The following is a 121,896-nucleotide window of genomic DNA, read 5'->3' on the forward strand; positions in this document are numbered from 1 at the left end:
CTCCTTCTAGATACAGGGTTGGTACACAGAGGCCATAATCATTTTTCAGATTTTTATCAAACTGGTTATTTACATGGGATATTATTATCAGGAATAATTTAATCAGTAATCAGTAATACATTTGATGCATTTGCTTGCACTACAGGCAGAAAATATCATGCTTCTGGAGCTAGATATGACATCACCAACTATGGTACCACTGGACATTCAAGGGGCAGAGATGAGGACAAGAAATCTGCTCTGTGATTTTGCACAGCACAGGCAAATGACAACAGCATCACGCGTCATGCGGGCCAGATCATGGTTAGTGTCTCAGATTAGATAAGGTGTTTGACAATAAAGGTCTTGTCATAAATGTTTTTTATTTTGGCTTGAGGCAGCACAGTGGTGCAACTGGTTATTTTACTGCCCTACAGTGTCAGGGTACCTATACCAATCCAGAGCTCTGGTTAGGTCTGTCTATGCATGTTCCCATTTGGGTTTCCTCCCATCTCTGAAAATCATAATGCTAGTCACTATGGATTGGCTTTTTTAAATTGCAGGTCTGAATGATTGATTGAAGGTGTGTGTATGTGTGCATGGTGGCCTATGATGGACTGGGGTCCCATCCATGGTTTATTCATGCCTTGAGGCCACTGTTCACAGCTGGCTCCATATCCACCATAATGTAGAATGAATGGATGGATGGATGGATGGATGGGTGGATGGATGGATGGGTGGATGAATGAATGAATGAATGAATTTGTCCCATTGTCTTTTTTCTCTCCCAAGGTATCAAGGACCAAGTCTGCACACTTCTTCATCAACCAGCTCAGTGGCTGCTGGGTCTCAGGTCCCAATTTCTGCCATGGGGGCATGTGCCAGTGTGCTTCAACCATGAAGGGTTTTAAATATGGTGCTTTTGCCATGGTGTACATGCAGGAAAAGCACCACAAGATTTGTTTGGCTTTTTTTTTTTACCCGCTTAATCGTGAGATCAAGCTGCCTTTTCTTGTTGCACAATAATTTTTTATCAGAGCTTTGAATCAACAAATTAAGCACAGTTTGCTCTTATTTGTCTACATGTGTATTGTATAGTCCTTTAATGTATTACCTGAATACAATCAGTGGCAACAGTAAATGGATATGTTGCATGATAAACAAATGACTTGCAGTCTCATGATGCTTACAAGTTAAATGGCATAATAATCTAAGCACTGATGAGGATTTCCTGCATCTTTACTGACCTCTAAAGGACACAAGGATACAAGACATTTCACTTTAACACATATAGCACGTCAAGTCAAATCCATTGAGCTATTCTCAGAAAAAAGTGTGATAAATGTATACCCAATGTTTTTTTAAGGACCTAAAATACCAAAGGAAATTAAATCAACATTTGAGAAAACCCCACCAATGAGAAAAGCTCTTAGAAAAAGCATTTACACCATCTTTACATTGAACCACATTTAGAAACATCATTCACGAGACTTCAGTGATACAGCTGTAAAACCATGAACAATGTAAAAAAAAAGTACATAAAAAGATTTTAACTATTAAAAAGTGTGGTGTGCTTTGCTTAAGCAACTTCCCTGTAAGTGCATTGTACAGTAAGGTGACGTCACGCGCGGGGTCACGTGACCTGCTACTTACAGTAAGGACCCAATATGGCAGAAATGGTAGGAATCGCACCATAACTGAAGCAACATTACCATCTATACGGTAACGGACTCGCGCATTAGGACGATTTCCGGGAACCGATCGCAGACATGAGGGAAAGACAAAAGAAGAAAAAGGGGAGGACATGGGCAGAGGCGGCAAAAACGGTAAATATATATCGGGCGTGTGTTTTTGCTTGTTGTCGCTATACGCTCACACTTCCATAAACGTTATTCTTTCCCACCCGTTTTCCCACAAATCCCGCCTCCTGTGCCATGATTGGTCAGTTGTAACCTGAGTCGTGCGTTTGGATTGGCTTACAGTTTATACTGTACTGCAGTTTGCCCATTGGTGTTCAGCGGACAGAACTACGAGTCAATCCTAGATGAGAAGGCAGGATTTGTTAGAATACGTGTGGGGAAAATAATGCCTGTGCGACTGTGTTTATGAGTTCATGACCTGCTGATGCAGGCGGATAGTGCGCGAGTTAGGGCCTGATTGTGGATCAAAACAAACGGGGCATAACAGTGATCTGTTTTACACAAAACATGCAAACGCATTTGTTCGTTTAGTTTATAAACTTTTCATTCAGGGGCTATTTTCATGTTGCCATCGGAGACAGCAACGCGCATGACGTCTGTGTCTCAAGCTAGGCTAGGCTAAGCTAGGCTAGGCTAGGCTAGTCAGATACTGACTGTATATGTTACCAATTCGACTCACTAGTTAAAATGTAGTACTTGAATCGACACTTTAGAGAAAAACGTCAGCATTGTAGTGTATTTGTTTCCAGATAGCGTGCACATTACTCCTACATCATGACACCGACTTTAGGACGCATTTTAATGGATTGTTTTGAATTAGCCTGTACAGAGTTAGCCAGTTTACTAGCAACAGCAGCTTTGACACGAGATTCAGGTTTTAAAGTTAAATCTAGTGTTTTTGTTGGTTAGGAAGTTAAATCTGTTGGACAACTTGTTAAAAGCACAAGTGAAAGTTGTCAAACTGACCGGAAAATAACGACGGGTTTTATTCCACGGGGCTCAGAACCGACTATTTAATGTATTTGGTTAGTTTAACGAATTTATTTAACATATTTTAACACGTGTTGTAGAATAGCATGGTTTGCTCTACTAGTCACAATCATCCAACCATTTTCAGTGGAAAGTAGCTCATGCATATTAATGCAAGGGTCGCTACAATTGGCTAGAAGACGTCATGGCAATTTGCATATTCGTCAATCGTCGTGTCACATTGATGTGTTGTGATGTGAAAGACACAGCTATGGTTAGAATAACTCACTTTTTGTGCTTGTAAAGATTGTTAACAGAGTTTCAGAACAACAAAGAAGTGTGATCAGTGATTGGTTGTTGGGAATCAATAGAGATTACTGATCTCCATACTGCTCATTGGCCACAGCGGCAACTCATTTGACTAAAGGCCATACCTGAAATTTCTGATCTCAGACCTAAATGTATGAGATGTGTTTTCCTCCTTAAAGTGAGATGCATAAACAATGTTATAGATTTAACAAGGGAACATATTTGGGTGTTGATTGATTGATTTAATGCAAGAGAAAGAGCCACGTTGTTAATGCAGCTGGCAGCCATGTTGATGTGCTCATTTGAGACACTCTGACTTGATTGATTGTGGTAAGAATTCCAAGGGTTGGAATTATGAGCTGGATAGACTAAAGGTCTAAACAGTTGCTGTTCTGATCTCTTTAGGTAGAGATATGAATGTAATTTCCAGGGGAGTTGGTCAAAGGGTATTGAAGGTAGAGTAGGAAAACATTAACTGAAGTAAAAAAAAGAAGACAATTATTTCAAAAAACTTAACTACAAAATAAATATTTGTTTTTAAAATCATGGATAACTTTAAAGATTACATGTTCATTTTATAAAGATTACTGTGCATGTCATCCAGGAATTTGAAATAAAAGAGAAGCCTACTTTTAAATTAAATGTATCGTAAATGGTAAAATGAAGTTTCTCCTTCTTAAGAAAGTCCATTTTGAAGTGGAAGATTTTTTTAACTATTTTGTTGATGTCCTAATTAATTACATCTCTCCACAGTGAGACTGGTGCTTTTCACCATTCTGTGTGGCACTGCAACCACAGCAGTGCTAGATCAAGCTATATCTTATTGTGTGTTCAGAACACAGTCCTTGTCTAAGACAACGGAAATGAATCATGCTTGGACGAAAACAGGGTGTTACTAATCTCAGTACTCCTCTGTTACAGCTGGTGAGAAAAACACAGGCACTGCTCCATTGCCTGACCTCATAATGAAAGCAAAGCTGCAGTTCAGAGATGCTTGCATTATTCAAACCAAAGAGAAGCATAGACATTGATCCAAAACAATGAAAGCTCACAAAATCTTTGCATTTTCACAGAAACACCCCACAATCCTGTATCGTGTTCAATGCACGTTCTCACAGCAGCAATGGTAAAATATCTCAAAACACCTATATAATACTTTAGGAGCAAGGGTATGTTTAGTAGCTTAAAGCAAAAATTAAACGAAGCCCAAGAACATGCTGTCTGCACTTTAGCAGTGAATATATTTTTAAACCAGGGGTGAATAAATCATAAATTCATTAGCTAGCTCATGAGGTAAATCAAAGCTCCAGTATACTTGGCCAGCCCTATTTTGTCCTTGCCTGCACCCCACTTACCTAGGCTTTTTTAAAACACTAATGTATGACCATTTAGTATGATGTTATTTAGCCATGTTAGGTCATCATACCTGGATGATTAAAACATTAATATTTTTTAAGTTGTAAAGAGGAAAAAACTGCAAGGGCCTAAGTTGGACACAATGATAGATTTTGTTTTTATTAGTGAACTTGGAGGCAAAGCGGCTTAGCAGTTCAAGTCAAGTCAAGAAGCTTTTATTGTCATTTCAACCATATCCAGCTGTTGCAGTACACAGTGAAATGAGACAACCTTTCTCCAGGACTGTGGTGATACATAAAAGCAAAGACAGAGCTAAGGACTTAGTAAGTAAGTCTTAGCCACATAAAGTGCAACTGTGCAACCTGGTGCAAACAGTGCAAGACTGTTTGCAAGACAGACAAGACAGTGCAGGACAAAAGACAGTGCAGACAAAATATTACAAGACAATACAAAATAGACTACACAAAAGACAATAAACAGAAACAGTGCCGACCAGTGTAGATACTGTATGTTCAACAATATTGCGTGTGCAGTAATACTAGAATGAACACAGGATTGTGCAAAACAGCAAATGACTGAAATGTGAGACAGCATGTGAAAGAGAAAAAGTGTGCAAAAACAGCATGTAAACAGGTTGAGGGATGTATATTGGAAGTGTGTGTATTTATTAAGGGGTTAGGGATTTGATTCCCACCTCTGCCCTGTGTATGGCGCTTGCATGTTCTCTTTGTACAGATACTCCATTTTAATCCCTTAGTTAAAATTGTGCATTTTGTGTGTGTTGGAACTGAAAATCCTCTGTTTATCATGGCAGCAAATGAGGATGTCCTGAGAAGGGGCAGGGCTGCCTATCAGTTAAAAAAGATGATTAAGAAAATTAGAGTTGCTTTGTGCCACCAAGGCCTATAAAATAGTAATAAAAGGTTTAATCTAGCAAATATCTTGTTTTTTCTTTCTCAGTTTGCTGAAGAATAAAATAAAAATAAAAAAGTCTGTTTACTGTTATTGTTACAAAGAATACACAAGAGAATGGTGAGGATCCATGTGTGAGAGTAATCATGTAAACTGTGTCCACAATCCAAAAATCAGAAACCCTGGACCGTTTGCTGTCATACACCATAGCAGTTCTGTGATATACAGCCAAAAAGACAAAAACAGATTTGGCACTAAGAAAACCAGAATAAGGGGATATAAAAGGTGGTGTGATAAAAAGGTCATATACAAATCTCAAGTGGATACACACCTGCACAGAATTTATTAGTGACAAGCAAGTTGCAGGACTTCATAGTTCAGGTTCAGATTAAATTGGTTTTTATACTGGGTATGTTTGCTGCCTTCCGAACTTGTGTGTGATTGATCTCAATGCCGCTACAACGTTGGTCTGGTTTCAGACTCACTTGATTCTGTCGAACCCTGGTATATTTGCGTTCATCACAAATGCTCATAGAAAACACAGTGTGACTTACTGTATTTTTAGGTGTTTTTTTTTTTTTTTTTGTTTTGGGTCTGTTATGTTTGTCAGGGCATCTTGTTTCTTGTGTCCCACAGCGTACAGATGCAGCAGCTCAGAATTGCTGTTTGACTATTGCATGATCACTGCATGATTACTGTGTGATTCTGCCAGACATCCACCAGGAGTGCTACAATGATCTTGTTCCCCCGCTCTGACGTAGTTAATGAGTAGCTGCCTTATTCACGCCCCCTACGCGCGTCTGTTGCAATGACGCATTGATCCACCAGGTGGCGCCGTGATCAGTGTAACAGCTGCTGGCATTAACCAATGAAACGTCTCTAAATTAAATTAAAACCATTTTGACCCTTTTTAATGTCAGTAAATAATAAAGCCTGTTTTTTTCCAGGTCAAATTGACTTGAATGCTTATAAATCAAAAATTCTACAATGATCAGCATTCTGTGTGATCAGCTTATATTTGTAAACATTTTACACTTATGTCTATTTTGCCTACCAGATGCCATCTGATCACCCAAAAACGGGCTACACACACACACACACACACACACACACACCACTCAAAAACATGGCATAATTTATTGTGAATAAAACTTCCTTTACACCTCTTATGCTTTTTATTATATTTAATTTATAAACAAGAAACCTCAAACCAAATTATGCCATGTTTTTGAGTAAAATTAATAAATATTATTTTGGATAACCACTGGTTGGTGTATGTCAAACATCCCCAGGTCAAAGCTGACTGAAGCAACTAAATTCATAAATAAGAGAGAGAAAACAGGATTTGAATATGAAAACGTGTGTGTGTGTGTGTGTGTGTGTGTGTAGCATCATTTCGTTAGATCATATTTTGCCCTCTGCTAGGCAAAGGCATATCAAAAGTGTGAAATATTTACAAATGTGTAGCTTTTTTTTCTGGAGGCCTAATGAAATGCAATGCCCTGTGTGTGTGTGAGTGTGTGAGTGCACGTGCGCGCGCGCGTGTGTGTGTGTTTTGGGTACGTGTGTTAGTGTACATTTTATGTGTGCATTTTTGTGTCTGTATGTATGTTCATTGCACTGAAAAGGGCAAAAGTGTGACCTATTGCCCACTAAATGTGGCCGAGTCAAATTGACAAATTGACAGTAAAGTATTTATTTTATGAACAAATAGTTCAACGAAAATAGACAAAATTAATTTTACTTGCAAAGTTCATAATTTGGAACAATCCTGGTGAATTTCAGGCAAATCTGTGGAAGGAAACCCAAGTTATGACACATTAAACTTTCCAGATGAGTCAAATAGACCCCATGTCATTGTATTAGCAACTTTTCATTCTGTTTTCACATAATTTTTTATAAACAAAACAGACTATTTTGCATTTATTTAGGCATTTATTTATTTGGGCATTTCTGAAGGTTTCCATGTTACACACAGAGGTTTGGCCTGCCTTGGATCTGGGTTACTCTGAGAGAACAAATGCAAATGTGCCTGGCCTCACAGGTGATGGGGGTGTTTGCACAACAAAAGCAGGAGAATCGAGCTGAAGAACTGTGAAAATCTCAACGGGGGGAATCACACCTCTTGTACCGCTTTGACACGTTGCACTTACATTAGGAAACATATCCATCCAACAAACCTCAGTTTCTGGTTCTCGCATGTGCTGCTTTCAGCATTTTTGTGCAAAGTGCTCATGGGGATAGAGTCTTGTACAAACAGGCCAAATACACACTAGAAAAGGAGATTAGAGTGGCAAAGAGAAATTATTCTGAAAAGCTACGGGCTCAGTTTTCCACTAACGACTCAGCTTCAGTGTGGAAAGGTCTGAAAGCCATCACCAACTACACGACACCATCCCCCAGCACTGTGGTGAATCAACAACTGGAAGACGACCTGAATGAGTTCTACTGCAGGTTTGAAAAAGCCCAATTCTCACCTCCTGTAAACACCGACTCCAACACACCTAAAATTCAGTTCAGTGAAGATGAGGTGTGTCAGGTCTTCAAGAAGAACAAAAGAAGAACAGTGACAGTGAAGTAAAATTGACCGACGTGACATTTCTGCCATCATCCAAAAATGGCTCCATCAGATTCATGACCACGCTCTCTGCCAGCCTCTCTCCCTTCTGATAACTGGGGTCCTTTCCAAGTAAGGAGATGCATAGCAGACATATTTGGTCTACAAATCCGTGGCCATTCAGAACTTGATCCCAAATTTGTCTGGCTTGGTTGCGATATACTGTGTGAATGGACAACGAACCTTGGTAGGGAACAGCTGTTCATCTATGGTCATGTGTTCTCCTGGAGTGAAACTCTCAGCACAGTTCTTGTTGAAGCGTGTCCAGATGTCGGAGACCGCAGCAAATTTGTCTGTTAGAAGGTGTTGCATAATTGAAATGAATTTATCTCGGGGCATTGTCTCTTTGAAAGCCAGGAGATTGTTTTGAAACCATTTTGACCATTAAATATGATTTGAATATGAAAACACAACGTGTGTGTGTGTGTGTGTGTGTAGCATCATTTCGTTAGATCATATTTTGCCCTCTGCTAGGCAAAGGCATATCAAAAGTATGAAATATTTACAAATGTGTGGCTTTTTTTTTCTGGCGGCCTAATGAAATGCAATGCCCAATTTGTGTGTGTGGGGTGTGAGTGTGTGTTTTGAGTGTGTGTATTAGTGGACATTTTATGTGTGCATTTTTGTGTCTGTTCATGTTCATTGCTCTGAAAAGGGCAAAAGTGTGACCTATTGCCCACTAAATGTGGCCGGGTCAAATTGACTCAGGAGGACTTGAGGAGGAAAGTATTAATTTTACTTGCAATGTTCATAATTTGGAACAGTCCTGGTAAATTTCAGGCAAATATGTTGAAGGAAACCCAAGTTATGACACATTAAACTTTCCAGATGAGTCAAATAGACCCCATGTCTTCACAAGGGTTATATAAATATCATATGTACTATGGCAATGACAAACCTTAGCAATTTGAGGTCAATTTGACCTGCAACATACTGTAATAAGAGGGTTAAAGTCTAAACAGGTCATAGATGCATGTCCTGAAAAGATCTTGTCCTTGGTTCAAATCAAAAATAAAATAATATATATATATATATATATATATATATATATATATATATATATATATATATATATATATATATATATATATGGATGTTGTATTTGGTGACACTGTGGGTTTTGAACTTGTGCAAATTAAAGTCAGTTTTTATTATATATATATATATATATATAATAAAAGCTGACTTTAATTTGTTCAAAACCCACAGTGTCACCAAATACAACATCCATATGTCTGCCACTCATGGTACATGTGTGTTGTGGAAATCTATGGTATCGTCAACAGCTAAAACACATTCGCAGGTTACTTTATGTCCTGAACAAGTGCAGAGTTGTGTTCACTATCATGCGACAGTTCCAGTGCAGCTTAACACCTACAGGTAGTTTCGGGTTCAGTACCCCAGTGCGCTTCTTGGTCTGCATGACCACTTTTTCTTGCAAACCTCTCTCCGATTCAGATTGTACTTTATTGTGATTGTGCAGTGTTCATGTACAGAGACAGTGAAATCCAGTGCGTTAATGTAAAGTTGTAGGCAGGAAATGAACATGACCAATAAGGAATTGTTTAAAATCCAGGAGAGGGTGCCCTCTGGTGTCCCCGATAGATGTATCAGTTATATTACCAGACTACTGAACACGATAGTCTGCAGTGCAACTGGGAATGAAAAACTGTGCACCTGTAAGACTGCTTGCTCCAGGTACCAGGGTTAGTGTTCTGTCTACCATTTGCTGATATCTTTCATATTGTAATTGTTTTGGATTTGGTTTGTATTGTTTTGATTCACTTTATCCCCCCCCTTTTTTCATCAGGTGCTTGAGAAGTACCCAAACACACCGATGAGTCATAAAGAGATCCTGCAGGTGATTCAGCGAGAGCGACTCAAGGAGATAAGGTGAGGACATCATCTCCCAGCCTCATATTAGTTTTATTTCAGTCACATTTTAGGCCAAATACATTTAGTGCACACACACACATACACGCACACACACACACACACACACACACACACACACACACACACACACACACACATTACTAATTAATACATTTCTTTTTCGTTGCAATGATCCTTATCTCTTCCAGAAGGTAAGATTATATGAGAGTTTATCCCACTTTATTCTTATATTAACTTCCATATAGCAGGCATTTGCATGCTATTAACATCCCCTAATTGACACAGCATGCAAAGGGTGTTTAAAAAAAAGGCAAACTCACTGGCTGTAGCTCTTATATTAGTGCTTTTGACAGCAACTTGAGGGAGAGTCACGATTATTCTGCTCTTGTGTCATGCTTGTTGTTTTTTTCACCCCTGTCCTTCAGTCCCACTCTGTGCCTCTCCACCTTGAGCTCTGGTGCCAAGACTTATCTGCAAATCAATATGGTTTGAAGAGAACATTATAACCTTCACAGTTGCTATTATGGTACAAACACCATGATTATTAGATTAGCTATTAATAGATTGCCAGAACTTTATATATGGCTTTTGTATAGCAAAGTTTTTATTCAGTAACTTTTAATATTTTAATATTAAGTGTGTGAGAAGACAACGGTACTGTCATAGGTAAATTATTATTTGCATGTTAGGTCTTAAAAACAATGCTTTCTTTTTTGCTGTTTGCGTGTGCTTATTCAAACGAATTCTACTTTAAATCAGTTTTCCACAGTACAATATATGCACATGAACTGTGTCACACTTTGCTGTTTTATTGTATGCAGTGGGACTTCCCCCCTCGCCTGCCTCAACGCCATGCTTCACACAAACTCCCGGGGTGAGGAGGGGATTTTCTACAAAGTTCCCGGTCGAATGGGAGTCTATACACTGAAGGTGACTGTGCTATACCACCTAAACCTAAAAACTCAGCTTTAATAAAAAAAAAAATTTAATTCTTCACTATGACAAAGGTACCAAACAGGAAGATGTGTCACAAGAATACATGCTTAACCAGATCTTTCATAACCACTGGTGCAATGTTCATTGCTCGTTGTAAGTGTGACTGTGCCATCACTCCACCTCAACAACTACCTAGTGACAAAGCATAAGTCAGACCGAAAACAAGCCACTGTTGTCTCGATTAGGTTTGCTGAGGATGAACGGCAGTAATAAATCTTTACACATAGTATGCACGCACTGTAGTTGTGATTAATATAAAGAGAAACACAGTGACTCATTAAGATACACCAGACTCTGAATTTTATGCATTTATGCACATTGTTCGAACAGAAGGACATTGCGGATGTGGTGAAGGAGCTGTCAGAGGAGGCTTCCGAAGACAACAGTGATAACTTGTCTGACTCACGGAGCATAGAAAACAACACCAGTGGCAGCAGCAAAGAGGGCAATAGAGGAAGGTGGAAAAGAAGAGGTACATCATTGTCTTATCTTACTAATGATTACTAATCACTGTACAATTCACGCAAATTACCACAAATGATAGACATGGTCATAATGACAGATATACAATAGGTTTTAGTTGTAGAGAAGATTCTGCTCCAGATAGAAATGTAGTAAGAAACCAATACACAATTCCTTCCGAAAGTATTAGAACAGCAACTTTTTTAATTTTTATTTTTTTCTGAGAGTTGATAGAACAGAATTGCAGCTATATGTGTTCAACAAATCAATTTTTTTAGGTGAGCAAAAGTATAGGAACAGATAGTCTTACAGTATAAAAATGTTTTCTATTTGATTGCATATCCCTTGCTTCAAGAAACTGCATGAAGTTGGTGACCCACTGACATCACCAAACTGAAGCATAATTCCTTTGGCATGCTTTTACAATCTTGTTCCACAATTACTCAGTTGTTGTTGGTTTTAGGGAAATTTCTCCCTCCAGACCCCTATTCAGGAGGTGAAATGTTCCTCAGTTGTGCTAAGGTGTATTTGGTGATTTATATTTTTCCCAGATGAAGTCCTTTGTTGTGTTGTCAGTGTGTTTTGGGTCATTGTCTTGTTATATGATATTGTCTGTCCCAGTTAGACTGGATGCATATTCTGTAAATTGGCATACATAATGTTTTGGTAAACTTCTAAATTTTGCTGCTGCCATAATGAGTTATTCTCATGTGTATCCACTATAAAGAGTAATTTTATATGGTTGGCAAATGCTAAAAAAATGTTCAGGCCCTTTTATCGCTTACCAATTACAGCTATGCCCTTGAGTACAGCTTAAGAATTTTTTTCTGATGTTTTGATGCTATGGACTGATGTCTGTCACACCACCTCATTTCTACACTCACTACACTGACCTCCTGTATATACGCTTGCACCTGATGTGAAACACATTTGGCCGACAAAGTCTAAACGGTCCAGCGCCTAACTACCTTAAAGCATTTAACATACCCTGCTCTGCACTGTGATCCCTCTGAGCCTCTAGCAGTACTTGATTGGATTCACCATCTCTCATGTTACAAGGAAGACCTTTATCATGTAACTTCTTTGTACTGACACCCAGTTTCGGAGGCATGAACCTCCCCTGACTGTTCAAACAGCTTAGTCACTGTCTGTCTTCTGTCAAAACCTACCTCTTTACTACAACACTTGGTTTTCCCCCTTTTTATAGTGTACATACCTCCCCTACATGTTTTGTAGACTAAAGTATTCGTACTTCCTGACCTAGTGTTTTTGAAAAGTGATTCTGTAAGTCACTCCGGATGAAATGCTTTAGTGCAAATGGATATGTAAGTGAAATGCAGTTCAACATTTCTGTTGCAAAGCCAGCATTTCATTCTTAATAATGTACTCCCCTGATTGCATTTCACTGAAAAAATTAAGCGATGTAAGAGTAAAGCAACAATAGTTTCACTTTCTTAGTACCATCTGTGTATTGCACGTTATTGCACAATTTTTTTTCCTGCTTTAAATTTCTGTCTGTTACTGAATCCTCTCTGTAACTGCTGTGTGTTTAGAGCTGACATCCACTTCTCCAGTGCAACTTCTGGTTATGATGCAATGGACCAAAAGCTTTTTGCATCGAGTTTAATATACTGTAGAAGTCTGTCAGAACAAATATCTGTCTTACCAAAAAATGACAGCAAGTGAAAATGTCTTGAGTACCGTAACATTTTTCTAGTGTTTTCTATTACAAGATTACTGTTACCTAAATAAAATATTTCTATAAGTTTTCTAAATTGATTTCAAGCTTAATAGTCTTGTTCTACTGTGTGCTTTCTTAAATTTGTTATTTTTTAGGTTTTATTTCTAGAAATAAGAAAAATTTCCTGAAAATAGAATAAGAATCTTAAAATTCTCAAAATATATTCTATAATCTGATGTTTATTTTAACAATAAAAACTCAAAAAATAGGAAAACTAGTTCAATTTGACAATAATTAATATTTTTACTTGCTGTCAGCTTGCAATGTATGCTTCTGTTAGTACTTCACTGCAACTGCTTAATCTTCATTTTTTTGTGGTTAGTACATACCCTATATATATATAGGGGATATTTAAGCTGAGTTTTCCGCCTTTATGTTCTCATTAGTCACATAGATCAACTCAGCCTTTAAACAGGAAATGTTTTTTTTTTTCTGCAAATACGTGCCCACTTCCTCATCTTCATATACTTCAGAATTATAGAGAGCTATTGAGCTAACAGGGCATGTAGCTCAATATATCCTGCAAGAGTTTACACATTTTATTGGACGATGCATTCAATCAACATTGGAGACAACTGCACTAACCACAGTAAGTGGAAAATCTCCATCTGAACATCTTTTAGCATTTAGTCTGAAACTTTAGATGAAGCAAGTGCTGCAAAGAACAGGAAATAATCTTCTGAACAGAAGTATAGCAATCGTGTTTTTTTAAAAAAAAAAAATTCTCACTATTACTTTTCAGTTTTCAGTGAGTTATTTTATTTAAATATCTGGCTTTATGGTGTCACAGCTTTTTGAGAGCAGAATAAATGGATTATGTACAAGTGGTTGTTGAGTTTATAAAAGAAAAATACTTAATCAGCATTATATTCTAGCTGTTTTTCAAAACCATTAGGCAGATGGTGAAATGAATTGTACATTATCTTTTCTTTTCTAGAAGGGTGCAAAATACTGATAAGTGCACATTGTACATTTTGAATAACTAAAAACTATAATTCAGCACTTTTACTGAAGATAATTATCTGTTACAAATGAGGTATTGTTCATTTGAGTGGAAGTAACCTTAATTAACTCTGAGAGAGAGAGAGTAAGAGAAAGAGAGAAAAAGAAAATTTAGGGTGGGAATGTTTCTGTGTATGCCTGCAGCTTTGCAGAAGTTGAAAGCAGTGTTCTTGGTGTTGACGGCTCAAATGGTTAAGGCTCTTTGTTGTTAAGGCTCTTGGGTTGTTGACTGGAGGATTGGGGTTCAAGCCCAAGCCACTTGTTAGCCCTTGCTTCCCAAGTTGGAATACTGAAGAAAGTATTTCACTGTGCTGTAATGCATATGTGACAAATAAAGCCTTCTGTTCTATTGTTATATCTTAGGGCAAACAAATCTGCAATCACAGCCATCTTCCCCACAGTCTCGCTGCTCTTCTCCTTCAATCTCCAGCAGCAAACTCATCTCTTCCTCGCAGAAACACAGCAAAAAAGCACTTAAACAGGTGCAAACATCACAACTCCTTCTATCATTCGTTCGTCATATCATTCATATGTTAACAGATTTATTTAGTTGTTATATATGTGTATACAGTCTTTATTGTATGACTGTACATATCAAATGTATTTAAGACTTTAAATGTATATGTGATAAGTATTATTTGTATGTATTACTTCATTAATAATATATTAATAGAATAAGAATAAAATACAATATTAGACTTTTAAACTGATGTAAAACAAAAAAGTTGATATTTACTCTGTAAACCTTGAATCATTGAATTGACATAACAGCATTTTTCATGATAAAACTCTGCCTCCTGCATTATAAGGCTCTAAAGCAGCAGCAGCAGAGGAATCAGCGCCGTCAGTGTGGGATCCCTACAACCTCCAGCCCACGACTTCTTCTTAAAACTGTTAAAAAAATGGCTGATTCAACATCCTCCAAAAGCAGTATGCTCTGTTATGCATAGTATTTTTTAATGAAATATAGTAGACACATTTTAGAAGATGACATTTACACAAATCTATAGATTTAGATTATGATGTAATATTTGTTTAACTTGTCTAGTAAATCTGTACTTCTGCCTGTTGTAGGCTGGGAGCTTAAACAGTCAGAGCGTTGTCCTGCTAGTCCCCAGAACTCCACCTCTAGCTCCTCCTCCTCTGTCAAAGCAGAAGTGTGCCATACTGTTGGATCCAGGAAGATCTCTCAGCGTTCCAGTCGTCTTAATGCCCGTAATTGTTTCCACTTTTATTTATTTAAATTTTTAACTTTCTTTTTAGCTTATCGGCAATTGTATAAATTAACATTTCTTATATTCCTTAGGCCAGTTGAGAAGAACAAAGTGTGAGATTGATGTAGAGACGCCTGATTCCATCCTTGTCAATACTAATCTCCGGGCCTTAATCAACAAACACACATTTTCCATGTTGCCCCCAGAGTGTCAGCAGAGACTCCTGAAGCTACTGCCAGAGATCGACCAGCAGGTATGTGAACCAAGAGGAGTATTATATCATTGCTGTGGTTGATGGTAGAAATTAATGTTCAATGAATTGCATGAAACAAAGTATTACACTTATTGCAATGACAGTTTAGTATCACCCTGTATTCCAGTCATGCATGGATGGTCTCCTGAGAGTAACTAGTTCTGCTTTGAACAATGAGTTTTTCACATCAGCAGCACAGTCTTGGAAGGAGAGACTAGCCGAAGGTATGTTTCTTTCCTATTACATATAGATTATAATATATGACCATAATACTGTATATGTAAAATATGACCATAATACAGTTCATAGTGTAATATGTTGTGTGGCATTTCCTGCAGGTGAATTCACCCCAGAGTTAAGACTAAGGATTCGGCAAGAGATTGAGAAAGAGAAGAAAGTGGAGCATTGGAAAGAGCAATTCTTTGAAAATTTCTATGGAGAGCAGTAAGCGCATCTTTTATACTAAGTGTAAATTTGTAAAAGCAGAGATCAAAGGGCATGTTGGAGTAGGAGGAGTGAAAACTCATATCAATACCCATTTTTATTCAAGGTCTGGGTTAAGCCTTGAGGAATACAGAGAGATGACAGAGACTGAAAGCACCTCTAAGCCTGGAAAAACAGAGTCTAGCACAGAAGCACAGAAACCAAACTACACTGTTGAGGTCTCCCACAAGGAGCTGAGATCCAGAGAAGTGAAAACAACAGTGTCTAAAAGCCATCCACTACCAGAGTCCTTCCATGCTGAGCCAGTTACAGACAGTCATTCAGTTTCTGACAAGGCGTCTTCAAATGCAGAGACTGTGTCTGTGACACAGGAGGACACGTCACCTCCTGCAGAGAAAGTGGTTGAACTACTACCATTGATTGTAGATGACAAGGGGGAAGAGAGCAAGATTAGTAGCCCATCATCTCCTCAAAAAGTAAAGGATAGCATAGAGAGTGAATCTATAAAGGTAGAGGGGGTTATGTCAAGAGTGTCTGAAGTTACCACTGAATCACTGAAGCGGAAACTCTCCAGTGAGCAAGAAGTAGCAGAGAAGAAACCTCGGGTTGCAGAAGGGACACCCCTAACAACAACAGATGGGTCACCCTCAACACCAGCTCCAGTAACTGCACCACAGAGAGTGCCACCTCTTAAAGTAAGGTTTTACTTTTACTTCTTATTAACATTTCTGTTTTGGTGCATTTGAATATCAAGTCTTTTAGATGCTGAAGCTGGTTTTAAATGTTTCTAGATCCCTGTGTCACGAATCCTCTCTGCTCCTGGAGCTTCAAACCAAGTGTCTCCAAGGACTCCTCATCCTTTGACACCACCTAGTATCCGCCCAGGTTGCACCGGTGCACGCACTTTAGCCGACATAAAAGCTAAAGCCAAGCTAGCTCGGGAACAGCGTGCCGCAGCAGCCGCAGCGGCAGGTGTAACACGTAGAGGATCCACTTCAGGACCTAGCTCATCTGGATGTACCTCCACACCATCCCCAGTCCAGTCCTTGTCAGAAGAGTTTTCACCAGCAAGCAGTAGAAGCCAATCGGTATCTCCCGTAAAAATGAGTTCAGTGTCTCCTGTTCCTGAAAGCAAAGGAGTACAAATATCTCCTTCCTCAAGTGCAACTGAGCAGATGGACCCTAGTTTTGTTCCAAGCTCTAACACAAACCAGTTTATTTCGAAAGCCCTTCTGGCTTCCCAGATGACTCTGCATGCAACAAATCCTCACTTGAAGGAGAATTGTGTCCTTCTCTCTGTTGGTGGAATGCAGATATCACCTTCAAATATACTGGCATACAGCCAGAAAGCACAAGAGGCACTGTTGCCAGGGACCTCAGCGATCAAATCCTGTTCCTCAATTCCTGCCAATAATCCACTGGTTGCTCAACTCCTTCAAGGTAAAGAAGTTCCCCTTGAGAAGATTCTTCCAAAAACACTTGCCAAGTTAAATGTGCAGCCAGCGACTGTTGTAGCAAACAGTAAAGGGAACTTAGCCATTAGGACATCAGGGATGGGGAAGGAGAAACCTCTAGGTGCAGAGGACATTGTCAAATCTAGACTGCTGCGTTATTCTGGCAGACCTGGGACCAGTGTGGACAAGTTGGACAAGAACACCCAAGAGCAGATTCTCCACGTCTTAAGGCACAGAAGTCAGCAGGGCCGAATCTCTCAGCCATCCCAAAACGAGCCCTGTCTGCTCGGCTATCCAGAAAGCTCTAATGACCGACCAAGTTTTCAATTAGGCTTCATTGGACGAAAGAGGTTGTCCAAACCTGCCATGACAGGACACTATCTCCTGAATATCTCCACATATGGCAGAGGGTCTGAGAGCAGCAAACGACCTCATCTGGCCAACCTAAAGAGAGAAAATGTGGAAGGAGAAGAAAAGGACAGGATAGAACTTAAAGAAGATTGTTATTCTTCAAAAGGGCATTACAGGCCATTTGAAAAGCAAGAATTTCACATCACAAGACCAGATGATACACCAGGGTACAAACACTGTCCTCAAATAAAGTTAGAATCTCAATCACTGAGTTGTTTGTCCAACAAAGAAGGTGGCACTTCTACAAGAACCAAAGAAATATCTCCAAGTTTGAACCTTGACACCAATAAACAGTGTATCTCAGGGCCTCATCATTCAGTTGACTGTAAGCCACAACTAACGTCCTTCCAGTCACAGAGGTCACAGGATGGACAAGAAACCATGGCGGGTACTTTCTATGGTGGCACTATCAGTATGTCCATGCCACACTCAATAAATCATAGCATCACAGACTCCGGTGCCTCTCCTGAGGTTACATGTAGTAATGAGAACACCAGCGAGGGGATGATGTCATTTTCCGTGACTGTCACTGCCATACCTGCAGGTCACCTTCTCGATCAGGGAAAGGGTGAGACCTCACCTGAGCAAGCCTTCATTGAAGCTTCTGGAATGGAGGATGTCCAATCAAAATGCTACTGTCGGCTAAAGGCCATGATCATGTGCAAAGGATGCGGGGCCTTCTGTCATGATGACTGCATTGGGCCCTCCAAACTGTGTGTCTCCTGCTTGGTGGTACGATGATGGATGTGAACATTTAAGGTTAAAGTTAAACTATCAAGCAAGTAAGTGCGAAGCTGTTCAAGTGAACAGTGAACTTCTCACTGTGTTGATATGGCTTTTATGCTGTTGATCTCACATTCAGTATGTACATGTACATAATCTGTGCAATGTTAGGGTAAAACTTCCTCTCAGTTCATTTACTGAAAACTGAGCACCTTGTTCTAGATGCAAGACCTCTTGAATAGTGGCAATATATAAACTCTGGTCATGTTTTTCTTATCTTTTCCTTTCTTTTGCATTTTAGAAAGGAAAGTAATGGTATGCTACTATTTTTGCATACCTGAATATCATGACCATCCCTTTCTTTTTCTTGCTTCCTTTTAAATCATTTATTTTTTTTAATACTGTGCAGCTTGTTGGATCACTAACAACAACAATAATATGTAGTTCAGCAAAACAATATTTTGCTGAATAGTTTAAGCCTTAGTAACTCAAGATCCAGACGGCTAAAATACCAATTAATTTAGAGAATTACTGTGAAAAAAAATATTTTAATGACTTGCCTTATGTCTAGGCTAAAAGTGGTACTCTTCTGTGTGAGTGGCATCAGTGGTAGATAAAGTTATTTATGGTGCAGAAGGGACTAAATACCACAAGCTAGCACTAATCTACAATCCCTTTTTTTTTATATATCATGGGATATGAAGAAATTGATTATTTTGGTTACTGAAAGTGGCAATAATTTGTACATTTGTTATATTTATTACAAGAATGATCTAAATTATCTAAATTTAATAGAATCAAAATCCCTTATATCTTATCTTAGCTACTTTTTAGTGCTGCACTTTTGTATCAAAGAAAAATGGTAACTTGAACAGACTACTCGCTGTGTAGTATGTTGTGAGTAAGTCGATTATGATGGGAGCTAAAGCACTTCTCTTTGAAATAATCGAATGTTCCCTCTCAGGAGCAAACCCAGGTCTTTGTCATTTCACTATTTGTCTAAACACTCACATGTTGTTTACCAGTGAGGAGTTTGAACTGACAACGAAGTTCCAAGACTGTAGATATACTTTAAAACTATCAAGAAATCACAGTTGTTTTTTTAAACAAAACTTAATTTTGATTGATATAAGCCAGTGTGTGAAATGACTTTTTTTTTTTAATGTAAATAGATATACGCTTTTTTTTAAAAAAGATTTTATCGTCTTTTTATGACTTTAATGTATGACACGTTTCTTAATGCGACTCGCACTACACCACAAAAATGATGTCTTAGCAAGTGACATTATCATGAATATAGTCGAACTGATTTGGCGTTTCCTGTTATACAATCACAACACACTAAATATACGAATATTAACCCCATTTTAAGCCCATTTTCATTAACATTTCAAGCTTTTTTTCTTCTATTAGTAGATACTTTTGCTTCTTTCTAAATAAATTGAGCAAAGCTATCCGATAGAACAAGAAAACATGATTAAAAATGCAAGATACATTTGTTTATATTCAAAATATTTTCACTTGCAAATTGTATTGCAGTGTATAATACTGGATGCTCCCTATTCAGATAAACCGGTACCTTCTGATATGTTTGTTGTATATTAATATACATAACGTGTACAGAAAGGTGTGCATGTTATCCACCTGTTATTATGTTTGTGAAATTTCTGCCTTGTGTTTCAGACATTTTTAAAAGATTTCTGTTGGTAATATACCAAAGTCAATTTGTGGAAATGAGATAATCAGATAATAAGCAAATTTTGTTTGTAATGTCTGTGTAGTTTTGAAAAGTAATATATTTTAATTAATATATTTTAATATAAAAAAAGTCTATTTACAATCAATTTTAGATAAAAATTTAAAGAAACAGGGTATTTACTATGTCTTCTTTATATTTGCTGTCCTGTTTTGTAACACCTCTTCCCAGGGTGAACATAAGACTTTATACTGATTTTTGTTTGTACCAGAATTGCCATGAATCTGTTTTATGTGAGTTAGTCTTACCTGGAATACATTTATGTACTACTCGAGCGAATTTACCTGAAATGAAAATACTTTGTGTGGCATTAGCTGGCATCATTACAATTTTCCTTAGAAATCACAATCATATTGGAGGATGTTTCCCGCTCTTATTCTTCCTGTATTTACATGTATGTGTGAGCTCCACAGTGTCATGTTTGCTAGTGGTGTATCCGTAGAAATAGCTGTGTGGAGTGTTCTTTGTGTGTGTGAGTTTTTTTCAGGTAATTTTGATGGTTGTTGTGTGAGTTGGTAACTGTACCTGATCTGGTTGTACTGATATATGCAGTATAGTAAACAGTGTGTGGATTTACACACACACACACACACACACACACACACACACACACAGAAAATAGAGACATAAAGTAACTGTGCTAATTCTTTTCTGTTTCTCTGATTTATCTTTTTTTGGTGTTGGGAATTTCAAATGAACACAGTTTTATCTAAGTTAAATTGTAGATGCCTATATTGGTAAATGATTGTGATAATTTTGTACACATTAATTGAGCAATATGAAATTCTTTTTTTTCTGGATCAGTACTTAAAAAAAATATTGTATTTGCTATACAAATAAATAAAAAATCTCAGAGTATTTGTATTTTTTAGACACACCTCTACATTAATGTCAATAATTGTCATAAAATGACGTATTAGACATTTTAAAACATGGCACCTTCTTAGGGATTTTATTCTCCATGCAATCTGTGACATTAAATGCAATCTTTTATCATAATTACGGCAATCACAAAACCCAGTGGAGTGTGCCTCCTTTTAATGTGGGTTTTTTTGTTTTGTTTTGTTTTTTAATATACTACAGCTCTATGTAAAATAAAGGTGAATGTATTATACATAACTGTAATAATCACTTGTAAGTAAAAGTGTGTTTTATCTATAAATAATAAGAATAAAATACATTAAGTGAGAGGGGCATTTGTCTGTTTGTTTTTTCATTTTCATTTTTTTTTTTGCAGCTGTTTAGAATTATGATGGATCTTAAAGCCTGGCACAGATAGTATAGTTTATATGGAATAAGCTGTTATAGGAGAATTATTCATGATGGTGTGGTGTGATGCAACCTAATGTGAAGTTAGGGAGCTTTTACATCTTAAAGTGGATGAGTTCCCTAAAACAACATGTTCCAAAGTGTTTTATTCCTGTTATTATATGATGGTAATGATATTAATAAATAACACCTTAAGCATTAATGCGTTCCTGTTATCACATTATTACAGTTATAAACCAATCGTGACCGCAAAAGACTCACTCTTGTAGTTAAAAATACAAAAAAAAAAGCAGAAGGAGATGCAAAGTTAAGTCTTCTGTCTTAAAGGCTCTCATGTGGAAGGAAACACATTAAAACAAACATGTTAAACAAAAGTCTTCTAAAAGAAAGTTTCACCATATCAGCAACTATATTCCAGCATTTTCTTAAATCTGTTTATTATTAGACTTGTAATTAGGTTATGCAGTTCACGCACTATACAAATCCATGTGAATGAGTGAACTGCTTAACAGAAATGAGTAAATTAGTTACTGTGACTTCTTTGGACCAAAATGAATAATACATGACAGACCCGGCTGTTATACACAAATAATAACTCAGCACAGTGATGCTAATCCTACTCACAGTACATTGTTTTTTTTTTTTTTATAATAGCACAGTATGGACTGTGACATGTTGCACATATGTTGTGGATCAGCTTGGGAATGGTTCACTTCCTACCTGGAAGGACGCTCATATAAGGTAACATGGAGGGGAGTGACATCTGCTCCACGCAGACTCTCCACTGGCGTCCCACAAGGCTCAGTACTTGGTCCTCTTCTTTTCTCCCTGTATACTCACTCTCTTGGTGAAGTTATTTCCTCACATGGGTTCTCTTACCACTGCTATGCTGATGATAGACAACTTATCTTCTCTTTCCCACCCGCAGATGCCACAGCTTCTGACCGGATCTCTGCATGTCTGGCAGAAATTTCATCATCAATGACTGCTCATCAGTTAAAGCTTAATCCTAGCAAAACTGAGCTGCTCTTCATCCCAGGTGATTCATCCCCAGGTCATGATCTTTCTATATCCTTGCACAACGATCTGATCTCCCCTTCAGCCACAGCTCGCAACCTTGGTGTAATAATGGACAATCAACTGTCCTTTTCCTCTCATGTTGCTAATGTGACTCGCTCATGTCGGTTTCTTCTCTACAACATTAGAAGGATTCGGCCATTTCTGTCCACACAGGCTGCTCAGGTACTTGTTCAGTCTCTTGTCATTTCTAGACTGGATTACTGCAATGCACTGCTGGCAGGTCTACCTATGAACGCAATCCGTCCTCTGCAAATGATCCAAAATGCAGCTGCCCGGCTTGTTTTCAACCTGCCAAAGTTCTCGCATACCACCCTGCTGCTGTGATCCCTCCACTGGCTTCCGGTAGCTGCACGCATCAGATTCAAAACACTGATGCTGGCCTACAAAGCCAAAAATGGACCAGCTCCCTCTTACCTCAAAGCCCTCATCACTCCTCGCACTGCACCCCGCACCCTCCGATCTACCAGCACTGCTCGACTGGTTCCACCATCTCTCAGGGTAAGAGGCAAGTATACTACAAGACTCTTCTCTGTACTGGCACCAAGGTGGTGGAATGAACTTCCCCTAGAAGTTCGGACAGCTGAGTCACTGGATATTTTCAAGCGGCGGTTGAAGACCTACTTATTCAGGAAACACTTCAACTAGCACTTCTTTCCTTATCTTTCGCATTTAAAAAAAAAAAAAAACACACACCTTTGACACTTTTTCATTGTAACTTTGAACAAATGTTTTAAACTCATGGTATCTTAAGTATGTAACTTAGTGAGCCAGCATTAATGTATTCAATGTTAGAGATTTAAGCACTTATGTACGTCTCTCTGGATAAGGGCGTCTGCCAAATGCTGTAAATGTAAATGTAAATGTATGTGTTGCACACACACATACACACACACTCACATATATACACACACATACACACACATATACACACATATACACACACACACATACATACAAACATATATACACATACACACACATACACACACCCCTCATTTTACTGAGAAAACAGAAAAGCACTGTTTCCATGAATGTTAAATAAACGTCTCCTAATAAAACGTCACCACATCAGCTATTTATTAGAATTACCTTGTTAAACAATAACATGTTTTTAATTTAGTTTATTATTAGTCTTACTTTATACTGCGCACGTGCGCGTGTATGAGCTGTTACTATAGAAACAGTAAGGTTAGAACAAGCGCATTAATATTACAATTCATTTACAGCCGGAACTACTTGTGCTGTTATACGAGTATAATACACACCTTTTGACCAATCAGATTCGAGCATTCAAACCGCGCTGTGGTATAATAAATCAATATAAACCAGTGATTGGCCTCGAAGCCGGAACTACTGTCAGAGCTGTTTATCAGCACAATCATTTAAACAGCGCTGTGAAACAAATCTAAATAATCTTTATGCAAGTATATTAATGTCTGATACATATAAAAAAACATAGTAATGTATTAAAAGGAAACAAGTAGTTTTGCTCAGGTTTGCAGTGGCTGTGTGTCGCTCTGCTGCCCTCTGCTGGTCCTTAGCGGTACTGCTGTAAGCGCGGTGATGCTCTCACTCAGTGGGCGACTTCTCACTACTGCAGTTCGTTAACACACTGAATCAAACGGAGCTCGAACCACGACACGTCATGACGGAGAGCAGCACGGCAACGAAATGCCGACCAAACGCTGGCTCATGATGAAGCGGTATTAAACAAGCGGAGACGAGCTTGTATCATCTCCTGAAGCCCAGAGCGTCCATCCATCTGCTCAGATGATGCTGATACTGCTGCTGCTGATGATGGTAGCGCAACCTGCGTGATTTCCTGCTGGTAAGATGACTCTGTTTTGAGAGGCCGATGCTCTAATGCTGTAATGATCTCATACTATATAATGTTATATGGTGCACTATATATAATATATAATATATAATACACGGTGCAGTCTGCTCCGCTCGCGCCGCTTTGTTTGGAGTAAATAAGATGAAAGAGAGCTGAATTTGTGACGCCGCCGCAAACTGACGTGTCGTGCGTGTGCTTTCACGTTTCTGGTGTCTCTCCTGAGCCACAATCTCACGTTGGCTCACGTCAAAGCGCGATGTCATTGCCGCGGATCGAGGTGCGGTTGTTTGGTTCGGATTTTATTTGGTTTTATTGTTTTATTTGCTCGATTTCGTTTACAAGCTTCATCCAGCACTAACAGCTCGAGCGCCGTGAATTATTGTCATGCACAAGGCGTTATGCAGTAATGATCTCAGTGTGTAATTCACACTCAGCAGACGATGCGTATGACATAATGGTGTGAGGCAGAGCTCCTATTCGCTGTGCTGAGTGGAGAGGCTCAGTGAACACCAGCACACTGCTCTTTTAAACTGCAGTGCATTTACTAACATCATCAACAACAACAGCAACAATAGGAATAATAATAATAATAATAATAATAATAATAATAATAATAATAATAATCATTGTCATGAGATCCATCTTCAGCTTTAAGTTTAACATCATCATCATTGTCAACATCAACGTCATCACTGTCAACAATACTGTGATCAAGGAGGTGGTTTGTCCAAAGTGAGGTTCAGCCTTTGTGGATTCCCCAAATGAGGAAATCTTGACTGCATTGTTTCTGATAGTGGGGGACTCTCCCTTTGTGCTCTACACTTTTTTGTTTTCTTGAATTTTCCTCCAGGATCAATAAAGTATCTATCTATCTATCTATCTATCTATCTATCTATCTATCTATCTATCTATCTATCTATCTATCTATCTATGTCTGTCTGTCTGTCTGTCTGTCTGTCTGTATGTCTATTATAGTAATGCTCTGTGTCCTCCTCTGGGTTCTCTGGTTTCCTCCCAGTTCCCAAAAACTAAAATTGGCTAAACGCTAAATTGTCCCAAAAGGTGGAGGTCTGTGAATGAGTGTGTGTGTGTGTGTGTTACCCTGTGCTGGACTTACTGGCAGATCCACTATGACCCTGACCAGAATGAAGCATATAATGAAGAAGAATCAATAATAATGTCCTGATCCATCTTATTAGGGTTCTCTGGTTTCCTCCAACCTTCTGAGCCTGAGGAGTTGGCTAACTGAATGTGTGTGTGTGAGTGTGTGTGTGTGTTTGTGTGTGTGAGTGTGTATGTGTGTGAGTGTGTGTGTATACAGGATCCTCCAGAACACATGAAAATGTATAAATGGAAAACAAATAATAACAATGCATTTATGTATTTAGTAAACAGTAAACAGATTCAATGCATGGAAATTTTAGCACAACTTAATTAGCAGTCACTAAGTATTCAGTAAATAATAGGAATGTCTGTACTTAGAGTGAGTAATGTACAGTAAGTCTGGACCCAGTAACTAATAACTAAAACTTCTATTAAAAGTGTTGTAAAAAGTACTAAAGCGTTTGGCTTTTTGAAATCCCTTGCTCGGGGTCATAGCAACTAAAATGTCTTTACAAAGTTTAATCTTTGAGGCCAAAGAATCTTCAAAAAAGCTTTTTTCCCACAGCAATCCATAACTTGGTGCCGGCATAATGCTGAGCTAACTCCAGAGCTCGGCACTTTGCTTCCTGCCTGTCATTAAAGAGTCATTTTGGCAGCCTTTGTATCATTACAGCAGATGATGCTGCCTTTGCAGATAAAGGTTGTATACAGACTCATTATTTGCACGTTATTATGAGAGTTAAAGTGGTCTTTTGTGCAAACCAGCATAAAAACAGTGTAAGTGTTTTTAACAAAGGCCTTATAATAAACACAGACAACCATATACATAATGTTGTATATCCTCTTCTCAGCTAACGATCTAAATGGTTGTTGTTGTTTTTGTTTTTTGTTTTTTTTTTATGTTACAGGAACTTCCCAATTTTGCTTCCTTTTAGGTGAGATTCAGCCCATCTGACAGGTGAATTATTTACTTCACACATTTATTTACACTTTATTATGACACATAACATGATGTATGTAGGCTTTAGTTTGTCTTTAATTTGAAGCAATTCACTGCATTAATAAAGTTTAAGCATTAAAAAGTATTTCAGAACATTTGTATGCTTTGATTTTATGGGAAATTTTACTTAAATATTTACTCGGAAAACAGATAAGCGTTAGCCAGAGAAATTCAATACGCAGCAAAATGTAGTGTTTCTTTTTATGCAGTTTATTTTAGAAAATCTTGATTTCACATTAGGAGGCAAATGATGTAAGAAAAGAAGATGTTAGGAGCCTTTGTGTGTTTGTGCTCTTTAGAATGATTGAGGAGGCAAGCAAGAGTGGCAAGGTCACCGTGGAGAAGAGACAGCTCTTCATGGAAATGAGTAGGTTAACAAACGTTTATACAAACCCTTTGCCACACACTTAGACACTGTGAATATATACATATATACATATACACACATACAATTGTCCCATTAGCCAGTCATGTGTCAGCTAACCAAGTGTTCCTATTAAAGTGGCCGGTGAGGATATGTGGCAAAAATATTATACAATACAAATGAATAAATGATTCATAAATGCTATCTTAATATTTTCATTTTAAATGTGATGTTACTGAATCTGTTTAAAATCAGTAAATACCCTCTTAAAGAATTCATAATTTATCATATGCTTCCCATTGCTGTTACCAGGAGCACAGAACTTTGATGTTATCCGCCTGTCGACATATCGCACAGCGTGTAAGCTACGGTTTGTTCAGAAAAGATGCAATCGTAAGTTGTTCTTAGTTCGTGTGCTTTCTTAAAAAGCCTTATCGTGTTGTTCACAACATACCTTACTGTTCAAGCATTACAGACACATTTTCTTCTCAGCTTTAATCTCTGCCTTGTCCTCTTCCAGTTCACCTGGTGGACGTGTGGAACATGATCGAGGCGTTTCGTGACAACGGGCTCAGTACTCTGGACCACAACGCAGAGATCAACGTGTCGCGGTTGGAGACCATCCTCTCCTCCATCTTCTACCAGCTGAACAAGCGTCTGCCGACCACCCACCAGATCAACGTGGAGCAGTCCATTGGCCTGCTGCTCAACTTCATGGTGGCCACCTATGACAGGTGTGAGCTGGCATGTAGTAACTCAGCTAAACCTTCAGATATATCGAGGCAGTTTCATTCTTCAAATGGAGACAGAGCTGTTGTCTAACATCATACAGTATATACGCTCTCAATTTAAATGAAACAAACTGTTCCTTGTTGCTTGGATAATATCGTGGAGGGGATATGCTTTATACCTTTATAGTAGAAAAACACCAGGGAACTTAAATATAATATACCTTTAAACATAGATTTAGTCAAATAATTAGACTATCAGTACCTTTGAATCTGTAGCACCTGACGAAATAATAATGCATACTCCAACAGATGCATCACGAATTTGATTGGATTGATCCTAGCAACAAGAAAAGGTTTTGTTCTTTTATTTCTGAAAGCATAAATGCAAAATATTGTCTGTATTACTGTGTGACTCTGTTAGAGGAACTGTTGTTCAAAATGATTCTGTAAACTACATTATAAAAACATTATAACCAACGGTTTAGTGCAGATTAGCAACAGTAGACATTTGTTGTCTTAATCGTTTTAGTTATTACAGTATGTTTCTATGCAGGACTGTTTCATTCTAGCTTTTTGAATAGGGCCCTGTGAGAATGCAGGAAGTAAAAGAAAATGTGTCTAAAGGGCATCATTACATGTTGCTCATGCCATGCTGTAATGTCTGAGGGTTAAGGGGACTTGTTTGATGGAGCCTCAAGGAAATAATTTGTATTTCGTTCAGCTAACAGTCTGTATATTGTTTTCAGCTGGTTTATTATTTTACTAATATGTAGAAAAATGGGTGAATATTTCTGCAAGCCAAGCTATCACAATGTAGATTAAACTTTAACCCTGGACTAGATTAATAACAGTTCTTCATTTGTTCTAATTCAAGGCTATGCTTAACCGTCCCTGAAGACTGTAACAGCTCTGTAAAGTGTGTGTTTGTGTTGCAGTGAAGGCCACGGAAAGCTCACAGTTTTTGCCATGAAGTCGATGCTGGCAACCATGTGTGGTGGAAAAATTGTCGATAAATTACGATGTAAGTACAGAACATTAACATTTCCTTTTTTTGCAAAAGTTGAGTTATGGTGTTATCGTAGGATAATGTTTGATACATCCCGTACTGCAAATTGTAATGTAATTTCCATATTCTGACTACCATCATTTGTGATTCTTTGTGGAATTATTTCAGTTTCATGAAATCCGTCATTTTGTATTCCTTTTATTATTTAGTCCATCATTAGCAGCCTGCTAGTGAAAGTTTGCTGCCCTCTTGTGTAATTTAATAGCATTATTTTTTTATTAGAAATGAAAAAATATATATACTTACTAAGTAGTAAACTTTTTTACTCTAACCATGAATATAAACATCAGTCAGTGAAACGAGTGTATTGATACTTTTTTGTTTTTGTTTATTTATTAGCATGGCATTTAGAGTAGTGCTAATACTAATGTAATTCCATTAACTGAACACATTGTGGTGCTGTTTGGTCAAACTGCATTTGATATAATCCCAAAAAGTGTTATAAACAGTGACACATTCCTTTGCTCTATCTTCTCAGATATTTTTTCTCAGATATCAGACTCCAGCGGGACGATGGTGTTTCCTAAGTTTGACCAGTTTCTCCGGGAGGTCCTGAAGCTGCCGACGGCTGTGTTCGAAGGTCCTTCTTTCGGATACACAGAGCACTCTGTGAGAACATGTTTCCCTCAGCAGGTGAGGATCTCCCTTACACAGCACCTTTAATGTTCCCTAAGTGCTCAGGTTTCTACACTGGTGTTGCATCTTTCAACTGGCTTTGAATGTCTTACCATTGTTTTGCCAGAAGAAGATATTGTTGAACACCTTCCTGGACATTATGATGGCTGATCCTCCCCCGCAGTGCCTCGTTTGGCTACCTCTCATGCACCGACTGGCCAATGTTGAGAATGGTATGTGCTAAATCTTATGGATGTAATCGAATTAAAATACATTATATGGAACGAAGACAAAATATTTTAAACCAATACAAATACAGATTACCCAGGCCTAAACACTGTCTTACAGAATAAAATAAAAATCATACTTCTATCGTCTTACGAACTGGCATAAACCTCATGAAATTCTTTATATATTTCAAGTCAAGTCCAGAAGCTTTTATTGCCATTTTAAATACTGTATATATCGCTGACGCAGTACATAGTGAAATGAAACATCGTTCCTCCAGGACCATGGTGCTACAAAAAACAACATAAAACTACATAAAACAACACAGAGCTAAAGACAGAAAGTAAGTTGTTCTAGCCACATAAAGTGCATCGTGTGCAACCTAATGCAAACTGTGCAAGACACAGACAGTGCTGACAGACAAAACAAAACACTACAGGACAAAAAGCACAAGATAGCGCTGACCAGTGTGCATTCTGTTTGTTTTACAGAACATAAACATTGTGCAAAAACAGCGTTGTAAACACAGGGTTCTTGCAAACATATATACACTTCTGTTAAAGTAGCAATTGGATGAGGTATTGAAATGTGGTGTGCAAAAGAACAACATATTTGACAAATTGATACAGATAGTGGCATTTTGTTACTCCTTTAGTATATCTTTTTAGGCTACGTGCCTTTTTTTGTGCTGATAAATACTCAACACAGTATTGCTCTTATCAGTCTTAAGATATGAGTGGTAATACATTTAGGTCTAATTTATTCATCTGTTCCAGGGGTCGGCAACCCGCGGCTCCGGAGCCGCAAGTGGCTCTTTCATCCCTCTGCTGCGGCTCCCTGTAGATTTGGAAAATAAATATTTAATTTAAATTTATTTTATTTTAGTTAGTTAGTTTTTTTAAAAATGTAATTCTAAATTCTAAAATTATGATGCTCTTGTAACATTAAAATAAACAGTGTTTAATTTTTTTGTCGCTCAAAATATGCGTCATAACTGCCGACTTGTGAAATCTGACACACAGAAGCAGACGCATTTTTGGTTTGCTGCAGCCGGCAAGTTAAAATTTTGATGTCATGCAGGGCTGTCAAGTGTCACGCATTGAGAGTGACAGTCACGTATTTCGGTCTTTTGTCACGCTCTCCCGCCACACATCGTATTTCTCACGCAGAAATTTTTTTTTACTATTTATCACCGCTGTCTCTATGAAACCGGGCAGGAATCAAGCGCGTCTCAGTTCTTAGTCGAGCCTGACATCAGCCAATCAAAAAAAAGAGGCTACACAATAGCTAATCAGAAAATAGCACTATCTGAGTAAGATTTAACGCAACAACCAATGAAAAAAATTGGGGTTGCGGGGGGGTGGGGGGGTGGAGATGTCACGCTTGCTTGTCTTCAAAACTTGAGAGCCCTGGTCATGAATACAAAGAGGACTCAGTTAGACATTGAACATTTTATTTGAAAGTAACCTTAAACCCAGCCTTTTTTTGGTTAAGGTTAGTTCAAACTGGTCAAAATTTTTGTTTGCCTACAGAAACAAAATTTCGTTTACTCGGTAGCAGTTCACTGATTTCATAAATGCAACACACTACAGTTTTTTCTATACTTTCCATAAAGGTAAAAAAACGATATATACAGTGTTCTCTTCATTTTAGATGTCAAATGGGTTTTGTGGCTCCCTGTGTTTTTTTTTCTGTGGGAAACGGGTCCAAATGACTCTTTGAGTGTTTAAGGTTGCCGACCCCTGATCTATTCTTTCTCTCTCTCTCTCTCTCTCTCTCTCTCTCTCCCTCTCTCTATCTCTCTCTCTCTCTCTTTCTCTCTCTCTCTCTTTTCTGGTCCAGTCTTCCATCCGGTGGAATGCTCATACTGCCGGAGCGAGAGCATGATGGGTTTCCGCTACAGATGTCAGCAGTGCCACGGCTACCAGCTTTGCCAGAACTGCTTCTGGCGTGGCCATGCCAATGGTCCCCATAGCAACCAGCACCAGATGAAGGAGCACTCCTCGTGGGTATGCAGAGCCCCACCTCCGAGGCTGTCTATAACACATTCACTTCTATACCCAAACAAAAACAGCTGCTGCTTAAATATAGCGCTAGTTAAATAAGCTATAAAAATACAACTCGTAGGTTTGTGATGTAGCACAGTTGCATGTCTAGCACAGAATGTTAATTGAATCCATTCAAGCTTCGCCTAGTATGTCATTCTACACTGCTAAAGGATTTTTGTATATTTAAGCAAGCAAGTTTTCTGAATGAAGATTTTAATTTGCTTCTATTGTCCTGAAGCTTCTGGAAATTGCTATTCTGAAAATTAAAGCCCAGGAAAAAAAATCCTTCCCAAATTCTAATTTAATTGCCACCATAGTGATGATTGTTTTCGAGGTCATTTCAGGGTGCTAATGAATTAAACAGTACTTACATAAACATACCCTAACTACTAAGTTACAAGTTAGAACTTACATGTAATATTTACCTGACATTGATTATGGGCATTGATTATTATATTTCACTTTCCTAGGCCAGAACAGATTTCTAAAGCGGAGTAAATTTTCTGACAAAAATAAACTTTCCTTTATTTCTTTCTCTTTCTGTAGCTTTTCATGACTGGGTCAAGGAGTGCAATTGGTATTCAGACAGCATTAGTGTGTCTAGCTTTGTCTTTGTGTCTGTGCCATTCACAGAAATCCCCAGCCAAGAAGCTGAGCCATGCCATCAGCAAGTCGCTGGGATGTGTGCCAATAGGAGAACCCCCACACCCTGTGTACCCCGAGGCATCCGAGAGACCACAGGACCTGGCACATCCTACGTAAGTACTAGAATGTGACAGTCTTTCTGGGACTGCCATATTTTGTACCCTGATACTAAACCGAAACTCCCTGTTAATCTCAACGTCATATAGCAGTTTTATTTAACACGTTTTCAGAACACAGCTGAAGACAAAAAGCAAAAAACTAAAATCATACAAAAAGTGTCACACTAATGGGCTCAGCACCCATGGGTTTTGGATCTCCATTGGCTCTGGTTGCTGTGGAAACTATACAGTATATCAAATATGTATGTATAAAGTTAAACATGAATGGACTTGTGGAATGACATGAAGTAAATGGAGAATAGTTATTAGCCTTCGGGTTCCCCATGAATTGGATTCTAACAACCATAATTTAAAATGTCATGGCATCATTTTTCTTCCTCTGTGTCATATTGAAATTTTGATATGGATTACCAGCTCTATTAATGTTATTTGTGATCATTGGTGTATTCATACATATTTAGGTTCATACATATTACACAGACACTTAGAGTACTTAGTATGTACTAAGTACCCTAAGTACCCTAAGTACCGAAACACTCTAAGTACCCTGAGTACAGTGAGTACCCTAAGTACCATAAGCACCATACTGTAAGTACTGTAAGTACTCGTGAGTACAGTAAATGCCCTAATTACTGTAAGTACTCTAAGTACTGTAATTACTCTAAGTACAGTAAATACCCTAATTACAGTAAATACCATAAGTACTCTAAGTACTGAAAGTACTCTAAGTACTGTAAGTACCCTATGTACTCTTTGTACTCTCAGGGCAGTCGTGGCCTAATGGTTAGAGAGTCTGACTCGTAACCCGAAGGTTGTGGGTTCTCGGGCCGGCCACGACTGAGGTGCCCTTGAGCAAGGCACCGGACCCCCCAACTGCTCCCCGGGTGCCGCAGCATAAATGGCTGCCTACTGCTCTGGGTGTGTGTTCACGGTGTGTGTGTTCACTGCTGTGTGTGTGCACTTTGGATGGGTTAAATTCAGAGAACAAATTCTGAGTATGGGTCACCATACTTAGCCGTATGTCACGTCACTTTTCACTTTAAGTACGCTATGTACTCTAATTTAGTAATGGGTAAAAATAAGGCATTTATTTACATAAGGCCTAGATTACCCACTGTTCTGCAGAGCTTTACCTGATCCAGCTTCTGGAGGTCTAGATACTTGTTAAATATGTTAAAAATCTCAAGCACATCTCCTTCCATCATGTAAATAGTCGGTGGCTTGTCTTGTGAAGCAATAGTCCACACTGTCCACTGGATGGTGTCTCAACTCACTTTCGAGCTGAATCGCTGACGTATTTTACACAACAAATAATATTATTGAAATTTTATCTCAGAAGGCTAATAGCTGCTCCTAGTAGTATGTTAGAAATAATACATGAAGCATCATTATATTTATAATGTCTACATGCTGCACCACATTTGTGTCCTTATGAAGTAATACATAAAGAACAACTACAATCAGAAGACAAAGCTAGACAGACACATGAACAATATGTGAATTTTTGTGGATTTTCAATGAAACGTTGCATCTTTCATTCATGTTACAAACAACAGCTAAAAATGTTGACTGTTTTGTATTGACTATCAGTACACACAGTACTTGCTGTTCGCTTTACTGATATTAAAAGCAAGCTCCATCTTGTGTTGGCTATATCAGGAGGTTTTTCTACATGAAAGTGTTCTTCTGTAGGACAGGGTCATATTTCATTATTTACAATGGAACCCAGTTTTATTACATAAACGCATCTAACATGTTTCATTAATTGTTAAAATCCAGTTATTTTCAGTTTTAAAGTGTAAACAGGTGTTCCATTTTTTCTGATTTAAAATTCAGGAAAAACACAGACCAGCTAAGACCAGTGAGGAAACTGCACAAAAGTAAACAGTATATTTTTACAGGATATTTTTGTATTGTAAATTACCATAAACAACCTTATAAATAGTCATGTACAAATTGTACTATCAGGTGTATATTGAACTTTTTACAACCTTGAGCAGAGATGATAATTTCATAGATCATGCAGATCAATTTCATATATCAGGAGGGTTGTATATATATTAAACACCTAGTAATTGACTAGTAATTGAATTTACTCAATACATCTAAAAATGTTCAGTGACAGAAAGTTAGGACCTGCAGAGTAGTGAAGGAATGCAATGATAAATCACATTTAGTTTAGTTACATTCGTTTCTGCTTCTGTTATTTTCTGAATTCATTTTCAAAATTGAAAGTGACTGTTGTTCAACAATCACGGGGTAAAAATGTCATTTAGAAAAAGGCTGGGAGGAAAAACATTGTGCATAAATTAAATATGAAACCATATTTTTCTGTTTTACTGTTCAGTAATTTATCAGGGAGGGAATTATTAAGGGCACTGCTGCTCACAGCTCTTGTTTGATTTATTGACACACAAACTCAGGGGTTTATAGAGACTATAAAACAACGCTGTGCATTAGATATTACAGATGTGGTTTCTGCCTAATTTTATTATTTGGATATCCGTCAGAGCTCATTAACATTTGGTTTATGTTTAGAAGAGTGAGGGAAAAAGCAGATTTAATATGGTGTTAGAAAGTACTATTTTTTCCACTGCAATTGTATATGTGTGTGCGTGTGTGTCTGTGTGTGTGCGTGTGTAAGCTCTGGTAAAGCATTGTCATCAATAGAATGGCCACAGATTTTAAAAGGCCAAAACCATGTTTGTGGGCAAAATGTTTCATATGATACCAGTGGCAGTGTATGTTTATTATAATCTAATTGTCACAGGATATTTCCACATTATATTTACTAATCCAAAATCTCCATCTGGTAAAATGAAAAGTGTAAATGCCACGCGTACCATGTCACTTCTGGCGTAAAAATGTAAGGCTTTTAATGCAGTTATACTTGATGTTATTAGTAGCAGCAGCATCCTATCTTTTGACCTGCACGTGATCTGGCTGCTCCTTTCCACCTGCATGAAAGTGAAAAATGCATGCTCCCAAGACCTTTAGTCCACATACACACCTCACACCACCATACTGCTGCCTTCAGCATCCAAATATTGCCAGATGTGACTTTTCTCACTGGCTGCATGTCATCACAGGGCATAACAAATACCTAAATAAAATTTCAGTTTCATATTGAAGGATGGGCTTTAGGTGTACATGTCCCTATTACATATAATACAGGAACTGACAGCGTTTAAAGGTAATTTTTTTCTTAGTTAAATATACTGTATAGAGAGAACGACCAAGCTTCTGTTAAAACAAAATGTGGCTCATATTCATCTGCTTTCTGGCTACATCCTATTATAATGTAAAGTCTGCATTGCAGAAGTCTAATCTGGAGTACATTAATATGTGTCTGCAGTTCTTTTGTCTAATTTCTGATTTAATTGAAGCTTACGGTGGGATTTTTCATTGGGATCTGCCAAAGCCGATATCACGTCAGGCCAGGCAAGTTGTGGATGTAAAGTGTTTGCTTTTTTGCCGCAGAGCTCATCCCGTCAGTGAGTGAACATGCAGAAAAATGACTGACAAATGTAATTGAAAAATGAATCATCTTTGTACATTCAGGATTGCTCTTAAAATCAGATTTTAGGTGGGATGTCAATCTAAGTGAAACCCAGAACCCAATAAAATAAAAGACATACACTGGTGCAACGAGACTCCTGTAAGTGATGCAAATGCTATCTGATCCTTAATTTCGTGAAAGTACTTAGCTTAAGATGTGCTTGATGTTTGTTTATCTTTCTTGCGTTCTTTGCGATTTGTGAGCTATGAGACTCTGATTTTTATTCATACTGAGACATTCTATTTTCCAGTCATTGCTTTAATTCAAATCTCTGAATCTGTATTCATATACCTAAAGGAAGAAGAAGAAGTGAATTGACGAAATTATATTAATTCTGCCTTTGTTCCCTCACTCCTTAATGACCATCTGTAGCTCCTCGGGGAACGACTACGTCAGTGTAAACACGTCTCACTTCCTGTTGCGCTTTCACACAGTGTTGCTATTGACCTCAGGACAACACGATCTTCATTATCGCACTGTCATGACTGCCTTCTGACTCAGCCATCAGATAGAATCCGGCCCTCAGATCTCATCCACAGTGAAAAAAAAGGCTGTGGGCACAGTGCATGTCTCAACTGATTAGTTTTGGTTCTTGTTATTTGGAGTGGCATAAGTGAATTATGGACAACAGGTTTGTGGAGCGGAGCCTTGACAGGTGATTGTGTATAGAGAGAGATCAGTTGTTCTTTCAGATTTTCTCAAGACAGCCTTACTACATCTGTTTACAGCTTGAAATTGAATATTAGTTCTGTTTAATAATACACAAAGCTGTTTTTTCATGTGATGTTATTACTGGACATTTTCATTTTAATGGCATTGGATATTACATTGAAATAATAATGACAAAAATCATTATTATTATTATATGTCTGGTGGTGCAGTGGGTTGTGTGCTCACAGCTCCAGAGATCCGGTTCAATCCTGAGTTCAAGTTTCTGCCTGAGAGTTTCTTCTGGGTTCTCTGGTTCCTTGTACCTCCCAAAAACATGCCAGTAGTCCAAGTTACACTACACTGTCCTCTCATCCCGGATGTATTCCAGCTTCATGCTCATTATTCCTGGGAAGGGCTCCGGATCCACCACAACTGTCCAGGACAAACCATTTACTGATGAATGAATTTTTATGAATAGCAACAAGCCACTTCTGCTAAATAAATTATGATTTAAGAAATAAAAAAATGTGTTGTGTAAAAATAAGACGATGATGTTGAAGATCTTCATGAAGAACAAGAAGTTTATTCCAGCATAGCAGTGACAAAATACATGACGTACTTTGGGTTCCTCGGAGTCAATAAGAACCCTGAGCAAATCCTGCTCAAGCATTTCCCTTTTGGTAATTTAAATGAAGTTCCGCTTTGAATCTGTATTGAGTGTAAGAACTGAGTGTCTCCCAAATGGTTGGGTCACACCTTGTTGTCTAGCTGATGTCTTTAAATGTTAATCATGGTCACGTACACCTTGTCTTTGTATTGTTACAATTGTTATCAACCAAGTGGTCACTTTAAATGGTAATCGCGGTCACATAGACCCTTTGTTCGTGGTGATCCTTGATGTCCTGCTGCCGTTCCCATATTTATAATTGAATCAAGTTTATATGTTTAGAGTCCTAAACATATTACCTTATGATACTTGAACCTTTTTAGGAATGAGCTCTTTTAGATGTGGAATTTGGAGTGGAATTTGGGTGCAATTTCTGTAATTTCTTACATTCTACTTTTATTTAAGGTCTTTGCTTGGCTCCAAAATCTTGAAAATACTACAGTATTTCCATTAAACTAATGCACCAAATTTTGTGTGCAGTGAACATCTGTGAATTTTTGTACGATTTCAGTGTTTATGATTTCAGTGCAGCAGTGATGATGCTCAGTTATATAGCAGATGTATTCATGTCAGCCCGTGGTGAGAGGTGAAATCCTGAACACACTGCTCATTGATCTTTATTTTGATGAGGACGTTTCCACACCATATTTCCCCAGCTCTGTCAGGCAGCGCTCGCCTCACTATAATTACCTGGCAACGAATAGAAACACCACTTAATATTGTGGATGTGACCTCATAAAACTTGTGAGAATCGTTTTGGCTTGCCCTCCACTAAGGGCAGACATCTTGCAAGATGCAAAATATATAATACAAGTGACTTGGTTTTGTTAAATGTGCATGGAATACAGTATGTGAATATAGCAAGTCAGAGATGGTGCTTTGTGCCGGTTCGACAACTAATCATCCATCTTAAGAGACAGATATCAGCTGCATGTCATTGTATACAGTGGAACGGGTCTTTTTGCTCTGTGAAACAGTGTCATTGATCACGACACGCCACCAGCACATGGCCCTGCTGGACAGTGAAAACATGAACTTTAATGAGGCACTGTGGGAGCTTCTTCATACAGCACGGCATCACACTACACAGAACTTTGGGGAAAAGACATTGTAGACAGGATGCCTTCTTAAATCTTAGCCAAGGGTGCACAATAGAAAAGTGTTCGTCTTATCGCCAGGAAACTGCAAAAATTAACGCCTGTCCTGTGGAGTAGCATGAGCAGAAAGATGCAGTAGCAGACCTCACGTCTTTGAGGATGCATCTGCTATCGTTTACCATCCATACCAACCATCTTGGGATAGGAGAGATTTAGCTAGAGAGTGGGAATTAGTATAATGTATAATGAGTAAATAAATGATCTAATTTAGGAAAATGTTTCCTTAATTATCCAGTTTGGGTGAGTGTGTGCTCACCACAGCCTGTATCTGTTTGATTCTGTGTGTTGTGTGTGTTTGTGTGTGTGTGTGTTTGTGTGTATCGAATATGGTAGAGAATACGAGAAAGACAGTTAGATGCGTAGAGAGTGGGGTTGAGAGAGAGAGAGAGAGAGAGAGAAAGTAAGCGAGAAAGCGTGCATCTGGATCGTCACTGAGTCATGTGACTGCCGGGTTTCCTTGGAGACAGCAGCAATGTTGTGCATTCAGATGCTAGTTCAGTTGAGCAGAGGGCAGGACAGAAGAGGCAGCTGGCCTCTGGATGTGTCTCAGATCTGAACAAACAGGTGCTCCGTACGCCACACTAGGTGAGTTAGTCCATACAAACCTATTTGCCATTTTTGAGTGTGGTCTTGAACAGTGTAATAACAGTAAATCTTTTGTGAGTTGTGATTCTTACTGAAGGTACCTACATTGTGTTCTGTTCTAATTTATGCTCCAGATACCTTAAATTAAGTCACGGCACTTTCTTTGTTCTTAGTCTTCAAAGCATGCTTGTGTTTATATTGCAAATGCATTTTACCCTCTAGAGAAAAACACACTGAAATCGATATGATCAAAACAGGTCTTTAGTGACTTTTACAAAAAGAGAAAGTGCTCATTATGTTTAAGGTTTACTGGTATCTCAGAAAACAGCAGCGTAATAATCACATTAGAAGACAATTCATTAAGACAAGTTAGACAAATAGTTAAGGCAGGGGTAAATTCTTTTAGGTTTTGGATTTCCCTTTATACTGCTGTGTGAAAACAGAGTGAACACACATGTGGGTTGGTGAAAGACAGAGAGAGAGAAAATAATCAGATATGAGGGGAAGCAAGCTTGAAGCAAAAGCACAGCTTGAGTTGATGAAAGTGTCAGAGAGAAGTTCGGAGTGACTTAGACAAGGTGACATTGGTGGCAGTGATTGCTTTGGGCAGCGACGTCTCAGTCTCAGTAGTTAAGGCACTGAGCCAGTCTTCAGAAGGTCAGGAGTTGATGCCCCAGCAGTGTCAAGCTGCCACTGTTGGGCCGTGCAGCAACCCTCTCTGCACCAGGGAAGCTGTATCATGGCTTACCCTGTGCCCCAATTTTTTTAACAAGCTGGAATATGCAAAGGAAAGAGGTTTACTGCATGCGTATATGTGATTATAAAAGATTTAATCTTGCTTTTTCCTTTTGTTAATTTTTTACTTAATGATATGCCTGTAGTGCTACCTGTGAGGAGAAGTCATATCAAGAGAGGGAGCAATGTAGAGAGTGAGGTTGGAAGGGCTCAATTGCTTGCTCTTGTGTGTGTGTGTGTGTGTGTGTGTGAGGTCTGACAAGCATTTGGGTCCAGTCCATAATTCAGTTTATCCTTGCTTTCTGCAATGTCACCTCTGTCTATCTCTGTCCTCCCTTCTCTTTTCTCAGCTTTCTCAAACTCCAGCTCTAATTAGAATTCGACAGACTCTCTCTTTGTTAACTGGTAATTAGTTTTGGGCAAATAGCATTAAATGAAAATGTCACTGTATTAAAAGCAATTACAGTGAAGATGCCGGTACATGAGGCTTGTTCCAGTACAGTATAGAGCACTTTGACAGCTCCTCCTCTGAAAGCTTGCTGTTGGTGTATTCTGCACACACACACACACACACACACACACACACACACACACACACACACACACACACACACACACACGTAGGCCCCTGATATTAGACAGGTTGGCAGCTCCTGCTCTGTGGCCATGCTTGACTTGAACTTTATAATTTTGCAGTCAGCTGAAGCCAGTGTCCAACAACATGAATGATACAGTTTTTGTGTCCTCTGGGGCCCCCACGCCCACCACCAGGTAAGCACTTGACACAGGTTTACGTCTGCATGCTGTCATGTTTAAGCCACTCTTTTGTCAGTCCGTTATAGTCTTAAAAGTAGCTTGCTTTGTAGTCTGTAAATTGCAAGTGAGTGATAAATGTCTTGGATTCTCTCTGTTTGATTTACTGCTAAGCTATATGTTTGCTCAACTAAGGCAGATTAGCTGAAGCATTGAAGGGAGAAATTGACTCAGCTTTCTAGATCAAGGTGCATTTTGAAGGCAGGATCTTTTCATGTGATAAGGGAGATAAAAGCACTCAGGATGAGAAGCTTATCTCAGGAATAGAGTTAATCGAGTTGTGTGATTCAGCGCTTTCCTGTCCCTCGTCCCACAACGCACTCTCTTTTATGTTGGCTGGATCTCACAGGCAAAAATGGTAACATGAGACGAAATTGCATATAAGATGTTAATACCTGATACTTAAAATGGAATGTAGGTGGAGGATGTTGTATTGCATTACAGACATATCATTCAGAAACCTCCTTAAGGATTATCCCTTTCTTATCTATGATACCGCTCCCCATCACAGCTTCTTCTACATTACATTTGATGAATGTTGTATATTTATATTTAGTTTGTAGTACTATTCCAGAAGTGCTGTAGTGAAATGTCTTAGAATATGAAGTGTCATGACTGCAAAAAAGCCTGAATGGACCAGATGTGATGCACAGCGCCTGAAGTAGAAAGAAGCTGCTCGTATGTAAGCAGGGCTATAAATAGCTTGGCATGGACTGAGGCAGTGGGAGAGGGTTTGGAGGAGGGGTGGCACGGGTAAACACCGACATGAGATCTTCACTGCAAAAGATTTATGGTTAAACTCTGGTTAAGGAAAAAACAGAATCGTTTTGTTAACCTCGGGCAATAACTATGCATTTGCATGAGCGAGTTGTGTTTGTGTCACAGCGCACTGTCAGGTCTGTTTCTGACGTCGGTCTTTCATTCTGATGCTCTTGACTCGACACTGCAGCCTTCTGAGTCACGCTCTGTTTGAGTAAGTGTGAGGTCAGCCACTTGGCAGTAGTCTGGGCCAGAGGGCAAGTGGTAGAGGAATGTACAATTATTTTCCACCAAATTACGGTTGCACTGTTGCTCAGCGGAGCATGCCAAAATATAATACTTCCTTTCAGCCTGACTGAAGGTTGTAGGGACGTCATGACAGCTTTTCGATACTCTGATATGATTGTGTTTGGGACGGACCTGCTATGATTGATAATGTCTCTCTTATGCTAGGATATAGCTTACTTAAAAATAGACAAGGGTATTGAACAGCAGAGGATTTGCTACAGAAACAACACTGGTGCATGTTTAGACTGGGGCCAGTGAAAAATGGCTTGGTATATTTTTCAGTTTGATCCAATAAAATACTTTGCTTGGTTGGCATTCGTGCAACAAGCCACCAGTTTAAACCTCCAGTGTAAACAGTAACCTCTTACACTATAATGGATGTAATTTTGCTGTCTTTCAGTAATAGCTTCCTTGTCTTTTATAGAACAATGAATATCACAGATATAAAGAAATTTTCTACAGTATGTCCTGGCAAAGTCCATAGTTTTCAAAAAAACAGTTTGCCAGTCAAAGGAATGCATTTCTCAATTTATCTCCCTATCTCTATGTCTGTAATAAGGCATGTAATGGTTTGGCCTTGCGCAGGAGGTGTCAAAGCCAGACGCACGGACAAGAAAGTGATCCTTTGTGCTGACGCTGCATGCTCAACCACTTCAATCCCCCTAAACACTCAGAAGGCTCTCAAGGGCAAATGATGATGCTCTCAATTTATTGTTAGCTGGGTCATGTAGCCACGCTGTCAGCGAGTAAATAACCGTATTCATTTGTACCAGATGAGTTTTTAATTCAGTGTTAAGTGATATTGACCAGCTGCTGCATATGCAATTATAAACCACACTGATTTGGCCCTGCATCATGCGCAGCCTTGAAATATTGGGTTGTTATTCGCAGATACGATCTTTTTAATTGGATTCAGTATTATTGAACAAATTCTATAGTCAGGTCAAAAGATGGCAAATGGTAGGGATTGTAAATCTGCACTCAAACTTTAATAGATAAAAGATCTATTAAAGTCTTTGCAGGATGTGCCTTTAATTCCTGCAGTGTAGCTCATTGTAGCGTGAACAGAATTCTAACACATCTTTCTCCAGCTTGCACTTGGAGGAGGAATCATAAATACCATGTGTCTCTGAAAGGGTCTTGGCACACGGTAGCATTTTTAATGAACCAACCGTGAAGTATGTGAAAGTAGGAAGATCAGACAGATCACACTGACAGGATCCAATTGAGTGACACAGCAGTTCAGCTCTCCATAAAGCTCTTAATAGAAGGAATAGCTTGTCATGTTCTTGTTTATGCTGTTTATTAGGGCAGCAGATCTTGTCCTGTAACATTCACATTCATATACACTATTTCTGTTGACTCATTGGAGGTCTCTTAATAAGGAAGGGAAGCATATGCTCCATCATCTGTTCCTGTCGTATGGCAGTTCTTATAGCATGAGACATGCACCATACTGCGCCTTTTTGTTATGATGCTTATACAGTCTGACCCATGCACAGAAAAACAACGCATTATGAAAAATATAAAAATATCAAATGGAAAAATGTAGAATGATCTAATTGCTCCTAGACATATCTGAAGGATATCTCTGCAGTGACTATGGATCAGGACCCTCTTAAAAAGATCGAAGACATGATGATGGAGTGAAAGAAAACACAAAAAATCACAAGCCTCCCTGTCCGCAATGTGAGTTTATGAACAACAATCCTACACAAGGGTTTCTTGAATGTTCTTTGGATATAGTTTCTGAAAGGGTTTTTATTTGGTGCCGTCTCTGATTTTAAGGTTTTATATAAGGCCTGGATCTAATCAGATGATACTTTTTTCTTTCTGAAAGTACAGGAGCTATGTGAGATGGTCCTGAGTGTTTCTATGTGTGTGATTGTCCATGCTGAGCTTTTATGTATGTGTGGTTTGTTATGTACTGTATTGTTCCTGGTTCTGAAAGTGGTATCTTCAAGTGCACACCTTTTGCCTCTTTAGTATGTATCTTTTACCTAGAAATGTGCATACAGTGCAACATTAAAGCTTTACTTTAAAAGGGAATTATGGTCAAGTAATGTAACTTAACTCTTTTTACCAGAAGCCAGAAAATGGAATTTCCTGCTGTTTTGGTTATGCCCAAGTTCTCTACAGTGATCATTAATGGCTCAAATGAAATAAGATACTCAGGGTATTTGTAGTTATTCTCTATTTACCTAGCGTCCTAAGAGCAATACATTCTATAAAAGTTCTATTTTTTTCACATAAATGTTTCTATTTTCAAAGTTCATTTTTATAATCAAACTCATTTCTAATCTTTGAGATGCCTGAGATCTTGTTCATAAGCATTTAGAATGTGAAGGTGTTAAATTTAACCACTTAAACTCTATGTAAGGTTATCGCAACAGAGTTAAAAACATCTGAAAGCCAACAGCGTGCTGAGTCATTTTATATGTCATTTATTATCTTATGACTTGCGGTGTTAAAATCATTCATTTGTTTATACAGATTGAAAATGTTCCATAAGTTGATTTCCATTAAGCGCAGAATAAAACACCAGCATACTGGTAAAAAGGGTTAAATCTCAAAGATACATAATATTGATATTTCCAAGTTGAAGATACATATTAAAGGAAGAGAATATGCCAACAGTTTAGTACCCTTTTTTCTAAGAGTCCATTGATAAAGAGTAGTTCACTAAGTGCATACTTGGCATTTCGTTCTCTCTGGACAGCACCACTCTGGAGAGTCCCAGCAGGCTGGATGAGGAGCACCGTCTTATTGCTCGCTATGCTGCTCGTCTGGCAGCCGAAGCCAGCAATTCTACAGTGAGTATGCATTAATACACACACACAACCTAGTTGTAATATCTCTGTCCTCTGCAATATGTACCCCCTGCAATAATGGGCCATTTCGTAGCACTCCCAACGGTGCGGAAATTGAGAACAAATAACACATCAGGCACATTTAATCCACTGATGTTTGAACTCATGTGCCCGCTCTGGCATTTTTGCCCGTGTGATATCATTACCTCTCCAGCAGCATGTTGATTTAATGGCTTTGTTTAATGTGTCCATTGTTTTTAACCTTAATCATTGTTTCACAGCAGTGCCCTCCTACCGACCTGAGCTTCAACTTTGATGCCAACAAGCAACAGAGGCAACTCATTGCCGAGCTCGAGAACAAAAATAGGTGACTTTCTGTTTATATTGGCTTGGGATTGGCTTGCAATAAGCTTGAATAAATAACCTAAAGTAGCATCTTCTTCAATATGTAGTGGGGTTCTAGGGAAAAATAAATGCTAAAGTTATTATGGCTGGGTGAAATATATAGAATTGTTAAACTGCATTACTAATATTCATTTTAATTTACAAGGTGTCTTAAAAGACAGGCGCTAATGAGAGTAAACCTACATTTATTTAATTATGGTTTTTGGGGGGATTTTGCTCCAGATATTCAAGCTTGATATATTTGCTCAATCTATTCACATTGATTCCTGTTCTTAGACACCCTGTAGATTGAATTTGATTTTATGGTAGTGTGTGTATTATATATTATTAATTATATGATTCGGGGAAACAGGGAGATCCTTCAGGAAATCCAGCGGCTGCGTCTGGAACATGAGCAAGCCTCTCAGCCCACACCAGAGAAAGCTCAACAGAACCCCACTCTCCTGGCAGAATTACGATTGCTCCGGTACACACACACACACACACACACACACACACACACACACACACACACACACACACACACACAAACACAAACACACACACACACACACACACATCCAAAATGTACACACTTAAAGTATTTCGCATTTCTGGTTTTCTCAGGCAGAAAGTGCTTTGGAATGTATGATCACTTTTCAACTAAAGTACCACTTTTAAACACCAGAGGGTATCTAGGAGTCCTAAAAGAAGTTCTTTAGTCATGTTCCTGTATACAAGTGCTGTAGGTTAGGAAATAACTGGCCTATGTCATAATAAAAGGGGACAAGTTTACTCTTATACTTAGAATGACAAATTAATATTCACTTACGGCCAGTCATTTGTTTTTACAAGCATTGTGTGTATTTTTGGTCAGGCACAGAAAAGATGAACTGGAAAAGCGCATGTCTGCTCTGCAGGAGAGTAGACGAGAATTGATGGTCCAGTTGGAAGGGCTCATGAGACTGCTAAAGGTATGATTTATCTTAGAAGTCCTGCTCTTTTTCGCTTTCTGTAAACATGTCTTTATTACAGTACACCATGGTCTATTGGCTGTTATATTCTTCTCTCTCTTTCTCTCTCAAACTCTCTCTCTCTCTTTCTCTCTCTCTCTCTCTCTCATTCATGAATCTGTATTTTCTCACCCTTCCTTTTTTCTGCTGGCTGATAGGATGAAGAGCAGAAGGGTGTAAGTGTTCCTGACTACAGTTTCTTTCATCATTGTTAAATCAAAGTGTTTGTGGTACTGCCATAGCATTGTGAACTCTAAAAAGCTGGCATTTAACAGATGCAACATGTAAAACTAACTCATATTATGTAATCAGGCATCTTACATTTAGTTCCTTATCTGTGACAAGATAATTTCGGGCAACTCCCATTAGGAGAGCATAGCAAGGAGACTTAGCAAGTCTATCATGAGTAAAGTAAAGCATCTTCACAGGTGTGCTTTTAGCTATAAGACAATATGATGTTTAAGCTTGGTCCTTTATTTCCTTGCTTGGCATAGGGCAGGCTGACCCATGCATATCCCTGCCAAATATCAGGGACGTGCTTGCCTTTCATGTGAGCTAACCACCTCGCTTCTAATGTGACTGCAGTCTGGCTGGCCATCTGCTGCCTGGCTGTGTGCCACGGCCCCTGGGCCCTGCACCAATCCATGAAACACAGTGCCCCTTTTCTTCATCTACCTCTCCATTTGCCTGCTCTTCTAATGGCACACACATGGTTCTCTGTGAGTGTGAGGCCAAATAAGGTGTTCCGAGAACATATACCACCGGAGCAGGCTTGAAGTTTAATGTAGATCATATGTCTGTAGGTGCGTTAGCGCTGATACTATGCTCTGTGTGTTGGCTAGCGCTTTGAAAGGACTTGTGTGTGTCTATGAGGAGTCAGGTTGCTACTCATCCAGAGTGAGATCTGCTTCCTGTTCCCTTGCTGGCAGCTTAACCCAGTTTCTCTGCTACAGGCTCAGACAGGGGGCTCACCCCACTCCTCACCCAGCCACAGTGCCAGTTGCACCATGCCCATGCCCATCCGCTCCACCTCCGCCGGCTCCACACCTACTCACACACCACAGGACTGCCTGGCCGGTGTCAGTGACGATGTACTGGATGCCTTCTCTCAGGGTGAGGCATCCCTGATACGTGCAACAAACAAATTACCAATTGCAAGGGCCTTGAAAACCACTGTTATGGGGAAACTATAAGAAAAGTCAATGAAAACAAAAGTGTTACCCTTTTTCTGTTTCAGGTGTACCTAGAAATCTCCGTAATGATCTTTTGGTAGCTGCGGACTCAATCACAAATACCATGTCATCGTTGGTTAAAGAGCTCCACTCTGGTATTGTTTATGATTTGTTGATTATATTACATAGTAAAGAAGTATTTTCTCCACTTCTAAGGGGTAGTTTGGTGATACTATAATCCTTTAATTTCTTGGCTTATTATTCACAACTTTACAGTTGATGATGGTCTGGAAGACGAGGAAGTGAACATGAGAAACGGAAGGGAAAAAGGTGAGTTACCTTTTGTCACATTAGATTTCTTTGTCAAACACCAACTTCATTTCTGATCACTTTATTTGTCCCCCTGAATGAATTTAGGGCTTGATAGTGGAACTTTGGCTCCAGGTAACTCTCAAGGAGCAATGAGAATTACCTGGTTACTCATCTTGTGCATTTACAAGAAACTTCCAAGAATGTAGTTTAGTGATATACAACGCAGTACTTGCAGCAAAGATCACTGTTATAAAGGCACAAAGGTTTCCCTATAACCTTTTCATTGAGTCATAGATCCACAGTTACATATGGAACTAGTGCTCTGTTTTGCCCCTTCTCATAGCCAAGGGCAGTGAGAATCAAAAATGCCAACAATGTCTTGAGAAACAGGACTAATCAGATTTCACAGCAATGGGGGGCAATGTTACCTTAGATTATGGAAAATGTTCATGTTGTAGCAACACAGAAGAACAGTTGGCCTGATGACTGACTGAATGGCAACCGCCAAGTCTAGATAATACCACAGTGTGCGCTCTGGAGTTTGCTTGCATGGAAAGCTGGAATATCAATCATGTGATTCATAATGGGGTGATTTGATCTTGTTCAAGGATCCTGGATTCAACCAAAAGGTCACCTGAAAATACCTGGCCATTAACACATCCGTGGAGAGCTTATCACCAGAGCATGCAATTCCCTAACTAATTTTACTGAAGTGATCTCTTTTTAAGGGTGAAAAATCCACAATAGTCTTTTAGGGAACTGTAATGGTTAGTGGATGGAGGCCATAATACGTTTTTGAGCCTTCGTAGAGATACATTTAGTATACACTATATTGCCAAGAGATTTGGGACATCTGCCTTTACATGCACATGAACTTTAATGACATCACATTTTTAATCCGTAAGGTTTAATATAGAGTTGGCCCACCATTTGCAGCTATAACAGCTTCAACTCTTCTGGGAAGGCTTTCCTTAAGTTTTAGGAGTGTGTTCATGGGAATTTTTGACCATTCCTTTAGAAACACATTTGTGAGATCAGGCACTGATGTTGGACAAGAAGGCTTGGCTCGCAGTCTCTGCTCTAATTCATCCCAAAGGTATTTTATCGGCTTGAGGTCAGGAATCTGTACAGGCCAGTCAAGTTCCTCTACACCAGACTTGCTCATCTATGTCTTTATGGACCTTGCTTTGTGCATTGGTGTGCAGTCATGCTAGAAGAGGAAGGGGCCATTCCCAAACTGTTCCCACAAGTTGAGAGCATGAAATTGTCCATAATGTCTTGGTATGCTGAAGCATTAAGAGTTCCTTTCACCTCAACTAAGGGGCCAAGCCCAACCCCTAAAAGACAACCACACACCATAACCCCCCTCCACCAAACTTTACACAAAATGCTGTCAGGCAAGTACCGTTCTCTGGCAACCGCCAATCCCAGTCTTGTCCATCGGCTTGCCAGAGAGAGAAATATGATTCGTCACTCCAAAACAGGTCTCCACTGCTCTAGAGTCCAGAGGTGGCATGCTGTACACCACTGCATCCAACACATTGCATTGCACTTGGTGATGTATGCAGCTGCTCAGCCATGGAAACCCATTTCATGAAGCTCTCTATGCACTGTTCTTAAGCTAATCTGAAAGCCACACGAAATTTAGAGGTCTGTAGCCATTGACTCTGCAGAAAGTTGGCGACTTCTGCGCACTGTGCACCTCAGTATGCGCTGACCCCTCTCTGTGATTTTATGTGGCCTACCACTTTGTGGCTGATTTGCTGTTGTTCCCAATTGCTTCCACTTTGTTATAATACAACAAAGATTATAGACTGTCCTATCTAACAGTGCTTAAAGAAATATTTGTATCTCAAACATTAGAGAAATAGTCTCCACTCAAAGGTGTACAAGGTCCTGGACTATCTGTCTGAACTACCAGGGTATTCCCCTGCTAGTGAAAGCAATAATAGAAGCAATTTGTAAGCCAGGAATAGGAATCTGTGTCCTAGTTGCTGAATTCTGTACAATACTTAAGGTGAGCAGTAAAGAAACAAAGGCAAATAATAGACGGTGAGGCCAGTCATGGCCAATGCATCTTGCCAAAGTTGTCAGTGTAGCTCTGTCAGGGAGAACCACAAATTGCAGCATGTTGGCCTGACATTTGCAAAGTGGCTAAGCTGGCTTACCATTTCTTGGTATAAGCATGGATGTATGGATGGTCTTGAAAGTGTATCCACTGCACCATTGTACAGCACTCACAGTTAAGACAAACTTAAAAGACACTGAGTATGGATTGGCCCACCAGAGAGGATGCTTTGCAAGGTGGAAATACCTTATTCCATCCTTAGTTCCCTCCTCTGATACAGCTCTGATACACGCAGTGAGTGCTATAGGATATCTGAGTCAGACACCACATCATTAAAATGGTCAATGCCAAGCAGTGCACACATAGCTGGTGTCCATCTTCTAGGAGGTTCAGACACAAGTCCAGCATAGCTCATTTGAATAAGTGGATGAGAGGGGATATAGTTTTGAAGGACTGGATACCTGAAGCTGTAGTGGAATATTTGAAAATAATCCATTATTGGTCACTTTGCAACTTTCTCGCCTCTGCTGGTAGGTTAGGAGGGGTGTAATAAAACCAACTTTAGTACAAAAAACAACTAGAAAGTGGAATAAAGAAATACCAAGCCATATTTATTAATAATATTTAGCATAGACTGCTTTATTCTTTACCCAGATGACAGTATTTGATGGCAGATATTTCTAAAAGATGGAATTCAACTTCTGCAAAAGTGTGCGCCCACGTAATTGAAATCCAATAAAGGGTTCGCACTTCAGCTGTGTTTTAGCTCTCCTTTCTGTCTGCTTTCTAGTTGAGTCTGAGTAAAACAGTATGGAATTTTACATGTAAGTATAACTAACAACACTTAAAAGTTGTATTATTTGCACATAAGTTCGACCCGGCAATGCCTATGTCTGGATTGTTCTTTTAGTGCAGAATGATCACAATACCTAACCTTAGTCTGTGTTTTATCCAGTGTCAGCACAGAGGCATTATGGGAACAGGCACTCCACACCTTCATTCTAAATGTTTGGATGTGACTGGCAAGAACCAGCGACAGCAAAACCCTTCCTGGCATTAGCACATAAAGTAATGCATGCTCTACCCGGCCAGGTTTCACTATGTGAAATGAACACTTCATCACATTTTACAGAGAGCAAGCTGTATCTACTAAGGAGAATATAAATATATATAGTGCTATATGTCTTATATGTATAAACCTGTTGTAATTATGTAACATTTTCATTCATGTCTGCAAAGGAATGGCTTGTTTGTGCTTTGTCATATCAAAAATCTTTTGATTTCAGTCTCCAAAACGGTCACACTGTGCATAGTCGGTGTTAACACTGGGAACAACTCACTGATCTCAGCTGCAGCTCTTTCCTATTGGTGTCCTCCTCAGATAAAACAAAAAATATTTTGTAGAAATAGTGAAAATGTTTTTGTTTGTGTTGTTTGAGTTTTGCATGAAGTTTCATAAAAGGAGGACCCTTGTCTTTGACCTGCATGTGGCGTTTATTTTTTACTGTGGTGAGCGTGGGAGTCCATCTTCTTCCCTACTCTGATCATGTTCATCCAAACTGCTGCTAGTCCACTCAGCCCATGATAAAGCATTATAATGCCAGGTGTTTGTCAGGGAATCTCTGAGGATGCTACTTTGGACTACTTGTTATTGTAGGTTGATATATGTTTTAAACATCTATCTTCATATTGTACATCCCTCGAAAGCCTTCCAGTTGCTTCTCAGTCAGATCGAAATGGCGGTGCATTAAAAAAAGCAGTTTGTTTCAAAGAGTTGAAAGATGTAGTAATAGCTGTATACTAGTTCAGTTGAAGTGCAAATGACTTTCTGTTCACTTCAAAAGCTTTTTAGTCAGTAGTCATGCTCTAAATAAGTGAAACTGGTGCTCAGGGACTAGGGACAGTGGCAATGAAAGAAGCGAACAAATTCATGGCATTGACTTCAGCCCAGGAACGTTTGCAGATCAAAGATTAGTACAGACCATAAAATCCTTAGAAATTGGCCGGATTGGCCGAAGGGAGTCAACAGAGCTGCTGCAGGAAGTTTTTTCTGGACTGTGTAGAGAGGAGATAAAATTTACAGTGGTGAGAGAGAGGAAATATTTGAGGAGTGCGGTTGGATGGGGATGGAGACGGGATAGGTTTGGGGTTTAGGGATGAGGGGTATAGGCTTTTAGGGGCTCTGCATAAATATTTTGTTGATCTCTTAGATTTGAAAGTTATACAGTACAGAGCTTTACAGTTATGAGCAAGAAAATTATACCGTACTTGAATTTAAAAAAAATAATAATTCAGGTTCAATAATTTCTTTCATCGAAATATAGTGTATATAACTGGTGTTCTGTTTATTCTAATGCTTTAGGGGAATTTGAATGGCAGTTAATTATTGTTAATTAATAGTTTCTTATAAATTAAAAAGACAAAATACTAACCTATTCCTTTCTGCATATGATAGAAACATGACTGTTATGATTATATCAACTCTTTGAAGATCGTGTCTTGAAGTACAGTTATTTAAACTGGAATAGTAATATTATTTAAGAGATCACTTTGTGGGAGAAAATAGATGGGCAATGATTCATTGTTATTGGTTTATATTGTATTTCTACACAAAAAACATATACTTCTGCATTATGTCTATTGAATGCTTTTCACCAAGAATACGTTTTTATTATTGTTAAACACTGTGTGAAATAAGATGTTTCTTTGGTAACAGTAGGTATGGTCATGAGAATTTATTTATTTATTTTTGACACTCGATGGCAGTCGATCATAACATATGAATGCTTAATGTATGAATTACAGAAAATAATGCTGACATTTTCGATGGAAACTCAACTCGCTTGTCATTGATGATAAAAGTGGTAAAGCGGGCTTGAATCATTCATGTCAAATGTACGGGCTTTAAAATCCAATAACTCATTTGTTTTGTAATTCTTACTCTACTGTGCAAAGTACAAATGGAACAGATTATTTGCTTTGAAAGGTGGATAGGAACGATCATGTTGTTTCATTTGCTACAAATATGAATGCAATCTTATGATGTAGGTGTGCCTAGATGTACTGTATAAAGTGCTCTATAAATATTAATAATAAAAAAGTATTCTGCACACGTGCAAGTCAATGCTTAGATAGGAGTTTTAGTATGTGACTTTGTAGGAATGCAATTATTTATCTGTGCTCATTGGAAAACTTCTTGTTCTGCCTTTAAATTTGTGTCAAACTGTTTGCCAAACTTAATGTGTCCTTCTGTCCTTGTTCTGTGTGTTTGTGTTTAATCACAGCCTACGATTCTGAATTTATCCAAATAGTCCAGTGAGAAGGTTCGCAATCATGAAAGCTTAAACACTACATATACTTAAGTTTGAAAAATTAACCCTGGTATAAAATATTTATTAACACTGTACTGTATGCCACAAATTCTACAAGTGGATCTGTTGCGTCATACTATCTGAACATACCAATACATTAAATCCTGTTTTAATTTTTAATATCCTGTTGTAATTATATGATTTGTTTGTTTGAAAAGCCAGAACCTGTCACTCAAAATGATATACTTGTGCTGTTAATTTAATATGTCACGGCTTTGCCACTTGTTTATTGCGATGTTTGACTTTCAAAACCATAATTTATGTCTATCAAATATGTGTCTTTTTTTGTAAATTATTAAAGGTGAATATGTAAAAATGTGTGTGGGAAAATGTGTTTTCATATCTTGGTGAGGACCAAGTTTTTTGTGTAAACAAATTGAACCTTTTATTTAAAAAATTAAAAGAACCAAAATTTTATTTTTGTTTATGAGGTTAGGATTAGATTTAGGTACATAAAAATAGAAGGTGTGTGTGTGTGTGTGTGTGTGTGTGTGTGTGTGTGGTGTGTGTGGTGTGTAATAGCCATCACTGGATTGCTTCCATAGCTGAGCTAAAAAAAAACTTATGAAGTTGGCTCTGGCTAGATATAAAGGAAGAATGAATGTTTCTATTATGAGACCTGTCATTATGGTTGAGGAGACCTACGACTGACCTGAATCCAGCACAGGTAAGGGAGAGAGAAACTGCTGACTGCACAGTGCCGCCTTCTTCACGTCTGAACCTGTCCCAGCTATTCTATCCTCTGCATGTCACATACTACAAGCTACATGGGTGCTTCCGGTCCAGTGAACCACATCAACCAAAAAGTTAAATCTAGATTACCTTTAAACTTGACTGCTTAAACTATAAACTCTCTGTGCTGTTGTAATATGCAGTTTTGTTACCTAAAACATCAGATGTTAGAAGTGGCTTAAAGTGCTTTATTCCAACATTATGATTCGCTGAGGCGACCCCTGAAGGGAAAAGCTGAAAGAAGAAGAAGAAGAAGAAGATGTAGAGATTACTATTTGTGATCGTGGACTTCACATTTCAGGCAAAAGCAGAAGAATTTCAGTTGATCCACACAGTAAGAGCCTAAAAAAATGGACTTTTGCCAAATACCACCTTAGAAGCAGAGGCTGTTTAATCTGTTTTAAAAAAAAAGGTTTAAATCATTTTTAAAGTTTTAGTTTTTGATGTGGGGGCACGGTGGCTTAGTGGTTAGCACGTTCGCCTCACACCTCCAGGGTTGGGGGTTCGATTCCCGCCTCCGCCTTGTGTGTGTGGAGTTTGCAGGTTCCCTCCGGGTACTCCGGTTTCCTCCCCCGGTCCAAAGACATGCATGGTAGGTTGATTGGCATCTCTGGTATATTGTCCGTAGTGTGTGAGTGCGTGACTGAATGAGATTGTGTGTGTGCCCTGTGATGGGTTGGCACTCCGTCCAGGGTGTATCCTGCCTTGATGCCCGATGACGCCTGAGATCGCACAGGCTGGCACAGGCTCCCCGTGACCCAAGGTAGTTCAGATAAGCGGTAGAAAATGAGTGAGAGAGAGAGTGAGTTTTTGATGCACCTCTTCTCAATATATGACATGTTGGCTGCAGATTTACAGTCGACCCAATCAGTAACCCTTACCTCAGGAATAAAACCAGGGAGCCTGTGGGATGTAGAAACCTGATGGTTGAGGTGTTGGTCTGATTAGGGGCACCACTAACGGGGAAAATTTAGGACGATGCTAAGGGCCCACACACTTTTGGGGCCCCCAGAGGCTTGTATGTTTGGTGCGAAATGGGTGTGGTAGGGGGCGCAGTCTCATTTTCTTTCATAGGGCCCATAATTGCTAGTGGTGCCCCTGGGTCTGCCGATCGGAAGGTTGTGAGTTTGAATCTCAGGTCCACTATGCTGTCACTGCTATTACAAACAACTTATACTAGGATGTAAAGTTGTGTTCTGACTTTTACACACGTTTTTCTTGTAAACTGATGCTACTGGAATATCTTAAACATGATAAATTAGGGAAGTGTCATGACGATAGTCTTACTACATAGGGAAAAAACATTGTACTAAACGACATTAAATTAATAAGATATAAACGAGAAGTGCAGTGATGGAGTTACAAAGTATATGTGAGTGTTGTGAAGAGGAAATAGAAACGGACTCGCGATAGGACCACGCGTCGCGCCTGAAGCAGGTCGGCCCTCTGCAGTGCGCGCGAGGCCGCGGAGAAGTGCTGGCCGGCCGGGGAGGCGGAGGACGTGGAGAGGAGCGCGAGGAGGATCTGGGAGTCCGCGGCAACAAAACAGAAAAAGGGCTCAGGCCTGGGATTTGGCAAAAACGGGTAATTAACGTTGTGCACCGCTTTCATAACACCATGCCCCTGCGTGCAGTTCAATATTGAGAAGGAAACGGGTAGCCGTGTAGCGCGAGCGCGATGTCCGCGAGACGGCGAGCAGCTTTTCCCCCTTCTGCAGATGTGAGATTCAGACGTTGCGCTTTATGCACTTGGACTTGAGCCGATTTTATAGCTGGCACAGTTTATAAATGTGAGCACAGAAGAGTCGCGGCCTTTTTAACACTGTTTTTCATTTAGAAATCCGAATTCCTTGGAGGATCAAAGTGGCTTTTACTGCCTTAACGAATGGCCAAAAGGCAGGTGACCGGCGCACGCGCTTCCGCACACGCTCGGTCAAAAACACGACACATCCATCGAGGGATGATCATTTACATACATTTATGACCTGGATAAACCGTTACAGAAAACAACCCCAAACGATCGGCTATTTCCTTTTCAGCGGTATGATAATATTTCCAGGTCAAATTCGGAATAATTTATTGATCTCAAATGATCTAATGGCTGTATATTTTGAAATTAATTGGATCGTGCACTGTCATTGTGTTAGTTAGGCTACAAAGCAGAGCACACAATTTTACAAAGCTCTACAAGTTCTGTGAGTAAAATGGCGTTGCAGGCAGCACCACAACCTATATGCACTTCATAGGTCTTTCCTGGAGAGGGTTTATAATAGGCAGACATGAGCTGAGCAGAGAAAAACCCATCCAGCACACCCACATGTGCCTTTGTGTAGTGCTGAGAGCTGATTCAAACATCACCTGTACATATGCAGTGTGGAGAATAAATATTTCATAACCTTGGTAACACATCTCTGGCAATGTACCTTCATAATTCAGTAGAAAATACAGAAAATATGGGTTGGGACGTCTAGATGTAGATTGTGGGAAGATTGGACTTCAGTGTGACTTGTTGCCTGTTTGATTGATCATATCTTGTCAGGCTTTGGACATTATAGAGTGCCAGGAAGATGAGAAGATGTGGTCTAGATGTATTTATCACATGCTTTGTAACCAAAACAAATGTATATGATTAGATAAAGACACCAGAATCAGATTGGGCAAATGAGATTAGGGCAGTAGGACAAGCTATATTTGGAACTGTACAGATAAGCTGTGTTTTAACTTTGATTGGTTACTGTAGGATTCCTGCAGTCAGTTCTGTGGGATTTGGTTTTGTCTTATAAATATTTTATATAGGTGATATTAATAGTAATATTTCTGTTAAAGTGTGATCCAAGCATTTTAGAAAAGTTTCATATTTTGTAACATAGTTTGTGACATATTTTGTATTGTTTTGCAGGAAACCAATCAAGGGAGGATCACTGAAGCATAATTTTTTTTTGCTTTGTTTTTGTTTTGATCTTTTTATCACTTTTGTACTGTATTGGAAATTGATTGGTTTGGTGATGCCATCCAACACAGTCACCACCACCACTGCTTTCAAAAGCTCTGACTTCAACAGTGGGGGAAATCGCATGGTAAGAGTATGTTCTGTACAGCAGGTGTAAGGTATAAATAATGTTATTAGGTGTATATATAATGTCTGTTACAGTATGCCTACCAGAGGTGAATATTTGATTACGACTGAATCACCTACAGCAATTTCATTTCATTTCATTTCATTTCATTTCATTTCATTTCATTACACCCCTGATATTGATTACATTTAATATCCTACTATTTAATGTCTTGTGTACATAGAATCAAATAGTGAGTTTCATTGAGTAAATATGCACTTTTTAAAGCAAATATACATTCTACTTAAATAAGATGTCTGTAAATTCTGATACTGCTGTCTCAGGTATCGGTTCTAAGACTGAAAAAAAAATGATACTGTAGATCTACTAGCGAGAAACAGTGCTAAGATCATTCACAGTATTTTGAGATATTATTAGTGAAAGAAAATGGCCAGATGTTAAGATAATTTTTTCTACAATTAAATAGAATTAGGGCATGTTTGACAGAGTGGTTGTCCACATCGAAATTTCACCCTTTTCATATTTTTACCCGGTCCATATGTTTCCAGAACCACTCACAGTTGTTTTAAAGGCGGCCTGACATCATTCTCTTTTTCTCAAATTTAAACGTGAACAAAAACTCCCTCCGTTTTGAAATGAGAGCTGAATAATGATCGTCTCTGTTGTGTACTGCCACAGGGGCTATTAGTATCACAATGTATCGTATTTATACACCCATGTATTGTTAGCGTCCTCAGCCTGGGAGATTTGTGTGGCTGTGTCATGCAAGTGTTTGGTGACGTGGGTGTTGGCTTGTGGATAGGAGGATGCCGTATGGCTGATTTATAGACGAATTCATTCTCTTCCTCTTCACCCGTGGAGCCGCGCGAGGCTCCCTGTAGCTCTGTTGCCTGGCAACAAGGCTCGCCTTAAATAACTGGCCATTTGCCAGAAATAGAGCAAAGCTATGGACGACCCTGGTGAGTTGACACCAGGGAATGGCAAGTTTCCCAAACCTCACTTTTTGTTTTTAATTAAAATTAATTCTTGGCTGTGAGGTTTTCAGATCGATCACCAAATTTTTGTGAGCATTATTAGTAATAGTATAGTAATAACATTGTTGTTTTATATACATATTTGGAAGAATTCTATCATTGTATATTGAACGTAGATAATTGAAAGGAAATGAGGCGTAAGTAGGGATCAGCAGTCAGTGCTCACTCAGCTACTCAAGCCCTTCAGTCATGGTGGACAGGTTCAGTATCCCTATTAACATGATTTAGAGCATTGCTATTCAGTCAAATCTAGTGTCGTGACAACCTTAGGATCGTCTTTTCTTGCCTGTACACCCTAGGGTGCTTGGCTGGCAGGGAGACTGGGTGTTGGAGGGGGGGGGAGACACAGTTGTTCCAGACAAAGAGGAATGGGAAGGAGGGAAGAGAAAGAGCTGCCAAATGTCTTTGTAACTGTGTCAAGTGGGAGCCCAGAGTGGTAGGTCAGCTTCGGGGCTATAGAATCCTCACTTCATAGTGCCTAAAAGGGAGGTGTCACTCAAGTGCCGGCTTTTCTCATTATCTAAATATCCTTGTCTGGACAAAAAGAAGAGTGTAAAGAGAAACCCATTCACCCCTGTTCATGTTGGGGTGTGTCTCTGGCTTCGGCAACCTCTGGTGTGCACACTTTATAGGAAAGTGTGTCAGAGATGGCAATGGATATGATGGAGATGATGATGTTACGCCGTCCTGTCTTCTTAACATGCCTTTAGAGGACGCAAACTGGCTTAACCGGCCTGCATGCTCTTAGAGCACTATTGTACATTTATATCCATTAGAGCTATGATATGATATCTATATAGTGATTTAATAAGATCATGATGCACTTTGTGATGCACTTGAAGAGGTAAACTTATCATCAAGTGTCAGCATTTTGTTTTATGTTCTTTGTTACTCATTGTTCAGTAACTGATTGGATATTACATACTATTTTTGTACAGTTATATGTTGCAGAATTTGTATATTGTTAAATATTTTTATGTATCATGAGGATCTCCTTATTGTTAAGTATTATGATTCTTTTGCCTTATCACTCACCCTTGATATCAATCACACTTCTGACTTATTTACACAAACAGCTTTCTGTTTAATTATTAAATATTATTAAATATGTCTTGTGTAGAGCAAATAAGAGTTAAAAGTGGTAGGGCTTCACATCAGTTTAGACCATTTTTAGGCCTAATTGTTCTGAACATAATTCCTTTAATATAAATGTGATGTAACGGATTCTACGTAACAGAAAATGGTCATGTTTAAAAAATCTTTAGCATTAAATTTTACTAAAAATTTGTGAAATGGGTTATTTTACTCCAAATGAACAGGAAATTAGTGTGAAAACAAGCAGTTTAACAGTACAAGAGAGAAACAGATGGAAACAGTGGGAAGTGGAGGTGTGGTGTGATGCATTTGTGACATGGAGGCTCTTTGTCATTTGGGCAGACTGACAGTGTGAGTCGGGAGAAGGAGCTGGCTGTGGCGGACAGGCCAGCGTGCAGCACTCCGGCCCGCAAAGTCGGAAGGCCCAGCCGCAAACGCAGACACCTCCTTGTGAGTATGCTGCAGTCAGTGTAAAGTTTAGCTGTAACACGCAAATAACGGTATCGTGCCAGGATTGACTTTCATAAAGAAAGCAGAAAAACAGGATATGCAGAGGAAGGTTTTTTTGGAACACAAAATACCATTACCAGTCATGTCTTCACCATTGTCTCACGCTTGTTGATGACTCAGTACAGTATGTAAAAAAAAATTCCCCCTAATCCCATGGACATGTTTAGACAAATTTGAAGTTGGTTTTAAGATATAAAAATGCATGCTTGCATTCCAACAATTTATTATTTTTTTTTTATGTATTATTATTTTCAAGTTATAATAAATAATTTAGATGTATCAATAGCGGTAGTTGCTGTTTCTTGCTGTAATTGCATAATTCATTAACATCCCCACTGAGTCAGGTATTAGATTTAATCTGGGCAGTGTGTGTGTGTGTGTCTGTGTGTTTACCTGACTGTGTATTGGCCTGCAAGTCTAAAGGCTAACTGGGGCTATGGCTCATATTACCCTGCATGTGTGTTTAGCCTGTCTTCAGTTCTGACCCCTGACAGAGATCATGTCTGGGTCACAGGGTCACCGAGGTTGTTGCTTAACACTCATGCTTTCTCACATGCTTAGTGTTGACTCATTTATCTTGATTTCTTACTCTCACTTTTTTTGCATTTATTTATTTTTTTTTTAGCTGTTTATTTAAGTAATTTATTTATATTCGTTTCACTTTTAACATAGACCCTATTTTTTCCTCCTATTTTTTAAGTCTTTTGACTGATGTTCACACCATAGAGAGCTCACTCTGGCAGCTAAGTCAGCTAGTGGTTTTCACATGCACCCTCTGCTCAACATCCTCTGCCACGGAGCCCGTTTTCCTCGGTCTGGGTGTTTGAAAATAATCCTAGCTCTTGCATAATTAATCTGGAGAGGGCATGTCAGAGCACATGGCACTCAGCCACCCCACATCCGCTCCTCCCTCCCCAAGGGCTTTCTGATTTTATTACCCCAAAAGACCGTCCCTTCAACAGGTAATTGTGGCATTATTAACGGAATTTCAGGTCATGCATTGGTGGACTTCATATTTTCATCTTGCCTTTGACTGTCTCTGTGAAATATCTGTGAAAGATGGCTATTAGGGAAGTAATGAGAAAGGTGTTCTCCCTCTCACAAGACGTGCTCGACTTTGCATTCTGACCCGCTATTGGTATTGTGTCCCTACACTGTGTGTGTGTGGGAGGGTGGGTGTGGGTGTGTACATGAGTGCGTGTGTGTTTGTATGAGTGTGTTGTTCAAACTCTAGTTTTAAATTGTCGTCTAGCGCTTGTAAAGACCAGCCCCTTTGCTGCCTCTTCGTCTTCTGAAAAATGTCCGACTACACACGTGCAGGTTTCAAAGCTTACACAGGAAACACGCTATGTATAAAGTGTGCCATATATTTTCGCTTCAGTCAACATCTGTTTATTGCTCTTGTGGCTCTGCTTTTGATTTGTGTGTACTTAATGCCATGTTTATTGGTTGCAATTTGCCAGCTGTTTTATTATTTGTTAAAGCTGAGTAATGGTTCCTTTTTTTCTACTTTATGAGGCTAAGGCTGAGGGTTGAGGAAAGTAAAACACACTGAGCCCACTAGCCAACATTCCTTTCATACCTCCTCCTCTTTGTAACGTTGAGTTAAAAAAAAAGAAAGAAACGGAAAGAATGCACTATAAACCATATACAGTTTGATATGTAGTGGAAGTAGAAGTAGAAACCAAAAGAAATTGGTTAGTAAGTTGATGTCTTTAATTTTGTCTTTAGTAAGTTGATGAAACACTTTATCCAGCCATGAACGTCTTCTTCTCTAAAAAAAAAAACTAAAGAAACTATTACTGAATGAAATACAAATGTTTTGTGGAAAAAACTGCACATCCATAGAAAGAAAAAACTTTTAAAGTAAACTGGATAATATTTTTTTAAAAAAACGTTACGCTGCCTAGGTCTCAGAGTTTTACCTTCCCAGATGAAAAGACCAGATTGAGATCTCTCTCAGGGGAACAGCGAGAAACCACCAGTCCAGCAGCACCTCTAGAAGTTCTTTAGTGTGAGACAAAATGGCTGTGTTCTGCATCTGCCTTCTTTGATTTCCTCTTCACAAGAACGGCTTTGACACTCAGAGCTAGTGAGGCGAAGCAGCAGCTGTGAGTCTGAAGAGCAGCTTCGCTGTCAGACTGGCAGAGCTGTTCTCCTGAGGCCCTGAATCTGTCCTTCTTGATTTCAGCAGTTTCTCATATCAATCTTTTACCACTCGGGAGTACTCCTAAAGCAGGGGGTTGGATCATAGGGCAGATATGTCTTTGTGTGAAAAGATTAATAAGTCGTCATACAGGATATGCAGTGAAAAAGCATTGGGGCTTTGTGCTGGTGTCTTGGGTGACCTGACACTGTTTTCATATGCTGGGAACCGTGTCCAGTAAGTGATACATGCATTATAAAACCATGATTGTGTGGAATGATGTGGTTCTCATGTCATGGCCTCACAAAACATGACTTAACTACAGTATTGAAAGGAAAACATTTCATGTGTATTGTAAAGAAAGCATTATGCAAAATGATTTTTTTTAGGTAGGTTTTTTGAGACTTTTCTGAAGACAGTATGATCAACTGAGCACAGTATTAGCCTTCAGCTATAACCACCCCGTACCCTCCCCCAACACAAAGCATCTGGACTGGTGGGGTTTTTTCTTAGGAAAAAAGATCACTGCTGAAAGTGTTTATGCCTAGCTGCAAAAACGCTCCCCCATTTCGCTCGCAGGTTTCTTTCATACCGCATTTATTCTTCTGCATGCTGAACAGGAACGCTGCTAATATTTTCAAGTTTTAGAGGAGTTAATGGTAAATGGAAAAGCAAACAATTAAGTGATTTGTTATTTTCATACATTAGCCTCATTTAAAAATGTTCTTCCTTGTATGAACCGAGTCATTTTTATGCTCTACCGTGCCACACAACTAAACTATGTGTATCCATAATTGTACTCATAATCCTTAAGATAAATTTCTGTTTCTTTAAACCATGATTTAACAGATAGGTTTATGCTGTGCAGCACATCAACATGTGTGTTGTCTTTTGTCAACCCTGAAGCGTGCCTCCTGTGGTTAAACAGCCATAAGATGAAAGTAGTGTCTGGTTACCAAAAATATACAGTGAGGAAACTACAGGAAGGATTGAGAAAAGGTAAAGATAGAGAGTTCCAGTTCAGTTTTCAGCAAGCGTAAGCTGCCTGTGGTTTATGTCAAGTGCGTTGGCTTTTCCAGACAGACCTGCCATGTGGGTAGATGAGCCATGGCTCTTGATAACAATTAGCACATACATGAACCATATTGAAATGTAGTAAATGAAAGTTTGTGAGAAAGTTCGGCACAATACACTTTATTCTGATATCTTTTTCAAACCTCTTGCTTTCAGAAGCTCTGAAAAAAAGCAGTTGTTCAAAGTTTTCACGTTAAAAGTGCTTTTAAAAATGTTTACCGTTTTAGTAAAAATGTAATGGGAACACTAACAGTGATCCCCCAGAGCGAGCTCTCACCGGAATGCTAACTTCCGGGGGGTGTGTTAGCATTTAAGCGAAGCCTAACCGAGTGCTATTATTGTCGTTCAGTGTATGACCCCCTTTTTTATTTTATTTTATTAATTCTCGATTGTTTGCCTTGCATTTGCCTGTGTAATCTCTCTGTCTCCTATGTTTATGAGTGTGTTTTGTGATTTGGAATTGTTTGCTTGGATTACATTAAATACATTACCTTCACATTGATTCCACCGATCAATAAAATTTATATATTACATATACATTTAGGATGTCAACTAGTGGACCAAGCAAAGCATTAACGATTTTTATGTCTATGAACCTGATTTACATATCAAGCTCCTCCTTGCCGCTCGGGCAGAAGAGGTTAAAGCAAACTAAACCACGTACATGATACTGTAATCAACATAAGAAAAAATAAGCAGTAGTTCAGACACTAGTTTTCAGAAGGGTTGCAACTTTGTCCAATTCAATTTATTTGTGTAAAGTACGAACTGAAGACAGCTTATCAGGTCACAGACTGGATGCAGGTCTAGAGATATTAGCTCATGCTTCATGCATTTATCCTTTTATTTATCCTTGATTAATGAATTGAACATTACTTGTATAAAATATCAACGATGAAAGAGAATGTTTGACGACGAGTGGACAAAGTCATAGCATGTGTGTTAGTTTCTGTTGTGTCAAATTCAAAACAGATGAGTCAAAATCACTCTGGAATGAAAGTATAACCCTTTTGAATCATCTTAAATATAGCCTTAAACAAACTTAACTAACATTTTGATAAAGTTCCTTTTGTTTGTAATGTAGCTGTCAGAATTTTTAGGTAAGAGTTTACTAACTTAACACATCTTAAATTATCATTTTTTTTTTTTTTTTCGAGTCTTTGTTATGAAAATGTTCTGGAACTATTAAATGGCAAGGTGATCTCTTGTGTACAGCCATCTTCAAGTTATTCCACAGGATATTATGTGCTGGATATGACAGTTTGTTGTTACATGCAGGGAGTGACCAGTATTCACCAGATACTTTTTCAAATCCTTTAATGATGTGTGCCTCCTAGCAGCCTCGCTCATAAGGTTTTGTCTTGTTATTTCATCTGATATGGAGGGACATCCTGTTCTTGGTAACGTCACCGTGGAGGCCCATTTTCTCAACTTTACATGATGCATATAATATGATAATTCATTTGTACCTCTCTCCTGATCATTATCTTTCAACCATGAGATCCTCTTCATGCTTAATGAAACCAAAATAATCAAGAAGATCAAATACAAATAGCTGATCTTAATTTGGGGTTAATCAGAATCAATTTATTGCTGGCGGGTATATGATAATTACTTTTGAACATGAATTTGTGGTTCAGCAAGAGCACAGTCCTATGCCCTATTATAAGAGGGTGTGCACACATATGCATCCAGGTTATTGTTTACTATATAGCCAAAGTATGTGGACACCTGACAATCACATTGAAATGTGCTTCTTCCTGAAAATTTGCCACAAAATTCAAAGCCCACAATTGTGAATCCCCTAAAGTGAGTTTCATTAAAACTAGATTGCCAAGGTTGGAATGGACGAACTCGAGTGGCCTGCACAAAGCCCTGAACTCAATCCTAATGAACACCTTTGGGATATTTACTAATGATCTTGTGGCATAAATTGCCACAGACACAGTAATGGCCAGAAAACCCCATAGCCACAATCCAAATCAAATTCACATTGCAGGGATCATATAAAACAGTTGAATGCATTACAGCACTAAGCACAGACATATGTAGAACATTATTTTTTATTGTTTTTTAGAGTAAAAGTGCTGCTACTGCAGTAATAATTCTTTTGAATGTAGTAATCATGAAAATTACTCAAATGAGTCATCTACAGTAGTAAAAAACTACTTGGGATCCGGAAATGTTCTCGGACTGAGGAGTACATTCTGAACAGTTAAAGATAAACAAAGATAAAGAAAAGTAACATAACTAGGTAGCTAAATTAAACAGATGCAGTTGATGTTCTTGTATTTAGCTATATAGCTAGTTGAAGTTATTTTAAAACCTTAGCACTATAGCAGCATTTAGATATATATTTTAGTCAACAGGAGATTGCTACTGAACACCAGAGTAACACCTTAATCTTCCAGCAGGTTGAATGTTGAGCTGTAAAATTCTGATAACTGCACAGGTTTTGGCATGCATAATTTTAAGATAATTCCTTTGAAACATTTGAAACTGAAAATGTTTGATAAATTGGGACATGGATGCTATTTTTTTCCTACCGTTTCAGACATTGCTACTGCCGACTAAGCATCTGGTGCATGAAGTGTAGACTTACTACAGGAAACGGCTTTATTGTGATTTTGTTCGTAAAATTTAATTATTTAAAATTAGTTTTTTATTTGTTATTTGTGTAATGGTGATCGAAAAATTGAATATTTAATAAAACAACTCAAGACAATTGATTTACACCTCAGAAAAAGGACCATTACAGTGAACTATGCGCTGATGTACTACAATGAGAGTACATGTATTTCATTATCTTCCACTCCTAGTAAGAAGTCATTCCTACCTGCTGCTTTACTACCACGTGTGTTGATGATAAAACAGAAATAATTGTTTTTTTACATCAACGAGGATGTCTTTATTATGTATGTTACTATTTATATGCATTTACTTACATAATTAAAAGCAAGTGTAGAGGTTTGGCCGATTAAATGGATTAGCATCACTCTGCGGGCTGAGTAGTCTTCAGGTGAAAGTATATTAATTACTGTAGCAGACTAATTCAGACTAATGAGCTTGAATTTATGTAGTTATTAAGTACTGGCTTAAATACAGGTTTCTATAAGAAAGTGCTAACACTTTATATGATGTCTGAGGTTTTACTTCATACTGAACTAATCAGGAACAGTTTGTTTTTATACCTGAACAATGTTCATCAATGTTTATTAGTACTATTTTCCTCATTACTCCCAGCATCTGTCATTCTTGTATAATAAAGTATAAAGTAATACATTTGCTTCCTTTTTTAGATTCACTGTGTTTATTAATTAATCTGTAGTTACTGAGCATTAAGACAAATCCTTGAATTGTCTTTTTTAGAGATTAAAATGGTCATTTAAGATTATACAGTTTTACAGGCCTAACCGACCCCTGTTTGCGTTATACACCAAGATCAAAAGATGGATATGAGACAGTTTAGGAAAGTTTATGATTTCCTGGTATTAACATCTAGATGTGTTAAACACATAAAACAACCTTCTGTGTCAGACCACCCAAATCTTAGTTGTGCAGAAGTATAGGAACAGACAAATGTCTAAGTAAATTAAAGTAAATAGCACTTAGAATTTGGTGGCAGATCCCTTGCTTGCAATACCTTCATCATAGATGCCACAGAAAGCTGTCACATCACCAAATTGTGGGTTTCTTTCTTTTTTTCCAGGTTTGTACCACAGTTTTTTGTTTGTTTGTTTTAGGGGCTTTCTCCATTTGTTATCCTTTTCAGGGGGTAAAATGCTGATGAGTTGGGTTAAGGTTTGCTGATTGTCTTGGCCTGTCTAAAATTGTTTACGATACTCCCAATTAGACTGGATGCATTTCTCTGGAAATGACCAGAAAGACTGTTTCTGTAGATGCCGGAATGTATGCTGCTGCTACTATCATGAGTTTCCTCATCAATAAACATTAGTGAGTCTATTCCTGAAGTAGACATAGTAGACACAACCACCACAATCTTTCACAGATATCATATGTTTTGGATCATGAGCAGACCCTTTCTTTCTCCACAATTTTGTGTCTCATCCCAGTACTACTTGCCCAAAATGTGTGCAGAGAATCTGGATTTTATCTCTTTTCTCAGCTTCTAAATGCCTTGCTTTTTTCCTAAAGGCAGCTCTCAGATCTTCATGTGGGCTCTTCATTTTTAACAACAAACGCAGTCTTCACAGTTGAAACTGAAACCCAAAACTTAGAGAAGCTGTTTTGAGCTATTTATTAGAGCTATTTATTTTTTAAACTAACAGGACACACCTGGGCAACAAGAAACACATCATATTCAAGTATTCTTTATACAAATTGTACTGTTTTATATTTCGTTGAACAAATCTACATACAAATACAACTTTTAATGACAACTGTCTTCCTGTTCCAATAGTTTTGAAGGGGGACTGTATTGCTTTGTGTATTTTATGCAGTATTAATAAAAAATAACAAATAACAGAAATATGTTTTCTACATTTATACACGCAAGTGTTTAGAAAGAGTTTAGAATTATAATTTTTATTTAAGCTTATTTAAATAGCTTGTATTTGTAGTTTAAAGTTATTTAAAATGTGTTATAAATGTGCTATTAACTAAATATTACATTTCAATACATTAAAACTTTACTTCTCTTTTAACATTTAACACGTTTGGCTTGAATATTAATACTGTCATTTTCTGGTGCAGGTGGAGAGCTGTGGATCACTGACAGAGCTGGTGGGTGTGTCTAAGAATCACAGAGGAGCGGGAATCCAGTCGTGTTCACAGCTTCAGGTTCATAATGGGGATGTAGGAGAGAGGCATGGCAACAGATCCTCGGAAAGCTCTCACCCCACGCAGGAGCAGAATGCTCTGGAAAACGGCCTCCCTCGCCAGGCCGCCTGCAGCATGAGCCCTTTCCTGGAGAACGGATTTGTTGTTGCCCAGGACAAGCGTGACTCGGAAAAGGACAAAGGGGAGACGCTGCCAAATCTACCTCGCAAGAAACGAGGAAGACGGAAACTGGAGCGACCGACTAAATGTGAGTTAAGCTTACAATAGCTGCCTGCTCTTTGAGTCAGCGAGAGCTCACTGGCTGAGGGCCACAGCGTTTCATCATCCTCATACAATCTTCAGCCTTTAGTGATGAATGGAGAGGTGTTGTAAAATAGCTCTCCTCTAGCATTCTTTGGCTGTGGTAGTGCGTTTTGAAATTTGGCAGCTGTGGGTTTCCAGGATAGGTCATTATTCATTTATGTGCAAGTATTAACTGGGAAAAACACGACTATTTTCTCGAAGACAGCATGCTGTAATGTGCAAAAGTCTTTGGATAGTCAAATGTAAATGCAAATAAACATGAATTAAAAGTAACATTTCTTGCTTTTAAGCAAAAAATGTTATTGCCCCAAAGTTTAATTTCCAAACTTCTGCATTAAACCCCATTACACATAATTTAGTTTAATAGCTCATTCACCTGCCATGTTGCAAGAGCATGACTGTTTTAGTTGGTAATTACAAATACTGAAGAGACCATTTGTACCCATCAAATCACTTAGAACTCTCTAGAGAGAGCAAAAATTATGATTTGGATCTCACAAAGGATCTCCCAAACACCCTGCAAACACAAATACCTCTAAATTACTATTCAGTTATTCATCTTAAATAATATTATTCAATATCTACCGTAATTTATTCAGTAAGTACAGTGAAATTAAACATGATAAGTATGTTTGGAGAGCGAGGTGTGGAATGACCTCAGCATGCTTAATGCAGAGACAATGTCTGTGAGGGACGAAACCATTTTTTCACATAGTTTATGTGTATTTGTAGTGTGCTATCACATACGAGTGCTCCTGTTTAGGTGGCACTGTTACAACTGTGAAAATAACAGATTTAATGACTACAGGAAGAAGATGGCCTGGTTGTTAAAAATACTTAAACACATGACAGAATACAAGAAAGATAAAGAAAGGCTTTTTTTTTTTTTAAATTAAAGATAAAAAATAAGAAATAGGATGCAGGTGGCATGTGAGGATGGCAAGTTTAGTGTGCTAGTGAATCCTGTGTGATATTTGAATAGTATTGGCTTGGGCACGGTTTATTTGTAATGGCCAGTCACAGGCTTGGTTGCACAGCATGTCTGCAGAGCTCCCATGTGCACAACAAAAGGTCTGTTTGCTCCGCAGTTACATCATGTTGTTCATGGAAGCCATACGAAAATCCCTACACAAAGAATGCTGAGGAATTGCTCAGACCCTCAGGTAATGGGAGATTGTGGGATTAAGAACTGCTTGATGTCAGAGGTGACAGGTCTCTCTCTCTGCATAGACTGTTAGGAGAAAAGCTGAAGCTGATTGGGTCACACAGATAGGGTTCTTCACAACACAGGAAATCTCATATATATATATATATATATATATATATATATATATATATATATATATATATATATATATATATATGTATACATATATACGTGTAATACGTAGAGTGTGAATCTATTTTCTCAGGTTGAGTAATGCTTTGCAACAAGATGATGATGCTGTCAGTCAGAACTCCTTGCCCTCGACTGTCTCTCTCTCTCTCTCTCTCTCTCTCTCACACACACACACACACACACACACACACACACACACACACACTATATTTCCTGGCCAGAACAGGTTATGACCTTGATGAGAGCAGTAAATAAAGCCCAGGGAGACAGCTGTCTCCTGGCAACCTGCCTTGGGTGGGTGCAGTGCATGGAAAGACAGCAGTGCTGTGTTATGGCCCGTGTCTCAGCAGGGACTGTGCCAGGTGGATGGCACTCTCCCCAAGCCACTTACACAGTGCTCCCAAAACACAGTTTGCACTCGTTCACCCAGTTCACACACACACACACCATATCCCAAATAGATATAATAGTTATATAAGCCCTGGCTCTGCATCAGCCTGTTAACCCAGACTTTATATATATCATACTGAATAGCAGTAATTACACATGGAGCATTAAATGCTATACAACGGAAATTGCACATTTAACCAGAAGTGAACAAGTCTGGCCTTATTTAACAAGTAACCAGTCTTTGAAAAAAATAGCTGTTACACAACAGCAGAATCAGGCTGAATCCACCTGTAGAATATTATTATGTAGCACCACAGCCGAAGGTTAAAATGACGTATTTTTATATCGTCAAAAAATCACATTTTTATACGTATCAAGCTTAAGTTTCAAACGTACATTATTTATGCGTTCATCTGGATAGTTTTCCAGCTGTAAATGTTTTAGACAATTGAAAATAGTAAGATGTTTCGCATTTTGAAAATATCCAAAATTACCTTACATCTTGACCATGTGACTTGCGAGCCTGTTCATTTGCTTTACTATAGATAGAATACTAAATTATGCATATTAAAAGTGTCCTGCTATAATCCGTCTGTGGATTGGAGGATGAAAATGATCCATTTTAGGCATATGGAAGGCATGTTCAGCTTGTAGGGCTGGATCACAACATCCATCTGTGCGTTATTTCATGAAACACTGATCCATACCTGTTTGGATCTCAGAAACCTTAAGTCATTCATACTTTGATGTTTACCGGAGAAAGAGAATTTAATATCTTATTCCAAACCATTCCAGCGTGAAATGCACGATGCTCTGACGTACAGTTCTAAGTTTCAGGATTGTTTAATACAGTATTTATGTCATTCATCTGAAAAGCAGAGGAAGGACCTTAGCTCAGCACAGCGTATCAGCTAAACTCATGAACTCGCTGACCTCAGCAGTGGAAAAACCCCTCCTTTACCTCAGTAACCGGTTATGTAGTCATTTCTTCCCATTGTCAGAAAACATGTGTGTGTGAGTAGGTGAGAGAGAAGTATAGATGATCGAGATGTCTGTTAGTAACTGTCACAAGTCAAAATCTATCACTGGTAGCTAAAGAATAGTACAGCTGGGAGTAGCAGCAGATTGTTAAATGAATATTTGATGAACAAAAATGGGGATATTTCTAGAGGTAATCCTGTGCATCTCTCACTGCTCATTCTGTTCAGTACATTTTCCCCCAGATTAAATTTCTTGGGCAATTATTAAGTCTTCTGGTATTGTGTGAGTAAAGACGTGGAAGAATCATTGTGTTATTTATTTATGTTCTTGAAGGCATGACGTTTATTGCTCGATATTTTATTTTAAAGTCATTATCTCTACTTCCTCTCATATTCCTCTCTATGTCTCTATCTCTCTCTGTTACTCTTTTTCTCTCTCTGTTTCTTACCCACATTGCAGTGAGTGACCCTGTCCTCTGATAGCAAATCATGAGTGTAAAATGCAAATTTTTCATTAAATGAAACATTAAATATGTTTATACGGCAGTGTTGAATTTAATGATTAATAACAAACATGTAAAATTATTCCAATAAGTCAGTTATATAACAGTTCTGTCATTTAATAACTATGAAAAAAAATCTATTCAAGGATGATCACTTTTATTCATTTAATCCGCTTCTGAATACAGCTTCTGAAGTTAACAATAAGCCGAGCGTCTGCACTCACACATAAGTCAAATGGCAATTAGGGCAGTATAATGGTGGAACTTTAGAAAATGAACCTGGGAAAAGGGATTTGATATTTATGTGTCAGGTTGGAGGTGTAAATTTAATGAGCTCCTCTGAGGTTGGCCGTCCTTCACAGGTTTCCCATGCTCTTCTTAAGACTATGTATTATTGCTCATGAATCATGAATCACTGTAATAGCCCTGCTAGTGTTTCAGGTCAGTAGAAATCGTAGCCTCTCGTTACCCCCTGCCTGTCTTTCTCATTCCAGTCAAAACAAAGTTGCTTTTAGGAGTGAACAATGTCCTTCCATAAATAAAGACATTAGGAGTGTAAATCAATTCCAAGGAAGGAGAATTATCACAGCTTGTGATCCTTTTTAAAAAAAAAAATTAAAAGAAAAAAAGTTGATTTGCATTTTAAAACAAAACAATTTGGCAAGGCTCATAAACACATATATGTATGCAAATAGATATTTTGCTCACATAAATTACAACCAGTATGTGTTTTGCCGAAACATTTTCTGCAAAATGACGATTAAATGAGATTTTTAGCATTCATAATTCTGCTCTGAAATCCAATCTTGCGCTTATTCAGATTTCTGGAGATTCCTTGAAACATTTTACTTATAAATGTAAAAAATTTTTAATGGTGTACTGATTTACTCTGCGAGCAACTTTACATGAACATATCTGATTCTGCTTCAGGCAACATAATATCAACTGCTTAAAAAAATTTCCCAATCCTGAGTTTGCGACAGACCTTGTTGGAATATAAAAAAAAGTTTGGCTTTTACGAGTCAGCAAGTTGCAGATGTGTTCAGCCAGAGCCCGAGTGTCTGTACGCTACGTTAAAGAAACGCAGATAGGCAGCAGGCAGTGGGGGTAGGGAGGGACAGGGCTAATAGCACGCAGCTGTGGAGCCTCAGTACGATGAGATGTAGGGTCAGGGGTGTGAGCAAAGCCAAAGTAAACCTGGCCTCCCTCCATACTCATCACCACTCTGGCTCACACTCCCTAACCTCCCGCTTCCTTCAGACTCAACCACAACCTGAGTCACACAGTTTCCTTGTGTCAGGCACTGCAAATGAACACTATACCGTCTTCCATCCAGGTAGCCTGACACTTCAGAATATGTCGCCAGGAGCCCCACAATGTTAATGACTCTCATTGCTCATTTGTCATTTGATCCTACATCTGGCACACAATCAGCACTGAATGAAATAGATCTGGACAGAATGACCGTAACCTCACAAAAAGAACATTATAATGAGAATACATGAAGTGGCACTTTATTCCGTAATGGAGAATATTATTAAAATTCGATTTTTTAAATCACTGCAACACCATTACTTACTTGTATATGATGAAACTGCCTGTGCACAGATGACTTTTCCACATGATCTCAATGGAGCAGTAAAATGCCAAAGCAACTCAAAGGTTACTGGGCAAGAATTTTTGCTTACAGGCAGCAGAATATGAACTAGAGTAGCTGCTGTATGTACTGTGGCTTACAACACACACACACACACACACACACACAGACACCTCATGGGGCTTTTCTGCTTAACGTCAAGCAATCAGGCAGTGCTGTTGTGAATTATTTTAGTATGTTTTAATATTTAAAGCACATATTAACAATATACAAAAGATAGCACACATTACACTGCCAGTGTTTCTGCTTGTATACAAATAGGTACAAATAGGTTTATAGTGTCACACAAATACAGATAGGTTTATAGCGTCACACCTCATGTCATTTTAGAATTACCTAATACAGCAATCTATAAAATCTATGTGGTCCTTTGTTACTCCTGGGTAATTTGGTTAATACAGACCAGTCCTGTTATATACAGCTGATTCTGTCTATTATCGAATTCTTTCTCCATTAGTTTTTTTCTCCAACACTCTTCTAGTCATGTGTAGTTATAGACTTGTAGTCTTTCCTCCTCTAATATTTTACTGTGTAGAATGTGAATGTGTAGAATAGATACAAAAGGGATTGTCACACTTCAAATAAAGTGATTGTAAACTCCGGGTAAACAGAATCCTGGGTTATCTTGTTCGACATGTCACACTGCTCATACTTTACCGGGGTTAACAAATAATCCTGGCTATTCATAATCTGAAGTTTGACACTGTACCTTTTTAGCATTTTTGTTTGCAAATTTCCAATGTCAACAACTCTGATAGGATAAATACAGCATTTGACAGTTTCAAATAACCGCTTGCACTCACACTTTCCCGCAAATCCTCACTGAAACAAGACACGATAGACAAAAAGACAAAAGAAAAATAACACAGAGGATTTATATGATAATTATATGATTATATGAATTTCTTTTAAGCATGGAACGACTTGTGTGTTCTTGTACAGTAGATCACGATGGATCATAAATGTGAAATGTGATTTCTGTTACTTCCTGTTAAAAGTTACAACTACTGTTCATGATACACTTCTGTGACTATACAAAGCAGGTGATATGAGGCACACACTTTTCAATTTCTGAGTGTCTGTTGCTAAGCATCTAGACATAACATACTAACACTGCACACATTTGGGCACCACAATGTGGGATTAACGCTGCAAATGGTGCTAACTCCACTTCAGAGCAGGGTAGCATAATCCCCGCTAAAAAGCAGCGCTAACCCCGCAGCGTGAAACACGTTCCTCTATCCCGAGGTTAAAAGCAAGGTTAAGAAGGACAATATCCCGGGGTTAAGTGCAGTGTGAAAAGCCCTAATGAGAGAGTTAATCTCTATATCATTGTATTCATTGCATACAGCTACTGGGAGACATTACATTTCCTGACAGATATCGATCTCCAGTTTGTCTGGATAGAGTATAATAGTCTGTTGCAGTAATTTTTTTCTTCTGTGCGGTTATATTTCTCTTTAGATGTCGAGCACCGGGAGGACGAGATCGGGGACACTTCGAAGAACGAGGTACGGAACTCTCATGGTGTGGTCCTTCCGTCCTCTATCTCTGTATCTATATTGTATACGTGTACATTGTATACATGTGTGTATACAATATGTTCCAGTACATTGTTATGTGTTTTTTTTCCAATACGCTGTCTGCAGTGAAGAGGGTTTTAGTTGCATGATTAGAAAAACACTTACAAAGCTATTTTCCTGATTATTGGGTAGTTGTGAAAGAAATGGTACCCTGATGGCTAACTAGATTTGAAATATCAAATACACTTGGTTCACACTTCCAGGTTGCATGGAAATTCCCATTTCTCCGTAAGCAGTGGCTGGCTGACGGGATATAGGAAGAAAGGCCAACAAAGTATAGCTCCCTGTCTGAGTGCTCACACTCTACAAACTGCCCAGCTCTCTGGTCTTTTTACTCCCCACACCCAAAGCTCTAACAAACAAATTCTCCCGTATCACTGTCAGAAAACAAAACCACCAGCTTCCTTCCCTCTTTTATCGATAGCACAGAAAGATAAGGTGAGTGAATTAAACAAGCGGTTATTTTTTTTCCTTTTCTTTTTGCTTTTATTTGTCAATTTAAACAGGGAGATCGAGGCAGGCTACGTGGGGGAGTGGGCTGGGAAATCAGTCTACGCCAGAGACCCATGCCCAGAGTAACGTTCCAGGCCGGTGACCCTTATTACATTAGCAAGAGGACCAGGGAGGAGTTGCTGGCCAAGTGGAAGATGGAGGTGAGTACCGGAGAGATAGGGAGGTAGGAACACAGGACCCATATACACCGACGAGTGCTGATCCCCCGATCACATTCACTCTAACCGTGCTGGCTAGGGTTTGGGAAAGGTCACTTCCTGGCAAAATCATAGGTTTGCTTTGAAAGTCTGAGATGTTTGTTGTTACAATACTAGAACCTACTTCCAGCAGAGAGCTTTAGAGTAAAAGAAAAAAACAACATACGAAAGCCAAGTGTATTTGATGACTCATCTGAAGGTACCATTTATTTCATGAGAAGTTTTACTGGTTGTATGTGAAACCTTGTCTAATACATATTAGATTTGTGTAGAATATCATACTCTGAATTGTTCTTGGATTCTTAAAGAAAGAGATGTTGATTTGGTTTCTGTAACAGTGCAACAATGCTACTATAGTAACAGCTCATATAGAGGTATATGCCGCATAATTCTAAACATTATAATAAGAGACAGATGTTAAAAAACCTGTTAAATGAAGAAAAACAGTCAGTGTAGCTGATGATATGGTGAAGCTGGAAACATTTCATTTTAACGTTTATGGAAGGAGTCTCAGTTGTTTAGTCTTTGCAGGACAAAGGAGACACAGTCTTCTGGAGTTAATGCATTCCCAATTAACCAATCACATGACAAGCTTGTTTTTTCTTGTCTCATTAACATCAAGAAATAGAATACTGGTGAGGAAAGACAGTTTATAACTACTGTAGCATTCTGACAGGAAGTACCGTCAGCTGTAGCGTGATGACAGAAGACGACAGTCTTGTCTCGCAGATGTTCTGTAACATTAATTATTATTTTAAAGAGTTGTGCTGTTTATTAACAAATTAATAATTGGAACTGAGAGCAAATTGTTATGCTACACTTTGTGATGGGTCGTGCTGTTATACATAAATAACCCATTTCATGGTAGGTACAGCCCTCTGCTTCCCATCACGCTATTATATCATGTCGTTCCTTACACATGCTTCCAAAGTAATAATTGGAAAAATTGGATAGAATGGTTACTAAATCATCATTAAGCTTTCATTACAAGATGTTCACCTGATAAGCTGGAGTTCAAGTTGCTTTAGTCATTTTTTCTTACTACCACAGTGACTGTGCTGTACGCACTTGCCGTCGCCATCCTCTGTGTGAAACCTTAAAACACATTAACTATGTCTAAATTAAAATATACTTCATGTTCAAAAGTATTTAGACACCTGTCCCTCGCACCCATATGTAGCTCTTCCCCAAAGCTGTATCTAAATATCTGATTAGCAAGAGCGCTAATCTTGTTCCAGTATGGCTGTGCTCCCGTACACATATCACACTCCGTAATGACATGGTTTGTCGAGGTCGGTGTGTAAAAATACGACTAGCCTGCACAGAGCTCAAGAACATGATTGTGGATAGCGGTATTAGCATAAAAGATGAGGCACTGGAATCTGTTTGAGGCAGTATGCAGATTTCAGTACTGCAATTTTCAATCAGTACTCGTGACATCATTTAGATCGCTATCTAGCCATGTTTGTTGGTGACCACACCCCCTTACTCAGGTCAGGTCATTAAGGTTGATTAAACTTGTACGAGTTGTAACTGTACGAGTTGCCTGAACGAGTTGTAACTGTGTTGATTAAACTTATCGCTAGAACTAGAAACACAGACAAGTGGCTGATTCAAACAGTGCTGTCATACTTAATATTAATGAGCAAGTCTTTCTGAGAGAATTTCTCCTTTAAAAGGATGATGGTGTATGCAGTGCTCTTTGAGCTGCAGGCAGTCACTTGTAGGGCATCTTTCCAATGTATTTCCAGTCTTTTGCTGGCAAGAGACATTATTCCTTCTAGTAATGTAGGGTACAGTCAAAGCCACTGTGTTACATAATTTTCAGTCTCCATGGCAACCAAATGGGGCCTGCTATTGGACTAATGCCCCCTCCCTTTCCCCAAAGCCTTTTCCCCTACCCCCTTTGCCCTTTGTCCAAGTAGGACCGAAGAGAAGCCATAAAAATGTCAGGGCAGCTGAAAATATTGCCAAATTAGCAGGATACGCAGTTGTCTCGTGATCATTGTAACATTCCAATGGAACATTCACCCACATGGACGCTTGGAATTAACCATCAGGTCAGGTCAGGGTATGTTTTCTCCCCCTGTCTCTGGGTAAGCATTTTTTAGAAGAGCCTATATTTTAATACATTTTTCATCTTGTTTTCCAAAGCTCTGCGTCGTCATGCATTTGTGCGGCTCAGAAGAATTCAAAACGCAATCGACTGGCAGTGTTGAGATGCTTCTTCTTCTAAGCTAAGAGTTACCTGTGTAGCAAGTTGAGCTTCGTTACTGTGGTATTTAAGGTGTAAAAGTAGTAAGAGGATCGAGGATGTGAGTGAAGTCCAACATGTTTTTGTTTAAACTTGTGAGCAAATTTACAGCCGATTCTTTCTTCCCATCCCATTTTCATCGTTACTTCTCACCATCCTTCCTTTCTACTATGGAATTGAACTCAGTGCTATGGATATAAGGGTGAAGATGAGGTTTGCAGCAAGTTTCCAGAGCTCCTTGCAAGACGGCCTCCTGGCTGCCTGCCAACACTTTGCAAGTCCTCTCTAGCCAACCAGAATTCCTGTCGACAACCACCTGACCCTGAATTCCCAGACAAAGAAATGTTCATGCTTTCTATTTTTTTCCTTGCTCTTTTTTTTGAGTGGTCTCCTCTAACCCGAGAGTGGGGGCAAGGGAAAAAAAAGCCTGAGAGACACACGTTGGATTTAAAGTGCTGAGCGCAGGCGTGCATGCATAGGTCGGCTTGGTTGTTTGTTGTTGATAGCGCCGGGTGTGTGTGAGTGTGACCGTGTGTGTGCGCGCGCGCGCGCGCCTGTGTGTGTGTATGTGTGTATGTGTGTGTGTATGTGTGTGTGGGGAAGACAGCATGCAGGTTTGAGCAGACTTTGCTGGGGGAGGAATTATGCTAACTTCAGGTATTTCCAGAAGACTTGTTATGGACCTTCTGCTCTTGGTGGCTTAAAGGAATCCCATCTCTTTCAGCTCGGGAGGAGGGAGCTCAGGCGTTCGCTGGAGTCTGCAGGAAGAAAAGTACTTGTTTGACTGTATGTAATCGCAGGGGATCGCCGCATGCTCAAAGTATTTCCTGTTTCAGTGTCTCTGCTGCAGTTTCTTTCAAATTGTCTGCTGCCATGTTGCATAAAACTGTTCAAAAGTTTAGATGTTACATGCTGCTTGATTATGTGTTCTTCTTTCTTGTGTCTTTTTAAAGCAACAGGCTCCAAAGTAGTGATACATTTTCTGCTGAATGTCAGTTTTTGGTAGAGAATATGTCTTTTAGTGCAGTTTTTGTTCATTTAAGCAATGCTGATAAGCTTATCTCTTGCTCTGGATTCCAGGACAAAATGGTTTAAGAATGTAAATATTATCTTTCACCCTGGCTTGTGTTGAAACGGAAATGTGGTGCCTGTCTTTTTAAGAATATGCTAATGCGAGAACGAACCCAGTGAACCTGCCTGGCGTATGCGCACTGCCAGGGCTGTGGGTCAAGGCTAGCAGCACAAACACTACCAGGCTTTTAGTTCTGCCTGACTCTTTTAAGCCTAATATTTTGACAATTAATAAGCAGTTATTAGTGAAATAACAGGTTTTGAAGTGAGAAAAAGATTTTATTAAAAAAAAAAAAAGAATAATTCAGTGCTGGGAGAATAGAAAATAAAGAGCGGGTGTTTGAAAAAGCTTCTTTAATTGTGCTTGGGTTTGCTTTCTTTTTGCATGGCTGACCTCTGTAAGGCTCCTAATTGCTGGAGCTCTTTAAAGGACTTTCCACAATGGATGCCAGATGCATCGTCAGTCCTGTGCTCTCCAGAGGCCAAGAAGTGAGGGCGCATTGTTCAGCCCCCCATAGAGGTCATGTCAAAATAAATACGATTGTCACATGATGATGATGATGATGATTATGGCAATTCATATGCTGAAGGAATGTCACTTTTCAATTTCACACTGCCTGAGGAAGCATTAAACAGTTCTGTCAAGGGCATCTTCCTTGTATTTGTTCTAAACTTTTGCATAGATGACCTGTTTGATGTGTAGTAGCTGGTGTTTGCTCACTAATTTTGTCATATTGATAATGCACTGTGGGAAAAAAACGCCAGCTATAATTCAGATAATAGGTTTATATTACGGAGCTCATTGTATTACGTTAATGTTAACGTTTCTGTAGATAAATAAGTAGATAGATGACTTTGTGCTTTCTGGTTTCTCAGTAACATGAAAAGCTGCTTTTCTTTCAAGCTTATTATCTTCAAGGCTGGTGAGGGACTATGGAGACTCTATATGGCAGCTGTTAATGTATATGATGTTAGGACTTGTTACTCAAACAAGCTGCTCATCAGCAATTAAATGTTACTCTAAACAGTTAAAGATACAGACATGTTCATTAGTAGATTAAAATTGAACAAATTCATGTGGAGAGCCCCAAATTAACCACTCTGTTCAAAAGAATAACCGACTTCAGGATGGTAACAGTACATCTGCGTCACAGCACCCAGGCACTGATTATCATCCTACTGTATAACAGCATGCTATGTCATGTTTTATTATCCCTTATTATTCCTTACTTACTTTTAAGATTGCCATGAATGTAAGATGATTAAAGTTATTTCTAGACATTTTACTCACTTTACTAACTTCTAGAAAGCAACAAGAAGAATGAGACAACTACATTTTTTAATTGTTGTGTGTGACTTGGTTGATGTGAAGCAATAATTAGTTTGAACTATTCCAACATAATATGTGTATTATATAAATAATAATTAGGTTGTTTGTTTGGATGTTAGAGCCAAACATGATATTTCAGATATGTTCACTCTTGAATGTGAGTGGTTTCGTCTCGTTTTTCCTTTTAGTGACTCTGTTTGGTCATTTTCTTTTTGTCATTGCTATCACCATTTCATCCATCATCTATAAATAACCATGGTTTTCCGTAGTGCAGTTACATGACTAGCTGCTATCTATAGTAGAAACCACTTGTGGCCTGTGCTGTGACCTCTGAGAGCAACAGACCAGAACCTTAATGTGTAGTATATTTCAGTTCCATGCTATTTGTCTTTATTAAAATCCATCGTAGCAGGCACTAATATGACATTTTAGAGACACACTATGCGTTAGACGTAGCGCTCATTCAGGATAAATGTTCAAATGTGGGTGTGGGTGTGTGTATATGTGTATGTGTGGTATTGCCTTAGGATATTCTTTTCATCCAAAGAACAGGCTGGGCTCCATTATCACAACTTATTGCCCCTGTTGCGTTTTTGGGTTTTTTCATCATTGGTTCTGGCCCACGAGTACAAAGAGACAAGACACTGCATGACGACAAGTCTCCACCATGTGTTTGAGAGTAGTGTGGGAAAAAATGACTCGCTGACTAAATCTAAAGCTAATTTGGATTGATCTATTTTGTTCGTGATGGCATCAGTAATGATTACTAGCTGATCAAGCAATACAGACAAAAGCCTTCGTTTGCTTTCTGCCTGTGGAACAGATGCCTTGGTATTGCCAAAGCTGTCAGTACTGTGTGTGTATATATAAGTGATAAAGACTGTATTGTACTGTACTTTCATAACCCTCCACCCACCATGCTTCCCTTCCTCCTCCCCTGTGATTTGGAGAGTCAAACTCTTCCCGCAGTGAGGCCCATGAGAAGGGGGCATTTACTACTGGGAAAATGTCCAGAAACAAACCCCGACTTCTTATAGCCACCTCACTCTTTACTCTTTAGTCTCCAGTTCTGTGAGCATTGGGAGTTGGGGAAACGGTGGGGGTGTTCGTTTTCAGTTCATTTTCTAGATAAATAACACCGCTCCCCCATCCACAGTAAAATGTGGGCAAGATAAAGATTCTTCTGTCTATTTTTGCCAAATTCCCCCATCCTTTGTTCTTAGGGCAGCAGCCCACAAAATGGTGTCAATTTCCTAATGCAAGACTTTCTATACCAAGTGCAACTTTAGTCAGTCTGTGTTTTTTCCTCTTTCTAGGTGTGGTTTATTGTGTCAGCTATAAATTCTGTACATTCTGAACAGTAATGAACAGTCTAGGAGGTTCACTCAGTACAGGGAGCCCTGGCAAATATTTGGCTTAGATAACGGCTTAGACGTCAGATCCCTTTCAATACATTAATTTGCATCTACCTGAGTTGAGTAACCAGGAATTTTTAGGGATACAATACCAATATATTTGCACATGTACAGACAAAGCCACTCACATAAACTTACAGTCTTTGTTAAGGGCTTACCAGACATTTTAGAGCATATGGCCTAGTGCTTTGATGCAGCCAGGGAAGCTATACAGATATTTATAAACTAAAGCGGAGGCCACATGTTTCTACTCCACATTATCACCCCCTCTCTTCTTCTTCTTCTTCTTCTTCTTCTTTTTCTTCTTCTTATCTCTCTCTCTCTCTCTCTCTCGCTCTCTCTCTCTCTCTCTCTCTCTCTCTGTCTCTCACTAGGTAAAAAATAGTTTTACTTTCATGGCATCTTGAAGACATTTTGATAATGGACCGTGTTCATCCCTCACATTGAACAAAAGTAAGACAAACTTATATAGTAAAGTTAATGGCAATTTATTTACTTAAGGCATAGTTTTCACATTAAACCGCAAAGCCGGGCAAGAACATGCCAAAAGTGTGCAAACCTTCATTATCAGAAGCCTTTATTTTGTCATGTATACACTACACATACCACCAGGTTAGCCAGGATGCAGCAAAGAGGATTCAGGGCCCCTGAACCTTCTAATAAACAACCCAGTGCCTTAACCACTTGAGCCACCACTAAAATGGTTTTGATCCAATATGTGCTGTCCAATATCTTATCTGTTAGTGGTTAGCTCTGAAGGTCATGAGTTAAATTCCGTTGCGCAAGGCCCTTAACGCTTAATTACTTTGTCGTATAAATGAGATAAACGTTATTCGCTCTGGATAAAGGTGTCTGCTAAATGTCCTAAATGTTACTGTTATTCTAAAATAGAAGAATTTAAAAAAAAAAAAAAAAAAAGAAAAAAGAAAGAAAATCTGTGTGCCGGTGTGTCCAAAATTTGTGTCCAAAAGTTAAATGCAATGCTCCAGGCTTCACTCCCCCTTGTGGATCTGTGTGATTTAAAATATACAGTCAGCTCCAACCAAGAAACCCTTGTCAGCTATTGTCTAGAAATTCCTATTAAGAAAATGTAATCTTTTGAATGTAAGAATAATATTCCTATTTATGTTCTAGTTTCTTTAAGTTCAGACATTTTTTGAAAGCATTACAGTTGCAGATTTACAAAATCATTTTGGGGTCACTAAGTCTACAATTACAGTATACACCACCTCCATGCTTACAAACAATCTGGAAGGTGTGCCAGAAGAAAGCTTTTTCATTCTAACCACAAATGTATGCACCTGTAGTTTATTAGACACTACTAGAACTTTTACTGGAACGGGGTTCTGTGGTCAGATGAGACAAAAATAAAGCACCATGGCAATAAACACTCAAAAGTGGATTTGGCGTAAAACGAAGTATGGTCAAGGATTTGTGATGAGTTTGAGGCTGATTATCTGCAGGACCATGATTTTAAACTTATATCCAAATCCACACAAAATGATATCAGATTCAAGCTTGTTACATATCTACCCTGCCATCTGACCTCTGGAGGATCTGGAGAGGAACAATCTCAGCTTCCTGTTTCTATTCTCTAATCTCATTAAGTTTTATAGGAACATGGTTTTATTTTGGCAAAGGCAGGTCATACAGCATTACAGTAAATACAGGGATCCCAATGACTGTAGTTTTGTTAGAAAATCTATTTTTTTGCTAAGGGATGTTTCATTTTTCTTAGAATAAATTTGCTTCAGTAAAAGGTTAGTATTCATATATTTTTAGCGTAACACTAAACTGATTATCCACCAACAGTTATATAACTTCTTGTCCAGCTTTGCCAACGGTGCCAGTTTTGGTGCTTTGGTGCTTGTTGTATATAGTGGGTGAAAAAAAAGAAATGCCTTTTTCTTCTTTCTTTTAAACTTGCCTTGGCCAATATACATCTGTGGTGAGTGAAACCCGAGATGGTGTCGGTTGCTGGCAGCAGAAAAGCATACAGCTATAAAAAAATTCACATGAGTGACTAAACTATAGAGAAAGAGAAAGCGAGAAACAGAGAAACACACACACAGAGAGAGAGAGAGAGAGAGAGAGAGAGAGGTTGCAGAATGTGCACAGCTGTTGGGGATTTTCTGTGAGCAGCTTAAGTCACGGCTTGGCTTGTTTCCTCTGTTGTTGACCTAATGAGTCCGGTTCGACAAACTCAATGAACTCTGCACCATGCTGTTTTCCATGCACCTCAACCACAACAAAAACGTCATAGCTTCAAAGGGCCCACAAACGGATTTCTATTTAGGGGGATTGTTTCCATATAAATTTTTTTAACCTTCCTCTGTCTCAAAAGGGAGTTGCTCACTCTTAATCAAGAGGACTGAAAATATTTGCTTCGGCATCTTGGATTACTGTAGTTTAAACAGACCTAGTGATTATTGTCATGGAGCCGCGTCATTCTCAGGAGGGGCTGTCAAAGCAAGTCTGCCTCTTCTGAATGCGTTTCTCTCCTCTCCTCTCCTCTCCTCTCCTCTCCTCTCCTCTCCTCTCCTCTCCTCTCCTCTCCTCTCCTCTCCTCTCCTCTCCTCTCCTCTCCTCTCCTCTCCTCTCCTCTCCTCTCCTCTCCTCTCCTCTCCTCTCCTCTCCTCTCCCATGTACTGCAGGCAGAGAAGAAGGCCAAACTGGTTTCCATAATGAATTTGTTGGAGGAGCACGGAGAGATAGAGGTCAAGCCTCAGATGGCCTGTGGCACCATCAACAGCCCACTGACCACTGCACTACCGCCACCACCACCAACACAGCAACAACTGACCCAGGCTCTTCCTAAAGCTCAACCACAACCACAAATACAGCCTACACCCCAGCAACAGCCTCCAGCCCAGCAGCAACAGCCTACAGACCCAGCATCCCCTACTGTGGCCACCACGCCAGAGCCAGTGCCTATAGGGGACGGAGATAAGACCTCACCAAAGTCCACCGACACAGAGGCAGAGTATGAGGTAGTGCCAAACTTGTAACTGATATGAATTACAAATTGGAACAAGTGTGGATTAAAGTATCTCATTTTGGAACAGAATTTAGTTCAAAACCTACCAGCACTTCTAAGTGATTAAGTCTCTCGAGATATGGCTTTCTGCCATGTGCTCCTGAAAAAGCTGCTGTTGAATGATATGTGTGGTAAAACAGTGTCTTGGTACCCTATAGTAATGATGAAAAGCTTAGCAAAAAAAAAACAGAGAAGATAAGCCACGGTATTATGCATTATTTACACAAACTACTGACTGGATGATGAGGTCTGTGTGCTATATACAGGATGGCAGAGGCTTTGGCATTGGTGAGCTAGTGTGGGGGAAACTGCGTGGTTTCTCTTGGTGGCCTGGGCGCATCGTCTCCTGGTGGATGACCGGCCGGAGCCGAGCTGCAGAGGGAACCAGATGGGTTATGTGGTTCGGTGATGGCAAATTCTCTGTGGTATGTTTCACTGGACATATCAATGACATTAATTCATCTTCAGTAAAAAATATTTGAAATCTTGTCGTCAAATATTTCCAATTAGTGTTTCTTCACTGTCTATTGTTGATGTTTTATTCAAAATATTCCTTATTTTTTAGGTATGTGTAGAGAAATTGTTGCCTTTGAGTTCCTTCTGCAGTGCTTTTCACCAGCCAACTTACAACAAACAGCCAATGTACAAGAAAGCCATCTATGAGGTGCTACAGGTACAGCTTTAAACTATCAAGAGTGCGTTTAGCTATGGAACTGTTAATGAACCTGGATTTAGTGTTATAAAGAAATGTGACACGTGCACCCGTCTGTTCAAATGATATTTTCAGGCAGCCAGCAGTAGAGCAGGAAAAGTATTCCTCACCTGTCCTGAGAGTGACGACACCGACACCTGTAAGTCGGTGGACATTCAGAACAAGCAGATGATTGAATGGGCCATGACAGGATTCCAGCCCACTGGCCCCAAGGGCCTGGAACCTCCAGAAGGTAAACCTTACTGCCTTGCTGTTTTGAAAGGGATTATGGGGAATACGTGGTTAAAAGACATTCCTGTACAAGTGAAGACACATACCTGGAGCCAAATGCTGAGAATTTGTTGTATCATTTTTTTTAGCCTTAAACGTGTATGTTGTATCAAAACAACTTCAAACAGTTTTCTATGAGAGATGTGGCACTGTATAATGCACTGTATAATGCACTGAACTCTTAGTGAGCATCAACACTGATCTAGTGTTTTTTTCTTCCCCAAGTACATACCATAAGTGCTCTGGGTTTAAAACCATCATTCACTCACAGGTTCTGTTGTTCTCAATATGATTCTTCAGTCTGTTTTGATGAATCTGATTTGTTGACTTGGCCTTACATAGAGGAGCGCAACCCATATAAGGAAGTATACCCGGAAATGTGGGTGGAGCCCGAGGCTGCAGCCTATGCACCCCCACCCGTTAAAAGGCCTCGTAAAAGCACAGCCACAGAAAAGCCCAAGGTGAAAGACATCGTCGATGAGAGAACCCGAGGTGAGCCATTACACGCTGAGTCATACAAGGAGTTCATCAAGTTCATACACACAAACACACACACAAAACTTCTCACACCAGCACACGCCTCTAATCAGGATTATTAGCCTCAACCGCTAAGCTCTTCAAGGAAAACATTAGGCTGTTACGTCACACAGAGAATCAGATAGTCCTAATTAACCGTACTGATCTTCTTTTTGTTTTCAGAGAGGCTTGTGTATGAAGTGCGGCAGAAGTGCAGGAATATCGAAGGTATTTATTTATGATACTATCTGCTGACTAGAGAGTTTTCCATGAGTTCTGAGGGTCTGATTTATACATCTGTGTGCACAGTTGGACATATTGCAGAAACTCTTGAACTGCATGAAGGATTCATACTCGCACATAACGAGAGCATGTCCTCTATTAGGCACCGTTGCATGACCCACAGCAACATTTACTGTATTACTGTAGATAGTAAAATCGGACCAAAGCTATATTAGTCCTGTGTTTCACTACAGGAATAATAAATAGAAGATAGCATGGGCATAACATTGTGGGGGGAAAAATAAATCATGCATGATTCATTATAAACCATGTGAACGTTCAATTGAATATTGGAATATAAATTAAGAAATATTACTCAGCTTAATTATTGTATTGACTTGCTCTAGTTTACATCATCTACACTACTGTGTTTACTGGGAGTCTGTTAAAAGTGTGTCATCCAGCAAAATTAAACTTAACGTTATACAATATATTTAAATATTATCACAGAATCATGCTTGTAGTTTTCTGTAAACAAAGTAATCTGATCTTATCAGCATGTGTAAGGCAAATATAAAAACACAGGCAGAAAACTTGCCCGTGTTCAATCAAACTCGGTGTTCAGAATATTTAATCATAGAGAGGAGCTTTTTATTAAAGACACCAGTCTGAGAAATTCACACAGTGGAAGTGTTTTAACGGAGATGTTCATGGAGAGTTTTATTCTGTCGCAAGATGTTTTAAGGTTTTTACCAGTCCCCACTTTCCAAAAGCATTTCAGAGCACAAGATAGTGTGTAGAAGGCGGTCAGTTCTGTGTCAGAAAAAGTTATTGATCAACTGACCAATCAGCCTTCACCCTGTTCATAGCAACGAAGAGACGAACCATGCGTAATTTGCATAATTAATGCCATGTTTTCTCAGGATCCCCCTCTTTGTATTGCAACGCAATGATGCAAACACTCATTCTCCAGAAGTACAAATCAGCATTAAGACACTGAAACCACACGCATCCTTACTTTCTTCTTCCTTTCTCATAGACATTTGCATCTCCTGTGGAACCCTGAATGTTTCCCTTGAACACCCACTCTTCAGTGGAGGAATGTGCCAAAGCTGTAAGGTACAAACCAGCTTCTTGTTATCAGCCTGGTGCACAGCCACCAATAAGGAAATACAGGGTACTAAACAGGACTTACTCTTGTCTCTGGGGTGATATATGTGTATCTTACCTTTGTAACTTTCCCTTGCAGATATAAGAGTCTTATTATTTGTCATATGCACAATTGACTGTACATTGAATTACTTGTGACGAATCACTGTAAACTCTACAAAAGAAACGAGCAAGGCGAACCTTTACGAGAAGTGACACAACGGTCATTTTAATAAAAAGAAAATTAAATACAAATGAAATTATCAATTTTAAAAATGGGAGTGTGTGTGTGCCCTGCGATGGGTTGGCACTCCGTCCAGGGTGTATCCTGCCTTGATGCCCGATGACGCCTGAGATAGGCACAGGCTCCCCGTGACCCGAGGTAGTTCAGATAAGCAGTAGAAGATGAATGAATGAATGAATTTAAAATATATCTATCCATTTTAACAACAATGTACAAATAAATGTAGCTATTGTGAAGCAAACTACGTTCACTTTCTTAGTAAAATCTACATACATACTAAAAAAATCGAAAAAGCTTGTAAGTACCACCCCAGTGACAAAGAATACCATTTTTGTTCTAAAGTGTAGATTAATTCTCTGGCTTAGATTCACTCTGACCCTTTTAAAAATTGTTCGTACAAAAGCACATAGTAGATTATGATACTGTATTACATACGAGTAAATTTCATCAACAATGCTATTATAGTCATTTAATAAAATAAGCAATATGCTACACGCTTGTGCATTAGATAAACTGTCCACAGACCAACACCAGCTGTTTTTCATTAGTGTAATGCCGCTGTGTTACAGAACTGCTTCTTGGAGTGTGCGTATCAGTACGACGACGACGGATACCAGTCTTACTGCACAATCTGCTGTGGAGGGAGGGAGGTGCTCATGTGTGGAAACAATAACTGCTGCAGGTACAACTGCTACACACTGTTCCGTTTACATTAATAAACTATCTTAATGGTCTTATTAAATAAATACAGGTATGCATCGGATACTGTTTTTTTTTTCCAGACCGAATACAAGTACATGACATGACTGATTTCGATACGGATACTTCAAATATATATAATTTAATTAAGTTATATTTGTGTGATGGATCTGTTAAAAAATAAGACAGATGTAGTTTATCTTACTTGTTGTTTATGTTACTTGTATTGAAGATGATTCACTGCTTTTGATTTGATTGCCAAAATTAATGATGAAATATACCTGGATCTTAGCCATTTTGTGTCTTCTGTTCATTAGCATGGCAACTTACCGTAGGGGAGATTGTACACGTCATACAGTATTAGATGTTGGTGTCCGTACAGTGTTGATGCGTACAGCGGCTCTCAACAGCAACACGACCAGAGGTCATTCATTTTCACTGAGAGCTGCCAACTTCCAGCCATATGAGAGGTAGTGACTAGATGTGGGTGTGTCCAGTAATGCCACAAAGCTGAGAATTTATTTTTTTTTGGCAAATATGGAGTGACATGCAGTGAAGTGTACTCATGATTCCTGGCAAAGAGCACACACTGCTTCTCCTTCACCTCTTAAGACATGATATGATATACATTGTTGAATTTATATGCAATCCCCAAATCTTCCTCCAGAATGTTTCATTTTAAAGGCAAGAAAATTGATTTTGAATTCCAGCTGTGCCACCCACTGAAAAATTATGGCAACCAGTAGTAGGGATGCCTATTGACTACTTCATAGTACAGCAACTGTAGTGAACGTGGTATAAGAGTGAATGAGAGGTTAGAAGGTTTGTCAAGGACCTTAACCCTCCCTGCTTCAGGGGCACTGTGTCATGGCTGACCATGCACTCTGACCCCAACCTCCAAAGTTAGGATATGGCAAGAAAGAATTTAACTACTGTGCTGTAATACTTCTATTTTATTTTATACCCAAAACTATTATTGGTATTAATGCATCCCTACTTCTAACAACTACTATTAGATTAGTTGACATCAATGTTAAGGATAAGATTGGACATAATTATAACACCACTGTCACTGCTACTCAGTTGTAGTAGACAGTAGACAGAGTGTATATTCTGACTGTGGCACAACCTACAAACTGCTGTCAGTATTCATGGACTTAGTGGACTGTGTTGTTTGCAGGTGTTTCTGTGTAGAGTGTGTGGATCTGCTAGTTGGGCCCGGTGCAGCACAAGCTGCTATAAAGGAGGATCCTTGGAACTGCTATATGTGTGGTCAGAAACCTCAGTTCGGGCTACTGGAACGCCGGGCTGACTGGCCCAGTCGCCTACAGCACTTCTTTGCCAACAACCACGATCAGGATTTTGTAAGTGTTGCCTACTTGTATGACAAGCTACCTCATTAAAAAGGTTTTGGATTAATAGCTAATGAACAGTGTGCTATGATGCAATTGAAAGAAATTGTTGCGTCTTATGGAACTCTATGAAAAAGGTTTTGCTGGGTACTGCATCATGTATCATCTGCATATTTTTGTGAAAAGAATATGAAAGTCATAGAGGACATAAAGTGAGCTAAAGAAAATTTAAATTCAAAGAGCTGTCAGTTCATTGTGTAAGCATAAACAGTCCATAACTTTAGCTTTTTGTAATAAGATTAGCATGTGTAGGCTTGGACTGCAGTGATGGGGTGAAGTGACGATTACTTTATGGATCATTTCATGGTCCACCTGTGCAGCAGTGAGGTAGGGCAGACAGTTTAAGGGCTTCTGAAATTGTTTATTTCATCTCAAATTTATGGTCAGGGAAGCGCTTTGACCAGTTCTCCATTACCAAATAATGGACCCCAGTTAATGTGAAAAACCTTTATTTATTACTTACTGGCAGTATGTGCAGGTGCAGGGCAGTTAAATGGGAATAGGGTGAGTTAACGCAAAAACTCAAAAAGACATATTTATGACATATTTTAAGGTGGCTAAAGAAGCATAAGACTCTTTACAGAGAGCATGCTTATTAAGAGAACAGCTGTATTTTTGTCTTGTAAACCCATTTTAAAATACTAATCTTACAGTGGAAAGCAAGGTCTTTACACCAGAGTCCACATGCCACACCAAAAGAAAAAAAAGGTTATACTATATGTGCACCATGGCATGCATAAGTATTAGCGCCACTCAAATTGGTGTTGCACACTATATGGCAAAAAGTATGTGGACAACTGACCATTACATCTTACCACTCCAGCAGCCATAATGCCGTTATAACCACAATAAATATTTGATCTGATTCATCTACAAGAGCATTAATGAGCTCAGTCATGGCTATTGACATTGCCCCAAAGCAAGGTTTCAATCCCACTGAGCACATGGCTCTGTTAAAGTACCTCTTGTACCCCTGAGTGAGCTACTTGACTTACCATGCCTTCTTGGACTTTCCTTTGTGCACAGGAGCATTGTCAAGAGGCACATTTGGGCCCTTTAGTTCCAGTGAATGGAAAATGTAATGCTACAGCATACAAAAATCTTCTAGACTATTGCATGCCTCCAACATTATGGCGAGGCCATGTTGGCTTATGGTCAGATATACTTTATGCATACTTTTGGTCTTATTGTGTATACCATTAGTCTACACTAAATAAAATGATTTACAAATAAAGAACGTAAAAGTGATTGCATAAGTATTCACCCCAATGCTGCGATAGAAACATAGTCACAGGGTCGGATTTCCAGCCTGCTTATGAAAGGAATCTTATTGCCCTCTTTTTCCTTCTAGTGGAACAACGGAAAGTAGCTCTTTTTTATTAACTCAATTAAAAGAGGATTTTAATTTACAACACAGCTTGTAAATTCATTTGGTGTACCATATTAGAACCTTTATCTCTAAGGCTTTGTTTTTCTCTGTTATCTGATCAAATTCCACAAATACATAAACCAGAAAGATGTTAAATTTAATAAGATCTTGCTAAGCTTCACTGGCACAACTCCCAAACCAAAATAATTAAAACAGCACATAGAAGTACTTGACAAGAAATAAAACTTAAAGTCAGTGGAAATTAGTAAATGTTTGGAGTCTGAATGAAAATGTTGTTGACCGTGTAAGACCATTTTTAATGAAAAGTAGAGTCTAGTATGCGTTCCTCACTGGAAGAGACTTTCCCCCAGTCTCTGAGGTTGTGAAAGTAGAGAGATGATGCAAGTCAGAAAGTGATGTGACATACAGCTCAAATGTTCAAATGTAATTATCATTCAGAGTGAAACAGAGATTATCATATAACAGCTTACAATATGAGGCACCTCTGAGGCACATGAAGCCAGCCAACCAGATCTTTTTGAATCACTGCTCACACTGGATCGTGTACGTGTCACTGTGTTTGATAGAGGAGAGAGAGCATGCCACTCCTTCCAGACAAAGTACATGAAAAATTTACTCTCTTGGACTCTTGGCCGTGGATGGCTGTCGTTGCTTCAGGATTGAAACTTGTGCTCTCCTAACAATAGGGTGAACACTTTTCTGTTGCACCATTGCAGGTCCTGGAATGGTGCAACAGAAAAGTGTTCACCCTATTGTTAGGAGAGCACAAGTTTCAATCCTGAAGCAACGACAGCTTCAGGATTGAAAATAGACAATAAGAGGGGGTCAATAGACAAGACAGTAAATAGACAATAAGAGGGGGTCATTGTTGAGGCCCGGTACAGTGCCTCAACAATGACCCCCTCTTATTGTCTATTTACTGCCATTACATTTTACTGAGCAGTATCGCTCTTGACTCTCTCTCTCTCTCTCTCTCTCTCTCTCTCTCTCTCTCTCTCTCCATCCTTCTCTCCTCCCTTTCACTCATGTAAATTCTCTCTCAGGAACCTCCGAAGCTCTACCCTCCTGTTTTGGCAGAGAAGAGAAAGCCTATCCGTGTGTTATCACTCTTTGATGGAATCGCTACAGGTAAAAGGAGAATCCGCATCCTGTCATTTTTCTGCTATAAGCAGGATGTTGTGCGGATAACATTACAGCCATCTTTTTAAAGTGCCTTTACATTTCTGTTTAAAGAATAAAGTATTATTGGACATGACTGCGTCTGTTATATGTACAGACTGTTATATGTAATCTAAATGTATATAGTAAACATCTACAAATTAAAGTGCATATGGAATTGTATGTTTTCCCACTGTTCAGTTCATGTTTTTATATGACATTGCACAAATGAGAACCACTTTTGCATTTAGATTCCAAAAATAGTATTTTTTTCTCAGAAGTTGCATAGCAAGCACAAAACAATGTACTATAATGTACTGTAAAGTGCTGTTCTGTACAAAAATGGACTTCTGTAATGCTAAGGCATCTGGACTGTTTTGGGGAAGCAGGGTCGTGACAGCTTGCTCAGTGTGTGTGTGTCTGTGTGTGTGTGTACATAGGGCTGCTGGTGCTAAAGGAGCTAGGCATTCAGGTAGAGCGCTACATCGCCTCTGAGATATGTGAGGACTCAATCACTGTTGGTATCGTGCGGCACCATGGACGCATAATGTACGTTGGCGACGTGAGGAACGTCACACGCAAACACGTGAGTTAACGTGCTAGAAATTTGCTTCTGAAAGAACTGTATAATGTATACAGCACATTTATTATACTAGAAGATATTTTTAACCCTTAATTGGCCCCCACAATTGTTCCACTTAGACCCTTAGTCTTGTTCTGGACTTGTTCAGCATATATTGCATTTAGGCTCTAAAATGGCATACAGTATATCATTATTCTATATTTCCCCCTTTTATAAAAGTACAGTTCCTGTTTTTATTATGATTCTAATTTTAGTCTATTTTTACTTTATTTTTATGACTCGGCCATTCGAAACGAGCATTTCACTGCATGCCATTCTGTGTATGATTGTTTATGTTACCAACAAAATTTGAAAATGAATTTGATTCTATTCTTTCTCTGTCTGTCTCTTTCCTTTGTCACAGATACAAGAGTGGGGACCTTTTGATCTTGTCATTGGAGGAAGCCCCTGTAACGATCTGTCTATAGTTAATCCAGCACGGAAAGGTCTCTACGGTAAAATCATACTGCATGCAAAAATCAATACTTTTAATACATTTGTTTTTAAATGTTTTAAATTAATGTTAGTTTGTATTTCTTTTTGGATGATTATCTCCATTCCATTGTAAAGTGCTAGCAGTACATCTGGATAGTCTAACCTTAATTTATTTGTACCCTATTTTCTTATTACCCCCCACAACCCCAACACACACACATATACACACACACACATGCACACACTAGAGGGCACGGGAAGGCTGTTCTTCGAGTTTTACCGGCTTTTACATGAAGCTCGTCCTAAGGAAGGAGACAACAGGCCTTTCTTCTGGCTTTTTGAGAATGTAGTGGCCATGGGTGTCAGTGACAAGAGGGACATCTCTCGCTTTTTAGAGGTGTGTGTTTGCTTATACTCATGACACGGACTTATTTACACAGAAACACACAAATATAAAAAGGTTTTAGGTTATGAGGACTGAATTTTTATGAGGAGTTCTCTGACTGGCAAGTTGTATGACGATGTATTACATGTTTCTCAGCAGAGAGCAATAAACCCTTTCTTTGCTGCCACCAAGTGGTAGGTTTACAGACCTACTGTGCCTGTTTAAGCCTCAAAATAATCCACATTGTTCCTATGCTGTTCCCAAGATAAACAGTGTCCATTTTTTTATATTTATGCAAATAGACCAGTATTGTGTAAGTATAAAATAAGTATATGTATTCTTTAATTCCTACATCCAGTTCTTTTGCCTGTTTATGTAGATTTATTTATATTTTTTTGTATTTTTATATTAGATTATTAGCACAAGTTTAGCATCATGGAAACTTGATACTTAAGTTGATTTTTACAGATTTGACTTACTAAAATTTCTTCACAAAAGCCTGTTATCTCTGTTAATCTTAACAGTGCAACCCAGTGATGATAGACGCAAAGGAAGTGTCTGCTGCTCATCGTGCCCGCTACTTCTGGGGAAACCTTCCTGGCATGAACAGGTTGGTTCAGGATGGAATGGTGAGGGAAGCATCAGTGTATATATCAAAACCTTCCCTCCGTTCATCCTACACAAGCCCTCAATCATTCTCCACTGATTCTCCTTAATATGAAATAGAGCACATCTCTACACTTTTCCTCATATGATCTGTCTCTGCTCAACACAGACCTATGTCTGCCATGTACACTGACAAACTGGACCTGCAAGACTGTCTTGAACATGGCAGGACTGCAAAGGTAATGCTAACACTTAAACATCCTGAATATACTGTATAGCTGATATGGGTTGTACAAATTTTATACATGTTTTATACTTTTGAACAAAACTGAAAAACATTTTATTTTTCAGTTCGATAAAGTGAGGACCATCACCACTCGGTCGAATTCCATAAAGCAGGGCAAAGATCAGCATTTCCCTGTTTACATGAATGAAAAAGAGGACATCCTGTGGTGCACTGAGATGGAGAGGTATGACACAGTTCCTCAGTTTACCAGATATACAGATGTTTGGGCTATGGTCAAGTAAGGTTACATTTTGCATACAGTAATTTAAGTAATTGAAGCACCTTCTAAATGGTAAATGCTAAATTTGCAAGGCTCAATCTCTGTCTTACTTCAATTTTGCTTAAAAAGTAGTGCTTCAGAAATATATTACTGTGCTGATTTATCTAATAACCAGTGGTTTAAATATGTCCCCTTTCAGATTTTTCAATAGCCAGATGTATTATACTACATCGGGATTTACTTTAGGTGCATTGGGAAGTTCTCAAGCCACCTGACAGCTCCAGAGTTCGATACTGAAATGAATTTAATTTCTGTGTGAAGATTCCTTCCAGGTTTTCTGGTTTCCTCTCTCTTCCCAAAACATGCTTAGGTGGTTTGGATAATTTGAAGTGTCCCTAGGTGTGAATGAGTGTGTGAATGCATGTGTGTTTGGTTCCCTGTGATGGACTGGTGTCCCCTCTTGGTGTATTCCCAACCTCACATTCAGTGTTTCCAGGCTTTAAATCAACCCTGACCAAGAAAAACGGTTACAGAAAATGAATGAATAGACAGAGCATCCATGTAGCAGGGAGGATTAACAATGGCAGCGCTGGGGCTTGAACCTTCAGATCTGTATCCTGGAATCTTTACCGTTGAGCCAGCATTGCCCAAGAACACTGTATTACATTTACATTTACATCATTTGGCAGACTTATCCAGAGCGACGTACAATAGTGCTTAAGTCCCTATCATTGGATACATTAACTCTGGTTCACTATTACACACCTTATTACACCTTACTGACAAATACACCTTATTAAATGTTTCATATTATGTGGAGCATCTGCAAGTACACTAAAATGAATTGTTTCAATAGAAATATTAGCATATTGACAGGCACAGCACCAATATAAACGCACCACTTTGTCATTACTAGAAATATCGTCCGAGGTATTATTTTAAACTTTGTACGGCTTCTGACCAATCAAATTTGAGAATGCAGCTGAGCTGCGGTATAACGATCGTCATCAAATGACTCTGAAGAACATATGAAGGGTGCTTGCAAGTAGGTAGTGTACAGATGTCTAGGTTTTTGTAATTATTTAATGACGTTTATTTGCCAGTTAAGAAGTATATTTGATGCATGATTAAATATAGAAAATGTTATTACAAAATTAAGAACAATTCTGTTGACACATTGATAATCAGTTGGGCTGATTTGTGTTACCAAGACTCGTGTTAAGGTCACTGATTAAATTAGATTTAGATTAATTTTGTTAAACTAACACTGAGCTCAAAGTTCAACAAAGCTTTCTGCAGAAACTTCCAGAAAGTTCACGATTGCATGCCACAGCCTTTCACTGGGAAGAACTGAAGCCTCATTCCAGTCGTTCTCTCTCTTGAATTCTTGTCATTCAGGGTGTTTGGCTTTCCTGTCCACTACACAGACGTGTCCAACATGAGTCGGTTGGCGAGACAGAGGCTTCTAGGTCGCTCGTGGAGTGTCCCGGTCATCCGCCACCTGTTTGCACCACTCAAAGAGTATTTTGCCTGTGTGTGAATGTCAGCGCAGTGAAGAGTCGAGAATCCCAAACTGGTGTATGAAATAACAAGAACCTTGTATATTATTTACAACCTAAACATCAAAGTAGGTATTTCATGGTATTTCTTTTTTTTTTTTTTTTAAATATTTGACTCTTTTTTTATTCTATTTAATTGTTTTTATGTTAATTTTACTTTTTAGCAGTGTTATCCAGAATTTGAATTGATTTATATGTGCAAGCTATACTTGAGATGGGGCCTCCTATCAAGGCATTGAGAGACAAAGCATGGGAAAAAAAGCAGGCGGAAAGAAAAGTAGATAGTTCATTTCACCAACGTAAGTTACAGAAACTCTGAGTTAGGGACTTTTCAGTAAATCGGGCTAGGTTGGGATACAGGTAGAACGGGCTGCTTGAAAGCTCGCCTTTTCTTTTCTTCTGAGCAACTGAGCCTTTGGTGAGAGCAAAAAAAGAAAAATAAATGGTGTCTTTCTCTTCCATGTCAGGGGAGCTCTGTCTTAAAGAATCCAAAACACCACGTCACAAATACCTCTTTGTTTATGGTTTCTATACACAATGGTAATAAAAGGTACTACTGTAATAGGTGACAATATGGTGCTTCAAGGTGGTGAAAAACATTGCAACTCATGTGGTGCTACTACTTCAGACTAGATGTGGTCACCTTTAAGACCATTAGCCGGGTTTAAAAAAAAAGTGACTCTAAAACAAGGTTTGTCAAGCCAGGTCTGCCACATCTCATTTTGTATCTTTTACAGCCTTTTTTTTACAATACTTTACTGGTGCTCTATGTAAACCTCAGCCTTGCAGTCACTGAGGTCAGTTTTCTGCATTTGTGCACACACAAAACCTGCTGGCCTGACACATGGGCCGTGATGTTTTTGTTTTTCTCCTCTCTACCTTGAGATTGAAGGCTGTGTTGAGCTACTTTTTTTTGTTCCTAGCGTCACACAGACCGGAATCGAATCATTACTGTACAACTCTTAGCGTGCGTGGCGGTTGCAGGGAGGGCGGTGTTGGGTTTTGCTCCTGGCCTGCTGAACTGCTCTCTACAGTGCCTCTCGCAGGCTATCCTCAGTCAGGTGCAACACTTTTAACAATGGTGCGGCTTCACAATGTTCTTCTACCTTTTTATAGCTAATTTTTTTGTGCTGTGTTACCAACAATATCAAGCACTTTTGTATATGTATACTTCTTTTTATTTTCGTTGATATTTTTGACTATTTCTTCTTGACTCTTGTGAATCTTTTTTTTTTTTATTTGTTATGTTCTATGATGTGAAATGCTCTTAGCATTATATATGAGGTAGTTCTTTTTTTATTTCTGTACAGTAGGGCTGTGCCAATAGATGTGAAAGAATGGGTTCGTAGGATGGGGGAAATTCACCCATCACTCTGGTGAATAGGCTAAATGAAAAAAAAAGAGCCACCCTTTCCCACATCCTCATCTGCTACAGTGATATTTCGTAATAATCCACATTAGGAAAGTTACAGTCCGCTCTCAGTGTAGTGCGTATATGAGCCGTACAGTACGTATTTTCTCTAGATATTCAGTCAGCTCATCGCTTTCCTAGCGCTTAACTAAATGCTTCTTTCGTGATGTCAATAGTGATGTTTAGTTCCTCCATCGAAGCCACCGTTTTATCCTGGTCAGGGGCACGGTCAATCCGGAGCCTATCCCAGAACCATCGCAGTGACCATTTTTTAAATATTAGTCAAAATCAAGACAAGGTTAACATCTTGTATGAACTTTGCTGAACTTATTTTATCATAACCCTGTATTATCAGTAAGTTTGTGAATTTGTTTAGAATAATAGGAAAAGTCTGTGTGCATTTAAATTATTCTGCTTAGTACAGATTTGGAAATTGGCCGACTGTCAAAAGACATAATTGAAACATTTTTTTAAGGCATTATTCTGCATAAATACTTCAATTTTTGTTCATTTTCATTAGTTTCTCCTCACATATGTTCTAAATGATATCTATGCCCATATTTTTTTGTACATTTTGTACATAGAATATGTTTGTTGATGTGTTGTTTTTTTTGTTTTTTTTTAAATTACCTATGAGATGTACAAATATAATTCTGTGCTAATATATATCATGGAATCAAAAGTCTCACATTGCAAAGAGTGGGGTAATTAACATAACTTCGACCCTACAAATTGACATAAGCTATGGAGCAGTGGGGTGGGAGGACTTATTTTCAGATTTGTATGTCATGCCTTGAACAGGGAAAGCAAACGAATGATTTTAAACAGTAGATGGACACTTCTGTCTTACTGCACAGCCCTACATACAAAACAGTCTCTTTCATTTGCATTTAATTCTTTTATAAATACTAAAAGGGGGGATTGTAGGTGTTTCCAAAGGTGCTAAACATTTTATCGAATTGAAAACGATGTATTATTTGGACAAACTTGTCTCGACAATGACTGTTTTTATGTTTCTTTTAGTATTGGAAAAGCACTATTATTTTACTCTCTCATATAAATATATTAACAAAGGCATTTTAACTTTGTACTTGAAAAAAAAAAGAAAAGATTCTTATATTGTTTTAGAATAGATCTTGCTGTAGTTGGTGCTTATCTGTGGGAAAATCATGTACTCATATTGGGAAGTAAGAAAAGAATTGTAATCAATCGATCTTGCTGTTAACATGTACTTGCTTATTATCCAGGCAACGTTGTTTTTAAGTCCTACATTCCGTGGCATATATTCAGCCCTCCATTTTTTTTAATTAATTAAGATCAGTGTTTATTTTATATATTTTTGGCTTTGGTGGCCTCTTTGTAACTATTTCCTGTATATCCTCACTATATTCAGTGTCCTTCTAAATTACTGGCACTTTTTTTTTTAAATATGAGCAAAAATGACATTTCACCCAATTTTTCCACGTAACCAATATAGCTATTTATCTTTGATCTAGCAAAAAAAATCGCATTGGAAATATTTTTTTAAATAAAAGAAATTCCCATAAAAATATGCACCACCATTATACAATTATTGACAGATCCAAGGAATGTTTTAATAAATGCAAACAAACTCTTCAAAAACTTACTTTATTTTTCATTTGATCCCAGTCACAAGGAACTATACTCTTACCTTGTCCTGTTGTGTCTTGTCTTGTTTTTCTGAAAGACACTAGCGACAGATGGTTGTTTGACTAATCAGATATGCATATAATACACAAGCAGTTAAAAAATAGCTTTAAGCACAGCTGGTGGCAAAGGTTTTACACATCTGAAACTGTTGAACATTTGCTAAGATTTGACCCATGAGCATAACCAGTCCAAAACAATGCAGGAGTATCGTGAAAAAAATACCCAAAGATCCGCTTTAAAATAGCCTATTAGTTTAGTTTTTCTTGTGTTTGCCCAGTTTTAAGTGTTAAAATATGTCTTCAAAACAACAGGCTGTGGTGGACGTGTTGCAAGAAAGAAGCCACCATTACACTAACGTTGTCATTGTGTGTTGTATATATAATAAGATATATAATAAGAAACCTTTATTTGGATCAATGATTCACTGGGGCAGTTTTTTTGATCAGGTTGGTCTGTGGATCTCGCAAAGACTGGCATCATCATGAATTCTATCTTCATCGAGAATCAGGATATTTGTAATCCTGGTTGCGAAGAGGTTCAGACCTGTTTATAGATCAACCTTTCAACAGTTAACTTTCTAACTGACAACTTTACAAAATCAGGGTTTTGCAGTGACCACTCTCGGTTTTGAACCCTACAAAAACCCTTAAAACTTTCTGCATGGGGTACCAGGTATCTCCAATCTTGTCAGACATTACAGAAACAGTCACAATGTTGTTATTCTCACCAGGACAGGCAACAGAAAATATTCACTGTAAGGGTGCTGATCATTTTGAAACTGGCATTTTTTTAAAGAAAAAATTGCACTACTATACAAATGTACTTATATATCTGTATGTTTAAGCTCAAAATATTGCACATCATTCTTTTTATATATAAATTTTTGCTCATTTTCATGAATAGTGCCAATAATTCTGGAGATCACTGTATATTTTCTTTCCTCAGTGACACTGTTAATTAGTGTGACCTCTTCTGTGTCATAACTGTTTTCATGCCTTCTCTCATTTTGAGATCAGCTCGTACAGCAGATGTAGCAGTCATTATCCACCTCTACTCCCTCCCTCTTCTGTTTTGTGCCCAGAACTAAGAAAAAAGGCTCCTTATATACTTGTGCTGGAGAACACTTGAATAAATGTATTGTTTTTTTGTGCAAAAAGCAGCTTCTGTTATTTCTCACTTGTCTGAGTTTTTACCACGTCTAACAGCAGAATTTTTTTTTCCTGAAATAGTCACGTTGTTCATTTACAGCCCACTCAGGAGACACTAAAGCTCAGTAGAGTTTCCATTCTATATTCTTGTTATTGCAGGGTTGCCAGCGTTCTTTAAACAAAACAGTTTAAGATTTTTTGCTGGTTGCCTTTTCAAAACCTCAGGCCTTCCAAGAGCTTATATTTGGAGAAATGGCTTGGAAGAAACTCAAATTTACACAAACTTTCCATGTACCTCAAATGTTACAGAGATATGTTTGGCTTTAACTTTAACTTGAGTATTCGACTAGAGCTGCAACAAAAAGGTATTTAACATGCAGGGTTCTTACAGTACTTTTTTTTTACATGAACTATTTCAAAAGAAGACCAACATGGTTAACAAGGCAAGTCTCTTGCTTTTGGTATGTTTTCTGTATGTAGTGTATGTTTATTGCGAGTTTTACTGAAAAACCAAAGAGAGAAAAATCTTGGATGCCAGAAATTTACTAGTTAATAATTTACTCATTTTAATAATTTATTCTCAACATTAGAATTATTGCTATATGTCAATTATTGTATAAAGCAACTAATAATAATTATTCACATTTTTCCACTCCAAAAATTAACACCTTATCTTTTAACAATAATTCTCACAAGTTTCTTTAAATAACTGTATGTTTTCTCAGACATATGGAACGAGAACATTGATAAAAAGAATGTTAAATGCAACCAAGTAAATAAAAGAGAACAATCTATCAGCATGTACTCCAATTTTTATACCATATGCAATATATTCATCTTCATTCTTAATAAGTTCCTATGTACTTTCATGTTTAGATGTCCTTGTTACTGCCTGAGCATTGTCAAGTACGTTTTGATGTATTGTGTACGACGAATAAAACTTCCTTTACTTTACTTTACCTAAAATGATAGATACAGAACTGCTTTCACTATCAACAAATTGTATGGGGCATGAGGGCATGTGGTAGCCTAGTGGTTAAGGGGTTGGGCTACTAATCCATACTCATTTTATACAAATTTTTTATTTTAATACTAATTTTATTTCATGATAACATGACAAGCTGCAGTTTTTTGTCTTTTGAACATAAAGAGTTCCACAACACATAATTTAACTATAAATTGTTAAAATTCATAATATGTTCAATTCTATTCTCTTCAAATTTATTTGTATAGCACTTTTAACAATTGACATTGTCTCAAAGCAGCTTAACAGAACATAAACATAGAACAAAAGGTTATTGTAAAGAAAAATATAAAGATTAATTTAATACAAAAATTCAAGAGTAATATTAGATATATTTAAATGTGTTTGTATTTACTCTTATTTATATATTTAATATGTCATTCATTAATGTGTTTAAAATTCATTGTTGGTATCAAAGTAAAAACACTTTGAGTTTGTGTTGTTCGGTATAAGTAAGAAATAATGTAATGTTAAATCTTTTAAATTCATATTTTTGTTTTGTTTAAATTTATATGAATTCTATAATTATTATGATTAAATATTTGTAAAGTGTTAAATATTTTATTTTTTTCCTCTAATCATTTCTTGAAGACGAGAACCATTTATTAAATACATGAAAATGTGAAGTCTAAATATGGGTTTGTATAAATATTAATGCAGATAAATGATTAAAGCAGCTGAGGTAACTACAGGTGTCATTTTAACATTAGCGCTTAGAGACGTCCAGTTCTGGGTTCAAGTCATCTTTCAGTTTTCTATTTGATTCCGATATCAGCGACTTCTGTAACAAATAAACATTAATGATTAATATTGCCGTTTTTTAAAGTAGTTTTTATTATTTATTGTTTTAAAAGAGCTAAACCTGAGCTCTGTTAGACGCACGAATTAAAACCCATCCCCCTTTGAGATATGACACAATGGTATATACCGAGGGTGTCAGGCCACTCCCTGTCTGCACTTTGATTGGCCGCTGGTACATCCATCTTTGTACGTCTGCTTTGTGATTGGTCGGCTAATGGCTCGCGCTGTGTGGATGCTGCGGACGTAAGGTTTTCCAAGCTGTAGCAGCCGGAGCATCTGCCTGCGTCTGCCTGCGGGTGTCACCCAGCGCTGTCGTCACACTCCACTGAAACACTGCTTTTATTTTGGAATATAACAAAAGAGGTAAGCCGTATACTGATTAAGTATACATCTTACATTTATGGAATTAGTATGAAATCTACCGCTGTTGCTGCCGCTAAGCCGTTGCCTAGGTGATGATGAGTGACAGCTCCAAGGCTCGAGCCTGTTTTCAGGGCTTGGTTCATTTCTACACTCATATCCGTCTCCATCCGGAGATCCGCCCTCAGTCCGGCTGTGACAGCATTTACTCACTCGATTTGTCCTTAATGTTAATCAGAAATGTTTGGACTTAAACGTAGCAGTGTTTAGTTTTACCTCAGGAATGACAGAGCTGTAAACATGATTGATGAAGCTCCATCCAGTCGATGTGGACGTCCTGATTTAATGTTACTCATAAAAATGGACGCTTTGTTCTTATCTGTTGTGTAATACAAATACATTCGTTTATAAGGATGTGTGTTAAGCGTCCTGTCATCCGTTTCTCCGCTAGAGAAAGGGCTTGGCCATCCTCTTTGTGTGTGAGATGGGCTCCATAACATCCATGTGGAATGCAGACACACACACACAGACACACACAAACACACACACGCGCACACACACATACATATACACACATACATACACAAACACACACATACATATACACACACATACATATACATACACAAACACACACACACATACATATATATACACACACACACACACACACACACACACTGCACAGCACAGAGCTCATTCTGATTTCTCCCTGCCATCTGGAGGAAAAACAAATCTTTGCCACATCATGGAAATAGAACATTTTAATGCAAACAAAACATACATAAAGATTTAACCACAGATTAAAATGCGTCAGTAAGGAAACATGGCACGCTCAATACATGATTGTTACACAAAGTATTTATAGATGTGTTCATTTTTTCCACATTGTTGCTGTTGCAGTTAGTTAGTGAAGGCAGCCTATAAGCCCCTTCTATGCTGTGTTCCTGAAGTGTGTGTGTGTTGACAAGAGCTTCTATAGTATTGCATAGAATAAGCTGGAATCAGAAGTGGGTCATGGGAAAAATTTGCCTGCATGAGCTGTGGCGAGGAACAAATGTGTGACTAATTTCTCTCTAAGGTCTTTGGAGAGGACATGGAGGTAGCATGTGTATTGTACTGCTTCTGCTTGCTTAATATAGTTCAGACAGAGACAGAAGGATACACCCATCTCTACCCGCTCCCTTGAATACCCACCACCCACCCAATCAGGGCCATAGAGAGGGCTTTTTGGTGGTGGTGGTGGTGGTGGTGGGGGGTGTTAGGGGATGTACCCTCTTTCCATGACTTCATCCTGCTTGCACTATGGCTTACACAGCTGAATAGAATCAAAAGGTCCTTGGTTTCTCTGCTTTGCCACACCCCTTCACTTGACACTGTACTATCTGGGTCAGAACCGCCCTGACTCAATGCATCATGATTTCTTTATAAGGGCTGACTCTGCTGTTTGAGCTGCCAGTTGATGGGATTTGTTTATTATTGTGCCTGTGGGTGACATCATTAGCAATAAATAGCATTATATGTAGTAATTCCACTGATTTATATACACAGTCATATAATATGGCTTTGCTGCAGTGCTTGGCCAAGCCAGTGGTTATCGCAATGATTAAAAATCCAAACTGAGATTATACCATGTGGATTTAATCCTGGTTTTTATATTTTATATAGAGTTTTTCTAAGATCTTTCTAAGGCAAGTCTCACTGTCCAGGAATGCTGGAATTTGGAAAATTGCCTTTCAAACTCGTTAATAGTATTCATTGGATAATGTTCTTGTACTCGTTTACATTGAGTCCTTTTGCTCATTTTGGTATTTTTGAGAAAAAGAGAAACTGACGAGCTTATTCAGTAGAAAAACAAAATTCCACCCATTTAAGTCAAAAGATAGTTGATCTCTCCTGCTCTCTTACAGGTGGAATCATGTCTGCTGGCCCAGCGACACTGCGCATCCTCATAAAGGGAGGAAAAGTGGTGAATGATGACTTTACCCAGGAAGCAGATGTGTACATTGAGAATGGCATCATTCAGCAAGTGGGCAAAGAGCTGATGATCCCAGGTGGTGCCAAGGTGATAGATGCCACAGGCAAACTGGTGCTTCCGGGGGGCATCGACACAAGCGTTCACCTGCAGGAGAGTTTCATGAACGCCTCCACTGCCGATGATTTCTACAGTGGCACCAAGGTACAATGTGTTTATTTTCTACATAAAAAATTAGGGATTAAAATACAACATGGTGTGTTGGTCTTACAATATGGTGTGCAACAGCCCAACAAAAATAATCTCAAGATGGTTTATTCCTTCTTTTTTTTATTTTATTTTATATTATATGTATTTATTTATGGAAAATAGAAATGTGTGTACTTAGATATGCCTGTGGATTTGGAAAGCATAAATTTATCTTTATACTATACATTATTATTATTATTATTATTATTATTATTATTATTATTATTATTATTATTACATAAATTAATTTAAATTCTTAATTTATAGGCATAAAAGGTGTAATCATAAAGTAGTTATTACTTGCAAGTATCTTCAATTCCTAGGCATGAATCGTTATTGCTTTACTACATCCCTGGCTGTCGTCCCTTTCTATAGCTAAGAAATTTTACATGCAGATGCCTGCGCGTTCATTGAAGCCAATTCCTCGTAACTGACCGTGTTGTGAAATTGTATCCGATGTCTTGGTGGATGAATGTCTGGGGCGAAAGTAAAATGTGGATAGATTTTTTTGGCCTCCACACACAGAGAGGCCAACCATCTGCTGGGTCTTTCTCCTCTAAAAGCCCTGTGAGCTTTTATTCTTGAGTGGCATGGTGCGGCCGTGGCTCTCAAATTACTGGAAGGATATAGCTAGAAGCTGACACTCAGAAAGGCATGAAATGAATTTTATTGATCCAAAAGCAACAAAAAGTCTAGAGCCTGGATTTCACTCTGTGATGTAATGTGTTCAGATTTGTTTTGTTTTATAATATTGTGCATCTCGGTTGTATTTTAAAGCCACATTGTGGCGGTAGACATGCAGCTCCACAGTGTGACATCATAGCAAGCTGCACCATCCAACCTAATCCCGTGGTTTCGTTAGCAAGCACTGAAAGGCAAGAGTAGGGATGATTCACACACATCCAAATGCGCACACACACACACACACACACACACACACACACACACACACACACACACACAAACACACTTACTCCTGAGAACACTGTCGTGTTTAAGATGACAAATGAATCAGTTGTTATCTGAACTGTGCTTGTTAGACACTGGCGACACAAGTGGTAATCCCCCCACACGGTCCACATTACTGCCATGATCTTGGCCAAGCACAGACACAAATGCAGATCAGATTCTGTTTCCATAGATACGACAGGAGCTGCTGCAAAGACTGCTGCAAATGCCTTTCACTCGCACCATTGTACAGAGAGACAATGGTGCTCATTTCCACGCCCCTTTCAGGGGACACTGGTCCATTCCCCTGTGCCAACTGACAGATGGAAGAAGATTCTTCATGTAATGAAGAATTATGGCATAGCTCATTTCTCTTATGTTTCATACCATTTCATATCTGAACAGGGATTCAGAAATAAGTGCAGTAGCTAATGTTTTCGTGGTGCCTTTTCGTGGTCTATTAATCATTTATTAACCTGTCTTATCGAATAAAAAATTATTAGACTTATATTTTAAATCTGAATATCATAGTGATGCCAATTAGTAATTACCTCAAAGCCCTCATCACTTATCTCAAAGCCCTCATCATTCCTCGCACTGCACCCCGCACCCTCTGATCTACCAGCACTGCTCGACTGTTTCCATATATATGTATATATATATATATATATATATATATATATATATATATATATATATATATATATATATACTACAAGACTCTTTTCTGTTCTGGCTATTTTCAAACGACGGTTGAAGACCTACTTATTCATGAAACAATTCAACTAAGCACCTCTTTCCCTGTTTGTTACAAAAAACAAAACAAAAAAAAACACTGCAGAACCTTTGAACAATGTTTTAAACTCATGGTATCTTAAGTATGTAGTTAATGTATTCAGCGACAGAGACTTAAGCACTTTTGTACGTCGCTCTGTAAATTCATTCATTCATTCATTCATTCATTCTTTCATTCATTCATTTTCTACCGCTTATCCGAACTATTCACGGTCACAGGGAGCCTGTGCCTATCTCAGGCATCATTATGCATCAAGGCAGGATACACCCTGGACGGAGTGCCAACCCATCGCATGGCACACACACACACTCTCTCATTCACTCACGCAATCACACACTACGGAATTTTTCCAGAGATGCCAGTCAACCTACCATGCATGTCTTTGGACCGGGGGAGGAAACCGGAGAACCCGGAGGAAACCCCCGAGGCACGGGGAGAACATGCAAACTCCACACACACAAGGCGGAGGCGGGAATCGAACCCTGGAGGTGTGAGGCGAACGTGCTAACCACTAAGCCACCGTGCCCTCAATGAGCAAATTAATAAATGAATTTAGGATTCGAATGTTAGGTTATAAGTAACAACTTTTGTATATGTATATTTGTACGCAAGATAAAAATGGTCTTTCTTAAACAAAGAAAAAACATTAACATACCTTTAAAACTTTTATTTAATAACCAGTGCAATTCATCATACTGCTGTAAATGTAGGTAAAATGTAAAGCTTCAGTTAATTTTTATTTCAAACATCAGAATGGGGAAAACATGTGATCTCTTGACATGAATGTTGGTGAGAGACAGGCTGGTTTGTGTATTTCAGAAACTGCTTATCGCCTGGGATTTCTTTTTGCACAAAATGGTGCAAAAAAAAAAACCCATCTAGTAAGCTTGAGTTCTGCAGATGGAAATGGCTTGTTGGGGAGAATGACCAGACTGGTTTGAGCTGAGAGGAAGTCTACAGTAAATCAAATAATCACTATTTACAGCTGCAGTGAGCAGAAAAACATAACAAAACGTTGCAACAGCAGAAGACCAGAAGACCAGGCTTGCTGAGACTGTACTGGGCTTTCTAATCTCACTTTCCAATCTTCAACTGTCCAGTTTTTTTTTGTTTGTTTGATATTTTTATATTTAAGTATTTGACCTGATGCTGCATGATAAATGAGCAGGTGTATAAAGTGGCTGGCGAGTGTTGCACTAAAAAACTGTAACTCATCTGCCTTCATTCTGTGTACACTGAATTTGCATTTTCTCCCTGTGCTTTGGACTTTCCTCTGACAGTCCAACGGCATGCATTGTGGCTTGATTGGCATTTCTAAATTGTCTGTAGTGCATGAAGAGTCTGTGAGAGCTTGGACCTGCCCTGTGCCCCGAGTCACCTTGGAAAGGCTCCAGGCTTTTTTATTTCATGCAGAACATCGATTGACTGCCTGTCTTGAAGCAGTTATTGAAAAGCCACAAGCTGAAATCAGTGCATTACTGTAGCCTTATTTGTTTTTCCCTTGGATCTTCCCTTGAACTCTAGTGAAACAGAGGCACAGAACTAGCCTTAAAAGCTGCATGCACGTTCTTCTGTACAGCTAAACATACATGTGCATTTAGGGGACATCTCCAGAGTGGTCAACTGTTTAATATACTCAAACTGTTTTAAAAGTATTTTCTTTTTGCAGTGGAAAATATATTTTTATTGGATTATAATGGCTTGTGAAAAATGGTTTGGATGGTTTTCTATCTATGTTTACTAAGACTCGAGCATTGCCACCCTTGAATTTTATGTAGAGGTTTATATAACTGAGCAGGTAAGGGTTAAGGATCTTTCTCAAGAGCCCAGCAGTGGCAGCTTGTCTGTCTTGGGGTTTAAACTCACAGCCTTCAGGGCAGTAGTTCAGCATCTTAAACAATGAGCTACTAGGGACCTTGGACTAGGGTCCAGACCCCAGGGTTCAATTAAGAGCTTGGCCTTTTGTCTGTGTGGAGCAGGTTCTATCCATGTGGGTTTCTTCTGGCATCTGCTGTAGCAAAGTGAGGGTGTCTTTCTTTATAACGGGACTAAATTTAATTGGGTTGTACAAATTCTTATTCAGTGAGTGAGGTCTGGTAATTGACGTTGGCTAAAAATAGTCAGTTAACGCTTACGGTCATTTGCATAATTACAAACATATTTTAAATATGTGACCAATTTGTGTTTTATAAAAAGTGTGTCCTTTATTTATCTCTATTTAGTTGTGTAGAAACAAGTGTATATTAATGACATGTGAATAAACCTATGTCTGGTTCATGAAACTGTTATATGCCAACACAATGGGCAGGGATTGAAACACAGTTGATAAATCAGAATGGAAACAATGAAAAGCATGGGAAAGCATGCGTATTTGTGCATGAACAGAGTTAACTTTCCTTATCTTTGATTAATAAAGGCCAATGTGTGTTGATCTTCAGGCTGCTCTGGCTGGAGGCACGACCATGGTGTTCGGCCACGTGCTGCCTGAGAAGAACGAATCTTTGCTGGATGCCTATGAGAAATGTCGAGCTCATGCTGATGCCAAGACCTGCTGTGACTACGCTCTTCATGTTGCTGTGACCTGGTGGAGTCCCAAGGTACAGATTTTCTCTTACGTTCACACACGCACACACACACACACACACACACACACACACACACACACACACACACAGAGATAACCTCTGCAGTCATTACATACTGTGACATCAACAAGCTGAAGAAGGGCCTTAATTTTATGTTTTTGACCCCTACAGTGTGAAATATATAACTGATATGTTTTTACATATATAAGCACTAAACTACGAGAGAGCTCAGTGTGGAAATTGTGCCTTTTTTTGTTTTTAATCAGGGAATTGTGAACCTGTTTTTAATAACAATGTACTGTATATACCAGTAATGCATTTTATAACAAATCCTGTGCAGGTGAAGACACAGATGGAGACACTGGTGAGAGAAAAAGGAGTGAACTCCTTCCAGATGTACATGGCTTACAAGGACTTGTACATGCTGAGGGACAGCGAGCTGTTCCAGGCCCTGCAGCAGTGTAAAGATATCGGAGCCATAGCCCGGGTACACGCTGAGAATGGAGAGCTGGTGGCTGAGGTCGGGATACTTTATTATCTTTCTGAATTTTATTCGATTATTTTCACCTGTCCTGGTAACTGTACAGACCATTTTTTCTTTCAAGGGTGCCAAAGAAGCGTTGGATCTGGGCATCAGTGGACCAGAAGGCATCGAGATCAGCAGGCCTGAAGAGGTGTGACATTAATGGTCCAAACACAGTTTTATGTCAAAGTTTGGCAGACAAAGCGACAGGCGACATGGGGACGTGATTTTTGTGACATAGCAAGAGTGTGACATTTCGGCTAAGAATTTATAAATTCTAGGCAAATTAGGCATAACACTGCCTAGCGAAAAAAATCAACCAATTGGCTTGACTGATTCTATAGAACAGTCCTACACTTTTAAAAGGAACCTAAAAGCAAGTGATAGAACCTAAAATAGACAATAACACACAGCCAATTCAAAGCGTATTATATATACACTGAACAGAATTAAAAACACTTTTGTTTTTGCTCCCATTTTTCATGAGCTGAACTCAAAGATCTAAGACTTTTTCTATGTACACAAAAGCTCTATTTCTCTCAAATATTGTTCACAAATCTGTCTAAATCTGTGTTAGTGAGCACTCACAGGTCTGGCATATCAAGATGCTGATTAGACAGCATGAATATTACACAGGTGTGCCTTAGGCTGGCCACAATAAAAGGCCACTCTAAAATGAGCAGTTTTATTGTACGGAGGGTCCGTGGGGGTCCGAAAACCAGTCAGTAGCTGGTGTGACCACCATTTGCCTCACACAGTGCAACACATCTCCTTTGCATAGAGTTGATCAGGTTGTTGATTGTGGCCTGTGGAATGTTGGTCCACTCCTCTTCAATGGCTGTGCGAAGTTGCTGGATATTGCCAGTAACTGGAACACGTTGTCATATACGCTCATCCCAAACATGCTCAATGGGTGATATGTCCGGTGAGTATGCTGGCCATTCAAGAACTGGGATGTTTTTAGATTCCAGGAATTGTGTACAGATCCTTGCAACATGGGGCTGTGCATTATCATGCTGTAACATGAGGTGATGGTCGTGGATGAATGGCACAACAATGGGCCTCAGATTCACAGTATCTCTGTGCATTCAAAATGCCATCAATAAAATGCACCTGTGTTTGTTGTCCATAACATGCGCCTGCCCATACCATAACCCCACCGCCACCATGGGCTACTCGATCCACAACGTTGACATCAGCAAACCGATCACCCACATGATGCTATACGCGCTGTCTGCCATCTGCCCAATGAAAATTGGGATTCATCCATGACGCCATTGAATGTGAGCGTTTCTCCACTCAAGTCAGTTACGACGACGAACTGCAGTTAGTTTGAGACCCCGATGAGGACGACGAGCACGCAGATGAGCTTCCCTGAGACGGTTTCTGACAGTTTGGCAGAAATTCTTTGGTTATACAAACCAACTGTTGCAGCAGCTCTCCAGTTCGCTGGTTTCAGACGATCTTGGAGGTGAAGATGCTGTATGTGGAGGTCCTGAGCTAGTGTGGTTACACATAGTCTGCGCGTTGTGAGGCCGGTTGGATGTACTGACAAATTCTCTGGAGACGGCTTATGGAAGAGAAATGAACATTCAATTCATGGGCAACAGCTCTGGTGGACATTCCTGCAGTCATCATGCCAATTGAACGCTCCCTCAAAACTTGCAGCATCTGTGGCATTGTGCTGTGTGATAAAAACTGCACATTTTAGAATGGCCTTTTATTTAGGCGCACCTGTGCAATAATCATGCTGTCTAATCACAATCTTTATATGCCACACCTGTGAGGCAAAGAAGAAGTGCACACTAACACAGATTTAGACAGATTTGTGAACAATATTTGAGAGAAATAGGCCTTTTGTGTACATAGAAATAGTCAGATCTTTGAGTTCAGCTCATGAAAAATGGGGCAAAATCAAAAGTGTTGCATTTATAATTTTGTTCAGCATAATATAGTATCATTTATTTGAACATAAACAACAAACATTTCTATCATTTCAGTTTGAAGTATTTCACAAATATAATAAATTATTATTTTTTTCTAAAACATAAACACAGAACATAAACAAACGCGCGTAGCCAAAGCCGGGGCAATTACGGTTGTATTGTTTTGTGTCTGATAGACACAAAGGCTAGGAAGGCTAGAAAGGACTTATCAAAGATTGTTGGTACATCTGATGAGGATATTGGACAGGATTGTGTTATTTAATTTGCATTTAGTCAGTTGTAGAAGCTACGTTTAGCTAATGTGGTTTCTTATCGAATCACTAGACCAGGGGTGTCAAACTCAAATTCACAGTGGGCCAAAATATAAAACTGAGATAAAGTCACGGGACAAACTGAATATTTATTGAAAAATTACCTGCAACTGATATGTAATGTTCATCCTTTTTCATATGGAAACAAACTTTAGTTTTGCTTGAACACAGGATTTGGAACAACCAGAGCTTGATATTACAAACACATAAGAAATTAAATTTGAAATAAAAGACACATCAGTGGTGTTCATTTCACAAACTTTGACCATGCACTTTTTGACAAACTCTCCCTCATTAAAGGGTCGGGCAGATTTTGCAATCTCTGCTGCCATAATAAAGCTCGCCTTTACAGCAGCTTCACTTTTTGATTTTGCTTTCATGAACATAGTCTGGCGGGAAATTAGACTTTTTTTCATCTCCTCCGCCTTCTGGAGCTTCTGCTTTACGTCCAGGTCCTTATACTTCTCATAATGTTTCGTTTTATAGTGTCTTCTTAGGTTATATTCTTTCGTTACAGACACGTTAGCTCCGCACACAAGACAAACAGGTCTGCCCTTTATATTCGGGAACAGATAATCTCCCGCGGGCCTGAGTTTGACACCCCTGCACTAGACAGTGCACAGCCAAAAGTAACTAAGGTAGCAGTCATGACACCCTCATCAGACTAACTACAAGTGATACGACCGACTTTTTTCTAGTCATCGTGAACGTTGGGTTCTGCATCTCTGGCTCTTTGGGTTACAGCAGTGATGTTCATATGTCTTATTGACACTGGATTATCTTCTGTTCACAGCTGGAGGCAGAGGCAGTGCACAGAGCGATCACCATTGCCAACAGAGTGAGTAATACACACTATGCTTCGATCACATTGCGTTTCCTCTTGTCTTGAAATTAATTCGATTTACACATTTATACTTGACAGATCTCATAATAATCTGATAAGTATGAAAATAAAATAAAAAAAAAAACAAGCATGATGTGGTTGGAATTTGTTCAATTATATACAACTGTAGAATTAAGAAGAGCTACAATCACTAACCCATCCTTAAAACTATTTTACAAATCCTTTCTGCTGTAATGAGAACATATTGGACACTGTTTGCTCTACTGTCCTGCTTCAAACAGTGCCAACAACTTGCGCAGTATTGCCAGGCAATTGGGCTATTTTTAAAATCGGCTTCAGTTCACTGCAAACATGCCCAAAGTGGAGCCTTTTTCCTGTATTACATTTCCAGCACCATGCAGCGAATACTGTACATGTGTAAAGATTTTATGTCGGTTGAAAAAGAATTCATGTGTATTGTTCACAGTGCTGAATTAACATTTTATTTTGCTTGATATGACATTTAATTTTTTTTCATGTTTCTAGTTTTCATGTTTTTATTTGAGCCCATGTATATCCAGTAAAAGTACCATTTGGTTTTTGGGCCCAATGCAGCTTAGCATTATCAGCCAAGCATTATTATACATAAATACTATCTGTAATATCTTTAATATACTGTGTGAAGCAGAGGTGGGAGTAAGTCTCACATGTGCAAGTCACAAGTAAGTCTCAAGTCATGAATGTCAAGTCAAAGTCAAGTCGAGTCTTTTTTTAATATTTGTCAAGCAAGTCTCAAGTCTCAAATATGCGACTTAAGTCTGACTCGAGTCAAGTCATATGACTCGTATCCCCCATCTCTGGTGTGAAGGGTAATTAGATTGATTAGTAATACTGTTGCAGCTTAATATTTTATTAATTTTGATATATACAGTATAATAGGGGCACGGTCGCTTAGTGGTTAGCACGTTCGCCTCACACCTCCAGGGTTGGGGGTTCGATTCCTGCCTCCACCTTGTGTGTGTGGAGTTTGCATGTTCTCCCCGTCCCTCGGGGGTTTCCTCCGGGTACTCCGGTTTCCTCCCCCGGTCCAAAGACATGCATGGTAGGTTGATTGGCATCTCTGGAAAATTGTCCGTAGTCTGTGATTGTGTGAGTGAATGAGAGTGTGTGTGTGCCCTGTGATGGGTTGGCACTCCGTCCAGGGTGTATCCTGCCTTGATGCCCAATGACGCCTGAGATAGTAGTTCGGATAAGCGGTAGAAAATGAGTGAGTGAGAGTGAGATATATATAATATATTACATATTGAAATTATATGTTTTACTGTTTGAGGAATGTATCAATTTAACCTCAAAAATGTATTTATATCCAATAAAATCTAGGTATTTTAGTTTTTCTTTTGTGACTAGGACTTGTTACTAGAGCAGTCACTGGACCAAAGATTTAGAAATTTATTCTATCTGGAATCTTTTTGCATTAAAGTGCATGTAAGTGTTTTTCTAACAATCTATAAACCATTTTTTAGAGTGGATAATGGAGTGCAGACTCAGTTTTTTAATACTTTCATAGGTGCCTGTTCAGGGATCCGTGTGCACTTAAATGTCTTGTGTCCACATTAAATATTAATGAGAGTGATATGTTTCTGGGAGAAGTCCATTTTTAAAGAAGACAGCACAATACTTTATGCATTCTAGCTGACCTGTGAAAAATGAACATAGAGCATAGAGCTAAACATGATGAAAACAAGGTTACAATCCAAACTTTGCAAACCAATGCTATTGGTGATATTTTTATATTTAGGCGTTTTGCAGCTGAGATTTATATGCAAAGCTTTATTACACAGTAACACCAGTGAGGTCTAGTGAGGTGTTTTTTTCTGGAGGCATTGATTTCAGCCCAAACGCTTCTGCCAGTGCAGTGAGGATAAGTGCTTTTTTATCAGAGTGTCCTTGAAAGTGCATGAATGAAATTGGTACTGTATAATGTGGAAAGCCCAGTTACTTGCCTGGGAAAAAGTACTGCACAATAGATGATGTATTACTGTGACATAATTAGCATCCTTCACTTCTTAAATATGCTCAACAAGACAAGTAAGAGAAAGATGCCAAGCACGATACTTCATATCCTTTATAGGCTGCTTAATTGTGACACCATCATGTTTGATGACTTTTCTGTTAGTATGCACTCTGAGATTCACAGCTATCCCTGTCTAGACTGTTAGGAAGTAGAACTTTAGATATGGCTTCAAATAACTCACACATAGTAAAATCTTGATGTTAGCAGCACTTGTTTAGAGAAATACTTGAGAATGGCATTGATTATGGTTATTATTATTTAATTATCTTCCTCCTCCTCTTCCTCCTCAGGCTCACTGTCCTATATATCTGGTTAACATAGCCAGCATGTCAGCAGGAGATGTTTTGGCCTCAGGGAAGATGCACGGTAAGGGCACAGCGTTGTCTGTATCCAATTACACCGTATGTAGCTTTTGTCCCTCCAGGCACCACCCACCTGTGGGGTTGTTTGTGCTTTCTTGAAAAAGAAGCTGTCATATATCACATAGTAGACATTCATCATGCTAGGCTAGTTACAGTATAATAATGCATTTCTGGTGTGTGTGTGTAGGTAAAGTGGTGCATGGGGAAACCACCACTGCCCATGCTGTTATAAACGGGCTGCAGTACTACCACCAGGACTGGGTTCATGCTGCTGCATATGTCACTGTTCCTCCCTTGAGGCTGGACCCCAACACACCCAACTTCTTGCTCAGCCTGCTGGGAAGGTGGGTTTTGTGACTGTTTACACACACAGGAGATTTCGTTCACCCTGTACACAGGACATATCCTCAGAATCTGACACACGATTGTTTTTCCTGCTGTAGTGACACTCTGAACGTGGTGACGTCAGACCACCGTCCATTCAACACCAAGCAGAAAGCCATGGGCAAAGACGACTTCACTAAGATCCCTCATGGAGTGCCCGGAGTGCAAGACCGCATGAGTGTCATCTGGGAGAAAGGAGTGGTAAGTTTGATCTGACTGACGTAAATTAAATAATAATTTGTAAAGCACAATCTTTTATTATTGTGTTAAATAAAAAAGGATAAAACATGACATGCAGATATTTGCAGATATTTATTCTTTTATTATTATTAATAATAGCAGGCTATATAAAAGTATAGCCTGCTATTATTATTCATTCATTCATCTTCTACCGCTTATCCGAACTACCTCGGGTCACGGGGAGCCTGTGCCTATCTCAGGCGTCATCGGGCATCAAGGCAGGATACACCCTGGATGGAGTGCCAACCCATCGCAGGGCACACACACTCATTCACTCACGCAATCACACACTAGGGACAATTTTCCAGAGATGCCAATCAACCTACCATGCATGTCTTTGGACCGGGGGAGGAAACCGGAGTACCCGGAGGAAACCCCCGAGGCACGGGGAGAACATGCAAACTCCACACACACAAGGTGGAGGCGGGAATCGAACCCCGACCCTGGAGGTGTGAGGCGAACGTGCTAACCACTAAGCCACCGTGCCCCCCGCCTGCTATTATTAATAATAATAAAATCGCATTACCCTTCTATGTTGTAGTTCATGTGAACGATTGCAAAACAAGTTCCTGTTATCATTTATGTTACGACATAACGTGGTATATCATGTAAAGCAAAATATACCACAACGTAATAAAGCACAGAGAAGTTAAAAGGTTTTACCTCTGAAACAAAGCACAGACACTGCAGTCTCATTCTGTAAATGTTTGATAAACATTCTAACAGAAAGCTTCACGACACCAATAATCTTGCACTGCATTTATTTGGTAAGCAGTAACCCGTAAGAAAGAATCTATCTAAACACTAAAATCCATTCATGCATTGGTTTAAATTATATCAGCATCTTGTAGACAAATCACAGTTATTATTTTGTTACTTGATAACTTAGTTGAATGTCTGTATCTGAACAATACATATGAATTCTCAGTATATGACTGTGATTTATCAGAATAGAGATTTCAGCAGTGCCATGTAAGCAGTAGTATTTGACAAAGGACCTTAGAATACCCCTTGAAATCATTGCTAGTAACAGAGATACGCATTTAGATATGCAATGGTTTTTCAATCAATAATACGTTATGTTAATATAATATAATAAGTAATAAAATAAAATAAATAAATAAAATATTTACAAAAATGTGAGGGGTGTATTCACTTCTGTGAGATACTGTATGTCCTGCATGCTCCATTTTTATATCATCTACACAACTAATAACTTATTATTGACTGAAAAACCACTGCTTATCTAAATGCGTATCTCTGTTACTAGCAATGATTTCAAGGGATATTCTAAGGTCTTTTGTCAAATACTACTGCCTACACGGCACTGCTGAAGTCTCGATTCTGATAAATTACAGTCATATACTGAGATACAGACATTCAAATAAGTTATCAAGTAACAAAATAATAACTGGGATTTGTCTACGATGCATGAATGGATTTTAGTGTTTAGATTCTTTCTTACGGGTTACTGCTTACCAAATAAACGCAGTGCAAGATTATTGGTGTCGTGAAGCTTTCTGTTAGAATGTTTATCAAACATTTACAGAATGAGACTCCAGTGTCTGTGCTTTGTTTCAGAGGTAAAGCCTTTTAACTTCTCTGTGCTTTATTACGTTGTGGTATATTTTGCTTTACATGAGCTGTTCTTTTTTTCTGTGTCTTATTAACTTCTAGGAAGAGAAAAAAATAAGGTTGTTGATAGAGCAGCTGCTTATACAGTACAACTGCTTAAACGTTTTACGTGAACTATATAAAATGGCTCAGTTTGACCTAAGACAATCCAAAAACATATCAGATCTGTCAAGTCTTAAACCCTGATCACATCAAAAAAAAGATTCTTTAGAATCCAAAGAGAAAGCCATAAAAGAGAAATATATTGTCCTCTTCCAGGTTGGAGGAAAGATGGATGAAAATCGGTTTGTTGCTGTCACAAGCTCTAATGCAGCAAAGATCTACAACCTGTACCCCAGGAAAGGCAGGATCATCCCAGGAGCTGATGCTGATGTGGTAGTCTGGGACCCCGATGCAACCAGGTACAACATAATAAGGCCCAGCTCAGTGATTACACTGTAGGTCAGAGTGTGCAATAAATTGCTTAACTAAGTTCTTTGGGTAACATATTAATGGTAGCTACACCTGAGCGTCTGTTGTCACCTCATGTACCAAAAATGTAGCTCTGTGATGACATGTGATGTGTATTGTCTTTGGATAGAACCATCTCTGTGACCACTCAGTGGCAGGGAGGTGATGTGAATCTGTATGAAGGTCTGCGCTGTCATGGTGTGCCACTGGTCACCATCAGCCGTGGCCGCGTCGTCTACGAAAACGACATCTTCACCTGTGCTGAGGGTTCTGGAAAGTTCTACCCTCTCCGAACCTTCCCAGACTTTCTCTACAAGAAGATGGTGCAGCGGGACAAGGTATGCCATCATCTGTGCCATTTAGTTCACTGGGGTTCATTACTCTGTTTCATTAATGATCTGCTTGTCATTAAAATCAGTGACTCTGCTTCATTGTGTGAAGTGTGAGTGAGTGAGTAATGTAGATTATACATTTTGAAGTTATTGGTTTTTCCATTCCGTACCTTACCAACATAATTATTAAGTGTCTTCCTGTTACTAGTCATTTTCTAACCAGATCGTTCTGGTAAAGTCCCAGTTCATTCTCACACTTCTGTTTTCAAGAGCTGCAACATTAATGTTAAATTATAGAATCTTATACGTAAGTAATACCGTATATCAAATAAAAATACATCAGAAACAGCTTGTGTTTGTTTAATTCTTAAGCCGTGTGTGTGTGTATTTGTGTGTGTGCTACTGGAAGTGAGGAACAGGTAGAGCATTAAAATGACTAAAAGTTTGTGCTCCCTTTCCCTTTCCCCTTTAGTGCCAGGTTCTGAAGGGAGTGGACCGTGCTCCCTACACAGGAGAAGTGGCTGCCGTGCAGAACACAGGGAAAAAGGAGGCAGCTCCGTCATCTGGGGACATGGCACCACGACCCTGCACACGTCACGGTGGAGTGAGAGACCTGCATGAGTCCAGCTTCAGCTTATCTGGTACTACAGCCTGCTTTCCCGGCACATTCCTATACATTTATCCGTATGCACTGCTGTGCGCTTGTCTGAAACAAAGTCACCCTCATTTATTTTTTTATACAAACTTAGTCTTAGATTATTTTATTTTATGACTTCTTCATTAGAGGGTCTGTAAAAAAAAAAATCATATTCAATATACATTTTTCAGCAAATTTTAATGTTAGAAGTAACATTATATAATCACTTGTAAGAAAAAAATATGCTGGCTGACTAAGATTAGCCAGGGGTAAAAAAAAGAGGCACAAATGCAAAATTTAACGTCTCACGAAAAATCTAGATTCTAAAAAAAATGTAAACCGCTAAATTTACGCTTAATAACATGCTTAGAAAAATGTATCAGCCAAAAATCTCAGAATATTACATAAAGTATAGCTGAGTCAACTGATTGTCACACTTTTACTGTATACTTGTGTATGTATAAAAACTAAAATTACATTTCATTATTTTAAAAGGCATCAGCGCTGTACAGCATTTCATAACTTGTGGTTTTAAACAACCCAAAGCCTTAACTTGAGCCACCACTGTCCTATATAGGTTGTGACGTAAAGTATTAAAGTTCGTCAGATGAAGATGAAAAAGAAGACGGGACACCAAGGACAGGAATCAATCATGCACTTATACTGTGGTTATCTGGATAATTATATTTTATGAATATATTTTATGACTTCCATTTTATGAAACTCCTTACATAACAGCAGTGCTTTATTCCTTTAATCTCTTAAACTCTCTTATATTTATTAAACACTTATAGTTACATTAAATGTCCATGATGCAATTTACCCCCTGTTACGACTTTTATTATAGCAGCTACAAACAGTCTTTCCCACATCCCATCTTATTTTCTCTCTCTTGAAGTTAATAAAAATATATAGCCTGTTGCATTACCCAGAAACCAAAAGGCATCTTTATGATTTCTCTCATGGGGTGAGAACCGTTACAAAGTGCTGTAGCTTACAAAGCGCTGACACACATTCTATAAATATTAAACAAATATCTCCTTAGAGAAGCTTAACCATATCATATTATTAAGGCATGGCACAACTTGACAGAGCTGTTGTCATCATAAAATTATCAACACCAGATGAAGCACCACCATGCTAGTGAACTGTAAGTCACACAAACACATCATGGTCTTACAGCTTACAGGAGCTTTGTGTTTTGCCAGGTGTCCAGATTGATGACGACCTTCCAAAGAGATCTTCCCAAAGGATCCTGGCTCCTCCTGGTGGTCGATCCAGTGGCATATGGTAACGTCAGCTGCAGCTATTTTTGGAACCACCGAATAACTAAAGTGGAAACTAAACACTAATAATATCTGATGAATTCACATCGACCAAAATGTATTTAACCCTTGTCACTTTGCTACTAGCATAATTAAATGTCCATGTTAATGATTTCAGGAAGTTAAAAGAAAAATAATAGTGTAAAAAAAAAAAAAAAAAACGGGCAGGGGGTTATTTAGAAGGAAAACGAAAAACAAGGTATCTGTGGTTTGTAGATCCTGTGTGAGACATGTGGGTTTTGATGAATTACACTAGCATTGAATTACTCTGGTTTTGGTGTCATATAGTTGATTTGGTAAAGGTGCAAAACAAGTCCTCCTCCGATCCTGTCTACTTCACTTTATATCACTATCTTTATTCCGAACAGTGCACTGTGATATGCAACAGTTAAAGGAATACTTAAGACATTTTTCCAACCTGATTTACATCCAGTTTTATGAAATTCTCATGGACAAGAATGTTATGAGTACTTTCAGTCATTTCCCTCTACTAAGAAAACAGTAAAAAAAAACAAGAGGCGTGAACCGTTACTGATGCTCCAACATCTGCCTTTAGAGTTTCGCCAAAACAGGTTTTTTTTTTGTTTGTTTTCTCGATACAGAGAAATGTTGAATCTATTGTCAGTTGCACAAACTGTTCATATATGTGCTATTCTATTGGGTTGTAAAAAGTCTGGAATACTCCTTTAAAAGATGTGTACATTTGGCAGGAATTTTGAACAAACATTACAGTAATAAGACCGCAGCTAATGGACATGGGACAATGTATATCATCGTATATTTTGCCACATTTTTAAATGATTTGGGCACATGACTATGTGTTTACCTCAGTGTTTTATCTTTGGAATTGCACTTATGTACAGTAACTACCCTGCCTCCTCATTTGTTAAGCTGTACATCTGTTGTGGTGTTCAAATAACACATTAAAAATGATGCTTCTATATCGCAGCCTCTGTATCGCTTTTGTGTTTTCAGTGTGTATAATAATCCATAATTTATTTTCTTTCAAATGACTGTTGACTTGTGGATGATTCAAAAGCAAGTTAAAGTGCTAGATCGAATCTTGTTAAGGCCACAGCTTATGATTCAGCCAGAAACTGTGTATGTTCATATTGGTTTATTTTTTCCTATTGTTTCAGCCTTTGGTTTGACCACATGACAAGGCGAGTGTGGTAACAGTGGTGTGTCCCTGTGTGGTAGACTTGTGTTGTGTTGCCAAGTGTTATCGATAGCTGTTCATTCTTAGATTTACTGAGAGTGTTTATGGTCAAGTAATGTAGTACCGTACTGCCCATTAATGTGAACCAATATAAATGCCATGTTTACAGTGTCACATATCAGGATTGATTTTCTTATTTAAATCTGACTGCAGCATCCTTATGTAATTGCCTGGGATTTCCTATTTGAGTTTGACACAGTAACACCAGTAATATTATGAAACAAATGGCTTTGTTGTTTTTAAAATCATGTTAAACACATTTTTAATCATTTTTGAGACTTGAAATAGGGAGAAATAGGCTTTTAGAGATAGGCTTTTAGAGATCACCAAAAAAATACACCCTTTAAGATCTGTAAATGTTTCAAAACTCAACACTTTATTGATCACATGAATTATGATCTACACGATCAACATTTAATTATGATCGGTGAATAAATAAACTGAAAATGGCTCACAGACATACTGAAGTGCTAAATTAAAGGAGATTTTTTGCTAGCATGTCTTTTACCGGTTCTGCTACTTCGGACATATTGTGAGACCCCACTGTCTCCCGATATGTAATACAGTAACAGAAAACTTTAAATTAAAGAAACAATCCAGACACACCAGATGCACTTGGATGATTTCTTTATTGGTGCTGAATATTCATGTGTGTGGATGTTTTGGTTTCCTTTTGGAACTCTCTCAATGTTTCTCAATTGTTATTTTTTATATGCCATGTATGTATGCACTAGAAGTGTATGTGTAATTTTCCTCTTCAAATAAACCCTGTCCAAACTTGTATGTTAGTTTTGATCCTTAAATGAGTTGCAGTGTTAAAGCAGGATCAACCTACTGTATACATGCATGCATTATTACAGTATTTAATATTATTGTAATAACACACAAAAACACACACATGCACACGGTCCTCTGATACTTTGCAATGTGTCCAAATAACATTTCAGATTTCCCATAATGCATTGCAATTTTGTGATGTGTTATAAAAATCTTCACAGACTGACAAAATGTGATGCGTGCTGCAACTTAACGACAAGTTCATTATGATCTTAGAGTGCTACATAGTCTGCTAATCAATGCTTGTATAATTAAATTATAT

General features: G+C 38.7%; 5 protein-coding genes across 18 annotated transcripts in view; all 5 read left to right on the forward strand.

The window, feature by feature from the left end:
• Nucleotides 1–1,450, forward strand: part of kif3cb (kinesin family member 3Cb) — a 4,670-nt gene extending 3,220 nt beyond the window's left edge. The window contains exons 6-8 of the mRNA XM_060879134.1: nucleotides 1–17; nucleotides 146–303; nucleotides 772–1,450. The exon at nucleotides 1–17 is cut by the window's left edge and continues 92 nt beyond it. Coding sequence (XP_060735117.1) covers nucleotides 1–17; nucleotides 146–303; nucleotides 772–880 — 284 coding nt within the window. The 3' untranslated portion in view covers nucleotides 881–1,450. The remainder of the gene's footprint in view (nucleotides 18–145; nucleotides 304–771) is intronic.
• Nucleotides 1,451–1,619: 169 nt separating this feature from the next.
• On the forward strand, nucleotides 1,620–21,382 carry asxl2 (ASXL transcriptional regulator 2). 5 transcript variants are annotated; one of them, XM_060879991.1, is made up of 12 exons: nucleotides 1,620–1,805; nucleotides 9,653–9,735; nucleotides 10,560–10,668; nucleotides 11,065–11,206; nucleotides 14,303–14,421; nucleotides 14,749–14,869; nucleotides 15,014–15,154; nucleotides 15,246–15,406; nucleotides 15,534–15,630; nucleotides 15,745–15,850; nucleotides 15,957–16,545; nucleotides 16,642–21,382. In XM_060879991.1, the coding sequence occupies exons 1-12, from the start codon at nucleotides 1,749–1,751 to the stop codon at nucleotides 18,454–18,456; spliced, it is 3,540 nt and encodes a 1,179-aa protein (XP_060735974.1). In that variant the 5' UTR covers nucleotides 1,620–1,748; the 3' UTR covers nucleotides 18,457–21,382. The 5 variants fall into 5 exon arrangements, with proteins under 5 accessions (XP_060735974.1, XP_060735976.1, XP_060735975.1 ...); XM_060879993.1 differs by lacking the exon at nucleotides 1,620–1,805 and adding an exon at nucleotides 9,181–9,222; XM_060879992.1 differs by lacking the exon at nucleotides 1,620–1,805 and adding an exon at nucleotides 9,434–9,548.
• A 2,739-nt stretch (nucleotides 21,383–24,121) lies between these two features.
• On the forward strand, nucleotides 24,122–52,943 carry dtnbb (dystrobrevin, beta b). 5 transcript variants are annotated; one of them, XM_060879998.1, is made up of 21 exons: nucleotides 24,122–24,371; nucleotides 26,393–26,442; nucleotides 26,784–26,851; nucleotides 27,161–27,241; nucleotides 27,369–27,582; nucleotides 28,515–28,600; nucleotides 29,124–29,278; nucleotides 29,388–29,493; nucleotides 31,331–31,497; nucleotides 32,170–32,294; nucleotides 40,351–40,425; nucleotides 44,234–44,327; nucleotides 44,606–44,691; nucleotides 45,082–45,195; nucleotides 45,586–45,682; nucleotides 45,880–45,897; nucleotides 46,675–46,834; nucleotides 46,959–47,048; nucleotides 47,170–47,223; nucleotides 50,064–50,097; nucleotides 50,229–52,943. In XM_060879998.1, the coding sequence occupies exons 3-20, from the start codon at nucleotides 26,785–26,787 to the stop codon at nucleotides 50,075–50,077; spliced, it is 1,803 nt and encodes a 600-aa protein (XP_060735981.1). In that variant the 5' UTR covers nucleotides 24,122–24,371; nucleotides 26,393–26,442; nucleotide 26,784; the 3' UTR covers nucleotides 50,078–50,097; nucleotides 50,229–52,943. The 5 variants fall into 5 exon arrangements, with proteins under 5 accessions (XP_060735981.1, XP_060735979.1, XP_060735980.1 ...); XM_060879996.1 differs by lacking the exon at nucleotides 50,064–50,097; XM_060879997.1 differs by lacking the exon at nucleotides 50,064–50,097 and having other exon boundaries at nucleotides 44,609–44,691.
• A 1,865-nt stretch (nucleotides 52,944–54,808) lies between these two features.
• Nucleotides 54,809–99,806, forward strand: dnmt3ab (DNA (cytosine-5-)-methyltransferase 3 alpha b). 5 transcript variants are annotated; one of them, XM_060880003.1, is made up of 23 exons: nucleotides 54,809–54,960; nucleotides 56,275–56,452; nucleotides 58,924–59,031; nucleotides 67,025–67,358; nucleotides 73,748–73,794; nucleotides 74,373–74,519; nucleotides 83,301–83,636; nucleotides 83,950–84,108; nucleotides 84,249–84,356; nucleotides 84,471–84,627; nucleotides 85,008–85,157; nucleotides 85,365–85,409; nucleotides 86,443–86,522; nucleotides 87,366–87,478; nucleotides 88,676–88,859; nucleotides 91,341–91,425; nucleotides 91,896–92,041; nucleotides 92,442–92,532; nucleotides 92,761–92,909; nucleotides 93,422–93,507; nucleotides 93,673–93,742; nucleotides 93,855–93,973; nucleotides 95,408–99,806. In XM_060880003.1, the coding sequence occupies exons 2-23, from the start codon at nucleotides 56,381–56,383 to the stop codon at nucleotides 95,547–95,549; spliced, it is 2,928 nt and encodes a 975-aa protein (XP_060735986.1). In that variant the 5' UTR covers nucleotides 54,809–54,960; nucleotides 56,275–56,380; the 3' UTR covers nucleotides 95,550–99,806. The 5 variants fall into 5 exon arrangements, with proteins under 5 accessions (XP_060735986.1, XP_060735987.1, XP_060735988.1 ...); XM_060880004.1 differs by having other exon boundaries at nucleotides 92,442–92,523; XM_060880005.1 differs by lacking the exon at nucleotides 58,924–59,031 and having other exon boundaries at nucleotides 54,810–54,960.
• On the forward strand, nucleotides 95,506–121,580 carry dpysl5a (dihydropyrimidinase like 5a). Of its 2 annotated transcripts, none has more exons than XM_060880009.1 (13): nucleotides 95,506–95,636; nucleotides 103,894–104,162; nucleotides 108,390–108,548; nucleotides 108,877–109,056; nucleotides 109,142–109,210; nucleotides 112,110–112,154; nucleotides 114,504–114,579; nucleotides 114,763–114,919; nucleotides 115,019–115,160; nucleotides 117,093–117,235; nucleotides 117,415–117,622; nucleotides 118,089–118,257; nucleotides 119,462–121,580. In XM_060880009.1, exons 2-13 carry the CDS (start codon nucleotides 103,902–103,904, stop codon nucleotides 119,545–119,547), a joined length of 1,695 nt encoding a protein of 564 aa, XP_060735992.1. In that variant the 5' UTR covers nucleotides 95,506–95,636; nucleotides 103,894–103,901; the 3' UTR covers nucleotides 119,548–121,580. The 2 variants fall into 2 exon arrangements, with proteins under 2 accessions (XP_060735992.1, XP_060735991.1); XM_060880008.1 differs by lacking the exon at nucleotides 95,506–95,636 and adding an exon at nucleotides 101,832–101,986.
• Nucleotides 121,581–121,896: the final 316 nt, after the last annotated feature.

This window comes from Tachysurus vachellii, chromosome 10 (genome assembly GCF_030014155.1).
Source record: "Tachysurus vachellii isolate PV-2020 chromosome 10, HZAU_Pvac_v1, whole genome shotgun sequence".
Taxonomy (NCBI): Eukaryota; Metazoa; Chordata; class Actinopteri; order Siluriformes; family Bagridae; genus Tachysurus; species Tachysurus vachellii.

What these genes read in the sequence shown, in the direction of transcription:
- asxl2 (XM_060879991.1), top strand. Translation starts at nt 1,749, where the DNA reads ATGAGGGAAAGACAAAAGAAGAAAAAGGGGAGGACATGGGCAGAGGCG. An exon ending in TTCCAGTCGTCTTAATGCCC is followed by an intron (nt 15,155 to 15,245) that starts GTAATTGTTTCC and finishes TATATTCCTTAG; the next exon opens with GCCAGTTGAGAAGAACAAAG. An exon ending in AGAGAGTGCCACCTCTTAAA is followed by an intron (nt 16,546 to 16,641) that starts GTAAGGTTTTAC and finishes AAATGTTTCTAG; the next exon opens with ATCCCTGTGTCACGAATCCT.
- dtnbb (XM_060879996.1), top strand. Translation starts at nt 26,785, where the DNA reads ATGATTGAGGAGGCAAGCAAGAGTGGCAAGGTCACCGTGGAGAAGAGA. An exon ending in CAGGACCTGGCACATCCTAC is followed by an intron (nt 32,295 to 40,350) that starts GTAAGTACTAGA and finishes ATAATTTTGCAG; the next exon opens with TCAGCTGAAGCCAGTGTCCA. An exon ending in GAGAAACGGAAGGGAAAAAG is followed by an intron (nt 47,224 to 50,228) that starts GTGAGTTACCTT and finishes TGTTTTATCCAG; the next exon opens with TGTCAGCACAGAGGCATTAT.
- dnmt3ab (XM_060880003.1), top strand. Translation starts at nt 56,381, where the DNA reads ATGCCATCCAACACAGTCACCACCACCACTGCTTTCAAAAGCTCTGAC. An exon ending in GTGATGGCAAATTCTCTGTG is followed by an intron (nt 84,109 to 84,248) that starts GTATGTTTCACT and finishes CTTATTTTTTAG; the next exon opens with GTATGTGTAGAGAAATTGTT. An exon ending in GGGCCTGGAACCTCCAGAAG is followed by an intron (nt 84,628 to 85,007) that starts GTAAACCTTACT and finishes GGCCTTACATAG; the next exon opens with AGGAGCGCAACCCATATAAG.
- dpysl5a (XM_060880009.1), top strand. Translation starts at nt 103,902, where the DNA reads ATGTCTGCTGGCCCAGCGACACTGCGCATCCTCATAAAGGGAGGAAAA. An exon ending in ATGGAGAGCTGGTGGCTGAG is followed by an intron (nt 109,057 to 109,141) that starts GTCGGGATACTT and finishes TTTTCTTTCAAG; the next exon opens with GGTGCCAAAGAAGCGTTGGA. An exon ending in GGCCTCAGGGAAGATGCACG is followed by an intron (nt 114,580 to 114,762) that starts GTAAGGGCACAG and finishes GTGTGTGTGTAG; the next exon opens with GTAAAGTGGTGCATGGGGAA.